This window comes from Lutra lutra, chromosome 4 (assembly GCF_902655055.1).
Source record: "Lutra lutra chromosome 4, mLutLut1.2, whole genome shotgun sequence".
Taxonomy (NCBI): Eukaryota; Metazoa; Chordata; class Mammalia; order Carnivora; family Mustelidae; genus Lutra; species Lutra lutra.
The window spans coordinates 89,877,377-90,020,237 of NC_062281.1; the positions used below are offsets into that span (position 1 = coordinate 89,877,377).

Genomic DNA, 142,861 nt, shown 5'->3' on the forward strand with positions numbered 1-142,861 from the left:
ACATATTGGTTTCAGCTCTCAGTTCCTGGCACAGAGTTCCTAAAAGCCTTGTAATATCCTAAGTGATAAGAGCACTGGGAACATTTCTTGTTCTCATATTCGGTTTTTGGCCTTGGTTCCCAACACAGGGCTCCCATAACCCTTGTGAATTCCTAAGTGATAGAACACTGGGAGCATCTTTGTTCTTGTGAGGTGACTGTGGGCAAGCTCCTGGGCAAGAGCTGGTCCCAGAAAGATCAAGCCGTGATTAGAAGCTTGGCATTTGCAGCCTCATCCCCAATTCTTCAGAGAGGGAGGGCCTGGAAATGGGAGTTAATAACTGACCATGCCCATTTGAGAAAGCCTCCAAAAACCCAATAGTATATGGGGCTCCAAGAGCTCTCAGGCCAGCAAACACGTGCACACGTGGAGGGTGGCATGCATCAACCCCTCCTCCAGCTCCACGGGGACAGAGGCTTCTGCACTTGGGACCTTCCCATGGACACTCGCCTTGGGTATCTACTTCACCTGGCTGTTCATCTGTATCTTTTATCATGTCCTGTAATAAACTGTAAACTTCGATGTTTCCCTGAGTTCTGCGATCCACTGTAGCAAATTAATCTAAGCTAAAGAGGGGGTTGTGGGAACCTCCAATTTGTAGCGAAGTCAGACACAAGTTGTGGGAACCTGGGGAGCTGCTACTTGTGATTGGCATCTGACGCAGGGAGCAGTCCTGTGGGTTGAGCACTTACCCTGAGGGAGAGGCTGGTGTCTCTGGGCAGATGGTGATAGAATGAGGTTAAATTGCAGAATGCCCAGCGGGGGTCCTCAGTGGGGAAGAGGGGGAAGCCTACCCATTCTGTGACCAGGAGCCTCAGAAGTGATGTGTCCTGTGGGAGCAGTACAGAGGAAACATAGGTGGAAAAGAGAGGTTTTCCTAAACGACAGAGTTTTTCAGATTTTCCCCCCACAATAATGTTTTCCATAGCAGGCAGCACACACACAAACAGAGAGACACATAGAAGAGGTATAAGGGTCCCCAAACTCCTGCAGACACAGTACAGTACCCAGAATACCGGGGAGAGGGAAGAAAGGCCTAGGTGTGTAAGCAGCACTGAGCTAGCAGATTAAGTGATGGGGATGAGTGACTTCTTTCCCTTAGCTGTCTGAGATCCTGTGGCCTACAAGTTGGTGACCAAGACCTTGTCAGGAACTGCATTATCCTGTCACCGTCCACCCTCAGTCCCACATCCCAGGAGGCTCCAGCAGGAGAGAGGTTGCGGCTGGAAGGCCACACACATTTGAGAGTTCAAAGCAGTCTCACTGCCAACCTGCAGAGCACGCAGAGCTATCACTCCCTGTAAGAAACATCTCCTTTGTCCTCAGCCTAGAGGAGGGTCTAGGAACTATTTAGGTCTCCAACTTTGAGTTTCAAGGCCATGGTGCTCAGAACTGGGACAGGGAAGACAGGACACACTTTCTCCTTGTAAAGCCAGAGCGCTAAATCGAAGCATGGAAAAGAGGCCAAGGGCCCTAGGCTAACATCTGTTGGGTCAGAGCTTGAACAAGCTCAGGCCCAAGCTCTGTGATGCTTGGCTCTGAGGAATGAGGGAGCCCAGGGGATTATTAAAAGCCCCACAGAAAACAGCAACACATCCTGAAGAGCTCATTAAAGAGGAGAGGCCACTTCAGTTCCCCAAGGGACACTGCCCTCCTTGGTCAGATTAAGTTGTTTAAGTCATATCTTATCAAGAGCATCTTTCCAGAGTAAATCTGGAACACTTCATAGTGAAAGATTCTTTTTAAATAGAAATGAAGATACGCAAACCAATTTTGGGCTTTAGAAATTTATTTATTTGTTTGTTTATTTATTTATTTGACAGCGATCACAAGCAGGCAGAGAGGCAGGTGGGGGCAGGGAGGAAGCAGGCTCCCTGCTGAGCAGAGAGCCTGATGAGGGACTCAATCCCAGGACCCTGAGACCATGACCCGAGTCCAGCTGAAGGCAGAGGCTTAACCCACTAAGCCACCCAGGCGCCCGGGCTTTAGAAATTTAGTTAAAAAAAAAAAAAAAAAAATTGCCGAGGGGCGCCTGAGTGGCTCTGTCGGTTAAGCGGCAGCCTCTGGCTTAGGTCATGATCCTGGGGTCCTGGGATCGAGCCCCCTAGAGCCTGCTTCTCCCTCTCCTCCCCACTCATGCTCTCTCTCACTATCATTGTCTCTCTCTCTCTCTCAAATAAGTAAACAAAATCTTAAAAAAAATAAAGTTGCTGTGGGTGGGGAGATGGGTTAAATAAGTGATGGGGATTAAGAAATGCAGAACATCCAGTGTTGTGTGCAAGTGTTGAATCATTAAATTGTATGCCTGAAACTACTAGTACACTGTATATTAACTGGAACTTAAATAAAAACTAAAAGAAATAAAAATTCCAGAAGTTGCCATGCACCTCTTGGTTGCAATATCATGTCCCTCTTGGGCTTTTTTCTGTTTGCAGAAGGGTACACGTGAAGGGATGCGGGAGCCGAGGAGTGTTCCTGCAAAGCTGCTTTTCCCACGTTGGGGCTGATGCTCCAGGTTTGTAGGAAACTGGTTGCTGACAGCTGCGTGTCCAGGCAGCCCTCAGCACCCAGCTCAAAGAAACAGGCCTTCATGGCAAAGGTCCCGGGAGGGCAGATTCAATCTTCCCTCCACAAAATCATCAGGCAGCACAGAAGAGTTGGCTTACCAGTGACCTAACACAGGCAATAAACAGATTGCTGAAATCAAGGAGCAGCTTGCTCACCACGCCCTTCCTCAGGCTCTGGTCTCCATGTCCTCCTCCCCTCTCTCTCTCTCCATTGGAAAGGTTGCTAAGACATAAATGACCTTTCACTTTCCCACCGCTTTCTCTTCCCATTGTTCCTCCTTAGCCTTGGGAGCAAGCCCCTGCTCCTTTTCAATGGTGAGACAAGTAGACAGGAGCAAATATATAGGAAGGCACCCAGGACTTTCGCAGAGCCCCAGTTCTAGTCTCCAGACCACTTCTTTATCTCCAATCCAAGTCTCTGCTCATCCCACCAAACCCTTGAGGCTCTGGGTGAGAGCATCCCTTTCCTGTAAGGCAGTACATTCACTCCTGCCTTCCAGCTTTGCAAGTCTTGGCGCCACAGGCAACCCCACCCGGCTTCCACCCTCTTCATACTCTGTGAACAAGCACAGTCTAGATAGACCCAGGTCAAGCAAGACTGCCAAAGAAAGAAGAGAACCCTGGGCCATCAGAACACAGACCGGGTCTGTAATGTAAGGTTTCCAGTGCATTCTGAAACCTTGGGTGTGAATTTGCTGATAAGCAGAAGGGAAGAAATGTCCTAAGAGAAAAATTTCCATGCTTCCCAGTGAAGGAGAAAGGGGAACAAGAGGGAAGGGGCCAGGGAATAAAGGCAGCTGCATTTCTAGTTTCTTTGGTCTAGGAAAGATTTGTGTAAACTTGGCTATGCCCCAGGGGGCTCTGCAGTCAACTACGTTCTTGGCAGAGGGCAGAGAGAAAGAAAAAGATCAGTGGACTAATTGAACGATGCCCAGAGAGAGTCAAACACAGAATCCTTAAACGGCTGCTGTCAGCATTTCCAGAGTGCTAGGCGTTTCCACAAAGGGCTGGAGTGGTTCCCACTTCTCCCATGCTGATTGGTGAATCTCTAAGTGAACACAGAATCTCCGCTGTGACCAGTTCTTCTCTCCCATCAAGGAGGACACACACTGGCTAACTGTAGGGCTCCCACAAAGCCACCACCTCAGATAGGGCCATAGTTGGGGGCCATCTCCTACAATGAAGACCCAGCCCACAAAGCTGAGCTGCTTCAGAGGAACGTTCTAACTCCTCTGAATGCCACAGTCCTATAGCGTTTGGGCTGCTTGGCCCGTACCTTCCAGATGTGGACAACAGGGGGCCCAGCTTCAACAGGCACTAAAATCATGTTTTTTCATCCTCCCAGAAAAGTTGGGGGTGGTGGGGTGGGGCAGGGGAATAGCCCAGCAGCTCAAAGAGACACATTTAACATATTTTATTAAGTTTGCCATACAAAGACTATGCCACAGGAAAAAACATCAGAACTGGGAGGGCCCATGGAAATTATCCGGACCCCCTCATTTTACAAATGAGGAAAGTGAATGAGGAATACCAACATGGCACTCTGGACAGCCCCAGCCTGTCCACCCAATCCCAGCACACAGAAACACAGTGTTCGGGCTTCTGGTTTTGAGCCAAAGAGGACCTAAAGACTTAACCCATGTTGACTTTGAATGTTTCTGTGCCCTACAGTAGTACCACATTCTGACGCATATCTCCTCCTTGAGGCTGCAGGAAGAGCCCTAAAGAAAACACGATGAGTGTCAGGGTCATTCAGAGCCAGGGAAACAGATGGATTGTGGAGCAGAGGGTGCAGAGGGCTGAGGGGAAGAACTCAATCCCTCCCCCAAGAGTCCTGATCACCCCTTTCCCTCAAACAACACACACTCAGACCCCAAAGCCTCAGGACAAAGATGCTTGCCGCCCTGAGGTTCAGATCAGGTTTGAAGGAGGAAGGGAAAGAAGCAGGTAGAAGGAAAAGAGAGAAAGATTTACTTCTGAAATCAACAAGTCCAGTGGGAACACATTTTTCCCAGCACAGAGCAAATCCAAACACCACAAGAGAAGGCTATAAAACTAGTATTAAATCAATCGTGAGATGTAAGGGAAAACACCAATAACTTAGCAAAATAAATACAATGAGAGTTTCACTGAGATCAATGTAACCCAGTGAAATAGTTTTTAGGCTCTTGAGTCAAAAAGACTGAGGTGTACCTTGCACTGCATCTTAGGGGAAAACCCTAAAAGATGCTGGGAGTCTCCCCAGCAGAGAGAAGTCACACATTACTCCCTGTGGTCCCACAGAACCTTTCCACTAAAAGCTACTCCCGGAATGTACATTTCCTTCTCCCAGGAAGACAAGGCTGGCCAGTCAAAGCTGCAGCTCACTGACTCTGCCCCAGGCCATGACAGGTCGCCCTGGGTCTGTCTGTAGGAGGCCTGGGTCAGCAGGGGCTGAGGGCAGAGTGAGTGGAAAAACAATGAGTGGCGAAGAACTGAGCTGTGTTGTGGAGGAACTTCATTCCCCCTTCCCCGGACACCCTCCCCTCACTGCAGACCTTGGTGCCTCCAGCTTCTCTGGGTGAGGGAAATCTTGCCACCTCTCCCGACCCAGTGAGGGCCTGGATCCTGGGGCAGCTGAACTCCAGCCTACAAGAGAAGGGCGGCTCTACTACAGAGAAAACTAGTAACTACAGGAATAAGGATACTGCCCTGGCTCTCGCTGGTGGGTGAACGTCCTCCAAGGGCTGCAGTGTCCAGAAGGGGTATACATCCTCTGTCTGCCCAGCACACCGGGGACGGGAGCTTGGAAACAGTGGGGCACATGGACCCCCAGCCCTGAGTGTAGCCAGGGATCAGTCAGGAAGTCAAAGTCGGGGTGAGCAGCCTACAGGGGTGGCGGCTTCTCCGCAGGCGAGAAGCAGCGGCAACAGTAGCGTCCAGCTCTTCTGCTCATGTTTCCACCACTCGAATAAGAGGCATGGGCTTATTAGGGCTGGGGGGCTTGGATATCCTCACGCTGAAAGAAAGTGGCATACACTGAGTGCTGCTTGTCGCCTGCCCCACACGCAGCCACCTCCCGTGTCTGGCCCCCCACCCGGCCCCGGGTTCCACACGTCAGTGCCAGCTGAGTTCTTGGTTCTCAGACTTCGGAACCGTAACTTTCAGCAGCGTCTAAGAGAAGAGAAGGGGGGGGTGCTGCTATCTGAGGAATAGGGGTGGCGGAAAAACATGGAGCAGTTCAACAGCTGAGAAGCGGGTCTAGCTGTGATTCTTGATTTTTTCAAAATCTGGGACCTTTCTGTGAGTCTCTTGGAAAAAAAAGGGCCTCTCTCTAAAAATACACACTTTGCTACACCTTCAAGATTTTTGCAAACAATTTCAGGGGGTCCATCTGCATCCAGAGGCTGTTTTGTGAGCCTCCCTGGGGCTGTGCTACCAGGCTCTACTCCGACCTGGTTAGAAAATGGTTCAGGTGGAGAACAGGTCAGATTAGACATTGACAGCAAAAGCAGGATTTAAAAAGCCTTGTCCTTGGCCTCAGCACTAAAGCTTTCCTTCCCACAGCTCTGTCCCTCCTCCCATATTCCTCACCCAGGCCCCACCATGGGCACGCCCACTCACCTGCCCAGGTTTTCGGTCTTGGTCCAGGTCTGGGTGCTAAAATGGCCATGACTGATCTGCTTTTCTATCAGGTGTTCCATTCGGTCATGCATCTCTAAATTCTGTAATACAGGTTGTGGGGTCAGAGTCGGCCAGCTGTGACATTGTCTCTGCACCTCTGTCTGTGCTGTGGTCCCCACTACCCCTGCCGTGCGTGCCACCACCAGGGTACCCTCTTCCCTCATCTTCACCACGCCTGACCACCCTCTTCCTCCAGCTCTCACTTCTGCTTCCTCCCTTTGAGAATTCTGTGTGACACTGATCGTTCCCTGCTGTCCTCCCCAGCTCTCAGAAAAGGGGGGAATTAGACTAAGAACTCATGAGCTGATCGAGGCCACCACCTCCTATGGAATGCCTCCCCCTTTACAGCCCAGCTCGCCGTCTCCTCTTTTGCTAAACTCATGACATGGGATGATGGGCCCCTTTAGAATGGGGACAGGTTTCACCACCGTAACTCCCTGAAGGGTTCCAGAAAGCACTGACTCCACAACAATGATCCCAGATGCTCACTTCAGAGCAGCAGCCAGGCAGGACAGACACCCTCCAGAATCTCTCTCCCTCCCTATGTATGGTCCTGTCTTCAAGAGCCTGCTCCCTTCCCAGGGCTGCCCAGTGCACACACCTCTGCTTCCAGATAGGCGATTTTCTCCTTGAGCTCCTGGATAGTGCTGTCCTTTGACTGGACCACAGTTTTTGAATTCTGGAGCTGCAAAGATGTGGGAGACAACAGGGTTCATTTTAAAATGACTCAGTATATGCTTGTCAACCTCCCCTGCTGTGGGGAGCCAGCAGAAGCAAAGGCAGACTTTTGCATCTCTTACATGACTTTCTTAGCTTTTTGAGAAAAGCCTCCTTTCGGTCCATATTGAGCTCTTGATTATCCCAGGTGTGAGGGGAGGGGTGGTGAGAACACCATCTTGACGATCCAAAATCAGGGATGGCTTAAAACCCATTCCGTTTAATGTTGAGAAATACACATTGTTCATTCGTTCAAGAAGTAACTGTCGGGGGGTGCCTGGGTGGCTCAGTGGGTTAAAGCCTCTGCCTTCAGCTCAGGTCATGATCCCAGGGTCCTGGGATTGAGCCCCACATTGGGCTCTCTGCTCAACAGGGAGCCTGCTTCCCTTCTTCTCCCTCTGCCTGTCTCTCTTTCAAATAAATAAATAAAATCTTAAAAAAAAAAAAGAAGTAACTGTTGGGGTACCTGGGTGGCTCAGTTGGTTAGGCATCTGCCTTTGGGTCCTGGGATAGAGCCCCACATAGAACTCCCTTCTCAGCGGAGACCCTGTTTCTCCCTCTCCCTCTATCCATCCCCTCCACTTGTGCTCCCTCTCTCTAAAATAAATAAAAATCTAAAAAAAAAAAAGAAAAAAAAATATTTCTCGAGTGCTTACTATGAGACAGGCTCTGTTCTAGACACCAGGAAACAGCAGGGAACAAAACAGAAAAATCCTAGTCCTTGTGGAGCTGACAGGCAGCAAATATGCCCTCCCAGTTAGGGTGTTCTAAATTCTGAAGACTATTCTGCAAAACACCATATCCTGAGTTTGGTGGGGGAAGGCAGAAAATCTGCTGTGAGGGTCAAAGGTTGATAATCTGCACCCAGATAAGTGACTTTATTGTGACTTCATTATTCATTTACCAGTGTTCTTCAACATTTAAGAGAGACTAACCTTTTCCTTCCTTCCCAGCAGAAGGCAAATGACTAAAGCCAAAGGGGAAAGACGGGAGAAAAGCAAATACCAATCACTCGAACTGGTAGCCATAAATGTTTTTCTTGTTTTTTTTTCTTTTGTTCTTTATTTTAATTTTTATTTATTTGAGAGAGAGCAAGAAAATTCAGAGAATGAGTCAGCGGGAGCAGGGAGCCCAACTTGTGATTCCATTCCCGGACCCTGGAATCATGACCTGTGCTAAAGGCAGACGCATAACCAACTGAGCCACCCAGGTGCCGCATAAATGTGTTAATATAAGGACTATATGCCAAGCTCCCCAGGAGCATGAACAGCAAAGGCATAGACTTGACAGGAAAATAGGGCCGGACCCCACGTAGTGACTTCCCAAGAGGGTAGGTGGCACAGGGTGACACGGGCGCAGCTTACCTGCTCTATCATTTGCCGCACTTTCCGCTGCTGGCTCTTTAGCATGTCATCCAAGTGGTGGATCTTCTCCCGCAGCCCGGCCACTTCCTTTTCCAGGTTGGCAGCCCTGGGCAGGAAGAACAGAAAGCTGAGGTGAGGAGGGAAAAGATGCACTTCTCTACCCAGTCACAGAAAGAACCTGGGGCTTGGGGAGTGTCCATGACCATGATCCCCTCTGCCTGATGCCCCAGTGGTCTGCCACAAGGAGGAGCTGCTTGGGACACCTTGGAACAGTGCGGTGGAAGCCTCGCTAGAGGTCAGCTAGCCTGAACAAGGGAACTGCCGCTCAGAGAGGTAAGAATGGATAAGTCATTCTGGAAAGTTCTAGAAGGTACAACTAGAACCGACAGGTTGATGTCCAGGGAATCAGTCCTCATGCTAACACAGGACAGACTTTCTCAGCATTCAAGCTGTCAGAACATGCCCTGCCTCAGGTGTGATGAGCTCCTCATTCCTGGAAAGATTTGGGTGGGAGCTGGGAGTATGATATCCAATGCCATCAAGCTGTTGGAGAGGACTCTGTGTCAAAAGGGAAATAAGATTCAAGTGTGTTCCTGAATCTCCTGATTTCAAGAGACTGATATATTCTCTGCATCTTCTCAACTGGGCCAAGATCCCCAGAGGTCCAGCGACCAGGCAGGGTGTCCAGGAGTTCAGACTGCTAGCACCCATCTCTCTCCTCTCCTGCCTGAAGAAGCAGGAGGGCAGGGCTCCTGGTGAGGTTGGGGTGGAGTGTAATGCACTCTGAGCCCTGACATCCTCCCTAAGCCTCACACAGTCTGAGTGTCCACCATCAACTCTCCAGTGCCCTACTGACCAGTCTCCTTTTACTAAGAAAACTAACATTTTTGGTGCACAGCCATTTCGTGCCATTCCCAAGCCTCTCAGTTTTGGATTATCTGGGTCTTTTCTGTTTCTCCTGATGCTTCCTCTCAGTCAGATGCTTCCCATAAGCACCACTGCTGGGAAAGAAGGAGTGCTGAGTAATTTAAAACAATTCCGTGATGACGTTGAGCCCAAAAGGAGGCTACGATACAATGTCTGCATTTCCCGTGCCTAGACTGAGGTTATCCCGAAGGAGGGAAGATACTCTCCACTGACTGTGGGGTCCAAGCAGGCAAGGATCGTGTCTGTAGGGGCACCTGGGTGGCTCAGTTCATTAAGCATCTATCTGCCTTTGGCTCAGGTCATGATCCTAGGACCATGGGATCGAGCCCCACATCGGGCTCCCTGCTGTTTGGGAGGCTGCCATCTTGGGGGAGTTCATTTTCCATGGAGTAGGATGTTTCTGTGTGCTCTTTGGCAGCACACAGAAACTTCCCAGCTTCATCCAGCTAACTGGACAGAGAACTTGGCCCTGCGTTATCCAGGCCCACCTGGCAGCTATGGCTGCTGTTCATGCTCCTGGGGAGCCGGCTTCTCCCACTCCTCCATTTGTGCTGCTCTCTCATGCGCTATCTCTTATCAAATACATAAATAAAATCTTTAAAACAAAAAAGAAAAAAGATCATGTCTGTTCATCTTGAAATGCCTTAGAAGGCTCTCCAGGTGATGACTGTTGAATTTAAAAAGATCCAACTCACACCATGGAGAGCAGGCCCAAGATACTGATGTTAACTTTGATTTACCATTTGAGGTCTTACTTATTAATTACCAGCAGCATTAAAAATTTCCAAATCCTTAAAGGTCCAAAATGGCCCATTCTTTGCTCTATAGGTTTCACTGGTAGGACCTGGGATCTCTGATCAGAGGGAATCTGTGAACATCTTGGAGCGGAAAGGATCCCAGCCACCCTGGTTCTCAGCTGGAGTAGCTTCAAGGGACAGGAAGTTCTGAATCTCTTCATGAAGATGCTCATTGTATTTTTCGAAGCATGACTTGTGAGGAAGTTATTTGATTTGCCCTCAAATAATTTCCAGTTGGCCTTTGTTTTGAGGGGTGGGAACTGTGGTGCAATACTACCACACGTTCGTCCCGTATGACGCCTGTAGAATGATGTGCCAGAACAGCAGGAACTTCACCAGCTCCCACTTGACCTTGACGCTAACACCGTGGAAGCCTTTTCTTTAGGCTCCTACTCCGTGGAAAATGAACTCCCCTAAGATGGCAGCCTCCCAAACAGTATCTCCCTGGGCAGGGCCCCACCCAGAGGAGCCACACCGTGAGTCAGAGCTGGAAGATCTGACATCAGCTCCAGCTTCCTCCCCAGGCCGAGCTGCCATGGAGCTTCAGGCTGCATGGCACGCCCTCCCCTCCCTTCACCCCAGCTTCTCTGGGGAACATGGGCCCTTACTTTTCTCGCTCTGTTTGACAGTCAGTGTTCTTGCTCCGAAGTTCCTCCAGGGCTGTTTCCCCCTCCCTGACCTTCACCAATAAGGCCTGATGCTCCTGGATGGGCCAAAGGGAAGAAAATCTAGGATAAGGAGGTAGCAATGGTTTCTGTGTTTGGGGTGATAGGGGCCTGAGGGCTGGGGCTCAGTCCCTATTGGGCCTGGGATAGCTGCCAAAGAGCAGCAGACCAAGCTGGTTTGCTGAGGCACCCTCCCCTGTCAGGGATAACCCTTCCCACCCTCAGCACACAGAAACTTCGCAGCCTCACCCAGCTACCTGGACAGAGAGCTTGGCCCTGTGTTATCTAGGCCCACCTGGCGGCTATGGCTGCCGGTCCCTGGCAAACCAGGCCCTGTGGTTCCTTAAGAGCAGTCCCGTCTTTTCTTTTTTTCTTTCCTTTTCAGCACACTTCACAAACCCATAAAGGGCAGCTCTACAAGAACCCAACTGAAATGGAAATGGGTTCAACTCTAGTTAGCAAGGGCTGAGCTTAGCAGAGAGAAAGACCTCTTGTTCTTTAAAGGCTAAAAGGTTCTCGAAAGTGTTTGCTGAGGAAGCAGTGAAGTGTGTTTTACTGGTACTGCTCAGAAAAGCAGACTACAGTGGTCTCGTTATTCCCAGGACCACCCCTTCCTTCCCCCAGCGCAGGAGTTAGGCCCTAAACGCAGGACTCCAACTATTACCGCTTGCATGCCTAGCAGGCGCTTCTGGAGCTCTCCGACATCAGCCTCCTTCTGCTCCACTCGGTCCTCTGCTCTCTGAAGGGCCACTTGACTCTGTTCTGCTTCTCTCTGGTACCGGCTGAGTGTGACCTAAGACAGGATGCAGATGGGTGAAGGGGATGGAGGGGAAAGAGCAAACGTGAATAAAAACCTTACGAGAGAACCCAGGACCCAGGGTCCAGGGCGCAGTGATGGGGGAAGGGAGGCACCCCCCTCTTTCCCATTCATGGTTCTAGGATGACTTGGGAAACCAGCAGGTATCTCCACTTCCAGGGTTCACTGGCACATAGTTGATCAAGCTGTATTTTTAAAAAATTTTTTAAAGATTTATTTATCTATTTGAGAGAGAACATGCAAGGGGTGGGGGTGTGGGGAGGGGCAGAAGGAGAGGGAGAGAGAGTCTTAAGCAGACTTCACACTGAGTGTAGGGCTGGACACTAGGCTCGATCTGATGACCCTGAGATCACAACCTGAGCTGAAACCAAGTCAGACACTTAACTGACTGCACCACCCAGGCCCCCTGATCCAGCTCTACTTTAGAATGACATCTGGAACCCATTAGCGCTTTCCAGATGGTGGATTTTGTCAATATCTCCTCTGCCCCCACCCCCAGTTGGCCAGTGCCACCCAAGATTAACCCAGGGCTGTGACTTTCCTATAAATGCAAATACAAAGAATCCAGGGGAGCATATCTCCATGTCCTTCCTTCTGTGTTCCCACACTTCCTCACCCTCACATCAAGCAATACCGCAGCCTGCATAAAAAGGACAAAATAGCACCTAGAAGGGCACCAGGAAGAATTGTTCCATTTCCAAGATGACAGCCAATTTGGGAGAGAAAGAAGCAGAATTTCAGAATGAAAAATTAAGGAAGAACTTGCCTCCCTTCCTCCCGCATGCCAACTTCAGGTCTCAGCTTAGATATCCTTTCTTCCAGAAGCCTCCATGCCTGGTGAGTAGTCCTTCCATTGTGTGGCCTTCCTTCTTAGAGCACTGAGGGGATTTTGCCCAGTCACTTGTGTGCATGCCCCAGTGGGCCATCGGCAAGAACCATTATATTTCCAGAGCTCAGCCCGGTACCTAGTACACAGTTACTGCTCACTAATGTCATGAGAAGAATTGGTACTCATCTAGTCTAATTCTCTCCTTTTGCAACTAAAGGTCAACTGATTTACCCAAGGTACAGAGCTAGGGAATAACAGAGCCAATGCTAGAACACAATGACTTCATTATTCATCTCAGTTCTTCCCAGATACCCCACACTGACTCCCCAGTCAGTTGCTACAGAAGAATCCATATAACCTCTCAAAAGTCCATGCAGTCCTAGGAAAACAGAACACCAAAGTCACCAGTTTGTCTGACCCCTCCCAAAGTCAGACTCAGAGAAGAGAAAGCAAAGCCCAGGAGGACGTGTGAGGAGACACATCCATGCTGCACACCAGCCCTGTGCAGAGCCAACTCTCTGCGAACCCTTCCTGACAACAGGCTGCTGCTGGTGGAACAGAAAACCCATGCTCATTGGCAGGTTATTTTCACTGTAACTGACAATCTTGCCCTTGCTACCCCCTTTTTAGAAATGTAGACCAGAGAGTTTCATTCACTAGAAAGATGGAGAAAAGCCTCCAAAAGCCCCTTTTTAGCCTGGAACAGGCTAGCCCCATGGACAGGAACATAAAAACAAAAGCTCTCACTTCTGTACCTAACACTGCACGCAGGTTGGTGTGTCCTCAGAGCACAGCGTTAATGGGTCATGGGCTGATCCTCACTCTGCCGTGGGATCACAAAGGAAAAAAAACATACACTTCTGCCACATTTGTCCCTGTTGCTCTAGTCAGCACTGCCCCGAAGGAGCCTCTTAATCCTGAGAGGGTGTGCCAACCTACCCCAACAGCGGAAACAGCACCTCTGACTGCAGGCAGTGGCTGCTTATTAAGGCCAGCCCCTTCTGGGAAACTTGGGGCAGGTGGCTACAGCCATCAGGGACCTTCTGGCCTTACGGTTTCACTCTGGACCCTTTTGTTCAAGTACTTTGTTTCACTCTGGACCCTTTTGTTCAAGGTCTGCAGAGCTAGCAGACCCCCCCCACACAGATGGCCCAAACCAACAAGTGCTTCATAACACCCCTCAGTGTAGAAATTTCTTTCCAGGGCACCTGGGTGGCTCAGTGGTGTAAGCATCTGCCTTCAGCTCAGGTCATGATTCCAGGGGCCTGGGATCGAGCCCCGCATCGGGCTCCTTGCTTGGCAAAAAGCCTGCTTCTCCCTCTCCCACTCCCCCTGCTTGTGTCCCCTCTCTCACTGTGTGTCTCTCTGTCATTAAATAAATAAAATCTTTACCAAAAAAAAAAAAAAAAAAAAAAGAAATTTCTTTCCAAAATTCAGAGTCTGGTCAGTGCTATAGCCTCAGCCTCCCTTCCTCCTGGTGTGTACCAAGAAGGTAGGGAGCAGCTGATCACCAAAATGATCCATTGTCAACCCACTTATCCAAATTGTGGGTTCTGAAACAGATGCAGCGAACTCCTTTACTGCACAACTACTTTGTTCCAAGAACAAACTTTTCACAGTATCATGTGAAGTCCAAGCTATTTAGGATAGCAAAACCCGCTTAACTAAATTGATCACTAGGAAAAATACAGGGTTATCTTATGTTTCTAAAATCCTATGGAGGAATATATGTATGTACGTGTCTTACCTCTCAATTCACATACCACACTTGTATACTTAAAATGACCCCTTTTTACATAACTTGGAACTGATACTTAGGTTAAATTACTTGCTCAAATAATTGATCATCTCTAAAGGCAATTGATTAGCCCTGTGCCTTCTTCTGCCCCCTCAATATCCCTCTTAAAAATTCTCTCTCTTAGTCCCACAAAAGAGAAGCATTCAGTCTTCCTACCACCAGCTCCTGGCATGCCTGGGCAGGGCACAGCCTACCATTACATATTTATGACACAGAAATTCTTTACACATGGATGAACAATAGCAGATAACAGATGGTTAATCTCATGCAAAAGCCTAGTGTCTTCCCAGTGTACCTCATTTTATACTCAAAGAATTTTCTGGAAAGTATGGCAGACCTCACACACTTTTAAATTGTGGGGGGCTTTCACTCTCAACAGACTTTTGTACTTTTTTAATCTTCCATAATAATTTAGTATTACTTTTGTAACAATAATTGAAATACTCATTCCAAATCACAAAGCTCTGCATATAAAATCAAGACTTGACTTCAAGAAGTCCTCTGACTCTATGGGCACAGATCTTTCTACAGCCATACTGTTCCACCCACTTATCCAGTCCACATTTAAGAGGTACCCACTTTACGTCAGATGTTATGCCAGACATGGGTGACCTTGACAGCAACAGTCCCTGCCTGTGAGCTGCCTAGAGCCCAGTAATTCTTACTGTGGTAAGAGTAATGGCCCCTGAGTTACCGGCTATCCCAGACCAGCACTACCACTCAACTTCAGCAGAGAAACAAGTGCCAACCTTTAAACCATGGACTCGAACAGCAAAAACTATAAATGCCCAGGAATGCGAAAAGCAGACAGGAAAGTGCCCAGGCCTCAAAGCCTGGCCTCTCTACGGGCTGGCACATGGCCAGAAAGACATGAAGTCCATGCTAAGTCATGGCCTATATTCAGCAGCCCAACCCTTGGGGCACTTTCTCCTCAGACCCCGAATCTTACCTCAAAAGCCACTCGGTCTGACTGGTGCTGCCGCTCAGCCTCCCGCAGCTTGACAAGCAGGTCCCGCACAGTCTTCCTCAAGCTCTCAGCATCTTCGCTTATGTAGGCATCTACCTACAGTCAGAGCAGGGAAAAGAAGGTGAAGGCCCTGTGTTTGTGTAAGAGGAGGTTCCCTGCAACACACAGGTGGGCCCTCTTGTCCAGACCACTGAGTTATTCACACGAAAACACTCTTCATATCCTGGGGAACTCAACTAGCCTCAACTCACCTGATGATTTTAGGACACACCCAGTAATTTTTATACAGGTATCAATGGATTAACAGGTAGGCTGATGCCATCCTCACCTGTAGGTCCTGCTTCCATTAGACGAGTTCTCTGAGGGGAGACCGTGTTCCCCTTTAGACTACAGTACCCCAAGGGCAGGGACTGGGCCACACCCACCAGGAGGGTGCCCAAAGGCACACGTTTTGGTCTTCTCTGCAGCTAGCACAGAGACCAGCACACAGAGGGTTACTGATGGACGGGCAGGTTTAGAGCAAAAACACCCAACCAACTACAAGGAATCTGATTCGATTCTTCATCGAGGTTACCACAAGTCTCTCCCCAGACACACCCAGTCGTGGGTTGGTGGTTAGCACTGTGCTGGCATGTGGGGTCTTGCCCCCAGTTACCAGCTCCCAGCAAATCTGACAGAAAAATCTTTCCCTGTCTTGCACTTTAGGAAGCACGGAGCTCTCAGTTGGGAGGCAGGCCGTAGGGCCCGAGTCGCTGCACCATCACTGAGTCCAGCGGGCCTTTGTGAAGCAGCGAAAAGATGCCTTACCATGCCCTGCCTCACAGGCTGACTCAAATATAATATCCGGCAGGGCTTAGAGCTCATGAGGAGAAAAAGCTGAACAAATAGTACCAGATGTTATTATAACCTGTTACCAACTATGGTGATTCAGGGGAAGGGAAAAAATTCAAGCTGCACATCTAGAGTGAGCAGCTAGAATCACAACATGCCAAACTCTAGCCATCAAGAAGTTATCCAGTTCATGGCCCTCGATCCATACCTAAGTTGCTGAGCAGGTGAAAACAATTTAAAAGCTCCTGGAGCAAACCACTATGTGCTTATTTCAGATGGTGTTCTAATAAGGCTATTTAATGACATGGAAAATGTTCATGGTATAATATGAAGAGAAAAAAGTTAGTTACAAAACTCTGCATGTAGGAGTTAGAAACACACCAGATTTAAGTACAGCAGTGTGGATAGATCCTAAGAACATGGTGTTGGGTAAAAAGGAAAACAAAATTCATTATGAAAATTGAAAACACAGACATATCTAAGCCATACATTGAATATATTAGAATGTATACTTTTTGGCAGGGTAGGCAGAATCAAAAAAAAAAAAAAAAAAAAAAAAAAAAAAGTAAAAGGTCATTATGAGACCAGAGATGATAATATGCCCTAATGGATGGGTAGATTTGATTCAGACCTGCACTCCAGAGGCATAAAAAAACAATCCAACAACAAAACAAAACAAAACAAAAAAGCCCACCCAGACAAAAGAAACAAACAGAAAGAAATGCTATATACAGTATAATCTCGATATTGTAACACACATTTGCATTTAAAACTGTCATTTTTCAGATGAATGGATAAAGATTTGCTATATATATATATATATATAAAATGGAATATTATGCAGCCACCAAAAAAAAAGAAATCTTGCCATTTGCAACAACATGGATGGAACTAGAGGGTATCATGCTAAGCGAAATAAGTCAATCAGAGAAAGACAATTATCATATAATCTCTCTAATATGAGGAATTTGAGAAATAATGCAGAGGATCATAGGGGAAGGGAGGGAAAAATGAAACAAGATGAAACCAGAGAGGGAGACAAACCATAAAAGACTCTTAATCTCAGGAAACAAACTGAGGATTGCTGGTAGGGAAGAGGGTGGGAGGGATGGGATGGCTGGGTGATGGACATTGGGGAGGGTATGTGTTGTGGTGAGTGCTGTGAATTATGTAAGACTGATGAATCATAGACCTATACCCCTGAAACAAATAATACATTATATGTTAATTAAAAAAACAACAACTGGCTTTTCTCTGGGTAGATTCAAATGACATTTTTCCTCTTTCACGTTTGTCTCTGAATTTTCTAAATTTTCTATGATAAGCATGTCTTATTACATAATCACAAAAGGTAATAACAAAGCCCCCGCCCCCTTTTTTTCCTAACAACAATAGCCATGTTTATTTCTTAATTATACCTCAATAAAGCTGGGGGATAATTTTTTTCAAAAAGGATAGCCAGGATGAGCATTGGGCAATACATAGGATTGTTGAGTCACTATATTATATACCTGCAATTAATGTGACACTGTATGTTAACCATACTGGAATTTTAATAAATAAATAAACAAGGACAGCCATGGAAAGGAATACCACTATGTCATTATTCAAAAGGAGGAGGTAGATCTACATGTACTAACATAGAAGGCTATAAATTTAATAAACTTTACGTTGATGGAAGCTACAGTTTAAAAAAAATTGAAAAGCAAGCAAGGAATAATGTATTTATCATGACCCTGAATCTGTGCAAAGTATGTGTATATTATACACATGTATTTATACATGTGTAATGGTATGTATGTATATATTTATATACAAGCAAATAGGCATATGTTATTTAGATAAGGTGGTCTATGTATAGAAAAATACACTAGAGGGGTGCCTGGCTGGCTCAGTCAGAAGAGCATGAGACTCTTGATCTTAGAGTTGCAAATTTGAGCCCTACATTGGATGTAGGGATTACCAAAAAAAAAGAAAGAAAGAAAAGAAAAACATATTCAGCTTTAGCTAGACATTAGAATCCCTTAACGAGATATATTCTCTTTTTTCTAAGATTTTATTCTTAAGTAATCTCCACACCCCACATGGGGCTCAAACTCACAACCCCAAGATCAAAAGCTGCATGCTCAGAGTGCCTCGGGGGCTCAATCAGTTAAGTCTCCAACTCTTGATTTCCGATCAGGTCATGATCTCAGGGTTGTGAGATCGAGCCCCAAGTCAGGCTCCACATTGACTGTGGAGCCTACTTAAGATTCTCTCTCCCACTCCCTCTCTCCACAGCCCCCCCTCAATATAGATAGATAGATAAACAAAGAAAATTAAATAAAATTAAAGTTGCACGCTCTACCCTCTGAGCCAGCAAGGCCCCCCCTGAAGAGCTTTTTCAAGTCCCAATGCCCAGTCCATGTCTTAGACCAATTAAATTACAATCTCTGGGGCTGACACCAGGCTTGTCTCCTGAAAGCTCCCAGAGCCATTTTAATCAGCAGCAAAGGCCAAGAGCACTGCTCTAAAAGGATCCACCCACTTCAATCTGTTAACAGTGGATCCTTCAAAGGAGTGGAACTGGGCAAGGAGAATTTCCAGTTTGTATTGTTTCTCTGTTTGGATTTTCACAGAAACTTTACTCTTACCTTTAGTGAGAGAGGAAGAGTGATAACAAGGGGATCAGGGAGGAAGCTATCCTGCCTCTTGGCAGTGAAGTAGTTACCATTTTCCCTATTACGTACCTCAGGTGGGCTGCTATACTGGGTTGTGGAGCTTGGATTTAATCCATTTGGCTTTTCTAACACCACCTGTTCAAAGGAAAATAAAATCAGTAGTTAAAACAGCCCAAACAACCAACTTTGAAACATTTAATATCCAAAGAACTCAAATCTCAGTATAAAAGAAAGAGGTGGAGAAGATAGAGAAAGAAGGGGAAGGGGAAGTGAAGGAGGAAGAGAAAGAAGAAAAGGAAGGAAGGCGAGTAAGAGGGCAGGCAGGAAGAGAAAAAAGACTTTAAGCACTCTGTGGAAAATGGAGAGGACAGGCGGTGGAGAAACATGTGTGGCCTTGGAAGGGAATACTCTTATCTAGCCTTGTGGGGAGGATGAGGGGAACCCCAGGCTAAAACCTTTCAGCACACAGAACAACATGCAGGCTGACTCCTGGAAGCCCAGGGAATACATGCAGCTGCCTGCCACCAACAAAGAGCTTCCATTGCCCCTCAGGGATCCTGACAAGGTTTGATGAAGCATAAAGCGGAAGGCGAAGCGGCCTTTGCTGTAATCCCTTCCAGCCCAAAGCCTGATTATTCACCATATGACTCCTGGTCTGTGCAAGCAAGGGCCCTGGACTTTCGGGCCTGTCTCTGGGCACATCAGGCTCTTCAGTCACCTCACAAAGCACCTCCCAGCCGCCAGATGTGAGCTTGGGCAGTGAAAGTCCTACCTTCCATCACAGCAAAATGAATTAGGGGGAAACACCACACAAGCCTCATCCACGCTCACGCCAGAGAGGAACCTTGCTGCCATTAGCTTCCAGGTCACTGTTTCCCTCAGGAGAATGATGGCAGGGGCTGCTGGAGAAAGACTAGCCCCCACCATTCCCCAAACAAAACACAGATGAAGGAGATACAACTCAACATCTAAAGGAGGATGAGGGTGAAATGGAAGGGACGGGTCTGTTCTCCTGAGCACACTTCTAGCCTCCAATTTTAGAAAAGCCAAAAAGCAAGATCCCAGGGTTACTCATCCATCTCAAGAAGACCTCTCCAATAGGTTCAGTATGACATTTACTGATGACCTTCTGCATTGTTGACCCTGTGCTGAGTGTGGGGCTACAGAGACACAGGGTGGGATGAACCCTAACCTCAGGGAGCTTCTGGTGCCTGGGTAGAGACAGCTACATACACAAATAACATACAAGGACCAAGACCTCCAATTCACACCATGGTGCCACCCCAGTTAAGCAAGATCGACTAATGAGAAGTTTACATTTATAGGCAAGTGTCTGCTTCATGAGACTCCATGTCGCAAAAAGACTGATCACAGAATCCTCACAGGGAAGAGGTTTTCATCAATAACTTAATGGTAATTTTATTTACATAAGTTCTGTTTTTACACACTGCTTTGGGAACATGTATACTTCTTATAGGCTGATAGGTATAAACACCAGTGCCCACCAGCTGGAGAGCACTACGAAGGTCGTGAGTGCTCTGAGAAAGCCAATATTGCCTGTATTCACGCCTTTCCTGGCAGTGGTGGGAGACTCCATACCCACGACTCGACTGGCAAAAGTGACTGCCCGGAAAAACCTCTTCCATGAGGATCCGACCATCAACCATTTCCTATTACCTGTATCTCCTGTCCACGGAGAGAATCTCCCGGATCTCTGTCAAGCTTGCTACTTAAGTCCTCCCGGAGCTTCTGCAGGCAGTTCCGGGCCTGGGAGGGGAGGGCAAGAAGCCTGAGCTTTGGGAAAAGGAAAGAGAGCATACCACCTCACCCAGCTTTGGGTCCATCCCTGCCCCATCCTCCTGTGAGCCAGGTCCTGCCCTCAGCACTGGCTGGGGGCAGGAGGGACCCCAGGCAAGTTCCTCCTACACAAACAGGAAGCCCTGCCTGCCAGAGCGAACATTTTTGTTGCAGAGACACACAACACGAAAGGCAAACACATGAAACATGTAATATGTTATTACATGATGACAAGGGCTAAAGAGCCAACAAGAGCTATAGGGGAGGGTCAGGAAAAGTGGGGGAAAAAAAGACTGGCAGTCTTAGAGATGATGTCTGGGGTAGTACAGTACTGTGCACATGGTAGTCGGTAACTACTGTTGGTGAATGCATTGGCTGACTGATGGAAGGGCAGGAAATGATACCTGACACCAAGGGCCCTGGTGGCACTTTGGGGATGAAGGGAGCAGATGGGAGAGAACCAGACCCTACAAAAGAAGGGAGTCAAAAACATGGGAGGTTCCCACAGAGGGATGGGGGCCCACCTCCTGGATGTATTGCACCTCACTCTTCAGCTGTTTGATATTCTTCTCATGGATCATCTTATCCCCAGACCGCCCCTTCAGGTACACCTGCAATAAGGAAAACAGCACCACTCAGTTACGGAACCCCCTGGTAAGTTCATGGTACACGGGCAGGCTCATACACTGCTACTGGGAAGGTAAACTGACTGCCTTTCTCATGCCAATTCGACCACTGAAATCAGAGGGCTGAGAATGATACTGACTCTTTGACCTATCCAATCTACTTCTGGAAATTTATCCTAAGGAAATAAATTTAGCCCAACTGGCATAAACACTCATATATATATATATATATATATATATATATATATATATATGTAAATTTATGCAAAGGAAGTTGTAAAAAGAGATTTACACATTTTTCTCTATACATGCTTGACTCTTTCACAATAAAGAAAATATTTATTACCTGTATTATAAAAGACATCCACAATGTAGTAACATGTTCAGCAAAATATTGTTTATGACTACAAAAATGGAAACAGGCATAATGTCCCACAATGGGGGATTACTTAAATTGTGGTATGTCTATAATAGTATACTATGCAGCCATTAGAATACCAGACATTTATATTTATGGACACAGATGATGTTACAAACCAACATTTAAAGTATTACATTGTTGGGGGGGGCAAGCAAATTCTAGGACAGAATATATACGATACAATTTAACTTTTGAAAAAATACACACATGAAGGAAAATGTCTGAGAGGATACACAACAAAGTAATAACAACAATGACTACACTGATAGAATTATGGGGTGGTTTGGCTTTCTCTAAGGGCCATGCAATGACTTTGAATAAGAAATAGAAATTAATTAAAGGCATTCAGATTGAAAAGAAAAAGGAAAAACTATCTCCATCTGCAGATGAAGTGATCATTTATATAGAATACGCCAAGGAGGGGTGCCTGGGTGGCTCAGTGGATTAAAGCCTCTGCCTTCGGCTCAGGTTGTGATCCCAGGGTCCTGGGATAGAGCCCCTCATCGGGCTCTCTGCTCAGCGGGGAGCCTGCTTCCTCCTCTCTCTCTGCCTGCCTCTCTGCCTGCTTGTGATCTCTGTCTGTCAAATTAAAATAAATAAATTAATTAATTAATTAAAAAACAAAAATGTTAAAAAAAAAAAAAAGAATACGCCAAGGAATCCACTCCAAAACTATTAGAGGTTGTAGCAAGGTTGTAGGATATAAGATCAATATACGAAAAAAAAAACAAAACTATTTCTAGACACTAGCAAGGGACAATCTGAAATGAAATTTAAAAACAATTCTATTTACAATAGCAACAAAAAGAAAAAATACTACGTGGATGGAACTAGAGGGTATTATGCTAAGTGAGATAAGTCAACTGGAGAAAGACAAATAGCATACAATTTCATTTATATATGGAATTAAAAAAAAAAAAACAGATGAATACTCCCCAAATTGATCTATACTTTCAACATAATTCTTAGCAAAATTGAAACTGGCTTCTTTGCAGAAACTGACAAACTGATCCTAAAATTCATATGGAAATACAAAGGACTCTGAATAGCTAAAATAATCCTGAAAAATAACAAAATTACAAATACTAATAAATATTAACAATTTTTTTAAAAGATTATATTTATTTGTCAGAGAGAGAGAGAGAGAGTGAGCATAAGCAGGGGGAGCATCAGGCAGAGGGAGAAGCAGACTCTCTGCTAAGCAGGGAGCCCAATGCGGAGTTTGATCCCAGGACCTTGAGATTAAGACCTGAGCTAAAGGCAGACGCTTAATGGACTGAGCCACCCAGGTGCCTCAGTATTAACAAAATGTTAACAAAAATAACAAAGCTACAGTAATCAAGTCAGTGTGGAATTGGCATTAGGAGACCCATAAATCAGTGGAATACCACTGAGAGTCCAGAAACAATAATAACACAATAAAAATATCCTAAACTGATTTTTGACAGGATGCCAAGATAATTCAATGGGGAAAGAATAGTCTTTCCAACAAATGATGTTGGTATAAACGGAGATCCACATGGAAAAGAATGAAATTGGACCTCTTCCTTATGCCATACACAAAAATTAACCCAAAATGGATTATAGGCCTATTCAAAAGGGCTAAAACTATAATTCTTTGAGGAAAATGTAGGAATAAATCTTTGTGACCTTGGGTTAGGCAAAACCTTCTTAGATATGTCACCAAAAACCCAACAAGAGAAAAAAATACATAAATTGGATTTCATCAAATTAAAAACTTTTGTTTCAAAGGACATCATTACGAAAGTAAAAAAAACAAGGGGTGCCTGGGTGGCTCAGAGGGTTAAGCCTCTGCCTTCAGCTCAGGTCATGATCTCAGGGTCCTGGGATCAAGCTCTGCTCAGCAGGAAGCCTGCTTCCCCCTCTCTCTGCCTTCCTGCCTCTCTGTCTACTTGTGATCTCTCTCTCTGTCAAATAAATAAAATCTTAAAAAAAAAAAAAAAAGAAAGAAAGAAAGTAAAAAACCAAACAAAGAATGGGAAAATTTTTTTAGATATTTACAAGTCATATATATAATAAAGGTCTAGTTAGTATCCAGAATATATAAGGAACCCCTATATCTAGAAAATTAAAACACAATTGACTTCTTTTAATAAATATGACAATGTTTTATTTATAATATTCATATATCCAAACCCTTTTTGGCCAATTTAATTAATCATCATTACAAGTCTTTTGGACTATTCACTGCTATTTAAAAATTCAAATAAAAATTCAAATATAGCAAAGATAACACCATGGAGAAAGTGTGGCCACATCATCACTTGTACCTACATATAAACTCTTTAAACACAACTGAATTTGTATTTATTTAATTTTTAAAAATATTTTATTTATTTGACAGAGAGAGACACACAGTGAGACAGGGAACACAAGCAGGTGAGTAGGAGAGGGAGAAGCAGGCCTCCCATTAGCAGGGAACCTGATGCAGGGCTCCATCCCAGGAGCCTGGGATCATGACCTGACCCAAAAGTGGACCCTTAATGACTGAGCCAAGCAAGCATCCCCACAATTGAATTTTTTTTTTAAAGATTATTTATTTTTTTGACAGAGAGAGACAGTGAGAGAGAGAGAACACAAGCAGGGGGAGTGGGAGAGGGAGAAGCAGGCTTCCTGCTGAACGGGGAGCCTGAAGTGGGGCTTAATCCCAGGATCCCAGATCACGACCTAAGCCAAAGGCAGACACTTAACGACTGAGCTACCCAGGTGCCTCCTAGTTGAATTTTTAAATGGGCAAACTATTTGGATAAATATTTCTCTGGAGAAGATACACAAATAGGCAATCAGCATATGGAAGCATGCCATCAGAGAAATGCAAATGAAAACCACAAGACATGGCTTAACGTGCAATAGGATGGCTATAATCAAAAAGACAGATAATAACAAGTATCAGTAAGGATACAAAGAAACTGGAACCCTCCTACCTTGCTGGTGGGAATACAAAATGGAACAAATGTTTTGAGAAAAAGTCTGGTAGGTCCTCAAAAGTTTAAATACAGAGTTACCAAATGACCTAGCAATTCCACTCCTAGGTGTGTACAAAGAAAACCAAAAACATCCACATAAAAACCTGCTCTTGAATATTCATAGCAGCATTATTCATAACAGCCAGACAGTGGAAACAACCCAAATGTTCATCAACTGATGAGTGGGTAACAAAATGTGATATATATCCATTCAGGGAAATGTTATTGAACCATGAGAAGGATTAAGTATTGACATATGTTACGACATGACTGGATCTTGAAAATATTATGCTAAGTGAAAGAAGGCAGACACAAAGGCCCCATGTTCTAGGATTCCATTTACGTGAGCTGCCTAGAAGAGGCAAATCCACAGAGACAGAGAAAATAGATTGGTGACTGCCAGAAGCAGAAAGGAGTGACCGAAAATGTTCTGGAATTAAGAGTGGTGATGATCGCACAATTCTGTGAACATACTAAAAACCTGAATTGTACACTTTAACTGAATCGATTGTATGGTATATGAATTATACCGCAAAGAGCTGCTTTTTAAAAAGAAAAAACAAAAATTGCTTTATTAAAAAAAAAAAATAGTAAGTTCCCTAAACACACCTCCCACCTATCTTCACAACCTCCAGCAGCTAAATATGGATAGTGGGATAGGCACCTGGAAAGGTCCTCTCATCCATTCTCTTGCCTGAGGTTGGGTTGTACCAAAGTCACCACACACTGTGGTCTCCTGGTGCTAATTAAGATCTTTGCAGGAAAATACCCAGGAACTAGCATTCCAGGTCTGGTTCCTCCTAGTCAAACCCTGTGGCAAAGTCAGCTGCTCCCTCTCGCAGGCCTTATAAGGAGAGAGAGGAGAGAGAGAGTGCAGGTGAACTAAGCTTACCTTAATGATCTCCTCATGTCCATCATTGGACTCCACCAGTTCTGAGGCCAGGGAATGACTGGTCGAGCGGCCAGACACCATGGCATAGGTCTTCTTGCCCGCCTGCCAGAAAGAGAGAGAGAAAAATGGCTCAGAAATCATGACAAGTCCGGAACATGTGCCCCTTGCCCAATGCAGAATACCTGCTCCTCAGAAGATGTAAAGGGTTAGTCTGATTTCCCCGATAAAATTCACTTCAGAACCTCTACCAGAAGCCACACAGCAGCAACACCGGACGGGGAAAATTAGCAGAAATTGCAGGTTAGTTTCACTTTCAGTGGGGTCTCCCCTCGCCTCAAAGCCGTGCGCAACGCCGCGGTCAGGTGGTGTGTCTGAAAGGTGATCCTGAGCAGCAGCGGAGTTGGCTCCCGGCAGCACTGGCATGGGAAGTCAGCAGCAAGGAAGGAGAACTGGCTGAGGGAGAGGCCTCACCCCACCAGAAACCTCCCTACCTTCTGGGCTAAGTGTTCAAGTTCATCTCCTGTCAGTTCTCTCTGTAGAGTCAGCCTGAGAATGTCCACGCTGCCCTAATAATGACAATGACAGCAACAATAACCCCTTACCTTCACCGTCCGGGACTGGCCCAGGGACGCTTTTGCCAGCCCTATGGAGTGGGCCTTCTCAGCACCACTGGACAGAAAAGCTGAGGTCTGGAAAGGGGACATTAGCTTGCCTAAGAGTAGTCACTCCTGGATGGCAGGATGTCCCTGGGGCCTCTGACCGTGCTCTTGATGCCACGCCAGAGACTGTCCAGCATGCTGCTCCATGGAGCTCCAGAGGGGCTAGCCACCCTGATCCTCAGATTATAGCACATTGCACGCACCGCCATTTTCCCAGCCTCGAAGAAGGCACACCCAATCCAAGGTTCCCACACCTGACAGCCAACCAGGAAGCCACCGACGCACTTTACAAGCCTAGGATACCCTTCCTGAACCAAACTATGGGACAGAAGCTGAATCCAAACCCTCCCCCTCCTTTTTTTTAAGATTTACTTATTTATTTGAGAGTTGGAGGGCAGAGGGAAAGGGAGAGAGGAACCTAAGCAAACTCAGCACCAAGTGCGGAGCCCAATGCGGGGCTCAGTCTCACCACCTGATCACAACGTGAGCCGAAACCAAGAGTCAGAGGCTTAACTGACGTGCCACCCAGGCACCCCCAAGCCCCTGCTTTTTTTTTTTTTTTTTTGAAAGATTTTATTTGTTTATTTGACAGAGAGAGAAATCACAAGTAGGCAGAAAGAGAGGGGGAAGCAGGCTCCCTGCTGAGCAGATAGCCCGATGCCGGGCTTGATCCCAGGACCCTGAGATCATGATCCGAGCAGAAGGCAGAGGCTTAACCCACCGAGCCACCTAGGCGCCCTAAGCCCCTGCTTTTACAAGGCATCCAGAAATTATCCAAATGAAAGAAGGCAAGACAATAGATATCTATTTACAGATGAGTCTCATTTCAAAAGAAGAAGCAGGTTTTCTTGCCTAACTCAAAGAAGGTTTAAAACACAAACTGTGGGTCAAATAGAACACATGGAGAGGGAAATCCTATGGTAAAAGGAAAAAGCAGGTGGTGGAGATCTGGGGAAATAACATTAAAGAGAGGGTCAGCAAAGCAGAGAGGACCCAACCCTGCCAGTCACCTGCATTCTGTGTAGAGCTGGATGGGAGATGTAGCTTTGCTGGGTCTCTGGCTTGCACCAGAAAAATCAGGAGTTGGACTAAGTATCTCTAAGGTTCCTCCCAGCTTTGATACCATGAGAGCATGAAAAGGGAGTATATGCTTCCCCTAGGCAATGATGGGAAGATGGATGCTGAGCTACCCAAGAACAACAGTGACCTTGAGGTCCAGGAGTATGAATGCCATCTTGCCCTTAACATGGTTTTAAGGAACCTTCCTAACATTCCAAATGTCTGGTGTAAGGAAAGGAGGAAGAAAGAATGTGCTCCATGGAGGGAGCTGGGAGAAGCTTCTCTGGGCAGGGAACAGTCCTTCCTGTGCAAGGAAGAGAATTTGGGAGAGAAGAAATCACTCTCTGTGGTCAGATACTTAATTCTCAGTGTTCTCGTTATAAAATGGCAACACTATCCTCCAACACTACTAGGGGGTTTTGTTGTAAACTAACTGAAAGTGTATGGAGGTTGTTCTCTGCCACATAAGAGAGAGGTACTCAAATATTAGCCTCCTCCTACTTCTGGAAATGAACCCAAATTTGGGACAGATGGAAGACACTCCCACATGGCTCTTAGGGCTTCTCAATCCTAGCAATGTAGCTGCTTTTACAAAAACACTTAATTCCTACCAAATACAAGTTAGATCCTTAGTGGGGACATTTCAGGCCCTCCAGAGCCTGGGTCAACTCACTTCTTCTGTTACTGCTCCTCATTGCCCCCAGTCCAATACATCTGGGCTTTTCCACCTTGGTGACTTTGCTTTCACCATTCGCCTTAAATGTCCTTTCTTCCCATCTTCACATGGGACATCCGCAAGGCCCTCAAGAGTTCACACTGAAATGCCACATCTTCCATGACACTTCCCTACCCCCAGTGGGAAACATACCCTCCCCTCCCCGAGCTCCCTCAGCATCACAGAGCCTCCCACGGCACCTGCCTCTCAGTTAGTCATGTTCCAGGAGGAATTGCCCCTTCTGCTAACTCCTTGTGGGCTGCTGTCTGCCACAGTCTTTTACACAGGGAAGTATTTTCTGAATGCAAACGAGTACTCCATGACATCTAGGTCAAGAGAACATTACACAAGAAAGAAGAGGAAATGATTTCAAAATAGCCAGAGTGGCTGCCAACTCTTTCTCCCCAGGACACAGATAGGCACTTTGGCTATAATATCCTCTCCATACCTGGAGGCAGTTGAGGAAACCTGGGGCATCCCTCAGCCAAAATAAAGAGGTCATTATTAGCTAGTGAAGATCATCAAGTCTGGTTTATTGTATGAACCCAGGCATTCTAATTGAAAGAGCACAGACAACTAGGCTAGATGGGAGCCTATGAAAAGTTACCTCACCCATACATGTTATCAGAATTCCAGGTGGACAGGAGAAAGTAGACAACTTGCAAAAGTACTCGAAGAAATAATGGCTGAAAACTTACTGAATTTTACAAAAGATATAAACGCACAGATTCAAGGAGCTGAGCAAATTCCAAACAGGATGGACCCGCAAATCATGCCAAGACACATCATAATTAAACTTCTGATAACTAAAGGCAAAGAAAAAATCTTTTCAAGTCAGAGGAAAAAAAAAAAAAAAGATGCCTTACTTATAAGGGGAAAACACCCTGAATAAAAAGCAGATTTTTCATCAGAAATCAGGAAGGCCAGGAGAAAATGGCACACTAGTTTCAAGGACTGAAAAAAATCTCTTAATCAATAATCCTATGACCAAAATATCTTCAAGAATGAGGGGGGAAATCAAGATGTTCTCAGGTAAAGGAAAACTGAGAGAATTTCTTACCAATATAGATACACTAAAAGAATGGCTGTAGGGAAGTCTGGTGGCTCAGGCAGTTAAGTGTCTGACTCATGATTTTGGCTCAGGTCATGATCTCGGGATCGTGAAATCAAGTCCCACATTGGGCTCTGTGCTCTCAGCATGAAGTCTGCTTGTCCCTCTCCTTCTGCTCCCCTCCGCACCCCCACTCTCATGCTCTCTCTCTGGAATGAATAAATAAATAGATAAAATCTTTAAAAAAAAAAAAAGTGGGACATCTGGGTGGCTCAGTCAGTTAAGAAGCTGACTTTTCATTTTGGCTCAGGCCATGATCTGGGGTTCTGGGATCCAGCCCTATGTGGGCTCGGCATCCTATGACAGACTCTGCACTCAGCACAGAGTCTGTTTAGGATTCTGTCCCTCTCCCCTCTGCCCTTCCCTGCCTCCAGAGCACTCCCTCCCTTTCTCTCTCTCCAAACAAACAAACAAAAAAGAACAGTTGTAAAAGGTCTTCAAACATAAAGGAAACAGTACAAAAGGAAGTTTGGAAAATCAGGAAGATAAAGACAACATTGATAGCAAAAACATCGTAAATACAATAGGTTTTCCCTCTTCTCTTGGGTTTTCTAAAATACATTTCATGGTTGAAGATAAAATTATGACACTGTCTGATTCAGTTCTAAATGTATTCAGAGGAGGGGCCACCTCAGTGACTCAGCTGGCTGAGCTTCCAACTCTTGATGTCAGCTTAGGTCACCGTCTCAGGGTTGTGAGATCGAGCCCCACTCAAGCTCCACACTCAGAGGAGAATCTACTTGAGATCCTCCATCTCCCTCTTCCTCTGTCCCTTCTCCACTCTCTCTCTCACTCTCTAAATAAATAAAATCTTTAAAAAAAGAAATAAAAAAGAAAAAACAAAAGTACATAGAAATAATATTTAAATTAATTATATTATGAATGGGAGAAGGTAAAGGAAGGTAAAATGGCACACTGGTATACTGTGAAAAGTTTTATTATATAAATTATTATATAAGAGTAATACCTCGAGCAATCATTAAAAAATCTATACATACAGATAACACTCAAAAACAACAAATGAATCAAAATGGAATCCTAAAAAGCTGTCAAGTAACCCACACAAAGGCAGGGAAAATAAAACAGATAAATGAAAAATAGAGAACGGAAAACAAAAATAAAATGGCAGACTTACCATGCCAATAATTACATTAAATGTAAGTGGTCTACATACACCAATTAAAAAAGGTTGGCAGAGTTGATTAAAAAATATGAATCAATACATGCTGTCTAAAAAAAGCATTTAAACATAAACGTATAGTCAAGTTAAAAGCAAAAGGATGGGAATAGATATATCATGCAAACACTAATTAAAAGAAAGCAAGAGTGGCTATATCAATATCAGATAAAGTAAATGTCAGAGCAAAGAGAATTATCAGAGACAGAGAGGGTCATATAATGTAAAAGAGTCAATACACAAAGAAAACATAGCAATCCCAAATGGATAAGCACCAAACAACTAAGCTGAAAAATATGTGAAGAAAAAAAAACTAAAGAACTAAAAGGAGAAATACACAAACCCACAATTATAGTTGGAGACTTCAACATGCTTCTCTGAGCAATTAATAGAACTAGGCCAAAATGAGCAAAGATACGTAAGAGTTCAACATCACCAACCAACACCATTTAATCAACAGTTATGGAACATTCCCCTCAGTAGCAGAGTAACACATACTTTGTATGTACCTATAGAACATACAGTAAGATATACAATAATTTGGCCATAAAACAAACCAACAAACTTGAAAGAACTGAAATAATACAGAGCATGTTATCTGACCACAGTGGAATCAAACTAGAAGTAACAGAAAGAGAAAATGAAAATTTTAAATACTGGGAAACTAAACAACATACTCCTAAATAATTCTTTGGTCAAAAAGGAAGTCTCAAGGGCACCTGAGTGGAGACCACTCATTTAAGAGTGGTTGAGTGTCTGACCAGCTCAGGTTATTATCTTGGGGTCCTGGGATTGACCCCTATATCCAGTTGCACGATCAACAGGCAGTCTGCTTCTTCTTTCCCTCCCTCTTCCTATGTTCCTCCCCCAACTTGTGTTCACTCACTCTCTCGCTCTCAAATAAATAAAATAAAAATAGGGCACCTGGGTGACTCAGTGGGTTAAGCCTCTGCCTTCAGCTCAGGTCATGATCTCAGGGTCTGGGACTGAGTCCCACATCGGCCTCTCTGCTTGGCGGGGAGTCTGCTTCCCCCTCTCTCTCTGCCTGCCTCTCTGCCTACTTGTGATCTCTCTCTCTGTGTCAAATAAATAAATAAAATCTTTTTTAAAAATAAATAAATAATGGGCGCCTGGGTGGCTCAGTGGGTTAAGCCGCTGCCTTCGGCTCGGGTCATGATCTCAGGGTCCTGGGATCGAGTCCCACATCGGGTTCTCTGCTCAGCGGAGATCCTGCTTCCCTCTCTCTCTCTCTGCCTGCCTCTCCATCTACTTGTGATCTCTCTCTATCAAATAAATAAATAAAATCTTTAAAAAAAATAAATAAATAATAAATAAATAAATAAATAAATAAAAATTAAAAAAAAAGAAAACAGTACATACTTACTAATGTAAAAAAAAAAGGAAGTCTCAAGAGAAATTTTAAAAATCACTGAACTTAAGAAAAATGAAAACACAAAATGTCAAACTTTGTGGGACATATCTAAAGTGGTTCTGTGGCTCGATCAGTTAAGCATCTGCCTTTGGCTTGGGTCATAATCCCAGGGTCCTGGGATTGAACCCCGCATTGGGCTCCCTACTCAGTGGGGAGTCTACTTCTCCCTCACACTCATGCTGCTCTCTCTTTCATAAATAAATAAATAATCTTTAAAAAAATAAATAAAGCAGTCTGAGAGGGAAATTCCTAACACTAAATGCATACATTAAAGGGGCACCTAGCTGGCTCAATCGGTAGACATGAAATTTTCTCTCTCCTTTTTTTTTTTTTAAAGATTTATTTATTTATTTTAGAGAGAGAGAGAAAGAGAAGAGAGCACAGGAGTAGGGGGAGGGACAGAGGGAAATAATCTCAAGCAGGCTCCCTGCTGAGCAGGAGTCCCATGCTGGACTTGATCTCACTACCAAGAGATCAAGACTCAGGTGGAAATGAAGAGTTGAATGCTCAGTTGACTGAGGCACCTAGGTGCACTGAGCACGCGACTCTTGATCAGTCAAGGTCATGAGTCTGAGCCCCACACTGGCCATATAGATTACTCTAAAAAATAAATAAATGCATATATTAGAAAAGAAAAAAATCTCAAATCAACAATGTAAGCTTCTCACTTTTAGATAAAGAACAACAAATTAAACCCAAAACAGGCAGGAGGAAGGAAATAATAAAGATAAGAGAAGAAACGAATAAAATTTAACACAGAAAAGACCAAAGATGATTTTTTTTAAAAGAAAGGAAAGGAGGGGCGCCTGGGTGGCTCAGCTGGTTAGGCAACTGCCTTCGGCTCAGGTCATAATCCTGGAGTCCCAGGATCGGGTGAGTCTTGCATCCAGCTTCCTGCTCAGCATGGAGTCTGCTTCTCCCTCTGGCCCTCTTCCCTCTCATGCTCTCCCTCTCTCTCAAATAAATAAATAAAATCTTTAAAAAAAAATAATAGAGAAAAAATACAAAGAAAGAAAAACAAACATTATAGACCAGTATCTCTCATGAACATAAAGTTCTGTTTCTTATTATTTTGTTAGAATATGGCTAAAAGACACGAAAATACATTTCACTTTAGAAGACATATAGATGTGAATAAGCACATAAAAAGATGTTCACTGTCACTGAGGTGATACAAATCAAAACCACAGTGAGATACCATTATACACCTATCAGAATGGCCAAAACAAAAAACAGTGACACCACCGAGTACTGACATGTGGAAAAATTGGATCCCTCACACACTGCTGGTAGGAATGTAAAGTGACAGCCACTTTGGGGCAGAACAAAAAGGTTGGCAGTCTCTTTAAAAACCATACAAATACCGGGGCGCCTGGGTGGCTCAGTGAGTTAAAGCCTCTGCCTTCGGCTCAGGTCATGATCCCAGGGATCTGGGATCGAGCCCCACAACGGGCTCTCTGCTCAGCAGGGAGCCTGCTTCCTCCTCTCTCTTTGCCTGCCTCTTTGCCTACTTGTAATCTCTGTCAAATAAATAAATAAAATCTTTAAAAAAAAATTTTAAAAACCATACAAATACCATATGACCTAACAGTTGTACTCCTGGACATCTATCCAGGAGAAATGAAGACTTACGTTAACACAAAAACATGTACGCTAGTGTTTATAGCAGTTTTGTCTGTAATACTACAAAACTAGAAACAAACCAGGTACCCTTCAATGCAGACAACAAACTGTGGTGTATCTATATCATGGACTACTTACTACTCAACAAGAAAAGGGAACAAATTATTGTTTGTTTCCTATTGTTGTACACATCCTTATTGATGCATACATAAATTCCCGGAGAATTATGCAAGGGAAAGAAGCCAATCCCAAAAGGTTACATACTGTATGATTCCATTCATTTAAGGTTATTGAAATGAAAAAAATTATAGAAATGAAGAACTGACTAGTAGTTGCCAGGAGGTAAAGAGAAGATGGGTGAAAAGGAAGTATGTGTGAGCTTCAACGTGAAGTGTCTTTGTGGTGATGGACATATGCTGTATCTTGACTGTATGAAGTACATTCTGGTTGTGATAGCATGCTGTAGTTTTGCAAGATGGGATGGGGAATCTCTATTATTGCTTATAATTGCATGTGAATCTACAATTATCTAATGAAAATTTAATTAATACTTTCAGGGACAAAAATTGAAGACTATAATGAAGAAAATAAGTACTTATAATCCTACTACCTCAAAATAGCCACTATTAAAATGTTAGCATATTCCTTATAATTTTTCTACACAATTTTTTAAAAACATACTATTGTACAAAGTTATATACTTGCTTTTTCCCTTTCATATTTCATCATTAATTTCCATCATACTCAACATTCTTCAAAATTGGCTTTTAGTGGCCACTAGTATGCCACTGAATAGATTAAACCAAATAAACTTAGGTATTCAAACTAAGCTCCTTCCCTTGCCCCCACTTTTGTAGATTACTGTCAAGTTCTTTTTATTTCTTACATACTTATTTTTTTATTTCAGAAAATATGTTTTCTTTTGACAGTTAGAACGAGATGATACACAACAGAACCTAGATCACCACCAAATTTATTGCCTGGTCCATTACCCCTCAAGCCCAGTTGGCTTTCTCTCTTCTTTGCAGAAAAAGAATCACCTTTGGAACAGTTGGACTTGTGCTCGAACACTGACACTGGCTTTCATTTGTTGTGTGTATTGATTTATTCTCCCCCTTATTAGTTGGTAAGATGGACAGTATGATGCTTAAGTGAAAACAGTGATTAAAACACGCAGATAAACAAAAGTTTCAGTTCCTCAAAATTTGATGTAATGCTCCTCTTCAAAATACCTGCCGCAGTATATGCTTATAAGCTAAAGTAAAAGGGTTTCATTGGAAAAAGATGTATATTAACTTCTACCTCACACCATATCACAAATATCAATTTTAAGTGGATTGCTTATTTATTTATTTTAAAGACTGTATTTATTTATTTGTCAGAGAAAGAGAGAGCAAGCACAAGCAGGGGAAATGGCACACAGAGGAAGAAGGAGGCTCCCTGCTGGGCAAGAAGCCTGATGCGGGACTTGATCCCAGGACCCCAGGATCATGACCTGAACTGAAGACAGCCACTTACCCAACTGAGCCACCAAGGCGTCCCTGGATTGTAGAGTTAAATGTAAAAAGGAAAAAAAAACTTCCCTATAAAAAATTTGATAAGTTGGACTGTATTAAAGTTTTGAACTTTTGTTAATCAAAAGAGAGTACATGATAATCCACAGAGAAGGTATTCACTCTGTATTTATCTGGCAAAGAATATTCAGAATATATTAAGAATTCCTATAAAACAAAGAGACTAAATACAACATGGCCTCCTGGACTGGATCTGGATCAGAAAAAGTATATTAGTGGAAAAACCGGCAAAGTCCAAATAAAGCCTGTACTTTGTTGTACATGACAATGTTACATGTATACATATATAACATTATGTTACATATATAACATTACATGTTACAATGTATACATACAATGATACAACAATGTTGTATCAACATTAATTTTCTTAATTATGACAAAGGCACCATGGTTATGTAAGGTGTTAACACTGGAGGAAACTGAGCAAAGATTGTATGAGAATCTCTGTAATATCTTTGCAACTTTCCTAAAAACTTAATATTCCAGAATAAGAAGTACATTTAAAGAAAGAAAGGGCGGGGCGCCTGGGTGGCTCAGTGGGTTAAGCCGCTGCCTTCGGCTCAGGTCATGATCCCAGGTCCTGGGTTCGAGCCCCACATCGGGCTTTCTGCTCAGCAGGGAGCCTGCTTCCTCCTCTCTCTCTGCCTGCCTCTCTGCTTACTTGTGATTTCTCTCTGTCAAATAAATAAATAAAATCTTTAAAAAAAAAAAAAAAGAAAAGAAAGAGAAAGGGCAAGGAGGGAAAGAAAGGGAGAGAAAACAGGTGCCCAACAGAAAAATGGGCAAAAGACTTCAAAAGACACATCACAAAAGAGGTTATCCAAATGGTCAATAAACATCTGAAAAGGGTTCAGTCTCATTAGTCATCATTATCAAAGAGCTAGACACTAACCGCAAGACAATACTACAGAATACCCATCAGAATGACTACAAATGAAAACAAAAAAACAAGTGTTGGGGGCCATGGAACAATCAGAACTCTCCTATACCGATGGTGAGACTGCTCGTTACCATAATCTCCTTGGAAACATCTACCAAAGATGAACATTTGCAAACCCTGTAACATAGTAATTCTAAACCAATTTATCTACTCAACAGAAATGTATACCTATGTTCCCCCTAAAAACAAACAAAAAAATTCTACCCATAAAAAATGATACTAGATTGTTCACAGTAGCATTTCTCCTAATAGCCAAAAATTAGAATTTATCCAAATGTTCCAGAATATGAAGGATAGGGGCACCTGGCTGGCGTAATTGGTAGAGCATGTGACTCTTAATCTCAGGGTCAAAAGTCTGATGTACAGATTATTTAAATACATACATACATACATAAAACCAAAAAAAATTTTAAGACTTTATTTATTTGAGAGAGAGAGAGAGAGAGAGAGAGAGAGAGCAGACTCCCTGCTAAGCAGGAAGCCCAAGGCAGGACTCAATCCCAGGACCCAGAGATCATGACCTGAGCTGAAAGTAGACGATTACTGACTGAGCTACCCGGATGCCTCTTTATTTTTTTTTTCTTCTTTTTAAAAAGATTTTATTTTTTCCAGAATTATTTATTTTTAGAAAGAACGAGCACGTGGTGGGGGGACAGAGAGAGTATTAAGCAGACTCTGCTGAGCATAGAATCCAACATGGGGCTCCTTCTCACAACCCTGAGATCACAACCTGAGTCAAAAACCAAGAGTCAGCCCCTTAACCGAATGCATCCCCCAGGCACCCCCTAAAGATTTTATTTTATTTTTTAAAGATTTTATTTATTTATTTGAGAGAGAGAGAGAGAGCAGGGAGATTAGAGAATCTCAAGCAGACCCCATGCTGAGCATAGAGCCTAACACGGGGATCAATCATGACCTGAGCTGAAACCTCAGACACCTAACCAACTCTACTACCCAGGGGCTGCTAAACATTTTATTTTTAAGTAATCTCTACACCCCCAACCCTGGGATCAAGAGTCACATGCTCTTCCGACTAAGCCAGGTGCCCCTAAAACCCCATTTTTAAAGATTTTATTTATTCATTTGTCGGAGACAAAGACAGTGTGAGCACAACCAGGCGGAGCAGCAGGCAAAGGGAGAAGCAGGCTCCCTGCTAAGCAGGGAGCCCAGTGTGGGATGATCCCAGGACCCTGGGACCACGACCTAAGCTGAAGGCAGACGCTTAACGACTGAGTCACCCAGGCTCCCCAAGTAAAAGAATTCTGACACAGAAGTATACTATACAATTCCACTTACATAAAAAGTATAAAAACAAGCAAAACTAATATATACTTTAAAAGTCACAATAGTGGTTACTTGTGGAAGATGGGGGAATGTACTGACTAGAAGGGGATAATGACTAGAAGCAGGGGTTTCTGTGGTGCTAATGATTTGTTTCTTCCTCTAGATGCTGGGTCGAAGAATATGTCCAGCTTGTGAAATTAACTGACTGTACGTTTATGGTACATGCACTTTTCTGTATGTATGTTATTGTTAAATAAAATCTCCTAAAAAAATTAAAATTCCCCATGGCATTAAAGTCCCCTCAGAATTAGGCTTATTATGTGGTATATTATCTATACCACATAATGTCTTGACTCCTCCCATCATCCTACTTGTACCCTACACTTTATCCCAAACTTTCCCGATCTGATAGTAGGAAGGCAACCAAACCAAAGGCATTAAAGTCCCCTCAGAATTAGGCTTATTATGTGGTATATTCTCTATACCACATAATGTCTGGACTCCTCCCACTACCCTACTTGTACCCTACACTCTATTCCAAACTTTCCCGATCTAATAGTAGGAAGGCAACCAAACCCAAATCTCTTACAGCTGATGAGTCCTGTAATGCAATATGTGTCTCACCTCCCCATGACTGCACATGTTGCTTTCTCTTTCTAGGACCCTTCCCCTCCCTTTCCTCTTCAGAGAATTCTCAGCTCAGGCATCCCTGCTCCATGGGTCTCGCCCCAGCACTCCTCAGTCAGAGCTGGCTCTCTGCACTCACTGCATACATATCGTACACTGTAACAATGATCCCCCTTATAACTACTTATTTATGTATCTCCCCCAGTAAAGTCATAAGCTTATTTAGCACAGTGTCTGACCTAAGTAGGTTCTCAAAAACTATACATTGCATCAATTCCAGATGATGAGACAGAGGATCTCCCCATTTCCCTCTCTTTTGAGAAACAAACTTTTCAGTGTAGTGAAGCAATAGGAAACACTGGAAAAAGCAAACACAAAAAGAGGGGAAACAAAAATAATGAGCAACGTCTAAGAAAGGTAACTCTAAGAAGAAATATAAGTAGCTAATAGACTAATGAAAAGATACTCTGCATGGAGAAAGAAGGTAGCTACATTTGTGAGCACAGCATAACATACAGACTTGTTGAATTACTCTGTTGTACACTTAAAACTAATGTCACATTGTGCGTCAATTATAATTCAATTAAAAATAATGATATAGAGACGCCTGAGTGGCTCAGTTGGTTAAGCGGCTGCCTTCGGCTCAGGTCATGATCCCAGCGTCCTGGGATCGAGTCCCACATCCCTGCTCAGCAGGAGGTCTGCTTCTCCCTCTCCCACTCCCTTTGCTTGTGCTCCCTCTCTCGCTGTGTCTCTCTCTGTCAAATAAATAAATAAAATCTTTTAAAAAAAATGATATAATAAAATTTAAAGTTTAATGTATAAATAAATCAGTTGGTAGACAGAAGGGTCATATGGATTGATAGATAAAGGACAGGTTTGGTCTGAATATAGGGAGTTGGGTCAGTTAAGTCAAGTCATTCACTATCAAGAACTATGTTGTCCAATGTGGTAGCCATTAGCCACATGTGGCTATCGACCACTTGGAATGTGGCCAGTCCAAACAGAGATATTCTGTACAAAGACATAGTACAAAAAAATTGAACAATTTCTTTTTTTTTTTTTTTAAAGATTTTATTTATTTATTTGACAGAGAGAAATCACAAGTAGGCAGAGAGGCAGGCAGAGAGAGAGGAGGAAGCAGGCTCCCCGCTGAGGAGAAAGCCCGATGTGGGGCTTGAACCCAGGACCTGGGATCATGACCTGAGCCGAAGGCAGCGGCTTAACCCACTGAGCCACCCAGGCGCCCCTGAACAATTTCTTTTTATACTGATCACTTGGAATGATAATCTTTGCATATATTGGGTTAAATAAAATCTATTATTGGAAAAAATTTTAATGTAAAAGTTAAAAATATATGAAAGATGCTCAACCTCACCAGTAATTAGGGAAATGCTATAAAAAATTAAGGAGTTATCATCTTGGGGAGAATTTCATTAAATTGTAAATTTAAGAAGTGTAGGGGTGCCTGGGTGGTGCGGTCAGGTAAGCCTCTAATGCTGGGTTTCTCAGGTGATCTCAGGATCCTGAAATGAAACCCCATGTCAGGCACTGCACTCAGCCCTTAGAGTCTGCTTGGGAATCTCTCTCCCTCTCCTTCTGCCCCTCCCACTCATGCTCTCTCTCTCTCTCTCCCACTCTCAAATAAATAAATCTTTTTTAAAAAAGAATAACAGGGGCCCCTGGGTGGCTCAGTGGGTTAAGCCTCTGCCTTCAGCTCAGGTCATGATCTCTGGATCCTGGGATCGAGCCCCACATCAGGCTCTTTGCTCGGCAGAGAGCCTGCTTCCTTCTCTCTCTCTCTCTCTGCCTGCCTCTCTGCCTACTTGTGATCTCTCTCTGTCAAATAAATAAATAAAATCTTTAAAAAAAAAAAAAAGAACAATAACAACGAATAGTAATAGTAGTAGAAGTAGTAGCACCAGTAGTAAAGAGGAGAGATGCCTAGGTGGTACAGTCAGTTAAGTGTCTGACTCTTGGTTTCCGCTCAGGTCATGATCTGGGGATTGTGAGATTAAGCCCTGCATCAGACTGCATCAGACCATTAAGACTCTGCGCTCAGGGACGCCTGGGTGGCTCAGTTGGTTAAGCGGCTGCCTTCGGCTCAGGTCATGATCCCAGCGTCCTGGGATCGAGTCCCACATCGGGCTCCTTGCTCAGCGGGGAGCCTGCTTCTCCCTCTGCCTCTGCCTACCACTCTGTCTGCCTGTGCTCATGCTCACTCCCTCTCTCTCTCTCTCTCTAAAAAAAAAAAAAAAAAAAGACTCTGCGCTCAGCACAGAGTCTGCTTGAGATTATCTCTCCCTCTTCCTCTGCCCCTCCCACTCATGCTCTCTCTCCTCTCTCTCCCTCTCTCTAAAATAAATAAATAAATATTTAAATTTTTAAAAAGAAGAGGGGGGTGCCTGGGTAGCTCAGTTGTTAAGTGTCTGCCTTCAGCTCAGGTCATGATCCCAGGGTCCTGGGATCAAGCCCCACATTGGGCTCCCAGCTCAGTGGGAAGCCTGCTACTCCCTCCCCAACTCCTCCTGCTTGTGGTCCCTCTCTCACTCTGTTCTCCCTCTGTGTCAAATAAATAAATAAAATATTTTTAAAATAAATAAAACATTAAAATAAAAAAAAAAGAAGTGTAAAAAGGAAATAAGCAGATGTATGCTCACAGCAGCATCTGGGCAATAGCCCAGATGATTGGCAGACAACAAAATGGATAAATAAAGTCTGGCCTTTTAGTACGATGAACTAGTATTCATCTGTGAACATAACTGAATTACAGCTTCATGTATCAACATGAATGAATCTCCAAATTAGTGGTAAGTTTAAAAGCAGGCTATAGAAGGGGCACCTGGCTAGCTCAATTGGAAGACCAAGCTAGTCTCGATCTCAGGGTCATGAGTTTAAGCCACACATTTGAATATAGGGAATATAACTAATTTAATTAGTTAATTAAATTAATTAACTAATTAAAAAAACAAGCTAGAGAATATAGAGAATATCATGAATATACAGTTCAAAACATGCCAAACCAAGCACTGTATCACTTGTCTATGTAGGATAAGTATAATAAAGAACAAAGAAATAAACACAAAATTTGAGACAGTGATCACTTCTGTGGAGGAAGCAGAGCATTATGAACTAGGAAGGAGGACCCCAGGGGCTTCAGAAAGATTGGTAATGTTCTATTTCTTAAGCTGGGTGTTCAGTGCACAGCTGTCCATTTTATTGCTTTGCTTTAAAACTTCCCATATACTCAAGCCTTCTTTCTGGCTCTCAGTAAAGCAATGGACTTTTCCTCATGTAAATCCTGCAGAAATAGCATTTGTAGACCAACAAATTGGCAAATATTAACGATACTGGGGCACCTGGCTGGCTCAATTGGTTAAGCGTCTCCCTTCAGCTCAGGTCACGATCCTGGGGTCCTGGGATTTAGCTCCTCATCGAGCTCCCTGCTCAGCGGGGAGCCTGCTTCTCCCTCTCACTCTCCCTTTCCTCTCTGCTCATGCTCTCTCTCACAAAATAAATAAATAAGATCTTTTAAAAAAAATAATAAAGATACCGATAAGGTCCAGTATTGGTCTCATGTATTGTTAGAGTGTAAGTTCATACAAGGATCTTGGGAAGTTAATTTGGCAATATTAATAAAAAGTATTTGCATATTTCATAAACCTTTTGACCCAGTAATTCCACTTTTAGGAAGATGCCCTATGAAAATCCCAAAGATACATGTATAAAACTGTTGACAGCAGTACTGTTTACAATAGTTACAAACTGGGAACAGCAGAACTACCTTCCAATAGGTGCAGGTATGGTATCATCCACACTGTGGGATATTACACTGCTGGTAAATAAACTTTTATTTATTTAACAGAAAATGATCTCCAAGATAAGCAGGAAAGAAGCAAGGCACTAAGTCATAAAAAAAAATGACTTCCTATTTATTTAAGTACATATATATACACACACACATATGTTCATAGTAATTGCCAATTCCTATATATAACAAATACTATGTGCTGAGCCCTACTGGGCTCTGTGCTAAGTGCTTTAAATATATTAACTCATTTAATACTCATAATAATATTATATGGCAAATGTTATTATCAACATGCTTATTTTATAGAGGAGAAAACCAAAGCCCAGACGTTAAGTATCTTGCCCCAGGCCATATAACTAGCAAAGGTCAGAGCCAGGATTCAAACCCAGGTCCTGTGGCTCTAGAGTCTGTGTTCCCAGCCACCATGCCACAGGGCATTTCTAGAATGTAAGCAAATGGGAAAGGCACTGAATGTATACACATTAAACAAGAGGAGGACAAAGGAGTAAAGGGACTTTCAGTCCATGCTTCTACAGTGTTTTGTTTTTTTTTTTTTAATATTTTATTTATTCATTTTACAGACAGAGATCACAAGTAGGCAGAGAGGCAGGCAGAGAGAGAGAGGAGGAAGCAGGCTCCCTGGTGAGCAGAGAGCCCGACGTGGGGCTCGATTCCAGGACCCTGGGACCATGACCCGAGCTGAAGGCAGCAGCTTTAACCCACTGAGCCACCCAGGCGCCCCTGCAGTGTTTTAAACTTGAGGAACAGAAAATGTGTTTGTGCGGCACTGGTCTAGTGCAACACATAAATTAAGAGAAGGCAAGGAAAAGTGCTGGAGCTGGAGGTGGGGTCTGAGTCAAACCGACACCTATTAACCCTTGAGCAATCACTTTATCTCTCAGGGCCTTTTTCTATCTGCAAAATGGTAGTGATAATAGTACCTTGCCTACATTTAAGGCAGGACAGGTAGAGATGATAGGATAGCGTGAAAGTGCTTGGCAAACCATAAATCACTTCACAAAGGTGAGACAGCATTACTTTCCCAAGGAGCTCTAGGAAGACACAGGGAGGAGGGTGGGTGAGCCAAATTGTCTAAATGAAGCATGTCAACAAATCTAGGGTTCTCTGCCACCTCAGCCTCCAGAACCAGAGAATCCAGTCTGCAAGGCCATGAACCTCAACCTACACTCCAGCCCAGAGCTAAGGAGGGAAACCCAGGCTTGGTGCCATTAGCTATTTTCTGGAGCTGGACTCATCTCAGGGCTAGGAGAAGGTTCCAGCGACCTTTAGGAATACCCCAAAATGTCTAGCAGGGAAGTCCCACTGGAGACTCCTCCTTGAAAGGCAAGATAAGAAGTAGAACCTTCTCTAGGGAAAAAGTAGCAGCTAATCACAAGGTAAGCAGCCTCTAACCTCATAAACATTCTTGGGGAGAAGCCCAGCCACGTCCAAATTACAGGCAGCCTCTCGCTTCTGTTCAAACAAATCTCCAGCTGTGAATCACTCCTGAGACCGGGGAGGGAATAAACACATAGCTGAGGGGTTAGAGATCAAGACACTGTGGACAAATGATAGGGAGATAAAGAGGGAGGCCCCAGAAGTTCTCACACCCTGGGCTCACGTGATAGGGGACAGATCTATGGGAAATTATGTTTCCCTTGCTCGCACTCCCCAGGCTGCTATGGGGACCGTGAGCATGGGCGGCAGGTGAGGATCGAGGCTCTTCCTAGGAGGTAAGGGCAGTAGAGATAGTCCCTGAGCTGGAAACCAGCATCCTTAATTATTCACTCTGTAACTCATTCCTCCAATCACTCTGTCCCTCAGTCCTATCCCCTCTCCTGCCCAAAACGTACGTGGTCTCTCAAACAGCTGCGACAGCCACCTCAAGTTTCCCCTTCTGAGAAATGGGAATAGCCAGCTCCTTGAAACATTGGCTCCCAAGAGGCCAGCACAAGGCCAGATGAGGTGGTTGAGGCTTACCCTCTCTTGGCTGCCACCCCACTCTCAGGTTTTGGACAGCCTTCATTCTGGCCTCTCTAGGCCAGAGATGGCCCTTTGTTAAGTATGACACAAAGAATTATTCCTCTCCTCCCCACAGATTAGCCAACAAAACAGGTGTCTGCTTTTTGTCTGGCTACCTGCCCAGAGGCATGGGCTGGACAAGCACTATGCAGAGGGCTGACCGGGGTGATTGGGAGGTGAAATGAGAAAAAGGATTCGGGGTGGCACTCGAAATGGGGCAGTCTTTCTCATCACCTGGAGACCTGGCACAGGCATCCGCCAGGGCAGAAGAGGCCTAATAGTGAATGTGTACAAGGAAGAGGGGGGCTCCTAAATGCTCTCGAATGTGAAGGAGACACCCTTTTGCTGAGCTAGCCACTCTCTAGGAAACCTGCCAGGTACCCAGCCAGCCTGGGATGGAGGGGCAGTGCCCCCTTCTCCCTCTTGTCATTTTGTCATTTTTTGCTTTTGTGGCCCCAGACCCTAGAAGATCCTTTCCTTTTTCTTCCTTCATCTACCCATCTCCATCAGACCCTGTATTTTTTTCTCCTCTTCCTGCCCCTGCTGGCCAGGCTTAAATCTAGGCCACCAACTTCCCTGGTACATACCTATTCCCCTAACTAAACCTCCCCACCCCTAAGAAACAAAAAAGGATTTCACAAGACTCTGCATTGTGACCCAAAGAGGCATGTACCATAATTACAGGCAGGCGGGGAAGCTCGCCTCACCTGCTCTGAGCACATGTGTCTGGAACTGAAACCATCTGAGTGAACACCCCATCCCCCCACCCCAGAAAAATATGGCCAACGCTGGTGCCAAATGCCAGGTGATTGGGTAAGCCTCCTAATCCCAGATCCTCTGGCAGAGCCCAGGATTTCCCAAATCCCTGGCAGGCTTGGAGACATCAGTTGTAGTGCACTAGAAAGTAAGAATCTGGCAATGAATGGGGGAGCTGGAATGGTGTGAGGAGGAATTTACGGGCTGAGCTTGAGTGGAAGGAACAGGCAGGCAGTCACCAAACTTGAAAAATCCCTCTGCCCAGGAGTTTCTTCCCTACCCCAGGTGTCACACAGGCAGGGCTCTCACCATTTTGAATGCATTCATTCCTTTGGAGTAAGTATCAATGAATCCTCTTTCAAAATCCACTCCTAGGTGTGTCTCTCCAAAAGAAATTAAAGAAATTAAAATATAAGTCAATGTTCACAGCAGCATTATTCATAATAGACGAAAAACAGAAACTACCCAAATGTCCATGAACACTTATCCCCGACAAGCATATGTGATAAAATATCCACACAATAGAATATCATTGAGGTTTAAAAAGGAATGATGTACAGGGGTATCTGGGTGGCTCAGTCGCTTAAGCATCTGCCTTCAGTTCAGGTCATGATACCAGACTTGGGAACAAGCCCCATGTCAGTCAGTCCTACTCCCTGCTCAGCAGATAGCCTGCTTATACCTCTCCCTCTGCCCCTGCCCCTCCCCCTCCACTTGTGCTCTCTCGTTCTCTCTCAAATAAAATCTTAAAAAAAAATAAAATAAAATAAAATAGAATGAAATCCCAATTCATGTTACAACATGGATCAACCATAAGGACATTATGCTAATTGAAAGAAGCCAGTCACAAAGGATCACATATTAAATGATTACATTTACATAAAATACCTAGAACAGGAAATCTCAGAGAAAGAAACCAGTAGTTGCCTAGGGCTGGGGTGGCGGGGAGCAGTTAAGAGAAAATGGGGAGTGACTGCTAATGGATCAGGATTTCTTTACAGCTAGACAAAATGTTCTACAATTGATTGTGTTGATGACTACACAACTCAGTGAGGACACTAAAAGCCACTGAATTATACATTTTAAATGGGTTATTTGTGCAGTCTATGAATTATAGCTCATTAAAGTAGTTACAGAAAAATTAGGCCCAGAGTAAACCTTCAATAAATCATAGCTTTAGTTAAGAAAAATTTGGGGGGCACCTGGGTGGCTCAGTCATTAAGCCCCTGCCTTCGGCTCAGGCCATGATCCCAGCGTCCTGGGATGCAGCCCTACAACTGGCTCCCTGCTGGGCGGGGGGAGGTGACCTGCTTTCCCTCTCCCACTTCCCCTGCTCATGTTCCTGCATTCGCTGTCTCTCTCTCACTATCAAATAAATAAATAAAATCTTAAAAAAAAATTTTTTTTAATTTTTTAAAAGATTTTACTTATTTGCGAAAGAGGGCATGAGTGAGGGGCAGGCAGGGAAAGGGAGAAGAAGGCTCCCTACCAGGGAGTCCAATGTGGGGCTCAATCCCAGGACCTAGGGATGATGACCTGAGCGGAAGGCAGGCACTTAAATGACTGAGCCACCTCCCCCCCGCAAAATTTTAAAGGAATGGAACTCAGGAAAGACTTGATATTAAACTAATTCAGCTTCTGAGATCCTAAAGGAATAACACCTATTCCAGGGTAAAGACAAAGGTTCAGGCTGTAGCTGATGAAAAAATTCCAAATCCACCCAGGTGTTGTTTAGAGAAACTCTCTGGCCAAGACTGATCAAGACAAAAAAAATTAGAGAGGCGCCTGAGTAGCCCAGTTGGTTAAGCAACTGCCTTCAGCTCAGGTCATGATCCTGGAGTCCCAGGATGGAGTCCTGCGGACTACCTGCTCACCAGGGAGTCTGCTTCTCCCTATGACCTCTCCCCTCTCATGTTCTCTCTTTCATTCTCTCTCTTTCTCTCTCAAATAAATAAATAAAATCTTTCTTTAAAATTAGAGATGAATAAAGTATAAATATTCTGAGGAAGGGTAATGTTGATAGATTACTTAAAGGCAATCACCTTACCAAAGAGTCCAGAGCATCATGGGACATCAGCTACTTCGGCCATGAATCAGAAAAAGGAGGAAGAGAAAAGGGGCCTAGAGCAGGATACCAAAATATGATCCCTGACCATCACTCCTCCAAGACCCATCCTGGCTGAGCTGGTGCTGGCAAAGATTACTCTAGGGCGACTAAGGACCCCATCTCCTCCTCGAGACCCTCCACTGGCAGAGGCAAGGGGAAAGGAACAAAGAAGCATAAATGTGAACATAATGAAAAGAAGCACACCTCGACCAGACCAGAGAGTTCCCAGACTCTTCCTCCACCCCTTGGGCAGGGGTCTCACGAGAGGCTGAAACAGTCTCATCTAAGCCAGTAGGCAGAGCAAACAGAAAATAACAGCTAGCACCTGAGCACTTACCATGGTCCAGGCCTGGGGCTTAATGTTTCACATACTTTTTTTTTTTTTAAAGATTTTATGTTTTTATTGACAGAGATCACAAGTAGGTAGAGAGGCAGGCAGGGGTTGGAGGTGGGGGGGACTCAGGACCCTGGGATCACGACCTGAGCCGAAGGCAGAGGCTTTAACCCACTGAGCCACCCAGGCCCCCCTTCACATACATTATTTTATTTAATACTCACAACAACCTTAGAAGGGTGCAATTAATATCCCTGTTTTACAGATGAGGAAACTGAGATGGAAAAGATTAAGTAATTTACTGAAATGATCTTGGGCAAAGCCAACTTCAAAGCCCTGACTACAACCCCACTGTAGAGTCAGAGGCCCAGGACCAGGCTCTTAACCACAATGCTATTAACAGAAATCAGAGTTTAGCCCAAAATTGTGATGTAAATATGCTGGGAGGAAGGGAGAAGGGAAATAGAGTATGTAAGGGGTGGGAGTATAAACTTTCCTGTAATTCCTACAGCAGGAAGTCAATAGTTGTCTGAAACTGATTAAGTCAAGAAGAATCACTCTAAGCATATTATTTAGAAACATGGGGGTAACACCTGACAAAAGTGCCAAAAGCTGAAAGTGGTCTCTCCCATCGGGCAGGGATTGGGGTAGGAAACTTCTTGCTACTTTCTCTTAAAAAGTCTTTTGATAATATTAGTCTTTTAAAAATCATGCACATATATTTGATTAAAAAATGATTTATAAAGAAAAAAGAGGGGCACCTGGGTAGCTCAGTTGGTTAAATGTCTGACTTCAGCTCAGGTCATGATCTCAGGCTCTTGGGATCAAGCCCCACATTGGGCCCCAAGCTCACCACGAAGCCAGCTTCTCCCTCTGCCCTCCCCACTTGCTCAGCCTTGAGTGCTCTCTCTCTCACATAAATAAAATCTTTAAGAAAGAAAGAAAGAGAGAAAGGAAGTAAGGAAGGAAGGAAGGAAGGAAGGAAGGAAAAACGAGAGAGGGGCGCCTGGGTGGCTCAGTCAATTAAGCATCTGACTTCGTCTCAGGTTATGCTCTCAGGGTCCTGGGATTGAGCCCCATGTTGGGCTCTGCACTAAGCACGGAGTCTGCTTGAGATTCTCTCTCCCTTTACCTCTGCCTCCACTCGCTCATGCTCTCTCTCTCTCAAAATAAATAAATAAAATCTAAGGAAGGAAGGAAAGGAGGAGTGCCTGTGCCTGGCTGGCTCAGCAGGTTGAACATGCAACTCTTGATCTCAGGGTCAACGAGTTCAAGGCTACGTTGGATACAACGTGGAGCCTACTTAATTAAAAAAAAATTTTTTTTTTAAAAGAGAAAGAAACAGATCATTCAAACTGAAGTCTAACATAGTAAACTTCTGTTGATTTTACCACACAGCTTCCATCTTCCTCTACCAGTAACAGCACTTGGGTTTTGCTTTGCACACTCTCCCTCCTTTACAGGAGAATCTGGTGGGCCTGTCCATCAGGGAACACCGTATTGCCCTGGCCAAGGGGGGTGAGGGGCCCATGAAACCCTCTCCTTAGAATCTTGGACAGAATGGCAAAAAACACTGGGAACCAATTCACCCAGATGTAGAAACCCTCCATTAGTCCCTTCCACTTAGCCAGATCCAAGACCCTCCAAGTACAGCTGACACAATGTTCCATTAGTCTCAAGAGTACCACTTAATGCCTTGACAACTCTGTGGTTATGCTATGCTCACCAAAAGTGTAACTACCATCTGTCACCACACACTGCTATTATAGCAACACTGAAAAACAGGGAAGGCTTCACAACTCTGAGTGTCACCCTGGCACAGGGGCCATGCCAATCTTCTCCGTATCCATTCAATTTTAGTACATGTGTTGCCAATGCAAACAGCCTTGGTCCACACTTTTAAGCTTTCCCTTAAATTCTGATTGCCCATTTCCTTCTAATAAATTCCTCTTCTGCTTAAGTTAGCTAGAGTCCCTCTATGCTGCTTATAACCAAAGGAACTTAATGGAATGTCTAATAAAAATGTTTGAGGTTACTTTGTGCTTCCATCTGTCAGTATAATTTACTACAGTAGCTTGCAGACTCCTCTGACCTAAAAGATTTACCTCAAGGTCTAATAAGCGCACACACGCACACAAACATATACTATGTATATATATATTTAACTGAAACCACATCTTTGCTAAAAATGTCCACCCTAACACTCTGATAGTGCTAATTCTATTTCTTTTGTTTTGAAGACTTTATTTTGTTTAGAGCAGTTTTAGATTTACAACAAAATCTACAGGAAGGTACAGAGATTCCTCATATACTCCCTACCCCCACACAGGCATAGCTTCCTCCATTACCTACCTCACTCACCAAATGGCACATTTGTTACCAAGAATGAACCTACACTGACACATCTTAATCACCCAAAGCCCCTGGATCCCCTTAGAGTTCACTCAAGTAAAGTAAATAATGTACATTTTGTGGGTTAGGGGAAAAAAAATCCTCTGGCTCTATTTCTTTTCCCTCTACCCTCAAAACTCCTGGCAGCCATTGATCTCTTCGTTGTCCCCCCAGTTTTGCCTAGTCCAAAATGCCATGTAATCAGAATCCATTTCTTTTCTAATACTAGAGCTCGAACCCACTAAGTTGACTTCAGACCTGCTATAGTCGTGATCTGCAGTATGAAAAACATTGGCTCACCCTACCTGCTGCATCTGCCTCTAACAATAAAAATAAACCAAAGAGGTATTAGCTGTATTTCCACGTCCAAGTGTGATGCACCAACGCACTCAGCCTGCCTGGTACGGAAACACCAACAGAGTCCCAGGATCCTCACTAGCATGCAGGAGCAGGTTAAATTGTCTATACCCCTGACACCAAGGAGGAACATCTGTTCATTTGCATATTCATTCACTCACTTTGAGCAAGCACTGAGCACTCACTCGGTGGTGTGAATATTCTTCAGCTTCCTGGGGACTGTCCAGAGCCATAAAGTCGATCTTCAGGCTGGCTCAGAGGAGAGGAATCCAGGGACAAATCCTATCTCCTGACTGATTGATTGTTTTCCATTTCCTCCCCGCTCCTGAACAGCTCAGGAATGTCTCCAAGAACAGATTCCAGCAATGCTTATTTCATTCACAGCTTTGAAGTAAAATACCTCTAAAGTCTAGCCTATGAAGAAGGAATAAAAGGAATTTCTATTTCCCCTTGTTCTAGAGATCTCTGATTAGATTTAAACTAATCCATGGCTGTATACTGACTGAATTCCTTGCTCACTATTTTACGGACAAGGCAAGCAACAAAATATCAAGGGACAGAAGAGTGTGTCAAATCATTCTCAACAGTACCAATACATTGGTCTTAAGATCTTTCCGGATCTCTTTTTTACAGCAAACAAAAAGAAGCCCAACACCCCTCTCTTTTATTTTCCTCATACCCTTTTTCCTGCCTCAACCATTCCAAGACAGTGAGTAAGAGCACATAGTAGGTCTTAGGGCTGACATAATAGAGGATGGATTTATTATCTTCAGAGTTGCACTGCTGGGGGAGTGGAGGGTTGGGCAGTAGCAAGACCTGTAATGTGGGCAGAAAGACTCACAGAGGGCGCCTGGGTGGCTCAGTGGGTTAAGCCTCTGCCTTCGGCTCAGGTCATGATCTCAGGGTCCTGGGATCAAGCCCTGCATTGGGCTCTGCTCAGCAGGGAGCCTGCTTCCTCTTCTCTCTCTGCCTGCCTCTCTGCCTACTTGTGATCTTTCTCTCTGTCAAATAAATAAATAAAATCTTAAAAAAAAAAAAAGAAAGAAAGAAAGACTCACAGACCGGACAGAAATGGAGAAGGGACTGTGAACAAATTAAGTGATTATCTGTACCCTAAACTTGAAATGAGAAACGATTCTACGAGTTATTTTGAGTAATTTTGAAGAGCCATAATCCAGGTGCAGCTGGCTTAGCTCCCCCAGAGAACATGCTGAGACTGGAACCCAGAAAGGGAATCAGATACAGAGTGGAGGGAGGGGAAATGGAGGGATACAAACTCCCCATCATCTTGACTCCCATTTCACTCTCATCCACAACAGCTTGAAAATACATGAACCAGTACACACCCTTTCTGGGTCAAGTTCCCTAGCAAAGCCTAGAAACATTCAGCCACAAGTTACCTTCCTCTGCCTCTGGAGAGAAAAAAATCATATGGTCGGTCACCTGCGGTAGGGAGAACAAGGACAGGGGGCCAGGGAGTGAGGGAAACAGAGCAGATGTATTAGCGCTGGAGAACGCCCCTATCTCCCCCAACCTCACTTCGTCCGGAAGCTCTCGCGTGGGTCACTTCCTTCCCTTTCCAGCCTAGGTTCTGGCATCTCCTTCATCCACTTGCCCAGGGCTTGGTAGCTGGACCCGGAAACGAAGTGAAGAAACCGTCCCAGGAAGCTACCGGCTGGCCGATGGGGGAAGGGGAGGCAGGAGAACTGCAAGGGGAAGAAGAAATCCGAGCAGAGAGGTGTCCCCCAAGCAGACAGCCCTATCCCTCCCAGCGAAAGGTGGATTTCCTGGCCAATGTCGACGTACCTAGAGTCCTACCGCCCCACCCTTTGGTCCAAGCCCTGGGATTTGAATCTCTACCCTGTCTTCTTACCGATCACCCAAAGCACCATTAAGTTATCTGAAGAGCCTCTGAGAACACCAGGACCCACAGAAAAGGCTAATCTCCCCCCGTCGGGGACTCAAAGTACAAAGAGCGCAAAGACCCTGTTCCAGGAGCTCGTTTCTCCCACGACGCAATCTACTGCCCACAGGACGCCTGAGTAGCGCGCACCGGATATTCGCGGGGGTCCCGGGCAGGAGCCGCAGTGTCCTTCCAGAGGGCAGGGACGCCCCGAGTCCCGGAACAGCCTTCCTGCCGCGACTCCCCAAGACCCCCACTGCCAGCCACGCGGCGGTAGAAAAAGAGAAAGAGAAGTGCGGCGAGAAGCCCGCGGCACCCAGCCGGCCCCAAGCCGGCCCCAGGTGATGTCAGCAAACTCGGCGCGGGGCACGGGAGGGACCGAACGGGAAACCGAGAATACCGGGCGGGGGAGGCGGTGGGCCACTCTTACCGCGGCCTGCCCCTCCGGGTGCACGTCCACCAAGGTACACCGGTTCTGTGTCCCGTTCATCTTATTTCCGCTGGGGTCGCAGCGCGGAGGACTAACCTCCGCCCTGCCGGCCTGCGCCTACTAGGCAGGCGGGCGCGGAACCGCCCCCTTGTTATAGGCGCGTCGGGGGGCGGTGACTGCCGATTGAGCACGCCCCAAAGATTCCGTTCGCCAATGTGAGCGAAAGAGCAGGATGGGAGTGACCGAGAACCATCAGGACACGCCCATTGCGCTAGCTCAGATTTACCTAAAGGTGGGGCTCGGAGGCTATCTGAGGCTGCTTAACCCATATTTTGTCCAGTGTGTGTTGTAGAGTCTCAAACATTCTTCGTTAATCTTGCTGTTGTTCCCTTTTCAACTCCAAGGTCAGTATTGGTGGAAGAGAATCACCCTACCTGCCCCTTAGAGGATGAGTTGGAAAAAATCTTCCATACGTTCTCCTCTCCCTATGTAGGCCACCTTTGTGGAACTCAGCATGGTAGAAATGCAGGCACCAGAAGCCAACTCACTCAGACTGGCCTAAGCCAGTCTGGCAGGTGCCCTGCCCTGGCTGAAACAGGCCAAAGTCAAAGCCAGCTTGGATCTGGGTGGGGCTTGTTTTGTAGAAACTATTATACCAAAGCTGCCCTTATATGGTTGGGAGAGGCGGGACACGTTGCCTTAAAAGGATTTTGTATTCTTGAGGAAAGATGAGCCTCAACTTCTCCAATGGCATCTGCTCCCCAAACCCAGATTACCATTTTAAGGGCCCTCAGGAGAGGATCACCCAAGGATGGAGTCTCTAACAGCCTGGCTTTTCGCTGCAAGTTGGGGACTCCATGGGGCTATGGTCCACCTAGAAAGCAGGCAGGAGGTCTGGCCCACTCTTAAGTGGGCAGTGTCCCTGAATCTGACAATGGCTCTGATGAGCAGCGAGCTCCCTCATCAAGGCAACACAAGAGCAGGAATGACAGGGGCGCCTGGGTGGCTCAGTGGGTTAAAGCCTCTGCCTTTGGATCAGGTCATGATCCCAGGGTCCTGGGATCGAGCCCCACATTGGGCTCTCTGCTCTGCAGGGAGCCTGCTTCCTCCTCTCTCTCTCTGCCTACTTGTGATCTCTATCTGTCAAATAAATAAATAAATAAAATCTTTAAAAAAAAAAAAAAAAAGAGCAGGAATGACAGAAATTCTTCTACTTCCCCAGGTAGGGACTGGGTCCCATACCAGATGGGAATGAAATGTCTTTGTACATGGGAGGTGAATGCTGGGGACATCCCTGTGCCCCAAAGGAATAAAACCCAGTTCTGGTCTGTCTCCTTTAACCCTCAGATACAGCATTTACTGGCCTTTCTATTCCCAGAACGTTGTTTAGGAGAGAATGCAGGTGCTATAAACACTTACATGTCGTTCCCCAGGGTCCATCTAATCTGCTGTAAAGAGCCTCTAAAAAGTGAGATAAAGAAAACCCCAGCTTCAGCCTCTAAGTTCTCTAGTTAAAATGGTTTGTGCATCAAACAGACCTCCAAATAAGCCAGGAAAAAGAATGAGAAGTCAAGGATTTCAGTATAGATATATAATTTTAATGTTTAATTTAAAATAAAATCAAGGCTGGGTTGGTTTGGGAGAAAATCTCTAACTTCCAGAATAGAAGATTTAAAAAAAAAATCATGAAATTACAAGTCATTGGTGAAAACAGCTTTCTTCTTCCCCTAGGCTCCTTACAGAACCCGCTCAGGAAATAAGCAGGCTTACCTCCTCCCTACCAGGGCTTGGCTCTTCCCAAAACCCAAGAGGGGAATAAATCTTCCATTGCCTCTACCCATTTCTACGAAGAGTCCATCTTTAGGCCTAGGCAGGAAGCCCTGTGTCAGGTCCAAGCTCCTGAGATAATGAGGATCCCCTGATTCCCTACTGAGGTTGGGCACATCTGGGTCAGAGAAGCCACGAGAAAGACCTCTGCTTTTCAAACTCATGCAGACAGTTATCAGGGTTCCCAGATGCAACTCCCTTACAAACACATCGATAGTCACAGAAAGACAGGAGGAAACATGGAAACCCTGAGCAGAACCAAGCCCCACAACCTTATCACAGTCCTACCAAAGTCCCTCCCGCAAGGGCTCATCAGTAAATGAGCCAATAACTCTCTAGACTGGGGCAGCTGGGGAAGCTGAGGGCCCTGGTGGGGGAAAGATTGGTCCTTGGAGAGGTATGAATGTGCAGGTATAGAAGGCAAGAAGAACATCCTTATTTCCTCACCCTGTCTAAGGCACCAAAAGGAAAGGAAGGTAGGATGATGAAGACAGGAAGGGGAGAACAGATCCCTTGGATCCACTGGCTTGAGGAAGACAAAATATAAAGGAGTGGAGAGGGGTGGGGACTACCATATGGGTCCCATGACTGTGCAAAGAGGAGCATCCACGAGCTGGATAGAGCCACCCCAGTGTGTCTATTATCCATAATGTTCCCTTCACCCTGCTCCAGAGTGGGAGGAAAACATACTGCAGGAGTCATGGGAGCAAAAATCACAAAGGTATTTCCCTGAGCCTGAGGGTTAAGGGTTAAAGAAATAAAGCTTTATATATGTGGCAATGTCTATCCCTTCCTAACATGCTCAATCCCCCTATGGTGACCATCCTATTGCTGTGAGGGAAGAAAAAGACTTAAGGGAAGGGCTCAGTTGGCCTAAAATACCCACTCCTCCAGAGGAAAGGGAAAGCCTGTTCACCGGCTTAGTGCCAATGCCTTTTTTATTACCATCACACATACCCTTCCCGTTCTTAGGGCTTAATAATTGGGTTCCCCCTCCAGGAATGAGGAATTCGAGGCTTGGCAGGGCAGTGCAGGCCTGGCCAGGGCAGGCTGCAAGTGTGGTCTCTGGTCCCTCGTGGATCCAAGCTAACAAGAGCTGGTCTGCAGGTTGCTTTCCGTAAGCAGTGATGCAATGGAAGAAGGGTCGTAGAAGCTGTCATATTCCTCATCTGAGCTCAGCCCTTCATGCTGGGTTGACTCAGCAGCTGAGCGGGAAGCTTTGCGCCTAAGAGAGAGGAATACTTGTAAGGGAGGGAGACAGACTGAGACAACCATGCTTTTCATGCTAAGGAAACTCCCAGCTTTTCTAAGGCCTCAAGGTACAAGCTCCCCCACCTATGTGAGATCTGGGGAGATGGGGTATATATAGACAGTGGGCTGAGCTAAAGAATAACCATACAGTCTTTCAGCCAGAAAGGAGTGACTGCAGAGGTCCCATCTTAGAGATCCTCCTCCCTATTCAGTTCAGGAGAACCCATTCCCGGGGTTCAGAAGAGGGGGAAAGAAAAGCAGCCCATACCAGGAGTCCTTCTCTAGGGTTTTGATCCGGGCCTGGAGCTGTTCATTGACCTCATGCTGCTCTTCCAGCTCACGCTGGGCCTTCTTCCTCAGGCCATCGAGTCGTTCAATCTCCTCTTCTGCTTCGTCCACCTGCCGCTTCAAAGCCTTCACCCTCAGGCTTAGCTGGGTAGAATACAAAGTCCCCACATTAGAAAAGCATCTGCTGCGACCATGGACTGGGACCCAATTCTGACAAGGAATCGCTGCCCTAGAAAAATGCCGTGACCATAGGCAAGTTCCCTAACGTCACAGGCTTGTTTTGGGGATGAAATGAGCTCACACATGTACAACAGAAGGAGAACCTAGCACATCACAGACACTCAATGCATGTGCTTACTATGATTGTTTTAATCCAGGGCCTCCAGTCTAGTCTCCATCCCTACATGAAGCTGGGAAGACCTCTGAGATGGGGCCTCCCTTTGCCCTCAAGCAAACACACAGTAAATGCTTACCATATGACTTCCTGTCCCTGGTTCCCGTCCTTACCTGGTCCTTCTGGTCATTGACATGCTGCCGCTCATCATCGATTTGGATGGACAGCTCTTTAACCCTCCGTTCCAGTTTTCGGTTGGTAGACTGCAGAACAGTCTTCTCCCTAGGAGGGTATGGTAGGGGGGTGTCTGTGGCTGTAGCCATTTCCAGAGAAAACCCTATTTGGCTCCCTCCAGCCTCCATGAACTCCTTCCTCTCAGTCATGTCACACTAGGGAGGATCTAGGGGCAGATCCAAGCAACAGGGGAGATAATAGGTCATTCACATTTCAGAAGTTCTACAGCTCCCTCTGCTCTTTACCAAGAGAAAAGTTGCCCCTGAAGATCAGGTTAGGGTGGCCATGTCTGACATGCAAGACAGAGAAGAGCCCAGAGGGAAAGAGGGAAGATGGGCTCACATCACCTCTCTTCAGTTTGCAGCCGCTCCTGCAACTCCCGATTCTGGGATTCAAGCTGAGAGATGCTGGCGCTGGGTTTCTGGAAGCCTTCTGAGCTAGCCAAGCGGCTCTTCAAGTCCTTGTTCTGAGAGGGACAGAAAGTCTCCGTGGTCACTCTCCACTTCTGATCCCTCCTATGGTCATTCTTCCTGCCTCCTGGTGTCTATCCCCAAGACTCCTTACTCCCCTGCTTACCTGTCTCTCCAGGGAGATTTTGTCACACTCCAGGTCCTGTCGAGCGGACCTCTCCTGCATGAGCTCTGCCCTCAGCTGGTCCACCTAGTGGGGATGGATGAGAGGATCAGATTTAGGTAGGGCTAACAATGAACCAGCCAGGTGAACCATGTGAGGCAGAGAAAACTGTAGGATGCTCTCTGAATCCCCACAATTCTTAGGCAACTAAGAAATCACAGCCTTTTCAAATGGGAGGAGCCACAGAATTTAAACAGGGCTGCCTCCATCTCGCCAGGAACCAGCATCCCCTCTGAATGGAAGCAGCCTGGACTCAGGTCAGAGAGGATCCCAGGCCATCAGGATTCCTTCTTCCACTCAGATCCCTGGCTCCTTTCCACCCATCCTAAAAGAGAGGAGACCCTGAAGTAGCACCAGCCACGCACAGATTCAACAGCCAGAATTCCCCAGATTATGAAACATGGGTGGGCAGAGGTGTTCTTGAGAGGGCTGAGAGCTAAGGAAGGGAGTACCTGGTCCCGGCCACGATTCATGCGTTCTGTCAGCAGCTCCACGGTGCTCCTCTCCTCATCTAATTCCGCTTCCAGCCGTGAGACTTTCTCCTGTGGCACAGAAGAAACAAGTTCATTCTGCCCCACATGCTGGACACCAGAATGCTAAACCCCCACCAGGACCCTCCCAAAGCCCAGCCTCCACAGACCTTGCTGTTTCCCATGTCCCCACAACCAGCTGTCTTCGCCCCTGCCCAGAGCCACCACGGAGCTAGCACCCTCTGCTGACCAGGCGTGGCATTGAGGGGAGAGGGTGGTGGCGCCTGCTCTAGTCTTGGCCCTTGGCAGGATGACAAACCCCCGAATCGATTCCTCAGTGGGGCAGCCCGATTTCCCTAATGGGATAACAGACAGAAACCAAAGTGTCCAAGCCAAAGCTGGGATGGAGTCAGATCTACCAGTTCCTAGCAGAAGGGCCATGGCCAAGTTGCTTAACCTCTCTGTGGGTCTGTTTTCCTCATCTATAAAATGGAGAACCTATCCCACAGGTTTTTTTCTCAGGATTAAATGAGTCTTCAGTGCCCAGCACATGGCATAATATGTGTTTGCTGCTGCTATTGTCACTGTTTGTTGTTACTGTTGTTGTTGTTGCTCCAAGGGAGCAGGAGAGGGAGCAGCAGCCTCCCCGCTGAGCAGGGAGCCAGATGCAGGACTCAATCCCAGGACCCGAGCCAAAGGCAGACACCCAACTGACTGAGCCACCCAGGCATCCCTTGTCACTGTTTTTATTATTGCTGCCAAATATAGCAAACTGAAGACCACTATTCACTCTAAAGGGGAGATGCCACTGCTCAGTTCCAGCCAACTGTTGCCATGCAGACAACTCGGGATTAGAAGCTCAGGATGAACATATTTTCCACATGTACAAAAGGAGCCAGAAATCGGTAAGATATAAGTGACATGTATAAATTTCTAAACACTGGCAATTAACTCAGTCATTTAAAACACTGCACTCAAGGGGCACCTGGGTGGCTCAGTGGGTTAAGCCTCTGCCTTCCGCTCAGGTCATGATCCCAGGGTCCTGGGATCGAGCCCCGCATCGGGCTCTCTGCTCAGCAGGAAGCCTGCTTCCCCTCCTCTCTCTCTCTCTCTCTCTCTCTGCCTGCCTCTCTGCCTACTTGTGATCTCTCTATTGAATAAATAAATAAAATATTTATAAAAAACAAAAACAAACAAACAAACAAAAAAAACACTGCACTCAAACAAAACCCATCAGCTGTGGGCCACCAGCTTTCAATACCCAGCAGAGAAAGGGGGCTTGGTGTGTCCTGGCTACTTTCCCCCAAGGAAGTCCCACCTGTGCCAGGACCTGGACACCCCTCCCCCTCCCTGCCACCCTCACACCGTCACCTCAAGACCCTTGAGTTGCCGGGTCCTGTCATCCTGGGAACGCTTTTTGCTCTCTGCCTCTTGCTCCAGCCCTTGCAATCGCTGGGCCAGCAGCTCTTTGTCCAGCCGGGCTGTGTCCCGGTCAGCCTGAGACGCCTGCAGGGCCTGCCGTAGCCTCTGGGTCTAGGCAGGAGGGAAAATGCAACAGCTTGGAGAAGTAAGGTGGGAGCAGAGGGGCGGGAGCAGTCCGCCCTGTTGGGAAAAATGTCACATCACTGACATTCTTTAGAATTGCCAGAGCCTGGTGGTAATAAAAAGCAGGCCGACTTTTAGTCCCTTTTCTTCTCTTTGAAGATCTAGTTAGCTTTCTTTAACAATTCAGGAATCAGGCAGCATCCTATCTATCAGGCAGAAAGGAGCTTAGTCCATTTTCTTTATTGTTTTAAAATGCCCTACACAAATTAGTATCAGTTAAGTCATTTTTAGACAACTGATCCTGGGCCCCAGCCCTAGGAGTTGTGATTTAAGCGATATGGGACCCAGGTAGGGTACTGGGACTTTTTTTTTTTAACAAAACAAAAAGGGTTTAATGTAATCGCAGAACAGAAAATTATAACAAATTGTTACGGTAAAAGATTGTGAAGTATTAAAACTAGCTATCATCTTTAAAAAATAAAATAAAACTAGCTATCATATTTCGAGACATGCCTCTGTTTTGATACTATGCTTCCAATAACCTTGCAGTGTTGAGGTTCTTTTGGTACTGTGATTTTTTTTTTTTAAGATTTTATTTATACTCTCTCTCAAATAAATAAAATCTTAAAAAAAAAAAAAAAAAAAGAGGCAATGACCTTCAAACCAAGGACATTGGGCAGATTCCCACCCCCTGCCATTCCTCCTCCTACCTCATCCTGAAGCCGGCTCAGCCCCCCTGAGTTCTTCTCAGCCTCACTGGCCCACTCCTTGGCCTGGCGCTGGGCATCCGCCACCTCCCGCCGGGCCTTCTCCTTGTAATCCTCCAGCTGGGCCTGCAGCTCCTGCAGGGCCTGCTTAGAGTCATTCCCAATCTGCTCCAACTGAGAGGAAGAGAAAAGAGCCTTTTCAGCACCATACCTCTGGCCCTCCTCCGAGCCCAGACTCCCCAGATTCTCCTTACTGCCAAAGCAGCCCTCCCTTGCTCTCCCTGGGCCTAGGTCCCTATAATATGGCTAGTAGTAATATACAGATTGCCTGGGCTCAAATCCTGGCTCTACCACTTACTAGCTGTGTGATCACAGACAAGTTACTTATCCTCTCTAGGTCTCAGTTCCCCATCTATAAAATGGGGAAATAATGGTACCTATATCACAAGGTTATTGTGAGAATTACATTAATGATACAAAGTACTTGTAAAAGTGTCTGATACCAAGTAAACCTTAAATGACCACATTTCAATAAACCCAAGATGCCAATAGATCATAAGATATACCACTAAGAAGGAAAAACCTGCCAACTGACCTGTAACATACCATCAGTTACAAGATGCCAAGTCAACTTCAGAGATGATGCAATGTGCACTTTAGAAGTGACAAAATATGTGTTTGCTCTAGTTTTATAAAGTAAGAGATTACAGGGGCGATCTTACCTGCAAAAATGCAATTTATTTATTTTTCCTTTCTTCTTGCCCTCCCCCAAATATAAAATTCCACCCACAAAAATTCCTATATTTAGGTCTTAAAGTCAGCTAGGGAGAGATGATGGAACTTTCCTTTCCCTACCCCAAACAGAAAATTCTACTAATGAAGATTCTTACATTCAGATCTTACAGATAGATGTCTTAAGAGAGAATCCCAGGAGACATTCTCCAAGGACCAAGACCACATGGAATGGGATGTGGAGGGAGGACATGAACACTGAGGAGCAGTAGGAGCAGTAGCTCTCTCAAGATTTGGCCTTGGCCTCCCCAGCAGTGAACTTGAGGCAAGCAAACACCACACATTCTGACCCCTCCCTGACCCCTCACCCCCCCCAGGCAAGCTTCCGTTAAGAGCTGGGACTCTTCCTGAGAGTCCAGGACACCCCATGCCCCACCTCTTTGTTCAGCTGGCAAACAGTCTTGTCCAGCAAGCGCTTCTGCTCCTCCAGCTCAGCCTTGCCCCGCCGGAGTGCCTCCCGCTGCTTCCCCTCCTCCTCTAAAGCCCGGTTCAGTGCCTGCTGCTCCTGCCCCAAGCGGGCCAGCCCCCGCTGGGCCTCCTCCAACCGGGCCTCCAGTGCCCGCTTGGCAGCTGCCAGGCTCCCTGACTCTTCCTGAGCTGCATTCAGGGCCTCATCCAGCCGCTGTTTCTCAGCCTGGGAGAGGGAAGACATAGGCCATTTGGAGGGGAATAGATGGGAGGGGAGAAGAGTGATTTATGAAAAAGGTGGGCAGTGAAAACAGGCTCAGGGGAAGCAGCAAAGAAATCAGGACACAGAGAACAAGCACAACGTGGGAGATAAGAGACAAAAGTACCAGTGCAAGGGCCAAGACATCCACAGCAAAGCATGCTCCAGGAAATAAAGCCAAGTTTAACACTGGACTGGGAAGGCCAACAGAAGCACACTCAGCATAAAATGAAACTGATAGCTGAGGATTTAGCTAAAGTGTTCAGCCAGGGACAAGAGGAGAGAGGGCCGGGGGGTGGGGGCGGACAGGGAGCCAACGACGTGGGCAGAAGCACTGACCTCTAGCCGCTGCACCTTGCCCCGAAGCCTTGCCTCCGCCACTTCCCCACCTTCCGCCAGGCCCCGGGCCTCCTTCAGCTGCTGCTCCAGACCCAGGATGCTCCGTCGGAACTCGTCATTCTCCTCCTGGGTCTCCCGAAGTGTGGTTTCCATGGCTGCCCGCCGCTGCCCCAGCACTGCCACCTCTGCCTCTGCTGCCGCCTGAGCCTGCGGCCAGTTCAGGGAGTGGTAGCTCAGACCCCAGGGCTCCAAGTCCCTAGCCACCCCCAGGAGAGCCACCTGGAAGACCATCCATGAGAACTGGACCTAAATAGTGGTAGTGCCTCTGCGAATCCCACCCCTACAGAGCCATGCTGCAGCCCTGCCTCCCCGCTGCCCAATCCTAGCTACTTTTCACCACACACCTAGGACCAAGGATCTGGTCTGTACATACCCATGATAGGTAATTTTCCATGCCCTCTGGCTCCTCTGCCCTCCAGACCCCTCAGCCTCCACCTCCTAAGCCCTGTGCCCACTCCCCTTGCCTTGGAAGCCTCTTCACAGTCCTGTCTCAGTTGCTGGACGATCTTTTGTAGCTGGAGGTTCTGCTGTTCCAACCCCCGACCTCGATCAGACTCAACCTTCAGCTGCTTCTCCAACTCCTGCTCCCGGTGGTGCCCAGCCACCTCCTGGCTCTGCTGCTCTTCTCTCAGTTCCTTAAGTTCCCACTGGGTCTGGCGCAGCTCCTGGAAGGGAAGGGGGACAGTGACAGGGCACAGGGGTGGCCTGGGATATCAGACTGTGCAGCAACTAGAACTCTCATGTTTTGCGGGGGCAATGAAAGATGTTTGTGGCTACTTGGGCAAGGGGTCAGATAGTTTCTCAAAAAGTTAACCATAGAATGACCATATGAATTCCATTCTGTGGTATATAATCAAGAGTACTGAAAACATGTTCCCAAAAAACATGTTCACGTGAATGTTCATTACAGCATTACTCACGATGGCTAAAACAGAAATGACCCAAACGTCCACCCATTGGTGAACAGAAAAAAAAATGTGATGTATCTATATAGAGTATTATTCAGCTATAAAAAGTACTGATACATGTTACAACATCAGTAAACCTACAGAAAGATTATGCTAGGTGAAAGAAACCAGACATACAAGGTCATATATTATGACTCAAGTTATATGAAATTGTGCAAAATAGGCAAATGCATAGAGACAGAAAGTAGATTAGTGGTTACCCAGGGCTGGGGAAAGTGACTGCTAATGGATATGGGGTTCTTTTTTGGGGTGATGAAAATGTTCTCTAATTAGTGATGATGGACATATAACTTTGTGTATATACTAAAAACCACAAAGGGATTCCTGGGTGGCTCAGCCAGTTGGGTGTCTGCCTTTGCAACAGGTCATGATCCCAGGGTCCTGGGATCTACTCCCACATCGGGCTCCTTGCTCAGTGGGGAGACTGCTTCTCCCTCTGCCTGCCGCTGATTGTGCTCTCTGTCAAATAAATGAATAAAATCTTTAAAAACAAATAAGCAAAAAACCCCACTAAGTCATACACTTAGAAAGGGTAAATTCTATGGTATGTGAAATAAATCTACACACACACACACACACACACACACAAAATCAAATCACATTAAGTGAGAGTAGATGAGGGTGTGGATAAAACAGGATTGGCTATATTTCAAAAATAAAATATGTTGAAAACCAAAACATATTACACAATAAATAGTGGTGCTGCTCTTTTTTTTTTTTTAATTAAAATACTGGGGAGCCTGCATGACTCAGTAGGTAGAGCATGCAACTCTTGATCTCAGGGCTGTGAGTTTGAGCCCCAATTTGAGGGGGTGCCCAGGTGGCTCAGTTGGTTGAGCATCTGCCTTCGGCTCAGGTCATGATTCCAGGGTCATGGGATCGAGCCCCACATCGGGTTCCCTGCTCCGCGGGGAGCCTGCTTCTCCCTCTCCTTTTGCCTACTGCTCTGCCTTGTATTCTCTCTAATAAATAAATAAAATCAAAAATAAATAAAATTTTGAGATACGAACTCTCGTGCTATCGTTCTTTAGCTATCAGCTACTTCTGAAATTCAGAAAATACCATAATTAGGCTGAAAGGTTATATAATATACTTTGAGTTTTCGGTATAAAATAACAAAACTAACTGCAAAGAAAAAAACAGCACAGCGTGTGATCTATACTGGATGGGGTCTGTTTTCCTAATGCATATGTTGTCTGAGTGGGTACTTGATAAAATACACTTCATATATGAGATAAATCAAGCACTAGTTACTTCTTAGCTTTTCAGCTTTATCTCCTATGATAGTCAACTGAGATTGTCCAGAGGAATGTCCACTAATATAGCAAACAGACTTCAGACATTCTTGATAATTTGTTAACTTCATACTAACATAGTAAAAACTTAAGAGCACTTTTCATTTCACAATCACTAAAAGTACACTTGGTTAACGTTCATTATGTTTTTTCCAAGTATTTTGTGTAAGCTCAGACTTTTGTTTATCTGGAAAATCATCACTTAGAGCTATACTTCTTTACTCATTTAATAAATATGACTGCCTTGATTATAATTAGGCAGCCTTATGGCAAAGGAATGATAAACAAGCAATGATTAATTAATACTTGTTAAATGAGCACCAACTACATATCCAGCATAGTGAATCAAAGAACTATAAACCTAGAAGGATCCTTAGGAGGCCATAAATGCCAGTCCCCTATACTAACAAAATATCTTCTAAGTTTCTAAATCATCCAAAATAATCAGATGCTTTCTTGTCCTCCAAAAACTAATACCAGGAATATGAAGAAATTATCTATATTCGCTTCAATCTGATGACCTTATCATTTATAAAATATCCATGCATGATAAAATCCCTGTGTCTAGATTCTATACTCTGAGCAGCCTTCACTATACCATCTGGCTTCCCCAGTAGGTCAGCTGGCCATGCCAATCCAAATATTCCAGTCTGTCTGATGACACTTCATGTTACAAGTTAATAAACTGCCATTCTAACTGTAAATGTTGGTTTCATAGATATAATGAGTCCATCCCCCTGCCCTACTCCCCATTGCCCCACCCCCTCCAGACAGAGCAACTCTCCCTGTGCAGACCAAATTTGAAGCTTCAAAAATGACCCTGGAGTTTCACAAATCCATCTAAATGCTGCTTCCCCTGAGGTCTCTTGAGAGGCAGCCAGCAGCCTCTGGCTTGAACCCAACTAGGAGTCCTTCCCACTGGAAACCTGTACACTCAATGAGAACAGCCCAACTGCATCAGAGAGAGTGTAGGGGAAAGAGCTGGCTGAGCAGGAAGGTGGGTCCTGAAAACCAAGCACAGAGGAGGCAGCAACTAGTCTGGAGATCCTCATGGGTAGGTGAAGTCAGTGCCCATCACCCCAACCTGCTCTTCCACACCCCAACTCCAAGTACCTTTTTTTTTTCTTTTCTTTTTTTAAGTAATCTCTACACCCAGCATGGGGCTCAAACTCACAACCCTGAGATCAAGTCCCAGCCAGGTGCCCCTCCAAGTACCTTCTTGAGCTCCTCCATTTGGCGAGTATCTGCAGCACCAGCCCGGGCCTGCCCTAACTCCCTCTGTAAGACATCCATCTTCTCCCCAAGCTCCTCTTCCATCTCCTCCTTCTCCATCCGCAGCTGCAGGAGTCTGAGCCCAGCCAGGTGAATGCAAAGGAAAAGGGAACAAGGTCAGGCCACCTGCCTGGGAAAGGTTAGTGGGACAATGCAAACCACCTCCTCAGAAGCCAACAGGCTGGGCACCCACTCTCAGCAGAGTAAAGGGCACAGCACGGGTAGAAAAGCAGCAGGATATAGGAAACACAGATAAGCATTGCTGACAGACAAATTCCTTACTCCTGCTTGGTGGCTCTAAGCTCCTCCTTGTTCTTTTGGAACATGCTCTGCCAATGCCCTGTCTCCTCTGAGGTCTCCTCCAGCTCCCTCTGCAGCTCCCGCACCAGGGTTGACATCTTCTGCCTCTCCACCTCTAAGGCAGCATGGTCCTAGGGAAGGAGACAATTGGGGGACAGGAGGCTCAGAGGGAAGAACTCGCTTCAGATCAAAGTCTAAGCATGTGGAAGGGGAGGCTCAGGACCAGAGGGCACCACACTGGTGACACACTGTGAGACCTCAGGGTGCCTGGTGTGATGTTAGCACAAAGTCTCCCCAGGTCAGAGTGTCCCCCCACCCCCGCTGTCGCTGACAGGATGCCTCCCCCATTTATTTCCCCATGGGACTTTGGTCACACACCCTCACGGTACTCCTGGCCTGCATTTCCTCACTCTGCCCTTGTAGGTTTCCTGGCCAAGGTTTTCATTACATCTCACATTTGTCTTTCAGAGGGAGTTCCAGTTATGACATGGAAAGTCCCCAAATACCAAGAGACCTCAAGGCAGCCCCTTCTGGGGGTGAGGGGCTGTCCTCTTCCAGCAGTCCCTGCTCTGGTCACATGCCTGGGTGGCATCCTGCATACTCTGGCGAAGCTGTTCTGCATCTCGCTGGTACTGCTGCCGGACGCTTTCCAACTCCTGGTCACGGGAGGCCACCTCCTCCTTCAGGGCCCCCTTCAGGGCTGTCAGCTCCCGCTCCCGCAGTCTCAGCTGCTCCTCTATCCGCTGTTTCCCCTCCAACACCTCTTCCAGAAGCTGCCGGGTCTCTGACAGGTCCTGGGGAAAGGAAGACAGAAGTAAAGAGGTGACTCTGCCTGTCCATTCATTTGGTCAATCAAAAATATTTATTGAGCAGCTTAGACTTGTCAGGCTCAGTACCCGGTGCTCTCTGCTCTCTAGGATGCCCACCCTTCTGGGCTCTACCCCCGATCTGACCACTGAACCTGTCTGAAAGCACACTAAGGGGTACCCATAATCAGCTATCTTCTGCCCATACTGTGGGGAAACTGGAGGTGAACAGATCTGAGGGTGTTCTAGCTGAAAGGAAACAGAGGCTGTAGGAGCCATCCTCCTCCCTACCTTTCTTAGCGCCTCCTTAGCAGACTCTGATCCCTGGGCCTGTTTCAGCTTGTCCTGCAGCTCCATCACTTGGGTCTCCAGCCCATGTCTTACCCTTTCACCCTGATCCACAAGGAGCTTCATGTTCTGGAGCCTATTAATAACAAATAATATCATCAAGCACTGGGTGTCAAGCAGTTTTCTAAACCCTTTACATATATTAATTCATTTAAACCTCCTTCTTTGTTCAAATCTAAATGAGGCCTCCCCTGACCACTTTGTTTCTTTTTAAAAGATTTTATTTATTTATTTGAGAGGGAGGGAGAGAGAGAGAGAGAGAGCACAAGCATTTCCTCACCTGTAGGACAAACAGGCTCTGCACTGAGCAAGGAGCCTGATATAGGGCTTGATCCCAGGACCCTGGGATCATGACCTGAGCTGAAGGCAGACACTTAACTGAACCCCAAGGTGCCCCCTGACCACTTTATTTAATACACAAACTGGCTCCTCCACCACCAGGCCCCCCTAATCTACTTTGACCTACTCCATTAATCGCCTTCTCAAATGCTACAGATTTACTTATCTAATATGCTCACTATTTACTGTCTGTGTCCCCAACCTCCCCCCCTACACACACAAGAAACTATGCTTCTGGACAGCAGTGCTCCTCATCTCAATGGTTCACTAGTATACCCCAGAAATCTAGATCAGTGCCTGCCAAACAGTATTCATTGCAAAAACATCTACTAAATGAACAGTCCTGTGAGGTAGCTACTATTATTAACCCATTTTACAGATTTAGAGGCTGAAGTAGAGAGGCAAAGCCAGGTAACCCAACTCAGGCACAATCACCATTACCGACAGAGAAAGCAAAGAGAAAGGTCCTATCTTTAAACTATCTCTGTCTGCCCCTTATAGCTTCTAGATATCTCGATTCTCTGTCTCTCCCACCCAGGGGACACCTCCAACTCTGGCCTCCGTCCCCAAGCAGCCCCATGTGTGCACCATCAGCTGCACTCACTCTTTGGTGCTCTGCTGGGCCTCCCCTTGCTTCCTCTCCAGCAGCTGCTGCAGCCGGCTGCACTCTTTTTCCTTTTCCTCCAGCTGCTGCTCCAGACCAACCTGGGATGGCTCTAGTTTTTGTCGCTTCTGGAAAAGGCAGGGAGAGTAAAGCAGCTGGAGAGAAGGGAAAGCCTCTCAGAGGACCAGGAGTAATGCAAATGTCTAACATTTACTGACTCACTACATGACAGGCACTGTACTACGGACCCTGTGTTTATTATCTGCATTTAATTCTCCTAACGAGACTTGGGACTTGTGATGGACGGTATAAAGTATGTCCACTAATTGTCTGACATTCCTTTCAAAAGGTGAAGTTTCTCCCCTCTTTATTTTTTAATTAATTTTTTTTTTCAGGATTTTATTTATTTATTTGGCAGAGAGAGAAAGACAGCAAGAGAGGGAACACAAGCAGGGGGAGTGAGAGGAGGAGAAGCAGGGATCCCGTTGAGCAAGGAGCCTGATGCAGGGCTCAATCCCAGGACTCTGGGATCATGACCTGAGCTGAAAGCAGACGCTTAACTAATGAGCCACCCAGACACCCTTAAGAACACTCTTCTAACAAACAGAAAAAGGATGCAATGATGCATCCTGCAACTCATCCTAAAAAGGCACTGCAGCTTCCTCCTTACCTTCTCTCTTGGATCATTGTGGGGGAAGGTAGATGCCATACTGTGCAGACACTCAAGCAGCCCCAGGAAGAGGTCCACACAACAAGGAAGTGAGTTCTCCAGCCAATAACCACTGTCTTCTGACTAGAGCCCCAGCCAACACCTTGATTGGAAACTCCTAACAGACCCTGAACTACCCAGCTAAGGTGCTTCCAGACTCTGGGCCCTCAAGACACCAGGAGATGACTGAAACTGCTGAGTTTTGACGTAATTTGTTACACAGCCATAGATAAATAAGATAGTACAATTATTATCCCCACTTTATAGTTAAGGAAACAGCAGCTTAGAACATGTAAAGAACATGCCCGAAGTCAGTTACGCAGCCAACAGTTACCAGGATTTGAACTCAGTTTGATTCCACAACTGACCACTTAACCAGTATACTATACTGCTTTCCAGGAAATAAGGGGAGTTACAATCCAATACTTACTAACTACATGCAAGGCAATACTGTTAGAGGTGGGAGCAATATTTTTTAAAACTTTTTAATTTTTTTTTTTTTTTTTTAAGAGAGAGAGAATGTGGGGTGGGGGAAAGGGCAGAGGGAGAATCCCAAGCAGGCTCCATGACCAGCACAGAGCCTGACACGGGTCTCGATCCCACAACCCCAAGATCACAACCTGAGCTGTAATCAAGAGTCTCACACTTAAACCTACTGAGCCACGCAGGTGCCTCACAATATTTTTTTTTAAAGGGATTACACAGACTTTCACATAAGGCTGACCTGAATTTTTAAATTCCATCTCTGTTACTTAGTACCTTGAGCAATTCACTTAACCTGGCTGATCTTCAGTTTCCTTATCACGAAAAGGTCCACAATATCTACTTTATAAGATCACTATAATTATTATGTATTATCCAGGACAGTACCTATTACAAGAAGTATACTCAATAGGAGCGCCTAGGTGGCTCAGCTGGTTAAGCATCAGACTTTGGTTCCAGTCATGATCTTAGGGTCCTGGGATCCAGGCTCCACACTCCACAGGAGTCTGCTTGTCCCTTTCCCTCCCTCTCTGCCCCTCCCCCCATTCATGCTTTCTCTCTCAAATATATATATATATATATATATATAGAGAGAGAGAGAGAGAGAGAGAGAGAGAGAATGTACACTCAATAAATGACAGCTACTCGTATTGCCATCATCATAATGACAGTGAAAAAAACTGAGGTAAGTAATCCCGGTGAGCAGCAAAGCCAGGATAAGAACTTCCAAAGGAAATGAATGGAAGGTAGTCAGCGCTCTGATGACAGTGCTCTTCTCCCTAAGCTCCAGGGAAGCCCAGAAGTCCTTGTGGGGACCAGCACATACTCCTGTCTCCTGTGTCACAGAACATATGAGTGCTCATTTGATCACATGGAAGAGCAACCCAAGCACTGTTTCTCCTGTGCCCCATGTGCCTCCTGCACCTCTAGTCTCCCCTCACCTTCACCTCGTCATCCAGCTTTTGCTGCAGCTCCTCCACTTTTCGGGTGAGCTCGCTCTGCCCAGCCAGGGCCTTAGCAGACACAGGAGAAGTCATCTGCCAGAAACAGGGCAGGAAGGAATGGGTCCACATCCAGATCCAGGCCCCACAGGCCCTAACCCTGCCTCCTGGTCCCACCAGGAGGTGGCCACTCACCACCAGAGGCTGCATCTGTTCCAGCACCAAACTGACCTTCCTCCTCACAGACGTTTCGCTTTCTGAGCTTCTGGAGGATAAAAGGGCAGAAGCAAAGGCTAAGAGAGGGAAGAGGTAACAGAGATGAGAGAAGGAAGAGCTAAGGACAGGGAAGATGGGGAAGGAAGCCAGAAGGAAAAGAGGGGAGGTGTCTGACTGCGCTGCTGGGAAGGCCCCCACTTACCCCTCCCTCAGGATGCTGTAGATGGTGGCCTTCACATGGTCCACACTGCCTGGTGGTGCTGTCTCCTGCTGGTCTCGGAGAAGATCTGGAGTTGATTTGAACTGCAAAACATAAACCCAGAGAAACAGGAAGATGAAGCCAGTGGCATTTTGTGGGGTTCAGATGGTGCAGAAGCAGCAGGTGGGAGACGAGGCCCTCCCAGCATGCCAAACAGGCCTCACATGCGGAAAAGAGGCAACACTGCGGAGGCCTGAGCAGCAGGCCCAGGAGAGGTCCAAGCAGGGTACACCTCTCACTATTGCTGCAAGCCAGATTCTCCTTGACAAGCAGATCTCAACTAGCTGTGAGCTCTGTGGTAAGCTGTTACTACTGACAGTTAACGTACTAGAACTTATAAATGAACAGGCTTAATGTTGTCTCCAAGAAGCTACTGCCCCACTTACTTACACTGCTGAGTGGGAGACAGAGATGGGAGTTTTGACCAGAGCACTGGAAGCTGGTCATATTACCTGGCCTGCCTTACGGATGCTGCAGACCTAGCAAATGCTAGTGACTGAGGCACAGTCCATGGCCAGGCAGTAAAAAGTGACTCTCATGCTTGTGAAGGCTGATTTCACATCAGTTCCATTTCCATGGAAGCATCTCGTACATGTGAATATCATCTATCTACAAGATGGGTAAAGTGGAGGACAAAAGTAGAAACCTTCTGCCTTAAGTTATTGAATCAGCAAGGGGTCCCAGGGCTGCTGGGCTGGGGATCGGAAGCCACAGAGGAGTGGGGTCTGACCTGCAGCATGCCAGGATCCTGGGCTCTCCCCCGTGGCTCCTCAAAACTCTGCAGAACCCAGTCCTGGGTCTGATGGGAATGGCTAAAGTCACCAAGAGAGCTCTGGCTCTGGGTCAACTGCCTAGAGCTGCCCATGTGGCTGTCATGCTTTGTGCTAGGAGTCCAGTGGTTGGGGGACCGACGCTCCCGTTCCTCAACGGTATCCCGTGGGAGCCGGTTGTCCAGGCTTTGGCTCCGCTTGCGTTGTTCAGGGGGCAGAGTACGCATGCGCCGGCCAGTCCGCCCCCGGGCCTGCCCCCCATGGTGACCGTCAAACTTGTTGATGAGTGAGTCCACTGAAGACAGGGGTGCAGTGTCAATGGTGCTCCCTGGGGAAGCTCCCTGGGGGGCCAGCTCCAGAAGGCTAGTGCTCCTGGTACTCGGACTCACAGGAGCAGGGCCTGTCAGTGAGGCCTGGGACTGGGATCTGAGTAGCCTTCCATTCCAGTGGGCCCCAGGCTCCTCATCAGACATACTGCCCTGTGAGCGGGCAGGAAATTCCTTGGCATGAGAGTAGGAGCTCTCAGGGAATTCCGAGTCAGAGCTCAGCGCTCCCGGAGCCCCTATGTTGTTGGACCCCTTGATCTGGACTCCAAAGGAGTCACCACCTTGCTCCCCACTGTTGAGCACTACAAAGGGCTGTCCAGCAATGCCCTGCACACGCACAGCAACCCCATAGGTATTGGCTCTTGCATCCTTAGCTGGACGTCGCCCACCACGACGTAGGGTGCCCATCTCTGCATCACCCACTGGCTCTGTAATGAAGCGAATCTGGACTCCATGGTCTACAGTGCCCCGGGGCTCAGCCATGGTGGATGCCTGCTCCATGAATGGGAGGGGGTCCTAGAAAATCAAGAAAACAGTTAAAGCTGAGAGACTGGAAGCAGAAACCCAGAAACCTCCACCTGTCCGGCTTTTGTGTGGCTTATTATTTTGTCGTTCCTTCTACACAGAATAGTGGTTCTCCTATTTTATCTGAAAAGTATCTACTGGACTCTGTCCCCAGAGTTTCTGATTCAGTAGGTCTGGATCTGAATTTCTACCAAGTTCCCAGGAGATACTGACACTGCTGGTCCAGATTCCAGGTTTTGAGACCCATTGACTTAGAAGAATCCATTTCCTCTAATACAGTCTTAGGGAGCCTGGCTTTGTCAAGAGTTCAACAATTTTGCTTGATCTTCACACATAACGCCTATAGCATGGTGTGCCTCCTCCAACCCCAATGAAGGCAGATCCCAAACCCCGCCTAACAGATACCTTTATCCCAATGGAGAAAAGGGGCCCTCTACTCCCAGAGTTCATTTAAGATACACAAAACTACCCCCACACACACAAGATATGCCATCCTATCTCTGGGATGATAGCAGTGAAGCCTCTGGGTTGGAAGACCTGGGGGCGGAGGACAAGGATGGGAGAGTAACTAGCTTTCTACTGTGTATCTTTTGTCCCTTTTAAATTTGGAACCATGTAGATGAATTGCTTATTTAAAAAAAAAAAAAAAGATTTAAGCAGGGCACCTGGGTGGCTCAGTGGGTTAAAGCCTCTGCCTTCGGATCAGGTCATGATCCCAGGGTCCTGGGATCGAGCCCCACATCAGGCTCTCTGCTCAGCAGGGAGCCTGCTTCCTCCTCTTTCTCTGCCTGCCTCTTTGCCTACTTGTGGTCTCTGTCTGTCAAATAAATAAATAAAATCTTAAAAAAAAAAAAGATTTAAATAACATTTAAGAATGTCCATTCCAGGGGTGCCTGGGTGGCTCAGTGGGTTAAGCCGCTGCCTTCGGCTCGGGTCATGATCTCAGAGTCCTGGGATCGAGCCCTGCATCGGGCTCTCTGCTCAGCAGGGAGCCTGCTTCCTCCTCTCTCTCTGCCTGCCTCTCTGCCTGCTTGTGATCTGTCAAGTAAATAAATAAAATCTATAAAAAAAAAAAAAAAAAAAGAATGTCCATTCCAAGGGCCCTAGGAAAGGCAGACTTGTCCCACCTGAGGGCCAGAGCCAGGACAACCCATAGGCCAACTCCTCTGGTCCCCATCAGCCTAAGATTAGAGTTGGCAAATGGAATATATTCCAGGTGTGCTCTGGCTCCAGGAACTGGGGAGGGCAGTTTCTCCTTGAAGCAAATAACAACTCCAGTTTCCGCAGCCCTACAACTAATCTCCACCACAGCCTAGTACCAAACTGGAGGAGGAGTATCTGAAGAGCCAGACAGACACAAAAACATACCCAGCTCAATCTCCCAGTGGAGCTCTGGGAAAGCTGGCAAGGCCCCCTTCAGGGACTGTAGTCTTGCTAGGAAGTCCAGAAAACGAGGGTGAGAGGGAAAGGGAGTGGCCTAGCAGCAGGTGAGAAAGCGCTTGGTGGGAAGAACATTCCTAACATTCCCAGCCCTTCCCTTCCAGGGAAAGGAACTGGAGGGAGGAGCCCTTATTGGCAAAGGTTCTCAGACTCCATTTGAGAGAATGAAGTAATGCACCTACCCACCCACCCCCCAAAAAACAGTCCACACAAGCTTTTACCACAGAATCTCAAGAGTTTCATTAAGACCTCCCAAGTCCACCCTGAACTAAAGGACCCCTGTCCTTCCTCCATTCCGGCATTGGGGAGGACTTTAACCAACCTCAGATACTCCAAACAAAAGGATATTAAATCGGCATGGTCCTTTGTTAGAATTCAAGTAAGAAATGGGATCAGGAAAGAAGCTACAAGGCAAAGGTTCTTCAAACCACTCATCCAGTAAAAAAAGAACCTAGCCCTCCTCTTCATTGAATGTATATAACCTTGAGCAAATCACAACTGTTCTGAGCCTCAATTTCCTCATCAGTAAATAGGTATAATGATAATATCTCCTGAGGAAATACTTGTAAAAATTAGACAATAATAATTACAAGTGTATACAGCTATAAAAATGTTATCATGTTCTACATTTCAGATTCTTGCATGTAATTTACTTAGGTTCCTTTTTTTTTTTTTTTTAAATAAAAAGAGGGAAGGGCCCCTGCATGGCTTAGTCGTTAAGCGTCTGCCTTCATCTCAGGTCATGCTCCCAGGGTCCAGGGATTGAGCCCCACATCAGGCTCCCTGTTCGGCAGGAAGCCTGCTTCTCCCACTCCCCCTGCTCATGTTCCCTCTCTGGCTGTGTCTGTCTCTGTCAAATAAATAAAATCTTTAAAAAAAAAAAAAAAAAAGGGAAAATAGGGGCACCTAGGTGGCTCAGTCAGTTAAGCATCTGACTCTTGGTTTCAACTTGATCTCATGGTTGTGGGGCTCCAGATCCATGTTGGCCTCTGTGCTCCACACAGTGTCTGCTTCAGATTCTCTCTCCCTCTCCCTCCCACTCACTCACTTTCTCTCTTACAAATAATAAATCTTAAAAAAAAAAAAAAAAAAACAGAGGGAAAATGACAAGACATGAAACATGAAACATAGCTAGCAGCACCTATGCCTGTCACAAAGCTGATAATAAATTCACCCTGCATACATGCACTCCTTCTAATAGGCCCTTCCTGGCTCCACATGCTTCACAGAAGGATGTCACTTCCTCAGAGCCCTTCCCAACCACCCCCTCCCACAAACTAGATCAGAACCATGTTATATGGGGCGCCTGGGTGGCTCAGTGGGTTAAAGCCTCTGCCTTAGGCTCAGGTTGTGATCCCAGGGTCCTGGGATTGAGCCCTACACCACCAGGCTCTCTGCTCAGCAGGGAGCCTGCTTCCCCTCTCTCTGCCTGCCTCTCTGCCTACTTGTGATCTCTGTCAAATGAATAAATAAAATCTTAAAAAAAAAAAGAAAAGAACAATGTTATATGTTCTATAGTTGTCCTTCAATAAATCTACCTCAGTTTATTATTTTTTAAAGATTTCGTTTTTAAGTAATCTCTACACCCAATGTGGGGCTCAAATTTACAGCCCCGAGATTAAGAGTTGCATGCTGTACCAACTGAGCCAGCCAGACACCCCTGTTTAGTTTTATATATTTATCAGAGTGATTTGCTTCCTGTCTGTCTCCCCCACTAGATAACACACTCCTGGAGGGCAAAGAACATGGCTCTCAGCTGACTCTAGGCCTCCAGGACCTGGTGACACAGTATGTATCAATAAATATGTGTTAAAGTTTGTATCCTGAACCAAGGCACTCTCGAATAGCAGTGGGGAGATTTACCCAATGATCCCCCTCACAGCCATTTCTCATGTGCCCTCGTAACAAGACCTCTCCCTGCCCCATTCAGTCTTAATTTTGGAGCCAGATGTGCCTAGAATGCCAGCTCTCAGAAGTTCCATGATTTATTCATTATCACAGTTCTACTCTGTCAGTACATCAACTGATCTTCCAGATCCAGATCGAGGAGCTCCCAGACTAGGCCCAGCAGAGTGCACAGTCCCTCACCCACCCAAGAGCACCAACTTGTTCAGAGGCAGTGCTGAACGTGCCCCCAAGTCCCAATGACTCCCTAATTTCAACGGACTGTTAGTCCTGGGACAGTGGGTCAGGGGCAAGCAGGATTGACGTGATCTTTGGGGTGGTGGGTCAGAAAGCAGAGCTCTAAATGATTCAACATGGAAAACCCGAAACCTATCCACCTTTAGTTACAGAGGACAGTGGGGCGTGGCCAGGGGAGCCAAGCAGCTCCAAGGCCTTGCGTAAGCCCCAGAGGCAGGTAAACAGCAATCTGGTGCCAGGAAACATGGAGGTTTCGCTCTCAAAGCCTGCCCCTGCTTTTCCCTCCTCAGCATGTGCCCAGGGCATTCCTCATCAACTGTATTCTGGGAAGAGCCCAGGCCACAGGTTAATTCAACTTCATCTGTCTGCCTCTCCATTCCTGCCTGTAAGGAGAGGGAGGATACGCTGCACCTGTACCAGACAGCCACTTCTCCCTCAGTTACTTATTAGCCTACCCTGCCCCAATTCCGTCACCTCACCCAGCCATAATCATCTGGCTTCCAACTAGGAGTGACAGTCTCTGAACTTCTGGCAGGAAGTGGGGGTGGGGTAGTTTGGGGTGTGTAGAGGAAGAACTGACATATACAGGGCCAGGCAATATGCTAGATGCTACATAACTGGCAGATTTAGAAAACGGAAGAAAGAGAGTTATAGAGATTAGACTCCCCTCAGAGGGAACAAGAGAAGTAAATGGCCAAAATAGAAAAGGACAGCTCAGTGACCTTGATGGATTGGTTATTTTCTCAGAAAGAGTTACAAAGATAAGAAGGTTCCCCATGGATCAAAAAGAACCGACCCCAAGTGGACTCCTGGCCCAGTCCACTGAAAAAGCAGAAACCTGAGAGCCAGGCTAGAGCAGCTTGGCCAGTGGAGGAAAAAAACACAATGATGAACTGGGCCCTGCAAACTGGCTGGACTGGTTTGAGAGGCAAGGGGAAGGGGAGGGCCAGAGAGACTCCACTGGCAGCTCATAAAGTAGACCAGAGAAACTCCACACCACAGAGGAGGCAGGGGGCAAAACCATTGGCATGGACTGCCCAGCCTAGATGCCAAGACTGTGAAGGAGGCAGAGAGTGGAGAGGGAACAGGGAGAAACAGATGCACAAAGAACCTGGTGAGTGACAGGCCAGTATGTGATAGGAAGACTTTGTGTCCCCCACTCCTCCCTCTCAAGTTCCGGAAGCTGCATTCCTCATCCCACACTTGCCTTGGCCCACTCCCTGGCCCTTAGTTCTCCCCTCCCCTGCAACAACCAAGAGAAACAACCCTACCTTCTCCTCTCCTCCCACAGGGCTGATAGCATGCGGTCAGCCTGGGGAAATAAGAAAGGGTTCTAGGAAGCCAGAATCCTCTTAGGGTCAGGGCAAATCTCTGGATTAGCAGTCCCCTACAGCCAGCCCCCGACTCGAAATATCAAGGGTAAAAGAAGAGGTGCAGAGGCACATGTAGGCAGCCTATGGACAACATAGCGGTTGCTAATTATTTCCCAATTACAACAACTTTCCTCAGGCAGGGCATCAAAGGGGCCAAGCTAAGACTGGCTCTGGCTCCCTTACCTGCCTAAGGCAAGGAAATCTGCCTCAGAAGCCTTGTCTGGGCCGCAACATGCAGCTCTCGTCCAGTGTGGAGTCCCAGAGGTGCTAATTCCCCTAGTCTTATGGTCTCCTAAGGAGTCCTGCCTATTTCCCACACCCCTGGTGCCTACTGACAGTATGACAATCATCATGGTCCTGGACTCAGGGACGCCCTGTGGGGTTTCATGGAGTAATAAGGGATCTTCTGGGAGGCATCAAGGGAATGGGTTAGGCTCCTAAACTGCATCCAATGGCCCCATCTAGAACCACAGAATAAACTATGTGTGCTTGGGGAGAGGGTCCGACATTAGCCCCAGCCAGAAGCCTCGTTAGAAAGTATTTCTACATATTCTGTAAGCCTAGGGATCTATGCTTCCTCATACCCTTCTCTTGGCGAGCACTCTCTCAAGAGGAAGAAGGAAAAAAATCTCCCAGGCGTTAAAGCAAAGGCTGACAGAAACTGAAGGCTTAAACACCTAGCACACTTTGCACACCTAGCAAAGAGATGGGGGTGCCTTCTTGTTTTGTCCCTCAGTATCTCCATCTGTAGGTGAAGGGTTAGAGCAAAACACACCTCACACCTCTCAAAGCCTGAAAGGAGTTGCCAGCGCCACCTCAGAACGGCAGCCAGGAGGAAAACCTGAGGGAAATAGCACCTCTGGACGCCTTCCCCTTCCGTCTCTGAACCCCAGCTAGTTGTTCCCCCTGTTCAACTGACACTAACTACTCCCCCCTAACACCGCAGTCTCCAACAGAAATTCTTGCCCCTAGGACCCGCGTCTGACCTCCAGAGATAACCAGGCGCTGAAACGCTTTCGTGTCCTCAGAGTAGCCTTAGCCTCAGGTGCCCCTCACCTGGCACGTTCCCAGCCACTTGCCTCTGGTACCTGAGTAGGAGCCAGCTCTTAAACCAGTACTCCCCACCCTAGCTTCAGCACCCTTCCTCCTCTCTTCAGTGCAGCACCTGTACCCCGGAGAAGGGTATCTCGGACCGCCTCGCCCCTTACCCCTCAGGCCCGCTTGCCTTTTCAGGGGCTCTTGCCCCCTCCGCATTCACTCACCCCAACCGGGCTCGGCGCTCCCGGGCTCGGCCTCGGGTTCGGGTTCGGGCTCGGGCTCGGGCTCGGGCTCGGGCTGAGCTACACCCGCCGCTCCCCGGCCCTCCGCCTCCGTCCCTCCGCGCTCCCTCCCCCAACCAACCTGTTACTCCCCTCCGAAACTCCACCCCCATTGGCCGTCACCACCCGCCCGCCTTACCCTTCTCTGGTTGGCCCGTTTCCTTCGAGAGGCGGGGCTGTTCGCCGCAGGGAATTAGACAGGGGGTCGCAGGCCGGGAGGGGGCCGGGTCACGTGGGCCGGGGGGCGGTGGAGCGCCGCGGGCGGGGCGACAGGGGGTAATGGGAGGCCATTTTGGGGGCGTAGTGGTTGGCGTAGTGGTTGGCAGTGTGTGACCACCCCTGCCCGGCCCCAGGAGCCGCTTGCCAGGGCATCTTCTTGCCCCCGCTGGAAAGCAGCCCTCTGCCTCCGCGATTCTCAGCGGGAATCTCTGTCTAGAACGCTTTCTCCCCTTCACCCATCTCGGCATAAATCAGATAGCTCTGATGTCCTTTCGCAGAGGGTATCTCCCTTCTCAAACGCCAGAGCTCCGCGACTTCGGCTCGTGTCACTTCTCCCCAGCCTGAGCCGTAGCCCCTATCTTCTGGGCTCCACAAATCATTGTCCAGCCTGGTACCTTTTTCTCTGTAGTATTTTATCATTTTCCAAATTACCTCATCAATTTTTTAAAATCATATTCATCGTTTGTTCCTCGTCCAATGTCAAGCTCCACCGGGGAAAGGATCTCTTGTTTTGTTCGCTGCTATCCCAAGCCCCTACTACAGGTACCGGCACACGTTAGGCGCTTAATTCGTTGAATGAATGGGAATTGGGTAAATGACTATGTAAGTTTACATTGAAGGGGGATGTACGTTTACAATGAATAGGAATGACTCTAGCTCTATAAACAAAAGGGGACTCAACCCCAGATTGTGAATCCACTTTAGCCTTTCAAGAGATGGAGGAATTTTTTTTTTTTAAGGTTTTGTTTATTTGACAGAGATCACAAGTAGGCAGAGAGAGGCAGGCAGAGAGGAGGAAGCAGGCTCCCTGCTGAGCAGAGAGCCCCTTGTGGGGCTTGATCTCAGGACCCTGAGATCATGACTTAACCCACTGAGCCACCCAGGCGCCCCGAGATGGTGGAATTGATCCCAGGCCCCAGAAGAGTAGAGTCAGGCTGCTCAGAGAACCATAGGCCCCAGCTAAACGCTAGCTGTGATTAAACAGCGTTAAAGTCGGCTTCCTAGATTTTAACCGTTGAGATACGTAAAAAGGAGATTAGTTTATGTTGCTGGACTCTGAATATTGTTCTCAACAAATATTTACCTTGTATCTATTTAGGGTTGAAGAGGAATCTTAAATGCAGCTGACAGTGGGGTGCACTCGCTGGCGCTCATTTCCTACCCTCCCCTCCCCGCCCTTCTATCCTTCCGGAAGCTAGGTGTGGGTCCTGGAGGGTAAAGTCCACCTACCAGTTCCTTAGCTAGGAACCAAAGTCTCTGCGTTCCAAGAGAAGCATTATACCGGGATTAGAGTGAACATACCGGCCAGTGCCTAGGGGAGGGAACAGCAGAAAGACGTGGGGTGGGGATCCGAAGAGGAAGTATCCCTCCAGAATGTGTTATCTCCAGACCAGTGGGAAAATTTAAACAAAAAATTTTTTTGAAATGGGAGAATGATAATTGACCCTGCTATTGGAAAAGTGGAAACACCTAAAGTCTCATGGATAACACCTTAATAATTAGGGTACTTAGTATGTTCATAGTAAATATGAAGTTAGGGTGGTAAAGAAGACTCCACACCGGAGCACTCTGGACACAGATTCCAAGAAAAACCAGGAGGCCTCAAAGTTATCATCAGTGTCATCTATTTCTCAAGGAAGCACTCAATCTCTGAAGGACACCATCATCAGGCAAAGGTAGTAAAGGTGACACCAAAAAAGTCTTTTTACAGAGTTTGTGGTCCCTTCTCCTTAAGAAATGTTACAATTTGGAAAAATTGGCCAATTTACAAGTATGGCAAAGGTAGGAAAGCAGAGCAAATACAATATTCAGAAAGAAGGAATAAATTACACTGATATATATTTAAGTGGGTAATTATACTTTTTGTGAAATGGTATAAAGGAGTAAGTTCTAGGTAAATTGGATTAATTTTCACTAAGTGAATTTGATACCAAATTCCTGTCCTACAGTTCTTTCCTCTGTTCTTTCCTGAGTTTCCCAGGCCATCACCACTACCAGTAACAACTCTACTGAAATTATTGTCTTAAAGATCACCTGTTGGGGCGCCTGGGTGGCTCAGTCGGTTAAGCATCTGCCTTAGGCTCAGGTCATGATCCCAGGGTCCTGGAATTGAGTCCCCCATTGGGCTCCCTTCTTGGAAGGGAGCCTGCTTCTCCCTCTCCTTCTGCCTGCCGCTCTGCCTGCTCATTCTCTCTCTCTCTCTCTCTCTGTGTCAAATAAATAAGTAAAATCTTTAAAAAAAAAAAAAAAAGAATCTACTTAGAATTTAAAAAAAAAAATCACCTGTTAATCTGTGGCCAGTTCTTGAGGAGCTTCAGGGAAGACTACATAGGACGAGTAACTCAAAGGTAAGTAACTGGAAGAAGGTGACATCATTGGCTGAGATTGAAAGACAGAAGGGATTTGGGGAGGACCCAAAAGAGGAAGAACATAATAAATTAACTTTGGAATTTGCCATGTTGGAGAAGTAAGTGGGACATAAACACACACACACACACACACACACACACACAAAGTAGGAAGTGAAGCTTAGAAGAGATGTAGGGCTAGAAACAGATCTAAGAATCATCCTCGGAGATATGCAAATTTGCAAAGAGGACCAAAGAACAAACCTTGAGTAATATGAGACAGAAGGGAGAAACACAAAGTCAGAGGGAGGATTCGGAGAGGTAGGTGACAAAGTCCATGGAAGAGAGGTGTTGAAGTAGGAGAAGAAATGGAAATTTGACATTTTGAATTTTTGCTGATCTTCCAGGTGTAAGTTTCGGCAGAGGTCAGACCCTCAGCTCAGACTGCAACAACAGAAGTATATATCAAGAAAAGAGAAGGAAAAAGGTAATTGACTTAAAGAAAACCAGAGTAACTTCTGCCCGTGGACACCGTGGAATAAGCATCTTAACCGTGGAGTAAGCATCTCCCCTCCCACCGCTGTCATGTCTAAGTCAGAGTCTCCCAAAGAGCCTGAACAGCTGCAGAAGCTCTTCATCGGAGGTCTGGGCTTTGAAACAACTGATTAGAGTCTGAGGAGCCATTTTGAGCAATGGGGAACACTTACGGACTGTGTGGTAATGAGAGACCCAAACACCAAGCACTCCAGAGGCTTTGGGTTTGTCACATATGCCACTGTGGAGGAGGTGGATGCAGCCATGAATGCAAGGCCACACAAGGTAGATGGAAGAGTTGTGGAACCAAAGAGGGCTGTCTCAAGAGAAGATTCTCAAAGACCTGGTGCCCACTTAACTGTGAAAAAGATTTTTGTTGGTGGCATTAAAGAAGACACTGAAGAACATCATCTAAGAGATTATTTCGAACAGTATGGGAAAATCGAAGTGATTGAGATCATGACTGACCGAGGCAGTGGCAAAAAGAGGGGTTTTGCTTTTGTAACATTTGATGACCATGATTCTGTAGACAAGATTGTCATTCAAAAATACCATACTGAGGGGCGCCTGGGTGGCTCAGTGGGTTAAGCCGCTGCCTTCGGCTCAGGTCATGATCTCGGAGTCCTGGGATCGAGTCCCGCATTGGGCTCTCTGCTCAGCAGGGAGCCTGCTTCCTCCTGTCTCTCTGCCTGCCTCTCTGCCTGCTTGTGATCTCTCTCTGTCAAATAAATAAATAAAATCTTTAAAAAAAAAATTAAAAAAAAAATACCATACTGTGAATGGCCACAACTGTGAAGTAAGGAAAGCACTCTCTAAGCAAGAGATGGCTAGTGCTTCATCCAGCCAAAGAGGTCGAAATAGTTCTGGAAACTTTGGTGGTGGTCGTGGAGGTGTTTTTGGTGGGAATGACAACTTTGGTTGCGGAGGAAACTTCAGTGGTCGAGGTGGCTTTGGTGGCAGTCGAGGTGGTGGTGGATATGGTGGCAGTGGGGATGGCTATAACGGATTTGGTAATGATGGAAACAACTTTGGAGGTGGCGGAAGGTATAATGATTTTGGCAATTACAACAATCAATCCTCAAATTTTGGACCCATGAAAGGAGGCAATTTTGGAGGCAGAAGCTCTGGCCCTTATGGTGGTGGAGGCCAGTACTTCGCCAAACCATGAAACCAAGGTGGCTATGGTGGTTCCAGTAGCAGCAGCAGCTATGGCAGTGGCAGAAGGTTTTAATTACTGCCAGGAAACAAAGCTTAGCAGGAGAGGAGAGCCAGAAAAGTGACAGGGAAGCTATAGGTTACAACAGATTTGTGAACTCAGCCAAGCACAGTGGTGGCAGGGCCTAGCTGCTACAAAGAAGACATGTTTTGGACAATACTCATGTGTATGGGCAAAAAAACTCAAGGACTGTATTTGTAACTAATTGTATAACAGGTTATTTTAGTTTCTGTTCTGTGGAAAGTGTAAAGCATTCCAACAAAGGGTTTTAATGTAGATTTTTTTTTTTGCACCCATGCTATTGATTGCTAAATGTAATAGTCTGATGATGACGCTGAATAAATGTGTCTTTTTTTTTAATGTGCTGTGTAAAGTTAGTCTACTCTGAAGCCATCTTGGTATACTACCCCAACAGTGTGAAGTTAGAATTCCTTCAGGGTAATGCCAGGTTCCATTAGAAATTTATTTGGAGGGACGCCTGGGTGGCTCAGTTGGTTAAGCAGCTGCCTTTGGCTCAGGTCATGATCCCAGCATCCTGGGATCGAGTCCCATGTCGGGCTCCTTGCTTGGCAGGGAGCCTGCTTCTCCCTCTGCCTCTGCCTGTCATTCTGTCTGCCTGTGCTCGCTCGCTCTCCCTCTCTCTCTCTGACAAATAAATAAATAAAATCTTTAAAAAAAAAAAAAAGAAATTTATTTGCAACCTGCTTGGGCACAGAAGCCATTGTCTCCACAAACCTTGGTGTAGCTGAACTGACAGTTAATGTGTTGTGACCTGGAGTTCACCATTAAAAGGTCACCCAAGCAAAAAAAACAAAAAACAAAAAAAACCACAGAGTAAAAGGGGAAGTTTTATGTTTGTTTTATTTTGCTTTTAGGGATGAGAGACTTGGTTATATTTTGAGAATAAGCCAAAAGGGTGAGCAAGATTCAAGAAATAAAGGAGAGGGGCTCCTGGGTGGCTCAGTGGGTTAAAGCCTCTACCTTGGGCTCAGGTCATGATCCCAGGGATCCCAGGGTTCTGGGATCGAGCCCTGCATCAGGCTCTCTGCTCAGCAGGGAGCCTGCTTCCTCCTCTCTCTCCGCCTGCCTCTCTGCCTACTTGTGATCTCTGTCTGTTAAATAAATAAATAAAATCTTAAAAAAAAAAAAAAAAAGAAAGCAAAGGAGAGAGAGAATGTGAGCAGGCAGTCAAAGCCTGGACATAGAGGAAAAGATGAACTTAAATTGGAAGACCAGGTAAGGAGTGGGGCATAAAGTGGAGTCAGATCACTTTAGTTCACCACATTGCACAACCTGCCAAAAGAAGGGTAATTCTGAGGCCTAGAGACTTTGTAAACCAGTTTTGGAACTATTGGAATTACCCAGAAACCTATGGAAGAATACAGTAAGTGCCAAATAAATGGTTCAAATGAAATGCTACCCGGAAAGCCTTCCTTTCAACTAGAAGAGAGTGGTATCTAATCTGAGTGTTGAGAAAACAGGTAAGTGAAGGAAGAGGAGGAATGAGGACCAGAATTGTGCAAAGGTCCTGGGGCAGGAAAGCATAGTGTTTGTTGTAGGAGTTGGAAGGAGCCCCTACAGGCTAATCAAAGAGACAGGGACAGAGTGGGAAGTAAGACCGGAGAGGCAGATTCTGGGATAGATTGTACAAGCCTTGAATATCAGAATAAGGAATGTGGGCTTTATTTGTAATGAAGAACTATCAAAAGGTTTGAGGGAGAAGGAGGCAGTACTCAAGAGGGTTAAGCTAGTTCAATATGATAAATGCAGGGGGGCAAAGCTTGGTTGAGGTAGCATGCCCCACACTGGAGTTGTGGCAAGGGAGAAAGAAAGGGACCATTCACCCTAATGTCCCTTAGCACACTGCTCATCATTTCTTTCTGGAGCTTTGTTTACAAGTATTTTGCCCTTCAAGAGCAATGATAACTTGCAATTTACTAACGCTTGGAGCTTTTCTTGGTTGAGTAAAATTTCTGTTACGGGAATTGTTAAGGAAGACAATAAGAAAGAGTCACTTTACATACTTACTTGATACACTCTTCCAGTATTTGGGTTCGGGATCTCCAGGTGTTCCCCAAAGATATTTCATTTTTCTGACCCATGTGTTCCAGTCTTTCCACAGAGATTTTATAAGTGGACATCATTGAGGCAGAGCACTGAATCAGGAGTCAGAGATCTGTATTCTCATTTTTCTTCTGGGAAATCCATACTATTAGCCAAGTCTCCTAAATCTCTGGGACTCAGTTTCCTCTGAAAAACTAAGAAAATGATCCCTGATTTCATAATTACATTGTTTCCTTAGAGCTTCTTTAGGGAAGAAGAGTCATGTTCTATCTTCCAGCCCCTCTCTTATCATGGGCTGGGAACATGAATATGTGTAACCATATCTGATATGTAACAGGATAACTGTTTTGGACAAAGAATTCCAAGCAACCTTTCAGTCTAATCAGAGTCACTCCCTAACAAGGGAGAGCCTCATCTCTAAACTCCTCCTGTCGGTCCTACACTCACTCACCCATTTGTGCTCCTAGCTGCCCTACCTCTAACACTCTGAGCAACCAAATTCCAGTATGTTTAAAGTTTCCAGTAGATATACAAAATAAGAGTATCATTTAAAAGGAAAAAAAAGAGCAAGAAGGCTACATATTTCCAATTTCAAGGGAAATTAAAAGGAACAGATTTCTTCTGCATAATTTTTCTTTCTGAGTTGTTAAGATGCTGTTTGGAGGAGAGAGCCAGCTTGCCTCCACACACCCAAACAACAGCTGATTCCACCCTCCCATCTTGCTTTACTTTCTTCATCAGTGAAGGAGGCAGAAGCTTGGCAGCCTAAACCTGTATACACATTTCCAAAGCCCCAGGTTCTCTCCCAGGCAGTTATGGCAAGAAGTTTCAGCAGGGTCCCACCAATTGCTGGATTTGCTTAGATTCTTTATGTGAATTTTTTTTTAAATATGTATCTCAAATACAGAGAAAGGGAAAGATGATATGTGGACAGAGCACTGAAATCAGAGACAAAATACCTGATGTGGCAGCCACGGAGATTGTATGGCTCAGATTTTCCTGTGACAAAGAATCTGCCATTCATCTACCAGTGCCGGGTTAGCTGTCAGCCTCCAGCTACATCACTTCCGGGATCTGTTACAGTGTCAGAGGTAAGGCCCCCCTCTCCCCAGGCAGCCCCTAGCCTAGGACTATGCATGGTATGCGGATCAGGACTTGGCCATTTCTGTCCCCATTGGATTCCTCTGTCAGACACTCTGCTCTGGAGCTTTCCATTCAGTTGACTGGAGCTTGGAAGGACCTGCATCATGGCTTGCCCAATTTTGCTTCCTACATCCTTCCTTTCAGGGGTGTCAGATCTGTATTCTATCTAAAAGCTCTCCGTACCCTTTCCTGCTTCCTTCCCCTTTGTCATTCACAGGCATTAATACCCATGGAGCCTCTTGCACTCCTAATTTTGCCTCAGCATGTGCTTCCCAGGCCACCTGAATGGACTCAAGTTGGTTCCAGGAGTGGTCTGAAAAAGCAGACAATTAGATAGGGTTTGGGAACTGCAGTACTCACTGCCTGGCTGACAATAAGAACCTCTCCCAAATAGTATGTGGGCTACAGATAGTCTGAGACAAGATGGTGGCCCAGTTGCTTTCACTAATGATGAAGTGGGAGAATGTTCCTGTGATGTAACAATTCAAGCATACAGGGTAGGCAGAGGGGTAGTAGTGAATACAAGACAATGGAATTGGTTGGCTGTTATTAAGTTGCATTGAGCCCTGTCAAGAGATAATGAAAAGCTGAGAGCAGTTACCAAACATTGAAAATTAACTATGAAGGGCAGATAGCCTCTTTAATGGGTTACAAAGAGGACCTTATCTGTAGCAGGTGGAGAGCAAAAGAAGCTGAAGACCAAACTTGGGATTTAATAGAGTTCCAGGAGGCAGATCAGTAATCAAGGTCAGGGCCCAGGTGGGGAAAACCCAGGACTCTGGTACACAGAATGGAGGTATCTAAGTGGTGCCCTGTCCCCCAAAATTTTGGCTCTCATACTCCTCTGAACCTTCAGAGCCTTAAGAAGGGGCCCTCACCTCCTTATTAAGATCAAGCACTCCCTCCACATGAAAAGACACTATGGAGGCCTCCCCCCTGCCAGAATCTGCCTGTACCTCCTCTCCTGACTGCCAACACCTTATTTAAGGTTAAGTTACAGTATAGTACAGCAAGAACATGCTGGTCCTAATGAGAGAAGAAAGGGACTATTGCCCCAAGCACTGCATGTGCTGTGTAAGAACTAACGAGTGGGTACTGGTAAGATCTGAGGAGTATCTGTGACCAAGGGACTGAAATACAAGACTGGATAAGGGACAGTTTACTCACTGGGGCCTACTCTCTTGGGGTAGAATTCAACTTCCTGGTAAGGACCTGCCCCAGTGACTCCTAGAAACATGGAGGAACCCTTGCTGCGTGAAGTTCATCTGCCTGGATCGCCATGGCAATTGGGAGAAGAAAGGATTACATGGCTCGGTGAAGTGGGCACATGCTAGAGTCTAGAGGAACCAATTTACCAAGGCCATCAGGAATGTGCTGGTGAGGGCAGTACCAGCATTGCTATGAAGCTCAGCGTGGCTTTCTTCTGCAAGCCAGGGCCAATAAGATGAGATGTTGTCACAGCTTGGCTCTTTTATAGCAACAGAAATAAAGGAGTCCCAAAGCAACGAGGCCAAGTGGCAGCACTTAAACTTAACTGCCAGAAGCCTGGGGGTTACAATTATCCTAATGACTGGCAAGGTCAGAGTGACAGCCCAGGGAGTTTGACACAGAGGTGTAGAGATGGTTAATAGAATGCAGCATCCCTAGGGGCAAAGCCCAGGAATTACTGAATATATGTCGTTGAAAGCAAGCAAAAATAAGCAGGAACCTAAGGATGGAGGTCCCAAGAAAAAAAAAATCCTGATTCTTTATCTAGTTCCCCAACTCGAGTCGGTTTTCAGACCTAATGTGCATTGGTTAAAGAGGTGGCAGGATCTCCAAGACTAGCAATACCATGGTAAGTATATACTACAATAATTCCCCAGTCTTTCCACAAAGGGACTTATGACTGTTTTCCCGGGTGATTGTAAACAGGGGAGAGGAGAAGAGGCCAAGCATTTTGAGGACTGTTGGATGCAGGACCTGAGTTGACATTGTTATCTGGAGACCCGAAGAATATCTTATCCCCCGACCCCCGTTGAGTGGAGCTTATGAGAACCAGGTAGTAAATAGAATCCTGAGTTTACAATGGAGTCAGCCCATCTAGTCAGAAACAATCTGGACTGTTGGGCCTTCCTGCAGAACATCCCTTTGATCTGTTGATGACATATGCTGATCGGTCAGGAGAAGCAAGAGCAGCTTGCGTACTATAAGCTTCCATAAGCTTCTGTGGAGACACACATGCCCCAGAGTGTGAAAGATAATCCCCACGAAGATTCCAGGGCCTATTGCATCAAAACCACAGTGAAGTTTTTAGGAGTCCAGTGTTTAAGAACATGCCAGGACATACCCTCCAAAATCAAAGAAAAATTGCTACATCTTGCATCTCCTAGGATAAAGAAGGAATCACAACACTTGACAGTCCTCTTCACATTGTGCAGGCAACACATGCCACTCAAGAAACACTGCTTTGGCCCATATACCCGGTGACACAGAAGACAGCCCCTTCTGGAGCAGGAATGAAGTAGCCCTACTGTCTTGCTCAGCTCATGCTGCTGTAACAAAATGCCATCAACTGGGTGACTTATAAACAATAAGCACTTATTTCTGACACTTCTAGAAACTGGGAAGTCCAGGATCATGATGCCAGCAAGTTCCATGTTTGGTAAGGGCTTCCTTGTACATAGATGGCTGTCTTGTCTTTTCCCCCTCTCCCTCTCTCTCTCTCTCTGTCAAATGGATGAATAAAATCTTTAAAAATAAATAAATAAAATAAGGATTTAATTAATTAATTTATTTATTTGACAGAGAAAGCACAAGCAGGAGGAGCATCAGGCAGAGGCAGAGGGAGAAGCAGGCTGATGCAGGGCTTGATCCCAGGACCCTGGGATCATGACCCAAGCCGAAGGCAGTCGCTTAACCAACTGAGCCACTCAGGAGCCCAAAGACTGTCTTTTCATTGTGTTCTCATATGGTAGAAGGAAGAGGGGATTTTACTGGTTGTCGTCTTATAAGGACATTAACTGCAGTCATGAAGGCTCTGCCTCTTGACCTAAATACCTCCCAAAGTCCCCACCCCTAAAACCATTACATCAGGTATTATGATTTCAGCATATGAATTTTGGAGGGAGGGAAACATTCAGACCAAAGCACCCACTTACCATCTCACTCTCAGTGACCTACTGGAGGTCTTTCTGCTTCCTGTTCCTTCTACTCTGGGCTTTGCAGGATTAGAACTTCTGGTCCACAAAGAGGCACACTCTTTCCACAGGGATCACATTAAACTACATACTACGGCTGCCCTTTGGGCATATAAGGAGCTGGGCTCCTTATATGTGTACAGGGAGTAGCAGGCAGGATATGAAACTACTGTGGTGCCAGGGGTAATGGATCCTGATCAGGTAAGAGCTAGGACTGCCCTTCCAAAACTGGGGCAGGATGCAGGTCCCGGTAACTCACCAGCATCCCAGTAAAAAAGTGTGTGGTGACCTATCTAGGCACCTCATGGTCCTTCCTTGTGTAGTTGTGACCACGAATGAAAAGCAACCCCAACCTGCAAAGGGACCCCATACTACTCAGGAATCAGGGTTTGGGCCACTGAGAACAGGAGAGAGAATGGCTGAGAGGGAGGGAGATTTGCAGTGGGGAGGAAGGAAACAAAGAGGACCGGTTGCAGCCCTGAGACTAATGGCCGCACCAGGGACAGTAGTTTATTCCATTAACCTGCATCTGAGTTCCTCCTCAGGAAGAGAGGCCCACGGAAAACAAAAATGTTGTTGTTGCCACAGGACACAAGAAGGGGGCTGTAGCAGCCATGGAGGGCCCCAGTTGGAGTCCCTTCAAGAAAGTACTTTCTACCTGTCTCTTTCTCTCTTTCTCTCAAAATAAATGAAATCTTAAAAAAAAAAAAAAAAAAGTTGGGGGGAGCCAGCCATGCCTCGGTGGTTCAGTCAATTGAGCTGATTAACTCTTGATTGGGGCTCAAGTCCTAATCTCAGGATCTTGGGTTCGAGTCCCGCTCGTGCTCAGCATGGAGTCTGCTCAAAGATTCTCTGTCCCTCTACCTCTACCCCTACCCACATACACGCTCCCTTTCTCTCAAAATAAATCTTTTTTTTTTAAAGATTTTATTTATTTTACAGAGAGAGATCACAAGCAGGCAGAGAGGCAGGCAGAGAGAGAGGAGGAAGCAGGCTCCCCGCTGAGCAGAGAGCCCGATGCGGGGCTCGATCCCAGGACCCCGAGACCATGACCTGAGCCGAAGGCAGTGGCCCAACCCACTGAGCCACCCAGGCGCCCCTCTCTCAAAATAAATCTTAAAGTAAAAGGAGAGGGGAGCCTGGGTCAGTCAAGCATCTACGTTTAGCTCAGATCATGATCCCAGGGTCCTGGGATCGAGAACCCCCAGTCTGCTTCTCCCTCTGCTGGTCCCCCTGCTTGTGTGCTCCCTCTCTCTCTCTCTCTCAATCTCTCTCTCCCCTGTCAAATAATAAACTCTTTAAAAAAAAAAAAAGTACCTTCTGTTCAGCTGCCAGAAGTACAGTCATTCCCCCTCCTCCCCTTCCAGGTGCAGCACCTCCAGGATTCACTATTATGTTCCAGTTGAAAGCATACTCTTCCCTGGCAACCCCAGCCAATAACTGAGCATGACTGGGTACTAGGACCTGGTCATTTCTGCTCAGCGTGGGACTCCTATACTAGCGGTTTTCCCCCAGGCCTCTCTCCTGGGTGGTCCAAAACTCTATCAGATGTGCATGGTGCTGAAGGATCTCCTTTGCTCTGTCCTGCATCCTCCCTCTTTCACAGGTGTTAGCTTAATAAACTTACATTCCTAACTTTGTCTCAGCATCTCTTTTCCCAAAGGACCCAAACTGACACACTCAGGCAATAAAATAATGTTAAACAGAAAAATGAAAAACTACATGTTTTCATCCCCCAGGGATTTTAGTCTCTAGCCTTTCTGAATTTCAGGTCAAGATCAAGAACCAACCTGCTCTTTAGGATTAAGAACAACACCCAGCACTGATGCATGCATGTTGTTTGGCATAAAAGCCCTAAGACGGCAATGCAATAGCAGAGACCAATTGGGAGTAATTTTTTGTAAAGATTTTATTTATTTATTTATTTATTTGAGAGACAGAGCACATGCAGAGCGAGGGGCAGAGGGAGAAGCAGACTCTCCAGTGATTCTAGGATCCTGACCTGAGCCTAAGTCAACCGCTTACCCAACTGAGCCACCCAAGTGCCCCCAACTGGGAGTAAATTAAATCCTTAGCCACTTAAATTTGATTCCTATGGCCATAATTTCCAAAACATTTTCAGAAAAGTTTAAAGTGGGGGCACCTGGGTGGCTCAGTGGGTTAAAGCCTCTGCCTTCGTCTCAGGTCATGATCCCAGGGTCCTGGGATCGAGCCCCACATCGGGCTCTCTGCTTAGCGGGGAGCCTGCTTCCTCCTCTCTCTCTCTCTGCCTGCCTCTCTGCCTACTTGTGATCTCTGTCTGTCAAACAAATAAATAAAAACTCTTAAAAAAAAAAAAAAGAAAAGTTTAAAGTGGATGGGCCTCAGCAAGAGTTTATTCATCACAGAGTCCTGGAGTCAGGGAAACCAGGTCTTGATCCATCCATTCAGTGAATTGTACTCACATCTCTCAAGTTCTGTAGTGCCTCAGTAGGCCTATGAAATGAGACCCTGGGACCAGCAGAAGGGAAGAGCAACTAGCTTCCCTAGGGAAGAAAACATCTTTCTATGTTGTAAAAGGGAGGTTTTTATGTATAGTGGTGGGGACAAGGAGAGCATGGTCTCAAGGAGTTAGCCAGCTAAATAAGGAATTACAAAAAGAACACAACATTCTCACCCCAGCTAACGGAAGACTCTCTTCTTCAGTTGTTTGCTCCCCACCCCACACTTCAGAAAATGGTTAGTTTATCCTGGTGTGTGGCTGGGATTCCTGCAATGACACTCTTTGTAGCTTGTCTCCCTGGTTGTCCTTTTTTCCTCCAAAATAATATTTCAAAATGATTTTATCTTTGATTGCAAAGATAAGTTAGATAAATTGATATACACAAGTAAACATGCACAAATTAAATACCCTAACTCTGTGATTATAAAAATATTTTATATGAGATTCCTGCTTTCCTTTTTCTAAACAGCTTTATTGGGGTATAATTGACATACAGTAAACTGCATAAATGTAAATGTACAATTTGATCCCTCTGAGATATAGAGATAGTATCTATATCTATATCTATCTCTACATCCATTAAATCCTCACTGTAGTCAAGACAGTGGACATATCCATCCACGAGAAATTGGAGGTAGATGTGCAGGTGGGGGTGAATATGTTCTCCCTGGGTTTTAATCTCTTGTTATCAGCTCACAAATTTGTACTTTGGGTAATGAGACTAGATGAATCATTCATAAAAAATTTTTTCTACAAAAGTGGGCAGAAAGAAAAATTCCCACCCACTTAGCAAGTGACCAGTGGTTCATTAACCTAAATCATGTCACTTCACTGTCAGTTCCCTTTCTTCATTGTGCTTGGGACTCAGCTAAAATGCAAAGGTCTGGGAAAGGAGCCCAGATGGTGTCCGAGGCCAGCTCTTGGCTGCCCTGGATGGAAGCAGGGGGAGATTTTTGCCCTCAGTTCCCTGAGAAGCCTGCAGTCCATCTCCACTGGGTACCATGTCCTTCAGCCCAGGGCTTCAGGCATGAGTTCCGTATCTATTCCCAGCTCCTTAATCTTCCCGATGGCCTAAGAGGAAGAGACACATTTAGCCTTCATTCTAAAATCAGTCTCTCTTCCTGGTATCTAGGTTTAATAATTCCTGTTCTTCTCAGTTCTTTAGCAATGTTGACTGAAGACCTACCAGGTACCAGGCACTGTTCTAGGCTCCTGGAATATGGCAGAAGTCAACACAGAAATCCTTGCCTTTGTGAACTTACATTCTGGTGAAGCAGGGAAACTACAAGAACCTAAGTAGAACCTAACTTCCACCAATTTTCCTTTCCCCTCTATCATCTTCACTAACTCACTCTCAGAGCTACTTTCCTTCTGACCTCAGAGATGTATAGGAGAACCATATCCCCTTCCTTTTGCAATTTGTAGCTGCTCCCCTATCTCCTTCCTTTCCATTCACCATTGCTTGTGTCAGTTTATACTCAGTGGTTCTGAGTCCCCTTATCCCTCTACAGCTGAGCTCAGAAACTAAAGACCTCTTTTCAGTTGCTCCTTCTACTGGATGTCTCTTGTTCACCTGCTTCCTGGTCTTCCATACTCTTTTCTTCATGGGTGCCAGCCCCTCCCCTGTCTCCATCACGGACCCTCCCTCCCAGTCCCGTAACTGTAGACAAGGCTCTCTCTCCTCTGCCCTCAGCTCTTCTCCCTCATTCCCATGCTTTCTACTGCCACCTTCAAAAGCAGGTAACTCACATCTCTATTTTAAATGCTGACCTCTCGTCAGTGTACCAAATCTGTATTTCTAGCTTTCTCTAGGCCTTCTGTGCTTGCACATTTTACCTTTACCTCTGACACATACAAAACAGGGGCATTAACTTCCCCAGTCCACCAACTCTTCTCGACCTCCCTGTCTCTGCTAGCCATAGTCCTCAGTCTTTCCAAGATCTGAAGGAGAGACTCCTTGCTTAGAATGGTACCAGAAACTAGCTACCAAGAAAACCAGCCAGCTACCCTGACAAGGGGGTAAATAAACACACACACAAACAAATAAAGCAAGCTTATGGGAATATGTGGGGGTGAGCCCAACCTCTGGCAAAGAAGGCTAGAAAGCAGTGTTTTACTTAAAAGGAAGACTTACCTTCCATATGTTGAATTCAGAGGGCAAGTGAGGAATGCACAGGGCACTGAAGTGAATGTACAGGGAGATGGGAATGCCTGAGAGCCTCGGGATAAAGGGACTGGAAGCAGAAGGGAGAGCAGAGATAGGGATCTAGAGTCAGCTATTCGCTGATTCTGAATGGTGAGCATGGCTGGTTCCAAGAGGGTTGTGCTCTCATTAGCCATGAACTGATGTGGGATGACAATTATAAAAAGCAGGAAACAACTGTCATGGCCAAGAGGAGCCTAAATAGACATTATAAGTAAATACTAAGTGGTATCCTGGATGGGGTCTTGGAACTGAAACAGAATGTGAGACTAAACACTAAGGAAATCTGCATGAAATTTAAAGCGTGAAATTTAGTTAATAACAACGTAGCATTATTGACTCATTTTTAAAAAATTTTTTACGTTTCTGTTTTTTAAGACAAAGACCTAAAGAACCATTCCAAATCAAAGGAATCTTTTTCTTTTCTTTTCTTTTCTTTTTAAAGACTTTATGTATTTATTTGACAGAGACAGAGATAGCACAAGCAGGGGGAGTGGCAGAGGGAGAAGTAGGCTCTCCACTGAGCAGGGAGCCTGATGGGGGACTCAATCCCAGGACCCTGGGATCATGACCTGAGCCAAAGGTAGACATTTAACCGAATGAGCCACCCAGGTGCCCCTTGGCTCATTAATTGTGATAAATGTACCATACTAATATAAGATTTAATAACAGGGAAAACTGGGTGTAGGGTAGATGAGAGCACTTACTCTTATGGTACTTACTATTTTTGCAACTTTTCTGTAAATCTGAAATAATTCTTAAGTTGTTTATTTAAAAATTAAAAGCAGGGTGCCTGGCTGGCTTAGTCAGTAGAGCATGGGGCTCTTGATCTCAGGGTTGTAAGTTCAAGTCCCATGTTGGGTGTAGAGACTACTTAAAAATAAAATCTTTAAAAAAAATTTTTTTTTTAAAAGGAAAGAAGTCACACAGATAAAGACGAATATCATGATTTCACCTATATGTGGAATCTGAAAAACAAAACAAATGGAGGCATCTGGCTGGCTCAGTCAGTGGAGCATGCGACTCATGATCCCCGGGTTGTACAGATTATTAAAAATAAAATCTTTGGGGGGCCTGGGTGGCTCAGTTATTAAAGCATCCGCCTTCGGCTCGGGTTGTGATCCCAGAGTCCTGGGATCAAGCCCTGCATTGGGTTCCCTGCTACGCAGGAAACCTGCTTCTCCTTCTCTCACTCCCCGTGCTTGTGTTCCCTCTCTCGCTGTGTCTCTCTGTCAAATAAATAAATAAAATCTTTTTTAAAATAAACAAATATATAAAATCTTAAATAAAAAACCAAATGAACAAACAAAACAGAAACAGACTCATAAATACAGAGAAAAACTGGTGGTTGCCAGGAGAAATAGGTGAAGGGGATTAAGAAATACTGCCCCCCCAAAATGCTGCAAATAAAATCAAAAGACTCATAAGTCAGGGATAGTATATTTGTAACTCATATAATAAGGAAAGAGCTAATTAATTTATATAAAGAAAGACTAAAGGCAAACAACTTTAGTATTAGAACAAAGGATAGCAATAGGCAATTCACAAAAGAGAAAAAAATGACTAATATGTAAACATGTTCAACTTCACACATGATTACATAAATGCAAATTAAAAGAACTGCAATGATCAGATTGGCAAACGTTTTAAAGTTTGGAAATTCACAGAGTTAGCAAGCAGTCAGAAAATAGACATTCGAAAATATTCTTTTTTTTTTAAGATTTTATTTATTTATTTACTTGACAGATAGAGATCACAAGTAGGCAGAGAGGCAGGCAGAGAGAGAGAGAGAGAGGAGGAAGCAGGCTCCCTGCTGAGCAGAGAACCTGATGTGGGGCTCAATCCCAGGGCCCTGGGATCATGACCTGATCCGAAGTCAGAGGCTTTAACCCACTGAGCCACCCAGGCAACCCAAAAAATATTCTTGCTAGGAGTGAAACTTTTTAGAGAGTACAAACTTTTTAGAGAGCAACAAGACAATCATGATCACTATCTGAAATACAAATATCCTTTGGCTTAGCAGCAATGCTACTGTGGATATAGTGTCTGAATGTAATGTCATGGTCTGCTGAAGTGTATGTGTTTATATATAGACATACTGAATGCAGCTCTGTGTGACTGCACAGGTCATAGGGCTGTGAAGTTGGGCTTCCCTCTAAACACAGTTTATTCTCATTACTTGAGAGTTCTATATTTGTCAGTTTGCCAAATCGCTAAAAGTTACTTGTAGCCCCCCAATCAATACTCATAACGCTTTCTTAGTCATCCACAGACATGTACAGAGCAGCAAACAATTTGAGTCACAGGACAGATTCATTCCCAGCTGAGGTCCAACAAAGGAACGCTCCACCTTCTTTCTTTTGGCTCTGATCCTACAAACAAGTGTTCTACTCATGGTCTATGTAGTGTCATGCTTTTCACATTTTTTTGGTGGTGTTGGTGATTTCACCATTTAAAATGGCTGCCAACTGTTGTGCTGAAGGGCTGTCTAGTGTGTCCAAGCTCAAGAAGACTTCAATATGCCTTTCAGAAAAAATATGCATTAGATAAGCTTCCTTCAGGCATGAGTCATGGTGCTCTTCTTGGTCATGAGTTCAATGTTAATGAATCAACAATACATGTTAAACAAGGTATATTTAAACAGAAACACACAAAACCAAAGTTATGTTTGATCAGTTGAAAATGTTATGATCAGAGACTTGCAAGAACCTAACCCCGTGTTTCCCCAAGAGCAATTGTTCTGTATTTGCTAATTCAGTGCTGGAGACAACTTTATAGAACAGAACTAGCAGGAAAACCAGAGTCAACAATTTATACACAGGTACATGCTTAAAACTTATTTACCTTGGTAAAGCCAGACTAGGGGTGGCAAAGACAAGGGAGACTTTTATATTTCATTTTATGCCATTATGTCCTATTCAATTTTTTTTAACTCTAAGTATATCTTACATTTTTACTTCCTGAAAAGAAATTTAAAACCAATCATCTCACGAATTCCCCTCATCTTATGTTCTAGTGCAACATTAAATCAGGTCCTCACTACCTCAAGTCAGGATTATAACTACCTCCTAACTGTCCTTCCCCCTCCTGATCTTTTCTCCAGTCTTTACAGAAAACCACTGTCAAATGAATCTTCCCAAAACACCACGTTCATCATGCCATTTCCCTCTGAAAAATGCCAACAATTCTCTGTTGCCTCCTAGAGTCTTTCAGAGTCTTAAGCAATCAGGTGTCAACCTTAGCTCTCTCTGTTCCCCAATTGCAACTCTGCTGTCCTGCCATCTCTTCTCATTCTCCACCACCTGCCCCCATACCATGCCAGTTTCTACCACCATGCCTTCATCTGGATCTGGCCACATGTCTGTCTTCCCAAATCTGCCCATTCTGAAGTTTCACTACCTTATTGAAACCCTTCTTTGTTTCTTTTTCCCTGTAATTTTTCCCATTTCTGTTTTTGTTCTAGTTTTGTATGGTTTTTAAGTAGGCTCCATGCCCAGCATGGAGCCCAGCAAGGGGCTTGAATTCGCAACCCTGAGATCGACACCTGAGCTGAGATCAAGAATTGGATGCTTAACCAACTGAGCCACCCAGGCACCTGCCCCCCCTTTTCTGAATTCTTATGGAACTAAGCCACACGATGAGTGTTGTTAAATGTTATCTAGAAATCTCTAATTACACATGTTTATTTATTTTAAAAGCACTGAAGCACTTATTATATGCCTGACACTATTCTAATTACTTTACAAATATTACCTCATTTAATCTTCATGTTGATCTTATGAGGTAGGTAGCATTATCACTCCTACTTAAAGTGTAGAAACTGAAGCACAGAGAAGTTAAGTTAGTTACCCAAGGTCACACAGTAAGTAGCAGAGCCAGCATTCACACCAAGACTGCTAGAGTCATGCTCTTAACCATACACAATTCTGCCTGCTGATAGCTGCAATGGAGTATTATATGACAAAATCCTTCAGGGAGGGGACTACATCTTCCATTCTTCTCTTGAGAGACCTTCACCATACTTAAGAAAGTCTTATCAGGGGCTCCTGGGTGGTTGGGCATCTGCCTTCAGCTCAGGTCATGATTCCAGGGTCCTGGGATCAAGCCCTACATCGGGGTCTCTGCTCAGCAGGAAACCTGCTTCTCCCTCTCTCTCTGCCTGCCACTCCCTTTGCTTGTGCTCTCTCCCTCTCTGTGTCAAATAAATAAAATATTTTTTTAAAAATTAAAAAAGAAAGTCTTACAAACCTCCTGAAGTTTTCTGGACCTCATTTTTTTTTAAAGATTTTATTTATTTATCTGACAGAGAGAGATCACAAGCAGGCAGAGAGGCAGGCAGAGAGAGAGGAAGCAGGCTCCCTGCCGAGCAGAGAGCCCGATGTGGGGCTCGATCCCAGGATCCTGAGATCATGACCTGAGCCGAAGGCAGCGGCTTAACCCACTGAGCCACCCAGGCGCCCCACTGGACCTCATTTTTATGGGAGGTTGACACACTAGGTCTGGGGATGGACTTGGGACTCAGGAATTAGCTAAGTATAGTTCCCTTGAACTTGCTAACTGCTTTCCTTCTCTTTGAATACCCTATTTTTCTTCCACAGATTGGCTAAGCTAAGCCCTCTGCTGACTTTAATCCTCCCCTTTGGCTTCTGCCTCACTCTTTGCCAAAGTTCAGAGTGAGTCTTGTGGCCACAAGAGAGTGAGATGGATGGTGGCTCATTTGGGAAGTCTCAGTGAGTCACACAACAGCAAAAGGCATGATTTCATTAATCTAGCCATGAGATGAGGCCTCACAGATAGGAAGGGACTGGAATGTGAATGACCCTATGGGATTTTAATGATTAAAATCTAACCCAAGTCTGTAAGTGATGGGGAATCATAGAAGAGTAACGTGGCGAGGTTCACATTAGATGGGGATGAGAAATGTGGGGGCTGGAGGTGGGGACCAATGTTAGGAGGCTATTTTGATAGTTTAAGAAATGATGAACTAAAGCATGGCCAGAAGAATGGAAAGAAAAGTTAGGGTGTGAGAGAAAATAGCACAGTAAGTAAAGAAAACATTTCCCCTTCTGGCCTTCACAGCCAAACCCTTTTGGATTTTAAGTAGTTCCAATGGCTGGCAATGGACGGAAGTAGGACAATATACCTCTCATTGCTCAGCCTCACCCCAAGGACTTTGTTCTCTTTCTTCTTTTTTTTTTTTTTTTTTTAAGATTTTATTTACTTATTTGAGAGAGAGAGGGAGCATGAGAGGGAAGAAGATCAGAGGGAGAAGCAGACTCTCCATGTAGCTGGAAGCCCAACACGGGACTCAATCCCGTAATTCCAGGATCATAACCTGAGCTGAAGGCAGTTGCTTAAGCAACTGAGCCACCCAGGCGCTCTGTTCTCTTTCTTCTAATTCACACTTTACGCTGTGTTTCTGGGTGTGCAAGCTAACTGTGCCAGAGACTTCTAGTGCTCACCAATGTCTCTGTTTTCCCCTTTCTCTTTTTTTCCCCCTTTCTCTTTACATACAGCTAGACCACATTTCTAACCTCCACTATGGTTAGACAGGAACATGAGACTGAGTTCTAGCTGAAGACATATGAAGGGAAGTAATGTACACTCATGCTTCTAGATCATGATTTTTGTGGGGGTTTTTTTCTTCTTTTTCTTTTCATTCATTGTGGACCAAAACTTTTATAAAATACACTGCTGGAGTTGCTGGAAAAAATGAAATTTTAACACAAAGATATAAATTAAGCTCCAGTTTTTAAATTCAGCAGACATAAAACAGTATCAAAAATGGTTATGAAATTTTCTGAAGGCTTAGTTTGCCATTTCTGTCATACCTCAGTAACTGCATCAAACTGATACCAGTCCATAAAGCCCATTTTGAGGGATGTACCCTACTTCTAGGCCCACAAAAACTTCCCACTTGTGCTCCTCCATGACTTTTGTGGGCCTCTCTTAATTTGGGTTCCTAAATGTCTGCATGGAGGAGGGCTGCTCTGCCACCTAAGAAGCAAGAAATAAACAATTGAGAGCATCTAGCTGGCTCAGTTGGTAGAGCATGTGACTCTTGATGATCTTGGGGTTATGGGTTCGAGCCCCACATTGAATGTAGAGTTTACTTAGAGATAAAAATCTTAGGGGCACCTGGGTGGCTCAGTCAGTTAAGCATTTGTCTTTGGCTCAGGTCATAATCCCAGGGTCCTGGGATGGAGCCCCATGTCTGGGGGGTGTCCCTGCTCAGCAGGGAGCCTGCTTCTCCCTCTCCCTCTGCCACTCCCCATATTTGTACTCACTTGCCCCCTCACTCATTCTTTGTCAAAAAAATATATAAATAAAATCTTTTAAAAATACATAAAAATCTTCAGAAAGAAAGGAAGATTTGGGGGCACTTGGGTGGCTCAGTTGGTTAAGAGGCTACCTTTGGGGACGCCTGGGTGGCTCAGTGGGTTAAGTCTCTGCCTTCAGCTCAGGTCATGATCTCAGGGTCCTGGGATTGAGCCCCACATTGGGCTCTCTGCTCCGCAGGGAGCCTGCTTCCCCCTTCCCAACCTCTGCCTGCTGCTCTGCCTACTTGTGATCTCTCTCTGTCAAATGAATAAATAAAATCTTAAAAAAAAAAAAAAAAAGAAGAGTCTACCTTTGGCCCAGGTCATGATCCCAGAATCTTGGGATCAAGCCCACATTGGGTTCCCTCCTCAGCAGGTGCCTGCTTCTCCCTCTCTCCCTCCACCTGCCACTCCACCTGCTTGTTCTCTCTCTCTCTGTGTCAAATAAATAAATAATCTCAAAAAAAAAAAAAAGAAAGAAAGAAAGGAAGGAAGGAAGGAAGGAAGGAAGGAAGGAAGGAAGGAAGGAAGATTTGTATTGGAGCCACTTTCCTTATTTGGATCTATCTGTTATAGCAATTATCCTAATACACCATGCTTCCATTCTTTCACGAGAGTAATTCTGTTCAGAAAGATATTATCAGTACATCTTTGTAGTGAGAAGGTAAGAACAACATGCTAAGATGGAATGTGGTACACAGTGTCTGTATGTTCATGGAGCAATGGTCAAAATGTTTCGGGTTGCAGAGGTACCTTAATACAAAAGTAGTTTGGGTGGGGTTTTTTTTTTAAGGATTTAAAAATTTTAAGTACAATCTGCCCCCCAACGTGGGGCTCGAGCTCACAACCCCAAGATTAATTCACATGCTCCACCAACGGAGCCAGCCAGGTGCCCCAGTCTGGGTTTTTTTTTAATTTGCGAGTAGTTGGCACATAATGAATATGAAAGTACTCCTGGGGGCGCCTGGGTGGCTCAGTGGGTTAAAGCCTCTGCCTTCAGCTCAGGTCATGATCCCAGGATCCTGGAATTGAGCCCGCATCGGGCTTTCTGCTTAGCGGGGATCCTGCTTCTCCCTTTCTCTGCCTGCCTCTCTCCCTACTTTGTGATCTCTTTCTCTGTCAAATAAGTAAATAAAATCTTAAAAGAAAGAAAGAAAGAAAGAAAGTACTCCTGTAGTTCGTCCTCGCTCTGCAGGATATCATTTCAGGATGAAATTCCATTTGGGAAAAAGCTGAAGAGTTTCTCTTAGATTCAGATATTAAAATGGTATAGTAAAGGGGCGCCTGGGTGGCTCAGTGGGTTAAAGCCTCTGCCTTCAGCTTGGGTCATGATGCCAGGGTCCTGGGATAGAGCCCCACATCGGGCTCTCTACTCAGCAGGGAACCTGCTCCCTGCCCCCACCCCGCCTGCCTCTCTGCCTACTCGTGATCTGTCAAATAAATAAATAAAATCTTTTTTAAAAATGATATAGTAGAGGGATGCCTGGGTGGCTCAGTTGGTTGGACGACTGCCTTCGGCTCAGGTCATGATCCTGGAGTCCCGGGATCGAGTCCCGCATCGGGCTCCCAGCTCCACGGGGAGTCTGCTTCTCTCTCTGACCTTCTCCTAGCTCATGCTCTCTCTCACTGTCTCTCTCTCAAATAAATAAATAAAATCTTTAAAAAAAATGATATAGTAGAAAGATAGATGGTATAGTAAAAAGATAGATTCAAATATTAAAATGAAAAAAATATATATTTAAATGGTATAGTGGAAAGATACCCAACAAATGTTTGCTGATTCTGACTCTGAATGCCCAAGTCTTTCAGGGGGTTCTTGATTGTACAGAAACACATCTTTTCCAGGACGAGATCCTCCCTCATTTGTTTTGTGTTGGTGACTACTATGACTTGGCAGCAGGAAGTCCTTCTTGAATTATTTTAAGTTCCTTTCTTCCTTATGTAATTACAGGATCTCTTCTTGCTCTCACTGGAGGTAGAAAGATTGTTGGCACCTGGCAGAGTTGTCTCTATTAGAGACATAAATCCACTTTCCCAGAAGTAAAAGGGAGGCAGCCTGTATACTTGGATAGGCTGTTCCTTCAAACAAGAGAAATGGTGCTCCACAGAAAGTGTGCAAGGCTAAGGAAACTATAAGCTCTCAGCACCCTGGTATATTTAAGTAGGGATTTCATTTATTTATTGACCTCTCCAGACACTGAATAATTAATTTGCCTCACTGCCCTACTGCCAGGAGGCAGCAGCAATCTACCTAAAAGAGGTAACCATTGTGGGCAAGTGCCTGGGTTCTTCTGACTTGTTTCAAATCACTAGATGATCCTGTGTAAGTAGCTACACCACTTTGCCCCTCTACAAAATGTGAAAGGGGATCGTTTTCCTCCCAGAAGAAGAAGGTGATATGTATTTTTCTATAGAAGTCTCGTATCGGGGCACCTAGGTGGTTCTGTCAGTTAAGCGTTTGCCTTTGGTTCAGGTCATGATCCCAGGGTCCTTGGGTGGAGCCCCGCATTGGGCTCCCTGCTCTGCAGAGAGCCTACTTCTCCCTCTCCGTCTGCCTGCCGCTCTGCCTATTTGTGCTCTCTCTCTCTGTCAAATAAATAAATAAAATATTAAAAAGAAGAGGGAGAAGAAGAAGGAGGAGGAGAAGTAGCCTCATATCTACAAGAAGAGTTAACTGAAGACCATGTTGAGGGAAAAAAAAAAAAAGCACCCAGGGGATGTGGATGGCTCAGTCAGTTAAGCGTCTGCCTTCAGCACCCACCATGATCTCAGGGTCCTGGGATAGAGCCCTGCATCAAGCTCCCCAGGAAAGCCTGCTTCTCCTTCTCCCTCTGCCGCTCCCCCTGCTTGTGAGCTCTGTCTCTGTCATATAAATAAATAAACTATATTTTCAAAAAAGAAAGAAAGAAAAAAGCACTTGAATTTAATCCTGATAGAGGGTCAAGCTCTCCTGGTTTTTAAGTGAAGAACTTGAACATAGAAGTAAATAACTATAGCACAAAATTTTAACCCCATTAAAATTCTCTTCAAACCCACTTAAATTCTACTGAAGCAGGAAGAAGACGGGTGCCTGGCTGACTCAATCCAAAAAAGCAGGGGACTGTTGATCTTGGGGTGGTGAACTGAAGTCCCATATTGGGCATCAGCCTGAGGGAAGGAAGGAAGGAGAAAATAAAGAAAGGAGAGAAGAAAATGGAAAGTAAGAAGAAAAAGAAATTCAGATGATAGAGACTGTTGGGTGATAAAAGGAGGAGGAGGGGCTGGGCCTGGGAGGCAGACAGAAAAAGGAATGAGAGAGCGAAGAGGCAGAAACAGTGAAAGGGAGTGGTAGTGAACTCAGTGAGAGAACCTGTGTGCTGGGTGCCCTTAAGTCCATCATTTCACATTTGTTCACTGTGCATTCATGTATTTAAGGTTTTAAGCAGGAGGGTGACACGATCACATGCATATGTTTAAAAGGTCACTCTAGCTGCAGAAAGGTGCATGGGTGGATGCAGTTAGACAATTTGGGGGACTATTGTTCAAGTCTGAGAAAGAGAGATGCTGGCCTGGCTTAAGAGTGGCTATGAGAAGGATGCCAAGAAACACAGAGAATTGTGGAATCTGGGAACAGACTGAAAGGACTAAGCCCTTTGTATATGTTCATTGTGCCTTATGCTTGTCTCATCATAGCTTCTGTTACATTTTGCAGAAATTACCTGTTTACTCATCTGTATTTCCCTTTAGACCTGGACTGTCCCATATGGTAACCACTGGTCACGTGTGGCTTTAAGTAGCTGAACTGTGGTAAGCAAAATGTGAGATGTGTTGAAAGTGTAAAATAACAAATTAGAAAAGGTGGATTCCAAAGAACGTAAACTATTTCATTAATAATTTCTAAATAGGTCACAGAGTGTGAATTCTCCAGGTTGGGTGTAGAGATTACTAAAAAGAAATAAATAAACTTTTTTGGGGGGGGGGTGGAGGGGGAGAGAGAGAGGGAGAAAGAGAATCCCAAGCAGGTTCCAGGCATAGCACGGGGCTCCATCTTATGACCCTGAAATCATGACCTGAGCCCAATCAAGAGTCAAGGCTTAACTGAGCCACCCAGATGCCCCCAAAATAATAAACTATTACAAAATAGTGGCTAAGGGGCACCTGGGTGGCTCTGTGGGTTAAGCCTCTGCCTCCAGCTCAGGTCATGGTCTCAGGGTCCTGGGATTGATCGGGCTCTCTGCTTGGCTGGGAGCCTGCTTCCCCTCTCTCTCTGCCTGCCTCTCTGCCTACTTGTGATCTCTCTCCCTCTGTCAAATAAAGAAATGAAATCTTAAAAAAAAAAAAAAAAGTGGCTCAGTGGCTCTGTTAGGGTGCCTGTGTGGCTCAGTCGGTTAAATGTTTGCCTTCAGCTCAGGTCATCATCCCAGGGTCCTGGGATCAAGCCCCACATTGGGCTCCCTGCTCAGCAGGGAGTCTGCTTCTCCCTCAGCCTCTCCCCAGGGCTTGTACTCTCTCTTTTGCTCACTCACTCTCCCTCTCTCAAATAAATAAAATCTTTTAAAAATTAATGATAAGTATTAGTATTATTTCTATAGTGGTCACATACAATAATATTTTAAATATATTCAGATAAATAAAATACAGTATTAATTATACTGGTTTCTTTTAAATTTCTTAATATGGCCACTAGAAAAGTTTAAATTATATAGATGGTTCAAATTATAAAAACTGAGGCATCTCTAAGATCAACCACTTAGTAAATATGTGTAGAAGGAATATGTTCTATTCAACCACAGCTTACTTGATTCCTGACTACAGGTATATATTAATGTTGAAGCCTTGCAGCTTCAGTGTTGGCTGACACTTTTGACAATGTTGACTTCACTGTTGCCTGAAAAAGAATGTACTTTCTATACCAGCTAGGCCCAAACACTGGTCAAAAATTTGAGAATACTTCTGCAGTTCACCTCCTTGTCTGGAACATTCCAGGGATATTTGTCTCCTTACAGACATAGTTCACTTTCAGTTCAGTCAGTCACTCTGGAAACTGAGTGACACAAATCTGGCTGGGTAACTGAGGGCCAGCTTCAGGTGTGCATTCCAAAAGCAATGACTAAAACATGAAATATAATACCTACTCATCAAAATCTGTGAAGCTCTTCTGAAGTGGTGACTTTGTTTTCACCAAATAGTCTAGCACCTTGCTGGAGTCTATGCTTCTGTTGAGCTCAGGTGCTTGAGCGGAAAAAAATGAGCATGGGACCCAGCTGACTCCATTGTCATGGCCAGATGGAGTTGAACACTTGCATTCTTTGAACACATCAGTACGGCCCTTATTTAATTCCTCTGCAGCTTCACATGAACTGTGTTCAGCTGTCACGTCACATCAATAGGAAAGAACAATTTTATGAGCCAGTAGGGGTCTGGCATGTTTTATCTCTCAGAACCTTTCTAATTAATTCACTGAAGTCTTTAATCTACGGAAACAGCTCGTAAATCTCTTCAACAAGTTTCCACCACTTAGCAGTCTGACAGCATTAAAGTAACTAGATCTCCATGTTCCATTTTTACCTTTTCCAAATATACTGAAAACTGAATATGGCTAAGGGCAAAAACACAAAGATTCCCTCAACGCCTTCATTGAATCATGTGACTTGCAGAGCTCCTAGCTCTTACTCTCTTAACAAGTGAGGTAATAATGGAAACCAGGGCCCACTAATTGCTTTTGACATGAATAACTTGAATAATGCTTAGAAACCCCCCATCTGTGACAAGTGAGCTTAGCTTTTCCATATTTAAACAAACTTCTTAAATTCCATCCTGACAAGAGGTTAGGCCCCACTAGTTAATTAGGCACACTTTTCCCCCCCTGAAAATTTGAAGTGGTCCACATTGCAAGGTCAAGAGAACCCACATCAGGTAAAAGGGCTCCAGGATGGAAACCTTCATATTAAACTTCAGTGATGAAATGACGTCATTGTGCTAGAGGGCTCCCATCCTATTATTTCCCTGTGTATAGTATGGGACATGGCATATTCACTCATTCAACAATACTTATTGATTACCGCATGCAAAGCACTTTGGAGGATATCCAGATAAACAATACTAATAGCTGTCATTTAATGAGTCCCTATTATATCCTAAACCCTTTAAAATGCACAATGCTACACGGAGATTAACTCCATTTCACTGAAGAATAAAACAGAGCCCCTACATTTTAGGAGTTTACATTTCACAGATATTTCTGATATATAGCAAGATAAAGACCATACGTAAATGAAATCCTAAATGCTATTTTTTTAAAAGATTTTATTTATTTATTTGAGATAGACTGTGAGCATGAGCAGGGGGAGGGGCATAGGGAGAGGGAGAAGCTGAGCAAGGAGCCTGACATGGGGCTCCATCCCAGGACCCTGAGATCATGACCTGAGCCACCCAGCTGCCCCCCTAAACGCTATTTCTAATGAAATTAACAGGTATGTCAAATTGTTTAATTTGTAGTACCCAGCAGCATCCTGAACTAAGTACTCCCCAAATATTTGTTGACAATGCTAACCAGGAGAGAGAGGGAAAGAAAGAGACAGGCTATTTTCTATCTATACTAAGAATAACATGGCAAAGGATAGGTAAAATTCATGTAGCAATAAAGCAAAATTCCCTAAATCTGAATAAGAAACTACGTAAGTTATCTACCATAGAGATTTTTTAAAAAAGAATCTTTGAATTAACCAGGGCTGACCTAGGTATAATCTTACCCACTCAAAAGAGACATGTTATTAGAAAGAAGTAAAACAAAAACTAAGTCTTCAGCTATGGAAATGTTCATTACTTACCAGGGTGTGATGTTTTGGGAAGCCGACCTCCATTTGGCAAAATTACCATTACACCAAAACCTCATTTTAAGTGTCAGGCGAGGGCAGAAGACAGAGCCTTGGAAAGCCTGACCTTGGGGGCCTTTCCAAATGTAACTTATATCTAAAGTAATTTGAGAGAGGAAAAAGGAAGCAAGAGAAACTCTATTTTTTAAATCACATTTTAATTTTTTCTCCAGGTCACCTTATTTTCTGCACTCTCAGTATAGCTCCCTTAATGCAGTCTGAGGCCAAGAGATAACGATGACAAAAAGAAATTATCAATAAGAAAAGGCGGCTCTAGGACCATGCAGTAAACCACTCCGCCGGGCCGGGGGTGGGGGCGGCGGGGCAACCTCGGCCCTGTCCTCAACTCCCCGACCGCCAGCGCCCCCTGCCGGGCGGCGGGCACTCAACAAAGGTGAGCAGGCCGACGCGGCCCTTCCCTGGGACTTCAGGTTTTCTTTTCTCCTCCCCGCCGATCCGCCCCTGCCGCCTGGCACCGCCACCCCTCTCCGCCCCCCTCTCCCTCCTCGCCCCCGGCCGGTCCCGGCCCCGCGTCTCCTGCTCGCGGAGACCACTCAACCGACCGCACGTCCAACGCCTTCTTTCCCCTTGAAAAGTTTTTAGACGGTGGGGACTATTTTCTTCTAAGGTAACCTTCCACCAAACTGGAGGGAAAAGTTAACCCGAGGCCAGAGAAGGGTTGGGGCTCCGGAGGGACCGCGGGAGCCTGGCTTTGGGAAAGGGGTTTCTCTCGCATGGAAATGAATAGCTGGGCTCCCAAACTAGAGTTGTGTGTTGGTTTATTTGTAAAAGGTGCACGGTGGTGCTAAATATTTAAGGTGGAGATTTTTTTAAAAACTAATAATAAATAATATAAAATAGATTCCACTAGACACATGGTTCTTGCCTTCAGACCTTGCAGTTCTTTGTATTGGTTCTCATGTAATCTGTCCTATAGGGGAAACAAGATCCCCTAGGAGTGACTTAAGTCGTAGAGACAAAAGTCAAACCTTGAAACTGCCCTTAGGGGCAGTTTGCTGAATTCTGGAGAGTAAACAACCTACAGAAATATTTAATGATTGGGAAAACCAACTAGACCTGTATTTTTTTTTTTTTTTAAGAATTTTACTTATTTATTTGACAATGGAGATCACAAGTAGGCAGAAAGGCAGGTGGGGGGGGGCAGGCTCCCCGCTGAGCAGAGAGCCGGATGCAGAATCCCAAGACCTTGAGATCATGACCTGAGCTGAAGGCAGAGGCTTAACCCACTGAGCCACCCAGGCGCCCCTAGACCTGTATTTTTCAAACTGAGTGGCAAATCCGTTTGACAAGAATATTAAGGAGAGAGTAAGGGGGAAGGAAGGGAGGGAAAGGGGGAGGAAGGAAGGGAAGGAAGGAAGGAAAATATTACAAAGTAGGGATCAATATTCTTTCATGAAACCTGTATCGTGAGAGAATATTGTGTGTGTTTGCATGTACCAGGTCGAAATGTGGATTAATTTCTTAGAGGCTTGCTGTCAAAAAATGTTTGAAAAACTTCTGCACTAGAAGAAACTATTTTAGGATGATAAGATTGGAAAGGATTGAAAAGTCATCCAATTCATGCCTCTATACTTCATTTTAAAGAACACAGGCTTTAATTATCTTTCTTGCTTATCTTCCCATCTCAGCATCTGCTGTTAATGATTTGTAAATAATTTATCCCCTTAAAGCTATTATTTCAGTAAAGAAAGCTATAACTTCAAATGTGAAGGCACTTCTGCCAAGCTCCCTTTTTTCTATGGCCCCTGGCCACATTCCACATGTATCTGAAGACCCTGTCTCCTGAAAGCCTGGTTGCTGTGATATAATGTAATCATAGACTCCCCTTCTCTACTTTATTTTAATTTATATTATTTAAAATATGTATTTTTCTTTTTTCCCTTATTGCTTATTTTAAAAGTTTTATATCCTGTGTAAATAATATGAAAGGCAGTAATGCTTGAATTTTACTTTGTTCCTTCTCAGTATAGGGAAAGCTCTGTTTTATGCTAACCTGGGGCATGGTATGTGACTGAATTTTCTATCCTTACTACCCTGTTGCTGGTGTGTCCCATGCTCCATTCATTCGTTCATTCCTGCCATTTAATTCAGTATTTGTATTAGAAATCCCACAGGTATGTGTGGCTAAGGGTGCTGATGGCAGGAATACTCATAGTCAATAATGAGACACTGGCCCAGTAACAACAACAAAATAATTATTATAATAAACATTACTCATGTTTACACTAATAGCCGACATTGACTCCGCACTTCTGTGCTAAGCATCTTACATGCATTAGGTCAGTGAATTCTCTTTAACCTGGTTTCACAGTTGAAGAGACTAAGCTCAGACGAGGTTAAGTGAGGAGCTAGCTAGTGCTTGGCCCGATTCCTCAACTACTGCCAGGCTCTCCTTTCACTTTTTTTCACTGACTTCCTGAATATTGGGCCTGAACTTTTTCCCCCAGAGAGACCTCCGGCCTAAGAGGCAGTTGTGACATCAATGAGATGTTTATGTTCCTTGACGTCACGCCTTGTGAACTGGTACCAGAGGGGCGCCAGGCACACTGCGCAGATCTTGCCTACCAGGCAGGAGGGGAGTCATTCCAAACACAGGCTGAGGAAGAAGAGCCCCTGGGTAAAACATTCTCCAAGCTAGATACAGATGTGCATTGGGCGAGAGGAAGAGCTAACACTGGGAACTGACTTAACTGGTTCTCTTTCCTTTCTGGTTCATCATGGGTCAGCGATGCTATTCAGCTGGTTGTTCAACATTTTGAGCATCACTCCCGGCAGTAAATCTCAGAATTTGACCTGTCACGGGGCAGTTGTGGGAGATCTATGAAGGAGAGGGACAGGATGGGGAGAACGTTAGTGCAATTAGAAAAGTAATAGTTTAGGGGCGCCTGGGTGGCTCAGTGGGTTAAAGCCTCTGCTTTCGGCTCAGGTCATGATCCTAGGGTCCTGGGATCGAGCCCTGCATCGGGCTCTCTGCTCAGCAGGGAGCCTGCTTCCTCCTCTCTCTCTGCCTGCCTCTCTGCCTACTTGTGATCTCTGTCAAATAAATAAAATATTTTTTAAAAAAAAGTAAGTAGTTTAGAAAAACATTGTGTCTTTATGAATAAATGACTTTAGCCTTAGTTGGCCCTTGGCGTCCATCTGCTTGAGGAAGATAAGGATTTGTTAGAGAAGGAATGGTGCAGGGGGAGTGGAAATACTGAGATATTCAGCTTCTGACATTCCAAATAGAATTTTATAGCAAGACAAGAAATTTCTAAGCCAGGTTAGTGGCTTGAAAGAAGATTTCCTCAATTCCTTTCAAGATTAAAAGAAAAAAAAAAAAGTTTGGCTCCCTGAAGATACTAGCTGAGAGGACTTAATTCAGGAGGTTCTTTCAAAGGGTATGACTGTCAAGACGTGAGGTCTGCTGCTCAGAGGTAGAAGGACACAGAGTGGAGGAAGGCAGGGAATCCTGTGTTTGTTGGTCCTGGGGGATAATGGGAAGAAAGACTAGGAGAGAAGGGGGAAAGGGAAAACTCTCAGATGTCCTGATTTCTCCTTTCCAGATTTCTGTCTAGAGATGATATCTGGCATCTGGATGGCTCAGTAGGTTCTGCCTTCAGCTCTGGTCATAATCCCAGGGTTCTGGGATGGAGCCCTACATGGGGCTCCCTGCTCAACAGGGGAGTCTGTTTCTCTCCCCCACCTCCACTGCCCTTGCCTCACGCTCTCTCTCTCAAATGACGAGGTACATCATGTGATTGGAGGGAATAGCAGGGACTTGCTCCCATTGGGACCCCTGAGAGGATGCTCTGTATCTTCCTCTGGCAATACACAGCCAGTAAAAGTGTACTCAGACCAAAGGCCCTGGGGTCCGGCTTTCCTGGGATGCTGTCAATGAGAGCCACAGTATCTGGCTGAGGAACTTGTTGGAGGGGTGACCTTAGCAAGCTAGAGCAAGGTGACACAGTAGGGAAGCCTGCCCAGCAAATCCCCTGCCTCCACCACCCAGGGCCAAGGCTCATTAATGAGCCTCAGAGACAAACTGTAGTTTGTAGGCTCTGTAGAGCCAAAGAGCTGAAGAGAGGCTGAGAGACAGCCATGAGTCCTGAGCAACCAAGGCCAGCTCACAAGTTATATCCACCTGGTCTGGAACCATATCTTTCAGCTGCAAATACCAGCAGGACAAGCAGTGGCCTGGTGGGGAAGGGACAATGTCCCAAAGGCCAGAACAGTCAAAGAACATTCGCACTTAGGGGTCTCGTGGATTCTGTCCTTTGTCATACAATTGCATAAGCTATACTGGCCCCTTAAACAATTTGCGGGGGAAATGGAGAAAAGAGTAAAGGTCTGAGAAAATCAAGTGTTATTTTCTTTACTTTTTTTCAAGATTTTATTTGCCAGAGAGAGAGCAAGAGCGAGAGAGAGAGAGTACAAGTAGGGGGACCAGCAGGCAGACAGAGAAGCAGGCTCACCCTGAGCAAGAAGCCAGACGTGGGACTCAATACTCAATCCCAGGACTCCTGGTAATTTGACCTGAGCCAAGGCAGGCACTTAACCGACTAAGCCACCCAGGTGTCCCCAAGTGTTATTCTCCTAAAGAGAATGAGTGTTACCTAAAGGGATTTCTTAAATTTTTTGATAAGACTTAACTTCCTTTTTTGCTCTTCTTTAAATTATTTTTCTTTAAATTATTTTAATGAGATAATTGTCAAATATTTAAGAACCACAAGAAATAAGAAGTAGTACAAGGAATTTATGCACCTACCACTCAGTGTAAAAAAAAAAAACAAACAAACATTACCGGGTGCCTGCATGGCTCAGTCAGTTGAGCATCAGACTCTTGGTTTTGGCTCAGGTCATGATCTCAGGGTAGGGGTAATGAGTCCCACATTAGCTACACGCTCAGAGTGGAATGGGCTTGAGAGAGTCTCTCCCTCTCCCTCCTTCTCTGCCCCAACCCCCCTTGTGCTTTCTCTCTCTCTCTCTAAATTAAATAAGTAAATAACATCTTTAAGAAAAGGAAAACATTACCAATACAGTTGAAACTTCCAGTGTAGGGGCTCCAGGGTGACTCAGTCTATTACACGTCTGCCTTCGGCTCAGGTCATGATCCCAGAGTCCTGGGATCAAGCCCCACTCTGCCCAGTAGTACTCTGGATTTTACCAGAATGATGACAACAAACCTTTATTGCTGAGAAATATATCACTCCTCTGGAAAGACAGGGAGCAAAGGATCTTGAGCAGTGAATCCAGGGCCTGAGATTCTTTCCCTGGGGTTCATACAGAAGCACACAAATGGGCTTCAAACCTGAAAGTATTTGCAAAATTTTATACATATGTACTAACATGCATTTTTCCTAAGGAGATAACCTATAGCTTTCATAGAGATTTTCAAGGGGTTCATAATGCAGGAAAGGTAAAGATCCACTTCTCTCGATTAGGAATAAGATCTCTGAATAGGAGAAGCAGGGACCAAAGGCTCCCAGGAAGCAGGGTGCTTAGGAAAGAAGAAGCTCATATCACACCTGATTCACAAGGACTTACACACCAATGCATTTACACACAAACGTAGAAATGAGAACTATTTTCCTAGATGAATGAAGGCTAAATCATTTTGTTCCTATAAAATTAATTTGGTGAATCTTGACACTTTCACATTTTCAGGTCTTACTAACTTTATGTCTCAGGCAACACAAAAGACATTAAAAATGAATCTTTGGCTGTCTTAGGAGATGGCCCTCTTGCTACCTCTAATTCCTGCTGTACATACTCAACAATAAGTAGAGACCCCAGAAGATGTGATCACCTATCTACACCAGAAACCTTTAAAACTAAATTCTGGAGGCTGAGTCTCCTCATCTATAAAACAATGATGTTAATCCTCTTGTCCTTCAGAAGAGTGAATCAAGTTGTTTAATGTCTGTAGTTGCATTCTGGAAATTATTCATGACTATAATAAAATACAAACACTGCTAAATTAGAAAAGAATGTATCCTAGAGAAAAAAAGGAAATTTTAATTAAATTTTGCTTTGCAATCTATTACAGTGAACAAACCACATAACAAGTGTGTCTATAAAGTAATCCAATTAATTTTTCCATGAAGCTTTATGGAATCAGTTTAATTACTTGATAATCATACCTGCTCAACTTCGTAGCAACAACCTAGATGAAACAAATTTAGCTTTGCTTCTGGGTGTCTCTTAAATAATATTAATTTAATTCAAAGTTTAACGAAATTATTACCTTCCATGAAATCATACAGCAACTCAGAGAAGTCTTGATGACTGATGAAATCGCTGCTCATACATTTCTTGCAAAATATATTTCGAAGACAGAGACCTTCAGTTGCTTTTTACTGAAAGCTAATGAGCAACGTTTATTTTATTTTATTTTTTTAAAGATTTTATTTATTTATTTGACAGACAGAGATCACAAGCAGGCAGAGAGGCAGGCAGGGACAGAGGGAAGCAGGCTCCCTGCTGAGCAGAGAGCCCGATGCAATGCGGAGCTGGATCCTAGGACCCTGGGATCATGACCTGAGCCAAAGGCAGAAGCTTTAACCCACTGAGCCACCCAGGTACCCCAGCAACGTTTATTTTAGAAACCCAGTCTGAAAACTTCCTCCAGTTATTTCTCACCTCTTGAGAATTTTCTGAGCGCCTAGGAAAGTCCTCAACTCCTCTAAACATAAGGTGGTAGCACATAATATTTTTAAATAAAACCTAGCAGCAGCCTCTGGGTTCCCCATTTTTTATTTGTCATTGGTCAAACACAGATCACTTGCCTTTTATGTCACGATGATTTCCCCATCAAGTCAGGCATATCCCATCACATTATGTATATATTCCCACCCATATGTGTGGACTTCTCTTGACTCCTAGGTTCAGTGCAACAGCTTTCAATCTTTTGGGGCTGGGAGATGCTTTGATGGTGAAAATTTCTCCACTGTTTTTCTAGCTCTCACGACTTCCAGAATGAGTAGCTTCCTTTGCGTTCCTGGTTTTGACCATCCTGACTGTATGTTGCAGAGAGCAAGACGCTCATTTTAAAGAAACCTGGCATTGTCCCCCACAAAGCTGCTTTCTGCCTGGACTGACCTCCCAATCCTCTCCACTCCCTACCCTGACAAGTACGGGTCAGCTTCACACTGAACCCAAGAAGTGGGTGATTGGGTCTGGATATTAGCAAAACAAGGGCAGATGGGCACCCATGGATCACTGCTTTTAAAGACATGTTGAAATTATTTGTCTCTCTGCCTTGACAGTCTCCAAGCTACACGTGGTTCTAATTTTCAACTCGTGGCAGAAACCATAAGCCAAGAAAGCAAATAAGTGTTTCCATAAACTGTAGAAAAGAAACAGTCTCCGGCTACCTAACTGTGAAATGCCCAACTTGGGACTTCCATTAACTTTTGACCTTTCTTGGAAACCTATAGGGAGAGGTTTCAATTTTTCTAAGTTGGCTCTTGAAGACTGGAGTACTTTTTTAGCAGCCGTATTAAGGTACAACTTCTTCAATATACCAAAGTGGACTGGCTTTCAGACCCCTCCCAAATATGTGGTAGAGGCACATATGAATGGAATTCTAAGGTTTCTGTGTTCTGCTGCTTTGGTTTCCCATCATTATCAAGATGGGTCAAATCTAAGAGACCACAGATATCAGTACTATTCATTCTAGAAACTTGTGTGTCAGCTGAGGACAGCAAAATGTTCCAACACTGTCCAAATTAATATTCCCTTTAGCACAGGGAATACATTCTGGAAATGGGAGAGAACTAACTATAGAGTCCTTTTGCAGACATTGCTCTAGTGTTGCAAGGTGGTGGAGTTCTCTTCATATCCCCCAAAGTTATAAAATGTCTCTAGTACTGATTTCTTCCAGCAATTAGTCATTCAGCAGTTGATCAATCCTCCTGCTGTGGCATAGTTAGGACATCTCTTATAATGTCAAAGAGCTTGCTCCATTCCCTGATTGCTGATCCTTACCTTTGTTTCCTGAACACTTTCCTCAAAGGTGCCTCAGGGACACCAAAAAACTCCCATTTTAACATTCAGCATGATGGTCTTCCTTTATTTCTCTGTGGTAGGCAGGGCACCATGACTCACACATTTTGTTAGCCATTATGGGTCAAAACTGTCTCCCAGCAGGATTCCTGGGTGGATCAGTCCATTGTGCAGCTGACTCTTGATTTCAGCTCTGGTCATGATCTCTGGGTCCTGGGATTGAGCCCGAGTAGAATCAAGTGGGGCTCCATGCTCAGCAGGGAGTCCCTGCTGCAGGATTCTCTCTCTCCCCCCACCCCTTCCCCTTCTAAGAAATAAATAAATCTTAAACAAAACAAAACCTGTCTTCCAGGACACAAAATTACAGAAAAATAGGTCACAGAGAACTAAACAACAAACTGCAGAACTCAGTTGAAGCAGCAGCTCCACGGTTCCTACCTGGTCCAGGCCACCATTACCTCACTTGGATTATTGCAAAAGGCTCGTAAGTCATCTTCCTGAATATACTTTCCCCTGCCGGTTATTCTCCAAAAGCAGCCAGAGTGTTCCTTTAGAAATGTTAGTCAGGTCATGTCACTCCTGGGCTCACAATTCTCCAATGAATTCACTTTCACTAAGAGAAAAATCTGAAATTGGCTTCACTTTCTTCAGGTCTGCGTTCAAATGTCGCCTTAATCATGAATCCTTTTCCTATCACCCCACATAAAATATCGACTTTCCCATCCCCACCTCTGTACCACTCCAAATTCCCCCTCTCCTGCTCTTTTCCCCATCCATAGCACCTAGCCTATTGTCACCTACTATATATTTGCTGATATGATGTGTGGTAGATTATAGTTTCCAAGATGGCAACAAGATTTCCTATGCCACAGACTCTTCTTACCATGTGGTATTTCTGCTACTTCCTTCAAGAGATGTTTCCCACTGGCCTTCAATCGAGGGCAGCCTGCAAATGTGGTGGAAATGATGCTTTGTGACCTCTGAGGCTAGGTCACAAAAAGCCATACAATTTCTGCCTGGTCCTCTTGAGGCACTCAATCTTAGAATTCAGCCACTATGATATGAGGAAGCCCAGGCCACATGGAGAGGCCAACAGTCAGCTGTTCTGGCCAACAGCCATCACCAACTTCCAGATATTTGAGGAAGCTTTTGAGATGATTTCAGCCCCAGCTACTGTATGAGACTCCGAGTGAAAACTGCTTGGCTTAGCTTAATTGCCTCCCAGAACCATGAAAGACAACAAAATTGTTGTAGTTCTAAGCCACCAAGTTTTGGGGCCATTTCTTATTCAACGATAGATAGTGGAACAATTTGTCTATGTATATATTGTATATCTCCCCCCACTAGAGTACAAGTTTCATGAAATCAGGAACTTTGTTTGCTAAAAGCTTTGTTGCTGTACTCCCAACACCTAGACCAGTGCTTGCATATAGCAAAGTACTCAATTAAAAATGTGGTGAAGAAGTGAATGGATACATGACACATTTTCAGCATGGTACACTAATGGTTATTGGTCAACAGTATGCCATACAGTCCGCTGGACTAGACCTCATTGGCAGAGAGGATGAGCTAGAATTTTCAGTATGGCCAAATCATTTCAACAAGAATATTTCAGAGGCAAATAATATTATAATGAATTATAATTACTGCAGGAAAGCATAAAATAGGATTTGAGCTTCATGTAGATTTGTCTTCCGGTGATTGATTCCATAATCCCATCATGGGCTTTTCCAGATCAGGTCTGGAAAGGCTTCAGAAGCACTTTCAGAAGGATTAGTGATTTTTTTTTTTCCCAATCCAAATAATAAAGATCTTGCTAAAAATGACAAGCTGAAATCATTCACATGTTCTTGGTATGAAATGAGATGAAGTGGAATGAAAAATGGATGGCATCATGTACACACACGTGCATGGGTGCACAATTTCTAATGCCTACTTCCATGGCCTATTTTTGGTCTGGTGGTTTGAATGGAATGTACATACATAAAAAATGAATAAATATGGTTCCGAATCTCCCCAGACTTGCATTAAGTACTTCAATTTACATTTGGTTTGGAGCAAGTATTTGTGTATTGCTTGGAGAGCAACAATATACTCACATATCCAAGGAAAATATTACAATATTATCAACTCTAGAAGTAAAAAAGGACAAAATTTCTTAGCTACCTGGAAGTTACTTTTTGTTTGGGGAAGAATTGCAGGAGGATGGTCTTGACTGGACCCATTGGTTTCTTTTCTTTCTTTTTTTTTTTTTTAAAGATTTTATTTATTTGACAGAGAGAGATCACAAGTAGGCAGAGAGGCAAGCAGAGAGAGAGAGAGAAGAGGAAGCAGGTTCCCTGAGGAGCAGAGAGCCTGATGTAGGACCCGATCCCAGAACCCTGAGATCATGACCTGAGCTGAAGGCAGAGGCTTAACCCACTGAGCCACCCAGGCACCCCGGACCCATTGGTTTCTTTGGGCCCATCCCTCGCAGCCTCAATTGGACCAAAAAGCACAGATGTGGAATCTACGTTTTCTTAGAATGGAGGATCTCTGCTGAGTCTATTGAAAATGGCTTCAAAGTAGTTTCCATACATGAATCACTTTGATAAACAATATATGCAATCTTTTTCCAGAATCCAGAAGCCCTCAGAATAAAAATGGATTTTAAAAGTTCTTCACTTAAGGCTAATGCCATAAGCCTACTTGGCTGAATGCCTCCTGAGGAAGAGTGTGTGCCATTTTGCTGCCTTTGTTCTAATGACAGTTGTTGGTGCCATTGGGCCTCACCATCTGGCCTGAGGTATGAGGTTCCCCTCTTGGTTAGGTTCAAGCCTTGGTTGTAAAGTGAGGAGATTCCCAAAATTTACTTGGGAAGTCCAGGCAAGTGATTTGGGCAATCTTTTCTTTGGAAATGCCATTTTTCTCACCAAAATTTATATGTTACTTCTGAAGCTAATTATTCTTTATTTCATTAAAAAAAAAAAAAATGTTTTTATTTATTTATTTATTTGCAGGCCCAGACAAACTTGACTAGAAAAGAAGCCCAGGCAGGAGTTAGGATGAGCCCATGACGTGCCACATGCTCCAACCAATTGAAAGGCCACGAGAGGGGGAGGGCGGAAGTGACGAGACGTATCCCTCCGCGGGGCGAGAGGGTCGGTGGGGGGAGTCGACGTTTCTCTCCCCCGCGCCAGCTCCCGTACACGGAGCCGCATTCCTTGGCCCCCCCACCCCCTCCCTCGGGGCCCCCCCGCCCCCCTCGGGAAAAAAAATCCACCCCAAATCACTCGAACCCGAGGGAGGTTTCTTTCACCCTCGGGGAGACGAGCTCTCAACGGTTCCTCTCAGCCGTCTCCCCCAAGCCCCCGTCCCCTCCCCTGCTCCCACCCCCTTCTCCCGGCGCCGGGTGCAAGGTCCCTTTAAGGCGACGGCGCCTTCCTCGGGTCAGACTACCGGCGGCGACGACCACGGGAGGTGAGTGAGCGAGCGGGCGAGCTTTCTCTCTCCCCACCCCCTTCTCCCGGGGGTTCCGTTATCTTTTCGCTAGGCGAGGCGCTCCGAGGCGAGACAATGAGAGGGGGATGGGGCGGGGGCGCGAGGGGTGGGGGCGGGGGCCCGGTGGCGCGCGCCCCCGCCCCCCGCAAGTGGCGGTGCGGCTCGCGGTGGCGGCGGGCGTGGGGAGCGGCGCGCGAGCGCGAGTGTGAGTGCGTGAGCCGCGGGAGCCGCGCGGCGGGTCGGACCGGGCGGCCCCTACTTGCCTGCCGGCCGCCCCCGCCCCCCGGCGTCCGCCGCGGCGCGCGCGCGCGCGCACTCGCGCCCCACGGCACCGCACACACCCGACGTCCACACGCACGCCCGGCGCGAGGCGTCTCGAAGGAGTGGGCGGGCGCGGGCGCGGGCGCGGGCGGCGGCCCGCGAGGAAGGGGGCGGGGGCGCGGACGGCTGTGAGGCGGCTGTGAGACGACTGGGCGCGACGGGAGGGGCGGGCGAGGGGGCGAGGCCGCGGCGAGGTGACGTCCCGGGGTGGGGGGTAGTGCTCGGTTCTCCCGCCGCGCCCCCGCCGACGAAGGAGTGGGGCGGCCTTTTTGAGCGCGAGGAGGAAAATGAGTGATCGTTGTGCCGCTCCCTTGTGTTATGTAATCTCAGCTAGGTCCAGTAGTACATCCTAAGCCTTAGTGCACTGCGGTTAGTTTACAAAGTCTCCTCCCTTGGCTCTAAAATTTCTTTGGGTTGGCGCCGTGATTTATAAGATGGGATGAGGCGGAAAATCTTTTATTTTCTGATGATTATATCCTGCCGCGGTGGGCGCCATGTTTATCCCAGGGACTATTTTTTCTAGATTCTCAGCACCTACTGGAAAGGAGTGGTGTCGTTGATCCACCTGCTTTCCTTCCTTTCTGCGAGTTGCCCTGATTTCCTCTCCCATCAGACGCGGAGTTATTAACAGGACATAACTGGACGTATCTCTGCTCACTTTTCTTGGACGTTCTCAGCTCAGAAAAAGGTAGAGCTGAGAAGAGTCTTGGAAGTCAATTAACCCAGTCTCGTTTTCGAAATGGAAATTGGGAAGGAGTTCTACCATCTCAGAACAACTGCCCTCTTGTTGCAGATTGTAGACTAGTATGCTACACTCTTTTAGACACCTCCCACCGCAGCTCAAAACCCCAGAGAAATGGTTTTACTTTCAAAGGATTTTCCCTTCTAGAGGGAGGGGAAATGGCGGGGGCAGAGAGGGCTGCTTCCTGATGAACGACGTTGAATTTCCAGACCCCGAGCTGCTCTTGGGACTGGGAGTTGGACTCTGAATTCGAACTAGTTCGCACAATCTTTAACTTTGGGATACTTAAAAAGTTCCTTGGAGATTGCTGAAAGAGCTGCTTGGGGGCCCTCATCCCCAAGTCTCTTTGGGTGGAATAGGGAGTGCCATCTTTTCGACATTTTTAACTTGCAGCCCTTTGGCTGAGGTAACCACCCCTTTGAGAATTATTGGTTTAGTGTAAAAGTGCTCAATATATAATAAAACAATTAAATGGCAATTTACGTCCTTGATTTCCTTCCCCTTAAAGTACCGTTATAACAATCATGATGGTGGTGTATCTCAAACTAAAAGAACAGAATGGGGATTCTTGGGATGAACAGGATTTTGTTTGTTTCCACCCCCACCTAGATTTTGGTGGTATAATCTAGCAAAGCAGGGTTTTTTTTTGTTTTGTTTGTTTGTTTTAGATTTATTTGAGAAAACAAGAGAGAGCACAATTAGGGGGTGGAGGGGCAGAGTGGGAGAGAGAAGCAAGATTCTGCCCTGTGCAGGGAGCCTGGTGTTGGTCTGGGTTGCAGGGCCCTGAGATCATAACCTGAGCTGAAGGCAGGTGCTTAACCAACTGAGCCACCCAGGCCCCCTGCGAAAGCAGTTCTTAAAGTGTGACCCGCTGATCTCTGGGGATTCTTCATACTCTTTCAGGGGAGCTGAGAGGTTATAACTATTTTCAAAATAGAAAATGCTAAGATGCTATTTATCTTTTTTCCAGTGACATTTGCACTGATGGTCCAAAAGCAAAGCTGGGTAAAAGTACTGGTGGCGCCTTAGCACACCATGTGAGAATGCCCTTGATGAAGCAGTAAAAATGATTTTTACTAAAGCTCAACTCTTCAGTAGGGTTTTTTTTTTTTTTTCCAATTTTTAAGAATCTGAATGGGAAGGATGCATAAAGCACTTATGCTGTGTAAGAAGGTATGATCCTTCTTTTTTTTTAATTTTTTATTTTTTTTTTAAGATTTTATTTATTTATTTGACAGAGAGAGATCACAAGTAGATGGAGAGGCAGGCAGAGAGAGAGAGAGAGAGGGAAGCAGGCTCCCTGCTGAGCAGAGAGCCCGATGCGGGACTCGATCCCAGGACCCTGAGATCATGACCTGAGCCGAAGGCAGCGGCTTAACCCACTGAGCCACCCAGGTGCCCAGGTATGATCCTTCTCACTTGTGAGATTGAGTTATGAGCTGCTTATTTCATGGAACAGCATTTTTACTTGGAAGAATGAATGGCAAACTACAGTTTTTCTCACTTTAATGTTTGGCACATACTTTCTTTTTTTTTTTTTTTTAAGATTTTATTTATTTATCTGACAGAGATCACAAGTAGGCAGAGAGGCAGGGAAGCAGGCTCCCTGCTGAGCAGAGAGCCGGATGCGGGACCCGATCCCAGGACCCTGGGATCATGACCTGAGCCCCAGGACCCTGGGATCATGACCTGAGCCGAAGGGCAGCGGCTTAACCCACTGAGCCACCCAGGCGCCCCTGGCACATACTTTCTTGATAGTGAGGTGAGCCTGTCGTTTTGAGGAAAGTAAATGACAGTATTTGTTGTTAAAGATAAAAATTTGAGAGTGAAAATTAGAATTTGTTAAAAGTGGACATCTCAGGTTTGACGGCTTTCCCAGTCCTTTTAAGCCTTTTCTTAAAACATCAGTATTAATGACTGTGATTTTTAAATCTTTTTATATTATATTTATAGTGAAATATGTCAGCATTTGAAGGATGAGCATGTCAGTAAATCTTTATTTCCTATGTGATCAATATCTGATGTTTCAAAATCATCATGAGTCAATGATCCTTTCAGGATGCAAGGTATACCAGTGTATTTTATTTTACTTTACTTTATTATTATTTTTTTTAAGATTTTATTTATTTGTCAGAGAGTGGGGAGAGCACTAGCCCAAGCAGGCTCCCTGCAGGACTCCATCCCAAGACTCTGGGATCAGGTCTAACCTGAAGGCAGACACTTAACTGACTGAGCCACCCAGGCATTCCTGCACCAGCGGATTTTAATATGTGACAAAGTAGGAAAAGTTGATTGATAGGGATTTAGATTCCAAGATGCAACTATTCTTTTTTTTTTTTATTAAGATTTTATTTATTTGAGAGAGAGAGAGCATGAGAAGGGGAAGGGTCAGAGGGAGAAGCAGACTCCCTGCCTAGCAGGCAGACCGATGTGGGACTCGATCCTGGGATTCCAGGATCATGACCTGAGCCGAAGGCAGTCCCTTAACCAACTGAGCCACCCAGGTGCCCCAAGATGCAACTATTCTTAAAGAAACTACCATTTGTTGAGTTCTAGTATTGTGTCAATATAGGCAACTACCTGAAAAGGTTTTTATACATTTCTCTTTTCCTGCTATCTGTGAGGCCACATAGTCCATATACTTAACCAAAGCAAAGCAATATAGAGCAACAGACAGAATGCATTAAGCAGCTATGAGAACCACACTGTCTTCTATTAAGCTAGACCTTAAAGATTGGGAAAATGTAAAACAATGTTACTCTCTAATAATTTGGGGGAAAATAGCTTTTATTTGAAAATGTTACTTATGTTAACTGATGGTTTGTTGTTAATTGCATTGTTAAGTACTTAATTATTTTGTTGTAATGCCTCATGGTAAATATCAAAAGGTGTAATCCACATAAATAAAAACTCCTTTACGGTCCTCAATAATTTTAAGACTGTAAAGGGGTCTCAAGACCAAAAAAAATTTGAGAATGACCCGGTGTGTCTCATGCTTCTGCTTTTGAGATCATCCAGATCTGCCTTCATTTAGGAACTGGAGAATTTACAAATGTTCGTTGGAGTTAATAAAAGAAGAAGCAGTGGCTTGGGGAAGAATTCTAGAGGAAAAGGTTGATTTGAATCCTGGCCTGCATTATAGTTATCTACTAACCATAACCTTGGGCAAGTTACTTAATCTCTCTAAACCTCCTTTTAAATCTCATCTGTAAAATGAAGTACTTAGTTCTACAATTGTAAGAATTCACTGGGATGATGAGTGTAAATTACATAATAATGTCTGGGGGTATCACGGTAAAATAAAATACATTCCAGGTAATGTTTCCATCTTTGTTCTACATTTGTGTTTTTTTGTTGAGGGTGGAGATTTCTGATTTAAATTACAAACCTAGAGCTGGTTGGTGCCTTTGTCAAATCTGTTTAAAATTTTATAGATTCTTTGGCATTTCTGGTTTGTGATATTAAAGCCATATCCACAAAAACGTTTTTACATGTAATTGGGGGGGGAGAAAAGGTAAGTGTTACTAACGTATTACTGGTATTTAACAAAGTTAAATGAAATTGAGGGAGTAGAAACGAGATTTAGGTATCATAACAACTGTCAGTGAGGGAGAGCTTTTTTTGGGAATGGGACTTCTGAATATTTAGCCCTTTAAAAATAGGGAACTTACTGCTTTAATTGTTGTTTTACTAAAGAGCACATAACTTATATCCAGGTGCTTCTTGATAGATTTGCTGTCTGCTAAATTGAGAATATTCTTTGTTTGGGAGTATTAGATTATTAATACATTGTGAATATTATATGTGAGATTCTACAACTGTTAGATTCTGTAAGAGACAAAATAGGTCATTGACCTATTTAATAGGTCAAAATAGCAAAAGACTGGATAAATAAAAGCTTCTTACAGATATAATAATTAGTTTTATAGCCACGTTAAGTATTAAGTAGTCAGTCCTATAGGTTTTCTAAAATTAATCTTTTTCAAAGCCAAAAACTGAGTTAACTTGAAAACAAATGCCAGTTGTTTTGAGGATTGTTTTTTTTCTCACTTGGTATAAGAGAAAGTGTATTTGGGGCGCCTGGGTGGCCCAGTGGGTTAAAGCCTCTGCCTTCAGCTCAGGTCATGATCCCAGGGTCCTGGGATCGAGCCCTGCATCTGGCTCTCTGCTCAGCAGGGAGCCTGCTTCCCGCCCCCCGCCCCCTCCTTTCTGCCTGCCTCTGTGCCTACTTGTGATCTCTGTCAAATAAATAAAATCTTAAAAAAAGAGAAAGACAGTGTATTCTTAAATGTTTTGTTTGTTTTTTAAAACATTTTTCCTGTTGCAAATGTTCTTTTTTATCTTGGTTTATGGGCGGGTATGTACCAGCAGTGAATTGAAAATGTTAAATTCTGAATTCTTCATTCCTGGTATTTACATCTATGAAAGAACCAGACAAATGAAAGGAGTTGAAAGCTTCAAGAGCCAAATCTGTCTGGAGAGTTTTGGTAGAAAACATGTTTTCCTAATATTATTTGAGATGAGGGTAGATAAACATTTGCTGCCGATTAAGTACCTCAAAAGTAGACTGACAGGTGTATCTGCTGGATTCTTTTTGTTGTTTTTAAATAACAGGTTGTTTGTAAAGATTCTTTGTATCTTGTTTTTCGATTATGTAGACTTTTACTAATTAGGGCTTGAGTATAGACTACCATATTTGCCAGCACTTAAGATATAATTAATTAATTTCTCTCTAGAAAGATGTATCTGGTATACCCATATTGTGGATGGAAAGATGAATGCCAGAGATTTAAAAGGCTATGGGAATTGCTGATAGTCCTGTGTGAGCTTCAGTGTTGAGTAAAGCCTACTGAGTACACAAAAATTAAGTTGTCAATGTAATTACTGTTATAAAATACAGAAATTAGGTTACCAAGATGTCAGATAATGGGTTGGAAATTATGGAAGATGGCAAAGTTCATCTCCTCTTAGAGTACCTCCTTGGTAGCCTACATAATCCACCTTAGATTCATGTCTTTTTTCTAACATTAATTATCATAGACATTTTAAGAAGTGTGTATATACAATCTATATGAAAATTGCTCCTAGAAATAAGAACATGTTAACAGAAAATTGAGTCAACAAGGCTACCAGTTTTAGTAAATGGCAAAAAGATAGTGGCAGAATAGGGTAGCACAAAAATATCACAACCAAAATATGAATAGGTAGTTTTTACCCCCAGCTTTTTTCTTTTTTAAAATTTCAGCTTTATTGAGGTATAATTGACAAATAAAATGTTAGAGATTTAAAGTGTACATTATGGTGATTTCATGTACATTGTGAGAAGATTCTCCATCTAGTTAATGAACACATTATCTCACATTTTTTGTGTGAAAAATTTAAGTTCTACTTTCAGCAAATTTCAATTATATGATACTGTGTTACTAGTTATAGTCACCATGTTTTGCATTAGATCCTCAGATCTTACTCATCTGATCTCCCAACTTTTTATTAAGAAAATTTCATCCATAGGGGGCACAAGGGTGGCACAGTTGGTTAAGCATCTACCTTCAGCTCAGGTCATAATCCCAGGGTCCTGGAATCGAGTCCTGCATTGGACTCCCTGCTCAGCGGAGAGCCTGCTTCTCCCTTTCCCTCTCTGCCCCCCTCCCTACCCCGCTTGTGCTCTCTTTCTGAAATAAGTAAAATCTGTAAAAACAAACAAACAAAAAAACCAACAACAGCAAAATAAAACCTCATACATGTAAAAGTGAAAGAATACAGTACAAGTACGGGCAGCGAACCCATTACCCAGACATGACTTTTTTTTTAAACGTACTAATGTCTATAAAGAAAGTACCAAAATGTGCATGTTTGCTGAAACACTTGAAAGTGAGTTATGACACTTCCAGTAAATAATTCATGCATTTGCTAAGAATAAATATATCCTCCTGCATAACTCTGATATAACTGTTCTAAGGAAATTTAAAAGTTATTCCTAGGTGGTGGGGGAAAATAGGTGAAATAAAGGGATTAAGAGTACACTTATCTTGATGAGCACTGGGTAATAAGTAGGATTGTTGAATCACTTATGTTGAACACTTGAAACTAACAGGGTATGTTAACTATAGTGGACTTGAGATTTAAGAAAGAAAAAATTTAAAAATTAAAATAATAAAAAGTAATTCCCAAGTATCATCTAGTATCTAATCTGTATATTCAAATGTTCCATTTGTTCCCAGAATGTCATTTATAGTTTTTATATGAACCAAAATCCAATAAAGGTTCACATGTTGCATTTGTTATGGCTCTTTAGTTTTTGGTTTTTTTTTTATTCAGTTTGGTGTGTGTGTCACATTTTTATTTATTTATTTTTTTAAAGATTTTATTTATTTATTTGCCAGAGAGAGAGGGAGAGAGAGCAAGCACAGGCAGACAGAATGGCAGGCAGAGGCAGAGGGAGAAGCAGGCTCCCCGATGAGCAAGGAGCCCGATGTGGGACTCGATCCCAGGACGCTGGGATCATGACCTGAGCTGAAGGCAGCTGCTTAACCAACTGAGCCACCCAGGTGTCCCTGTGTCACATTTTTAAAGAGAACATGTTACTAGTTTTATAGAATGCTCTATATTCTGCATTTGTCTGATTATTTCTTTATAGCGTGTCCCACCTTCTGGATTTACCTCTTTATTTCCTTATGGTGCTTTTCATTCCTATTTTGTTTTGTTTCCTACAAAATGCAAGTTAAATTTAAATGCTTCATTTAATTAAGGTTAAACATTATTGTCGGTGGCTTGTTTGTTGTTTACAGAAGAACAAGCCATACATGGTTGGTGACAGGCAGAGTTTGGATTATTGGCTGACTTTTTCTGTTTAAATTTAAATACTGTCAAAACCTTTGGTTTTCGAGATACAGAGCTATCTCTGTAACTTAAAGTTCGAACATAACAATAAGACTTAGAGAAAACACAGAAATAGATTTGCTTCATGTCATTTTGTTCACTGCCCTCTGAGAAAATGATTTGGAAGTTGGACAGGCAAGAAGGGTTGATATATTTAGCAGACACAGCCTATAGAGGAATTCCTGTAAAGGGGTCAACCAGAAAGTTTAGGGTGCCTGTGTGTTTCAGTCAGTTGAGCGTCCGACTCCTGGTTTTGGCTCAGGTCATGATCTCAGGGTCCTCGGATCCAGTCCTGCATGGGGCTCCATGCTAAGCGAGGAGTCTGCTTGAGATATTCTCTCCGCCACCCCCAAATAAATAAATAAACCTTTAAAGTAAAAACCCAGAAATTTAAGAAATGGAGATTAAATTAAAAGACTTTGGGAAATTATTTTCACAAAAATTATTCACTAGTCAGTACTAACGTACCAACAGTTACAAGCAATACTGGTAATAACCATAATCTTAAAAGATCAACATCATGATGCTCCTGTTTTATGAGGAGAAATTAGGTACTTGGGCAAAAAAAAAGAATGGCACAGAAGTTGTCAGGTAAAAACAAAGAGAAAATCAAGTTTCGCAGGTAGATTATAAGGTGAAACCAAATGCATAGGAGCTTTATAAAAATTAAATGTTTTTATTTTGTGAGATATAACCATCTGAATGGTTCATTGGAAACTTGTTCATTTTCTGTTTTTGCAAAGATAGATATTGTTAAAAGAAATGATAAGGGCGCCTGGGTGGCTCAGTCTATTAAGTGTGTGCCTTTGGCTCAAGTCCTGATGTCAGAGTCCTGGGATGAAGCCCCACGTGGGGCTCCGTGCTGAGAGGGGAGCCTGCTTCTTTCTCACCCTCTGCTCCTCCCACTGTGCTTGCTCTTTCTTAAATAATTAAGTAAATAAATAAAAAGAAATGGTAGTTTTTGATGCATACGATGTGGAATGAGAATTTTCCCCTTCAGAGCATGGATTCCGTTTGATCGAGGTTTCTCAGTCTTGGCACTATTGACGTTTTAGAGCAAATAAGTCCCTGGATGATGTATACATCATAGGATGTTTAATAGCACCCCTGGCCATGCCAGTAGCACCACTCCCCGATCCCACCCATAGTTATGACTACCAAAAATTTCTCCAGACATTGCCAAATGTCTTCTCAGGGGCAAATTCCCATTTTTGAGTATCATTGAGTTAGATAAAATCCACTGGCATGGGTGAAGATTTCTTAGTAATATCCTCTATGATATGCTTTCCCTTTATGTAATCCATACACAGATCTTGAACCCAAATTTCTTCTGCAGATAGGCTACATAGCTTGGTCTGTGCCTGGTATGTGTTGGAGAACAGTGGGATATGATGGAATTTTTTTTAAGTCTACTGGAAATTTTATTGAAGGGAGAAATGAGCTCTTCATTTAGAAATCAAAGGTATAGGCTTTTTGCTTTATCTAACACCCTTCCAACCCAGTTTCCTTGGAAAGGAACTTTATTAGCTATATATGCTTATATGCTATAGATAGTTTTTGTTAGGAATAGTTGAGATTGATATTTGTTTGATATCTTTATCTTGGTCTTCAAGAAAAGACTGTCTTTCAAAACATAGTGACTTGCTAAAGAGCTTGATTAAACTAAATGCATCATCTTGGGGCACCTGGGTGGCTCAGTGGGTTAAAGCCTCTGCCTTCAGCTCAGGTCATGATCCCAGGGTCCTGGGATCGAGCCCCGCGTCGGGCTCTCTGCTCGGCGGGGAGCCTGCTTCCTCCTCTCTCTCTGCCTGCCTCTCTGTCTACTTGTGATATCTGTCTGTCAAATAAATAAATAAAATCTTTTAAAAATAAATAAATAAATGCATCATCTTTGTTAACCTTTGTCCTTAAATTTTTAAAAAATAATTTTTTTATTAAAGATTTTTTTTATTAAAGATGTTGTCTATCACAGCAAGGATTTTATCAGACACTACTGAGTGTTCTGTCAGAAGGACTTAGGAGCCAACTGAAGAAGTTCCAATGGCCAAAATAGGACATTTTTGAGTGTCAGTAAAATACTGCATTGGATCAAACACATAAATTATGTTTAAAATATAAGGGTGCCTGCGTGGCTCAGTTGGTTAAGTGTTGGACTCGTTTTTTTTGTTTGTTTGTTTGTTTTTTAAGATTTTATTTATTCATTTGACACAGAGATCACAAGTAGGCAGAGAGGAGGAAGCAGACTCCCCACTGTACAGAGAGCCCAATATGGGGCTCAATCCCAGGACCCTAAGATCATGACCTGAGCCAAAGGCAGAGGCTTAACCCACTGAGCCACCCAGGCGCCCCAAGTATTGGACTCTTGATTTTGGCTCAGGTTGTGATCTCAGGGTTGTAAGATTGAAACCTTAAAATTCTCTCTCCCCCTCTCTCTCTGTCCCTGGCACTCCCTTTCTTAAAGTAAAGTGATAGATATGATATAATATGAGGGTGCCTGGGTGGCTTGATCGTTAAGCGTCTGCCTTCGGCTCCTGTCATGATCCCAGAGTCCTGGGCTCAAGCCGTGCATCGGGCTCCCTGCTCAGCGGGGAACCCTGCTTTTCCCTCTCCCACTCCCCTGCTTGTGTTCCGTCTCTTGCTGTCTTTCTCTCTGTTAAATAAATAAATAAAATCCTAAAAAAAATAAATTATGATATAGTTTAACAAGTTTATTGGTCACTTTGGTGAAATGCTATTGAATTATCTTGAAAACTGGTAAAGGGAAAGAAGCAAGCAGGATAGAAGGAATACCCACCACTGGGTAACCAAATAGATATATTTTACCTTTTTGTTTTTTAATTATTTTTTAAAAATAATTTCTGCATCCATCATGGGGCATACTCCAATGACTGAGCCAGCCAGGTACCCCTGCTTTTTGTCTTTTGTTTTGTTTGGTTTAAGATTTATTTATTTTATTTTGAGAGAGAGAGTGTGGGGTAGAGGGTGACAGAGGGAAATTGAAAGAGACTTTCAAGCAGACTCCCCCCTGAGTGCAGAGTCAACATGGGGCTGGATCTCATAACCCTGTGATCATGACCAGAGCTGAAATCAAGAGTCGGACACTTAACCAACTGAGCTACCCAGGCGCCCCTGTTTTTTGTCCCAATTAATAAATGAAGAAGGAATGATATAGAATGATTAGATCCAGCATTGAGCATGCCTACTGATGGAGGAAAACCTCATCCTTATGAGTAGTCTTAGGGTAAAAACGTTCAGCCTGTATCTAATCCTGCCACTAGGTCCACCTGTCAGTTTCAAGATATTCAGGGCACAGAGGCATGTAAATAAATGCATTGGGTATGGGATCAGCAATATCCTGGTTGTAGAAATTATAAGAGGTAAACTGGTTCTTCAACAAGTAAATTGCAAGGGAGGGGGAAAAAAACATGAAGGACGACCTAGAAATTAAAAGATACAGGAGGGGCGTCTGGGTGGCTCAGTGGGTTAAGCCACTGCCTTCGGCTCAGGTCATGATCCCAGGTCCTGGGTTCGAGCCCCACATCGGGCTTTCTGCTCAGCAGGGAGCCTGCTTCCTCCTCTCTCTCTGCCTGCCTCTCTGCCTACTTGTGACTTCTCTCTGTCAAATAAATAAATAAAATCTTTAGAAAAAAAAATAAATAAAAGATACAGGAAACTTCCCAAATAATCATGATATATATGGACCTTTTTTGGATCCTAATTCGAACAAACTTTAAGAAGTATGGTATTTGAGAGAATTTGAATTGAAAGTTGGTATTTTTTTTTAAATAAAGATTTTTTTTTTTTTTTTTTTTTTTTAAAGATTTATTTATTTATTTGACAGACAGGAATCACAAGGAGGCAGAGAGGCAGGCAGAGAGAGAGGAGGAAGCAGGCTCCCCGCTGAGCAGAGAGCCCGATGCGGGGCTCGATCCCAGGACCCTGGGATCATGACCCGAGCTGAAGGCAGAGGCTTTAAACCACTGAGCCACCCAGGCGCCCCTTAAATAAAGATTTTGTTTATTTATTTATTTGACAGAGATTACAAGTAGGCAGGCAGGCAGAGAAAGAGGAGGAAGCAGGCTCCCCGCCGAGCAGAGAGCCCGATGGGGGGCTCGATCCCAGGACCTTGGGATTATGACCTGAGCCGAAGGCAGAGGCTTTAACCCACTGAGCCACCCAGGCGACCCTGAAAGTTGATATTAAGGGACTGTCAGTTTTTAGGCATTTAATGATATGTTTTTGTTATATGATCTTTTAAGTCTTTATCTTTTAGCGCTGCATACCAAAGTATATACGAATATGATAGGGATTAGCTTCAAAGAAATATGAAGGAGGGAGGGCATAGATAAAACAAGGACAACTTTGGGTTGATAATTTTTGAAGCTGGGTTATGGATACATATCTACTTTTGTATTAGAATTTTTATCATTTTTTTTTAAATAAAGATTTTATTTATTTATTTGAGAGAGCGAGTGAGCTAGTGAGCTCAGGCATATGCAGAGGGAGAAAAGGAAAAGCAGACTCCCTGCTGAGCAAGGGTTAGGGTTAGGTCCCCAGGACCCCAGGATCATGACCTGAGCTTAAGGCAGCTGCTTAACAGACTGAGCCACCTACGCACTCCTATATCTCATTTTTAAAATAGCACAAAAGAATCATAGCGCTTCTTGATTCAGAGACTCATAATTGGAATGTGATGAAAGTTTGCCACTTTCACTTGGTTATAGTATGATTCTCAAATTTGCTGCCCATCCCAAGTTTTCTTCTTGATGTGGCCCTGCATTACCTGTGTGCTAGCCTTTATTTTCTGAAATCCATTTTTTTACCTGGCAGTTATTCAGAAGAAATGAAAATACCCCTAAATTGAGTAAGAATTGAATTTCAGCTTCTTTGTTAATGTGAGAAGTACTAAGTCTGAATACACTTAACAGCAAAATAATAGAGAAGGGTGGGGGGGAAATCCAGGTTTTTGTTTTGTTTTGTTTTCCTTGTGAGAAATTAAGTTAAAGGTTTGGTGTGGAAAGAGGTGTTAAATGTGAGTAGAGTGATAGTTTGGGAAGATCCATATATTGTAGTACTGCGTATTTAGTAATTCCTGCCTCCTTCGATCAAAAATAGTTGAAAGGTGACTATATATGCCATGCATCATTTGAAAGACCACAGAGAATGATGGTGTTTCTGTCATGAGCATCTTGGTAGAGATACGAAATAACAGCATTTCATCATATTAATGAAAGTTTCTTTTTGATAACTGGAAAACTACAAGAAAGGTGCTAAATTCGCATTTTCATTGTTCAAGTTTGTGAAGTATTTAAGTTGGTATCTCTATTGTGGTGTGGCCCATCTTTTCAAAAGAGTTGTTTTTTGACCCTGAACTATAGGTGCTAAAAGAGTGATCATGCTCAGAGATAAGAGTCTAGGCCATAATTGAGGACTGTTTGAAAAAAAAAAAACTTGGTTTCAGTGTCTTTCAGAGGTGTTAGATACAAGTTTGTGAAACGTGCTCAGTTAACAGATGTGTTATTTTTTTTTTCTGGGTTGACGAGCCTTATTGGTTAATTCCATCTTGCTTATTGTAAAGAACTTGGAAACTATTTTCTTTTTCTTTTTTTTTTTAAGATTTTATTTATTTATTTGACAGAGAGAAATCACAAGTAAGCAGAGAGGCAGGCAGAGAGAGAGGAGGAAGCAGGCTCCCTACTGAGCAGAAAGCCCGATGTGGGGCTTGAACCCAGGACCTGGGATCATGACCTGAGCCGAGGGCAGCGGCTTAACCCACTGAGCCACCCAGGCGCCTCGGAAACTATTTTCTGAGTTGAATTTTTTACCTGTCTTGAATCTTTTAATGTTTATTGGTTGTCTTGGCAGAGCATATATCTGGGAAGTTCTTTTTCTCACTCACTTGGTAGAAGCTGGTTAGGTGACAGACACTTAGCCCTCTTTTCAGATTTACTCTTCCCGCTCTGTTTCTTAGAGTATCTTTTTCATGGGAGGACTTAACATAGTATGATTTTGTGATCACATGGAAGAAACTTTTGATTATTCTTACTCTAACTCATTGCATTACAAAATAAAACATGTACTCAAGTTTCTTAAAATATTGTAAATAGTTGAGGTAAAAGACCAGACTTTTGGATATGCTATTAAAATATCCATATGCATGACGTTGAAAACCACAATTTGCATTCAGATAACTCTGCTTACTCAGAAAGAAAGTTTCTTATTGATTGCTCAGCATATGTATGAGGAGTTTGCTTTGCTTGCACCTTGTCAGGGTTGAAAGAAGGTGCTTGAGAACCATCTATAGAGGTTATCATCCACAGTTTATATGTCTTCTGCTGGTTGTTTGATATTTATGCATTATTTGTCTGTTGGCTATGAGCCTGAGAAAGTTAAACAGCAAAGAGAACTGGTATAAAATTAAATAGTTACAAAAGAAACTTGTTGGGGCACCTGGGTGGCTCAGTTGGTTAAGTGTCTGCCTGCGGCAAAGGTCATAATCCCAGGGTCTTGGGATTGAGCTCTGTGGCGGGGGTGGGCTCCCTGCTCATTGGGGAGCCTGCTTCTCCCTCTCTCTCTGCCTTGAACCCCCCTACCTCGTGTGCACGTGCTCTCTCCCTGGCTCACTTGCTTTGCTTTCTCAATAAATAAAATCTTTAAAAAATAAAAATAAAAAGCAAAGTTGTTTAGAATGTTTTCTTTTTCAATGAAACTGGACTGGACAATACAGAAGTTTGTGTTGTGCAGTCTTTGCTCAAGGAATGCCCGTGATACAGATTTGGCTTCTTTTTAATTCGGTTTCTGGCTAGCATCGTCTTTTATATAGATAAGTTCAATGTGAAACTAAGAAAACTTAAGTTGGTACCTTATATATATGGTTTTTTTTTCCTTGTACGTATCTTCTCCCCTCTGTGATTTTGGTCTGGGAAGACAAATAATTAGAATATTAGAGATCAGTTAGAATCAAGTTAGGCACTTTACCCATTGACACTGTGGGCAGTTGGCTACAGCTAACTCACCTGGGACATTTCAAGGGAATAACACCATCTCTTGGGCATCCTCAAAACGAATCCATCAAGTTGGATCCAGCTACTTAGACTATTTATTTAGTTTTAGGTTGGTTGTTTTGTTTTGGCTTAGGGGTATGGTAAAAAAAAGTTTCTGAAATACTAAGGGCACTCTGTGAGAACCTTTGCATTAAAGGCTTTGTTTGAACATTGAGCATAATGCTTCCACAATTCCAAGGCAGATTGACCTTTAGTCAACTAGTATTGGGGGGGGGCAGAATAGCAGGCAATATCTCTTTGTTTGCATTGCAAAGGTGTAAGCTTTATGTTTATAAGAAGCATGTAACTTAGGCAAGTGTTTTCAAAGTAAAGGCTAACTCCAAAATCATGGTGAATTACAAGGATACAATTTGGGGGGGGACTGTTACCCACTTTCTGAATTCAGAGCAATCCAGAATTTGACCCTGCAACATCATCGTTTTGAAAGAACAACTAACAAGCCTACGTTTATAAACTGGGACTAGGCTCAGGTTCTTTATTTTATTTAAATTTTTTTTAAAGACTTTATTTATTTATTTGACGGATAGAGAGATCACAAGTAGGCAGAGAGGCAGGCAGAGAGAGAGAGGAGAAGCAGGCTCCCGCTGAGCAGAGAGCCTGATGCAACGCTCGATCCCAAGACCCTAGGATCATGACCTGAGCCAACCTGAGGCTTAACCCACTGAGCCACCCAGGCACCCTCCAGAATATACATTTAAATTAAAGACGCTGTACTTGCATGATTTGCCTCACCCTAATCACAGCCAAACCCTAGGTATTATAAATTAAACTTTTATACTCTTAATTATTGAACAGTTTTCTATGGTCTTTTTCATAATGAATTTTTTTTTTCAAGGATAAAAGTTATAATTTTGGATCCTTCTAAATGTGGGAGGGGGGAGGTTAGGGGAAATAGAGGGAGCACGGGGGTGGGTTACTGATAGATTCAAGAATCTGATTCCATATTTTGTATAAAACTACTTCTCTCATTCTGAGGTCAGTATCTTATTTTGTCTTTTTTTCTTGTAGCATGGCGGACACCGACCTCTTTATGGAATGTGAGGAGGAGGAGCTGGAGCCATGGCAGAAAATCAGTGATGTCATTGAGGATTCTGTTGTTGAAGATTATAATTCGGTGGATAAAACTCCTACAGGTAACGAAAGCTCATGATCTTAAATTATTTAAATTGATTCAGTTGGATTGCATTTTTGTTAAGAAAGTGTGAGGCGGAAGAGGACTTTAAGAATCCTCAGTGTGGCACTGGTGCTTTTTTCCTATGCTCTAGTCTGTAAACTCTAGCCTCAGTTTCTTCATACATAAAGCTAGAAACACTATACTTAATTCATTTAAAACATTGACAGTTGAATTAACTAATGCTTATCAAATATTTATCAATTCTCTTACAAATAATGAATGAACGAGAATGCAAAGTAGTGGTGTGTGTCAGTGTTCAATTATATACCCAGTCAAAAACAGGATCCCATAGTCATTTTCTTCTTCTTCTTCTTCTTCACTTGATCTTGGTTTCCTTTGTGAGCTGAGCAGAATTTTCTTTGTGTCTGCCTTCATGGAAAGTTTACAAACTTAGGCTTGTTAGCTGCTCTTTGAAAAAGGTGATGTGGGACGCCTGGGTGGCTCAGTTGGTTGGGCAGCTGCCTTCGGCTCAGGTCATGATCCCAGAGTCCTGGGATCGAGTCCCACATCGGGCTCCTTGGTCGGCGGGGAGCCTGCTTCTCCCTCTGCCTCTGCCTGCCACTCTGTATGCCTGTGCTCGCTCTCTCTTCCTCTCTCTCTCTGATAAATAAATAAAATCTTTAAAAAAAAAAAAAAAGAAAAGAAAAAGGTGATGCTGCAGGGTCAAATTCTAGATTGCCCTGAATTCAGAAAGTGGGTGATAGTTCTTTTCCCCCTATAAATTATATTTGTTGTTCTCTTTATTTTTATCTTCCCTGCCTTGAGACCTGAAGACGGCATTGGTTTAGGCTGAAACAGGACACAGTTCGGAATCTTGTGGATGTCTTACTGTGCATGCATGGTTATGAATACCAATAGTGGTGATAATAAACCTTTGAGTCCTAGAGGTTTGCTTGTTCTATATAAGCAAAACCTTAAAATACTGTTTCAGTGAGCTCGTGATCTAAATTAACCAGGCAGTATGAGATGAAGAAGGCTTTGTGTCTAATTGGTGGAGTAAGGGATGGGTAGAAGGAGAAATCAGATGCACAGTTGGATTTGCAAAGAAAGCAGTAAACTTCTAGAGACCCACAACAAGATGAAAAGGGATTAGAACAGTATCCTTCAGTGTCATCTGTCCCTGTCTCCAAGTGACTGTGCCTCCCCTTCCCCACAGTTTCTGTGAGCCAGCAGCCAGTCTCGGCTCCAGTGCCCATCGCTGCCCATGCTTCTGTTGCTGGGCACCTCTCTACATCCACCACCGTTAGTAGCAGCGGGGCACAGAACAGCGAAAGTACAAAGAAGACTCTTGTCACACTAATTGCCAACAACAATGGTAAGTGGGATTATCTGGAAATTCTTCCTGGGCCAGAGGGTAAGAGAATTAAAGAGGTTTTAGGAACAGCTGTACCCATTTAGTTTTAGGTATTGATGTGGTTCTACTAGTTGGAGTGAATTTAGTAATGATTCTGTGATACGGAAGTGATTCAGGAGTGGTGCTGTTCCTTCTGAGTTAGTGCTGAATTGGATGCTGGTGTTACAAGTCTGAGGGCACCTGATTCTTGCTGCTGATAATTTCTAGGAGAGAAAATGTAAACCCCAAATTCCTAACTATTAAAGAGATCTGGATTTTTTATTTGTTTTTGTTATTATTATTATTATTTTTATTTATTTTTTTTTTTAATTTTTTTTTTTTAAGTAGAAAAGCCCTACTAGTTTGTTAAGAATTCTCCAAGGGCAGCTTTGTTCTGGATTTTTTTCTGGCAGATTCATTTGGTTACTGGTTCCTGGGTATGAAAAATAGGATAGGGTTGTTGTCTACTTGAAGGAAATGGTGAAAGAGTAGTGTTTTTAGTGTATTTATTGACTAGAGAAGCTGTATAGTACTGGTTTCTATTTCATTTCTGATGACTGTTTTTACACTCTAAAGATGAATTATTGGAAAGTTATGTCTTAAGATTCATAAGTAGAATAAGCACTTTGTAGAATCAATTGTGTTGCTTTATTATATAAAAATAGCTTTATTAATAAAAATATTACATGTATTGAAGAAAAAGTACAGTGAAAAAATAAAAGAAAATAATTTTAACTGTAATTTCACGAACTGGAGATAACTAGTTGTAACTTTTATTTTGTACATGTATGTACTTTTATATACTTCATATGCTATAACGTAATGATTTACTTTTTTCAAAAATGGATCATACAGACTCTGCTCTTTGCCTCCCTTTTCCCCTTTTTATGTAGTGAATATGTTCTCATTTTAACAAATGTGTGTCTGTAACATTGTTGATGAATAACTCTGCAGTTGACCCTTGAACAGCCTTGGAGTCTGGTGCCACCTGGCTGCACAGTTGAAAATCTGTCTATATTGGACGCCTGGGTGGCTCAGTTGGTTAAGCGACTACCTTCAGCTCAGGTCATGATCCTGGAGTCCCAGGACCAAGTCCCACGTTGGGCTCCCTGCTCAGCAGAGTCTGCTTCTCCCTCTGGCCTTCTCCCCTTTCATGGTCACTCGCTCTCTTGCTTGCTCTCTCTCTCTCATTAAAAAAAAAAAACAACAAAAAAAAAACTGCATATAACTTTTGACTCCCCAAAAGCTTACTTAAAGATAGCCTTCTGTTAATAACAGTTAATTAACACATATTTTGGATGTAATGTGTATTATACTGTATTCTGACAATAAAGTAAGCTAGGGAAAAGAAAATGTTATTCAAAAAATCATGAAAAAGAGAACCAACACAGTACAGTACTGTATGTATTGAAAAAAAAAATCCACGTACAAGTGGACCCGTGCAGTTCAAACCTGAGTTGTTCAAGGGTCCGCTGTATTTCCTGTCATTTGGTTAACTGTTATTAACAGTAATAGTAGTGAAGGCCTGTACTGCTGCTTTAAAGAGCTGTGGTGAGCATGTCTATCTTTTCTCACATCCTTAGTTCTGAGAATGTATTTACAAATTTCAGATTGTTGAATCAAAGGTCGTCACAGTTTTTAGGATTTTGGTAATTTTCCTGAACTGGCCATCTAGAAATGTTATATCAGTTTAGATTTCCATTAGAAGTGCATATAGTGAGGGGCACCTGGGTGGCTCAGTGGGTTAAAGCCTCTACCTTTGGCTCAGGTCATGATCCCCGGGTCCTGGGATCGAGCCCCCCTTGGGCTCTCTGCTCAGCGGGGAGCCTGCTTCTCTCTCTCTCTGCTTGCCTCTCTGCCTACTTGTGATCTCTGTCTGTCAAATAAATAAAATATTAAAAAAAAAAAAAAGAGGTGCATATAGTGGGGTGCCTGGGTGCCTCTGTTGGTTAAGCGACTGCCTTCAGCTCTGGTCCTAATCCCGGAGTCCCGAGATCAAGTCCCACATTGGGCTCCCTGCTCAAAAGGGAGTCTGCTTCTCTCTCTGACCCTCCCCCTTCTTGTGCTTTCTCTCTCTCAAATAAATAAATAAAATCTTTAAATTTTTTTTTTAAGATTTTATATATTTATATGACATTTATATGATAAGCACAGGGGAGCTGGAGAGGGAGAAGCAGGCTCCCTATTGAGCAGGGAGCCTGACGTGGGCCTTGATCCCAGGACTCTGGGATCATGACCTGAGCCAAGGGCAGTCGCTTAGCAAACTGAGCCACCCAGTCAACTCTCCTGTATTTCTCCTTTTTTTTTTTTAAATTTGAGAGAGAGAGCATGAGTAGAGGGAGGGGCAAAGAGAGACAAGCAGACTCCCTGCTGAGTAGGGGCCCCTGACATGGGACTTGATCCCAGGACCCTGAGATACTTTTAATATTCAAATTCAAATGTTAACCCATACTAATGGAAAAAAAATTGGGTATAGACTGGTAACCATAGTTACATGTGTCATGCGTATTCTTCCAAAAAATTTTCTTGCATAGATAAGCATGCATTAATAGATCCAGTTTGCCTAGCCATCTCCTTTTTGCATAATGTAGACAACTCTGTAACTTTTTTTATCTTACATTCTTTTTTTTTTTTTTTTTTGCTTTTAAGATTGATTTATTTATTTATTTGACAGAGATTACAAGTAGGCAGAGAGAGAGAAGCAGCAGCAGGCTCCCCGCTGAGCAGAGAGCCCGATGCGAGGCTCAAACCCAGGACCCTGGGATCATGACCTGAACCTAAGGCAGAAGCTTTAACCCACTGAGCCACCCAATCTTAGGGATCCCTGGTGGGTGGGGAGTCTACTTCGTCCTATCCCTCTGCCTCTCCCCCTGCTTGTGCTCACTCTCTCTCCTTATCTTACGTTATTGATATAATTACATCGCCCCTTATCTTATATTCTTGAAATGCTAATCTAGGTTTAGGGATGGGACTTCAGAATAGAGTGAATTAAAAATGTTCCATTATTATTGGAAGGAGGAGGTGGCTATTGGTAACCAGGCACCAGCCACACAGGCGCCCCAAAATGTTCCATTTTGGGGCGCCTGTGTGGCTCAGTGGGTTAAAGCCTCTGCCTTCAGCTCAGGTCATGATCCCAGGGTCCTGGGATCAAGCCCTGCATTGGGCTCTCTGCTTAGCAGGGAGCTTGCTTCCGCCTCTCTCTCAGCCTTCCTCTTTGCCTACTTGTGATCTCCGTCTGTCAAATAAATAAATAAAAATCTTAAAAAAAAAAAAAAAGTTCCATTTTTGGCATGCATGGGTGGAGCAGTCAGTTAAGTGTTGGATTCTTGGTTTTGGCTCAGGTTGTGATCTCGAGGTTGTGGGATTGAGCCCCATGTTGAGCTCCGCACTCAGCACAGAGTCTACTGGAGACTGTCCCTCCCCTGCACACATGCTTTCTCTCTCTCTCTTTCTCTCAGATAAATTAGTCGGTCAGTCAGTCTTTTAAAAAAAAATGTTCCAGGGGCGCCTGGTGGCTCAGTAGTTAAGCTTCTGCCTTCAGCTCAGGTCATGATCCTAGGATCCTGGAATTGAGTTCCGAATTGGACTCCCTGCAGCTCAGGAAACCTGCTTCTCCCTCTCATACTCCCCCTGCTTGTGTTCCCTCTCTCACTGTGTCTCTCTCTCTCTGTCAAATAAATAAATAAAATCTTTTTTTTTTTTTTTTAATGTTCTTTCAACCCAATTTTCCTCTGTCTTCTATTTAGTTGTATTGGTGTATTATCTACTTAATACATTAATAACATAGCAAGAGAGAACTTTTAACCAATTCAGTATTCTTTCACTTAGTGTACTTTATACTTGAGATAGTTAAAAAGTTGTCTTTTCCTGCTGCTTCCTTTTAAACCAGTTTTAAAACTTATCTGGCTCCTGGTTACCAAAAGCCACCTCCTCCAATAATAATATTGTAAAAAACTGTTTTGGGGGAGGGTATGGATTTCGCTTTTATAATTTACCTGGTTTCTCTTGTTTCCCTTGCCCTCTCTACATGGAAAACCATTTCCTTGACTCTTGTTTTTTGTGTTTGTTTTTTTTTTTTTTTAAGATTTTTTTATTTATTTGACAGAGACATAAGGAGAGAGGGAACATAAGCAGAGGGAGAAGGAGAAACAGGCTTCCCATGGAGCAGGGAGCCCGATGTGGGGCTTGATCCCCGAACCCCAGGATTATGACCTGAGCTTAATTAAGGCAGACGCTTAATGACTGAGCCGCTCAGGCGCCCTGAGTCTTGATTTTTTTTTTTTTTTTTAAGATTTTATTTATTTATTTGACAGAGAATTCACAAGTAGAGAGAAACGGGGAAGCAGGCTCCTAGGTAGTGGTTTCTTAGGCTAGCAAAACCATATGTAACCATAGAAAAAAATAGATAAATTGGTCTTTATAAAACCTTTTGTGCTTCAAAGTGCATAACAAGAAATACACTATAACCCATAGAATGGGAGAAGAATTTTGCAAATAATATATCTGATAATGGACATGATATCTAGATTATATAAAGAATCACTATAATTCAATAATGAAAAGACAATATGGGGTGCCTGGATGGCTCAGTAGGTTAAGCTGCTGACTCTTGATTTGGGCTCAGGTCACAATCTCAATCCTGGTATCAAGCCATACATTAGGCTCCATGCTCAGCAGGGAGACTGCTTCAGGAGTCTCTCCCCGCCCCACCCCCTCTCTTTCAAATAAATAAGTACATTTTTTTTTAAAGATTTTATTTATTTATTTGACAGAGATCACAGTTAGGCAGAGAGGCAGGCAGACAGAGAGAGAGAGAGAGGAGGAAGCAGGCTCCCCGCTGAGCAGAGAGCCCGATATGGGGCTCGATCCCAGGACTCTGGGATCATGACCTGAGCTGAAGGCAGAGGCTTTAAACCCACTGACCCACCCAGGCGCCCCAATAAGTACATTTTTTAAAAAGATCTTATTGGGGCGCCTGGGTGGCTCAGTGGGTTAAGCCGCTGCCTTCGGCTCAGGTCGTGATCTCGGAGTCCTGGGATCGAGTCCCACATCGGGCTCTCTGCTCAGCGGGGAGCCTGCTTCCTCCTCTCTCTCTGCCTGCCTCTCTGCCTGCTTGTGATCTCTCTCTGTCAAATAAATAAATAAAATCTTTAAAAAAATATATATATATATCTTATTTATTTATTTGAGAGAGAGTGAGCACAAGCAGGGGGAGGGGCAGAGGGAGAGGAAGAAGCAGACTCCCCACCCACCAGGGATCCCTAAGGGGGGCTTGATCCCAGTACCCTGGGATCATGACTCAAGCCAAAGGCAGACCCTTAATCAGCAGAACCACCCGAGCACCCCTAAATAAATAAATCCTTTTAAAAAAATAACAAAAAGACAATCCAGGGGTGCCTGGGGCGGCTCAGTGGGTTAAAGCCTCTGCCTTCGGCTCAGGTCATGATCCCAGGGTCCTGGGATAGAACCCTGCATCGGCCTCCCTGCTCAGCTGGGAGCCTGCTTCTCCCTCTCTCTTTGCCTGCCTCTCTGCCTACTTGTAATCTCTGTCTGTCAGATAAATAAATAAAATCTTAAAAAAAAAAAAAAGACAATCCAGTTTCTTTTTTTTTTTTTTAAAGATTTTATTTATTTATCTGTCAGAGAGAGAGAGGGAGAGAGAGCGAGCACAGGCAGACAGAATGGCAGGCAGAGGCAGAGGGAGAAGCAGGCTCCCTGACGAGCAAGGAGCCCGATGTGGGACTTGATCCCAGGATGCTGGGATCATGACCTGAGCCGAAGGCAGCTGCCCAACCAACTGAGCCACCCAGGCGTCCCAAGACAATCCAGTTTCTTAAATGGGCAAAGGATCTGAGTAGACATTTCTCCAAACAGAATATACATAAATGGCCTATAAGCACATGAATAGATACTCAACATTAGTAGTCATTAACGAAGTACAGATCAGGGTGCCTCTCAGCCTACTTGTGATCTCTGTCTGTCAAATGAATAAATAGAGTCTTAAAAAATATATATCTTAGGGGCGCCTGGGTGGCTCAGTGGGTTAAGCCGCTGCCCCTGGGTTAAGCCCAGGCGCCCCTAAAAATATACATTTAAAGGAAGTGTTCATCATAGCCACAGTGAGATAGCAGTTCATACCCACTGGGATGGCTGTAGTCAAAAAGATGGACAAGGGCGCCTGGGTGGCTCAGTGGGTTGAGCCGCTGCCTTCGGCTCAGGTCATGATCTCAGGGTCCTGGGATCGAGTCCCACATCGGGCTCTCTGCTCGGCAAGAAGCCTGCTTCCCTCTCTCTCTCTCTCTCTCTGCCTTCCTCTCCGTCTACTTGTGATCTCTCTCTGTCAAATAAATAAATAAAATCTTTAAAAAAAAAAAGATGGACAAATAACAAGTGTTGGTGAGAATGTAAAAATGGTGTGGCCACTTTGGAAAATAGTTGGCAGTTTCTCAAAAAGTTAAATGTAGTTATATGATTCAGCAGTTCTTCTAACTATATACCCAGAACATGAAAACAGTTCACACAAAATACCCTGCTCAAATGCAGCATTATTCATTATAGGTCCCAAATGGAAATAACCTAAGCTGTTGAATGGATAAATAAGAGGTGATAGACACAGCTGCACAGTGGAATATTACTGAGCCATTAAAGGGAACGAGGGGTGCCTAGGTGGCTCAGTGGGTTAAAGTCTGCCTTCAGCTCAGGTCATGATCCCAGGGTCCTGGGATTGGGCTCCCTGCTCAGCGGGGAGCCTGCTTCCTCGTTGCTCTCTGCCTGCCTCTCTTCCTACTTGTGATCTCTGCCTGCCAAATAAATAAATAAAATCTTAAAAAAAAAAACAAAACAAAACCTTGTTTCCCTTTAAAAAGTGGGGGGGGGAATGAAATACTTTAATATGAATAACCTTGAAAATGTAGTGCTAAATGAAAGAAGTCAGATGCAAAAGGCAACATATTATATGACTCCATTTATATGAAATTCCAAAATTGGCAATTCTCTAGTGACAGAAAATAGATCTGTGGTTACCAAGGCTGGGGGAGAAGAGAATGGGGAGTAACTACTAATGGGTATAAGATTTCTTCTTGCATGGGCGCCTGGGTGGCTCAGATGGTTATGCATCTGACTTCGGCCCAGGTCATGATCCTGGGGTCCTGGGATTGAGCCCTGCATTGGGCTCCCTGCTCAGCAGGAAGCCTGCTTCTTCCTCTCCTGATGCTTGTGTTCCCTCTCTCGCTGTGTCTCTCTCTCTCTCTCATATAAATAAATAAAATCTTAAAAAAAAAAAAAAAGATTTCTTCTTGGGATGATGAACATGTTCTGGAATTAAATAGAAGTGATAGTTGCACAAACCGTGCAAATATACTAAAAACTTCTGAAATGTATACTTTATATGAGTAATGTGTATGTTATGTGGATGATATCTCAGTAAAGCCTTTTTTTTTTTTTTTTTTTTTTTTAAAAGAAGGTGTCAGGGAGGGGCACCTGGGTGGCTCAGAGGGTTGAGCCTCTGCCTTCAGCTCAGGTCATGGTCTCAGGGTCCTGGGTTCGAGCCCCGCATGGAGCTCTCTGCTCAGCGGGAAGCCTGCTTCTCTCTCTCTCTGCCTGCCTCTTTGCCTACTTGTGATCTCTCTCTGTGTCAAATAAATAGTAAAATCTTAAAAAAGGTGTCAGTAATAAAATTCTGGATTGTTTTTACAATTCCTTTTGTTCTTCAGAATCTATCACTCAGCATTTAGAAATTACTTATATCGTTCTGACCATACATTTTGCTTTGGAAAGAAATATTATGTAGGAAAATAAATTGCTGCTTACTTCTGAGCTGTGAATGATGTGAATTTAATGATATAGGTTTCTTGCTCTATAAATTGTATGTTTTTCAACTCCTGTTTAGCTCATTTTAACTCCATTTATTCCTCTTATCTCTGGGTTTTAAGGCTATGTGAGTAAACATAAAAGAATAAAGGGATACATCAAGACCTTCAGATTTGTTAAACAGAACTTATTGTGAGAGAAGCTGCTGAATCTCTTCCCTTTATTTAAT

General features: G+C 44.5%; 3 protein-coding genes and 1 non-coding gene across 18 annotated transcripts; all 4 read right to left on the bottom strand.

Moving 5' to 3' along the window:
* Positions 1-2,246: 2,246 nt before the first annotated feature.
* Positions 2,247-51,822, bottom strand: TUFT1 (tuftelin 1). 9 transcript variants are annotated; one of them, XM_047725863.1, is made up of 13 exons: positions 51,680-51,813; positions 25,856-25,930; positions 25,365-25,466; positions 20,963-21,049; positions 20,319-20,408; positions 18,711-18,776; positions 15,133-15,246; positions 11,404-11,532; positions 10,683-10,777; positions 8,351-8,456; positions 6,871-6,954; positions 6,210-6,310; positions 2,247-2,712 (listed from the first exon to the last, which is right to left on the bottom strand). In XM_047725863.1, exons 1-13 carry the CDS (start codon positions 51,737-51,739, stop codon positions 2,679-2,681), a joined length of 1,143 nt encoding a protein of 380 aa, XP_047581819.1. In that variant the 5' UTR covers positions 51,740-51,813; the 3' UTR covers positions 2,247-2,678. The 9 variants fall into 9 exon arrangements, with proteins under 9 accessions (XP_047581819.1, XP_047581822.1, XP_047581817.1 ...); XM_047725866.1 differs by lacking the exon at positions 2,247-2,712 and adding an exon at positions 4,006-5,604 and having other exon boundaries at positions 6,214-6,310; XM_047725861.1 differs by lacking the exon at positions 2,247-2,712 and adding an exon at positions 4,006-5,604 and having other exon boundaries at positions 51,680-51,812.
* Positions 48,376-48,480, bottom strand: LOC125099470 (U6 spliceosomal RNA). Its single transcript, XR_007127196.1, has one exon. It is a non-coding gene; the product is annotated as a U6 spliceosomal RNA (small nuclear RNA).
* Positions 51,823-53,356: 1,534 nt separating the features above from the next.
* On the bottom strand, positions 53,357-77,333 carry CGN (cingulin). 7 transcript variants are annotated; one of them, XM_047727014.1, is made up of 22 exons: positions 77,205-77,333; positions 70,102-70,978; positions 69,310-69,415; positions 69,087-69,156; positions 68,892-68,990; positions 66,759-66,886; positions 65,759-65,891; positions 65,243-65,455; positions 64,644-64,792; positions 64,305-64,437; positions 61,291-61,491; positions 60,767-60,973; positions 60,137-60,394; positions 58,972-59,142; positions 58,088-58,249; positions 56,887-57,072; positions 56,699-56,788; positions 56,190-56,273; positions 55,961-56,079; positions 55,553-55,661; positions 55,026-55,189; positions 53,357-54,731 (listed from the first exon to the last, which is right to left on the bottom strand). In XM_047727014.1, the coding sequence occupies exons 2-22, from the start codon at positions 70,961-70,963 to the stop codon at positions 54,593-54,595; spliced, it is 3,783 nt and encodes a 1,260-aa protein (XP_047582970.1). In that variant the 5' UTR covers positions 70,964-70,978; positions 77,205-77,333; the 3' UTR covers positions 53,357-54,592. The 7 variants fall into 7 exon arrangements, with proteins under 7 accessions (XP_047582970.1, XP_047582974.1, XP_047582971.1 ...); XM_047727018.1 differs by having other exon boundaries at positions 68,898-68,987; positions 69,310-69,410; positions 70,097-70,978; XM_047727015.1 differs by having other exon boundaries at positions 68,892-68,987; positions 69,310-69,410; positions 70,097-70,978.
* Positions 77,334-117,264: 39,931 nt separating this feature from the next.
* Positions 117,265-121,011, bottom strand: LOC125097325 (proline-rich protein HaeIII subfamily 1-like). Its single transcript, XM_047724898.1, has 2 exons — positions 120,954-121,011; positions 117,265-117,896 (listed from the first exon to the last, which is right to left on the bottom strand). The coding sequence occupies exons 1-2, from the start codon at positions 121,009-121,011 to the stop codon at positions 117,265-117,267; spliced, it is 690 nt and encodes a 229-aa protein (XP_047580854.1).
* Between the last annotated feature and the right edge of the window lie 21,850 nt (positions 121,012-142,861).

Bases quoted from the DNA above. Each gene is read 5' to 3' on its own strand.
- LOC125097325 (XM_047724898.1), bottom strand. From the start codon at position 121,011: ATGGACTATGTGGCCTCACAGATAGCAGGAAAAGAGAAATGTATAAAA. The intron at 117,897-120,953 runs GTAGTTGCCTAT...GCGCTCAAAAAG, and splicing joins ATGTATAAAAACCTTTTCAG to GCCGCCCCACTCCTTCGTCG.
- CGN (XM_047727014.1), bottom strand. From the start codon at position 70,963: ATGGAGCAGGCATCCACCATGGCTGAGCCCCGGGGCACTGTAGACCAT. The intron at 56,789-56,886 runs GTCTGTGGAGGC...TCTGTGCCACAG, and splicing joins GGGACATGGGAAACAGCAAG to GAGAAAGTCTCACGGCTGGA. The intron at 55,662-55,960 runs GTGATGTGAGCC...ATACCCTCCTAG, and splicing joins CGGCTGCAAACTGAAGAGAG to GGAGAAGACTGTTCTGCAGT.
- TUFT1 (XM_047725861.1), bottom strand. From the start codon at position 51,739: ATGAACGGGACACAGAACCGGTGTACCTTGGTGGACGTGCACCCGGAG. The intron at 15,247-18,710 runs GTACGTAATAGG...CTCTGACTGTAG, and splicing joins AGTATAGCAGCCCACCTGAG to GTAGATGCCTACATAAGCGA. The intron at 10,778-11,403 runs GTAATAGTTGGA...TGGCCCATCCAG, and splicing joins GCCTGCTAGGCATGCAAGCG to GAGCATCAGGCCTTATTGGT.